The sequence below is a fragment of the Haliaeetus leucocephalus genome, unplaced genomic scaffold, assembly GCF_000737465.1.
Source record: "Haliaeetus leucocephalus isolate CR32 unplaced genomic scaffold, Haliaeetus_leucocephalus-4.0 Scaffold406, whole genome shotgun sequence".
In the NCBI taxonomy this organism is placed as follows: domain Eukaryota; kingdom Metazoa; phylum Chordata; class Aves; order Accipitriformes; family Accipitridae; genus Haliaeetus; species Haliaeetus leucocephalus.
Genome location: NW_010972842.1, coordinates 5,163,081 through 5,307,259, shown reverse-complemented (window position 1 = coordinate 5,307,259; position 144,179 = coordinate 5,163,081). Strand labels below are relative to the sequence as shown.

The window sequence follows — 144,179 nt, the reverse complement described above, 5'->3', positions numbered from 1 at the left end:
AGTAGCAGTGCAGCAATTTCTGTTGCACTTGGCATGATGTGGCAGAAAGCCCTCCAGTTCTTCTGCAGTCTTTGGAGGGAAGACACTCTTTCATTATTGTGAGGGCTTCTGAATCTCCCTCGGAGGACCTTGTGGACACTTTTGGTCATGTCACACACAGCAACTAAAACGAATCTGATAATTCCAATCAATTTATGCACTCCTATAGCCAGATGATGCATATCAAGTTATTTTAAAAAAGTAGAAAATGTGATGATGCATTAGAAAAATATGCTATACTGGGAAGATATAAAAAATGAAAACTATTTCCACATCTTCCCCTTTACTGTATCACTCCATATCACTATACTTTGCTATCTTTACTATCTTTTGCTTACTTCTACCTACTTGCTACTTTACTATCACTTTACTGTATAACTACCCTTTCCAACTCAAGCCCCCCAAAAAATTCATAATGAATGTCAGGAGAATTTGGATGATCAATACAGCTGATGTCCTGCTCCCTTTGTGACCATTGGAATAAGAATGATGAATGTCACTGCCTGAGGCTATAGTGGCATGTGGATTGCAGCTGATTCCAAGTCTGAACATCAAGATTTTTAGAGCTATCCAGGGACATCTACCTCACTTCAAACTTCTGGCTTTTAGCTAGAGACCTCTTGTATTCTTAGAACCAAGTTACCTTTCCTGAGAAAGGAAGGGATTTTTAATTTTTAAATTTAAGAGGGGTTTTGTGCCCCTGAAATGGATTAAACCCTTAGCCTGTGGTAAACAATACATAAATAAGGTAAAATTGAGACTTAAACCAGCCATCTTCTGTAAATTATAGAAGAAAGTTAATCAAGACCAGTGCCTCAGCACAAGAACACAAAGGAAAACTCTCTAAGAGAAATTAGTAACTGTTGCTGATAACTAGTTTTGATTTGTGAGCCAAAAGAATATAATCATGTGGAGAAGAGGCAAACAATCCTCAAGTGGAACAATTAAATTCCGATCAATTGTGACATAATGACAGAACAGTCTTCTAAAGCTCTGGAGGTGCCTAACCTTTCTCTTTATTAAGCAAAGATAATCTACAATTACAGTGTTTAATTATTTCCAAAGGTTCTTTGTATTTTCCGTCTCTGCAAGAATTGCTATTCTAAACTGACTTGCTTTTAGCACGGGTATTTTTCAACCTCAAAAGTAAATCTTTTAATGTTTCCTCATTTTTATGTCGTATCGAGCACTTCCATTACTTTTCCCCACATCCCATAGTTTTGAGCACAATTTTGTAGCCTGGGCTGGAACACCATCATGGCCATATCCAGTGTCTTTATGCCTGGGCTGATGTTCAGGTGTGTCTTTCTACTCACTAAGGCCCCGTGCAAAGGCCAAATGCCACCACCGCTGCATTTTGCCTGAACAGTGATGGGACCCAACTCCTGCGCAGGTGTCAGTGCAAGGTGCTCAGAGTTTCGTGCCCTGAGGACTTTATGGTGATGAGCAGGGACGTGCTTTGCAAATGGAGCTGCTGGTAAGGACACGTAGGTGGGTCAGGCACGGATCTGGAGCTAAAATAGGTCTTAGGTACCCTTACTCTGATTTAAACAAACTGCACCCCACCACCTCATCTTCAGTCCGGATCTGCACGGCAGTACAGATGAGCTTTGTGGTGCACCCCACAATTCACGCAAGATCTCTGGGTGTGTGGTGTAGCTCTCTGCCTTCCCATGCATCCAAGATTTCCTCCAGAGAAAGCCAGGACTTGGGGGGAGACCATACTCATTCATCCAGGTCTCTTCGCAGCTGCCTGTGGGGATCTAGCCCAGCTATGCCACGAGGGACCAGGATCCCAGCAGAGACCTGACAGCTGATGGAGAGGACCTGATTCACCCTTGCGAGAGGCTCATCTCACCCCACTGAACATACAGGGACCTTTGGGTAAGCAGGGTCCTATCCTAAAACCTTACGGTTAGGTGAGATGAATTTGGACAATCTCTAACTGAAGCCAGCTGAGTACTGCTCCCCATCCTTTAGTGGGGCTGATACAGACTACAGTCAGGTTTAACTCAGCCTGCCAGATTAAGAAAGCCTGTTTAAAAAAATTATCAGAAAGTCATTAAGAAACATAGTGAGATTTTATTTAAAATGCTGATGTTTTGCAACCTTTTTACACCTCAGGTACACATCTGGCACTTAGCAAAACTACAGTGAACATTGCCTTCGTGTTTAACAGGCATTAAACTGTTAGGATTTATTTGTTTGTTTGTTCATTTGTACAGAGAGGGAAGTTTCCCTCTGCTAATGCACACATTTCCCTTATTTTAGTACAGATGTTTTTATTTTCAGCTACAAGAGAAAAGTCATTCATATCATAAAAAAAACCCTCTGTATGATGCATATGTTTCTAAAAGTGCCCAGAAATGAATTTTAATGTATAGAATATTTGCATTTCTTCTTCCCCGAAAGAGGGGCAGGAGTACAATCTCAGCCTTATCTTGATTTATACTCCATGGGAATGTACATAAAAAAGCATAAATACTATTACAGCAATTTTGTATCATATTGCATGCCTGGTTTTTTTGCTGCTTCTTGCTAGTGCTTCCCAGTTTCATCTGCTTACTGCTTTCCTCATGAAAGAAATGAGCATGTTGATATAAAACATTACATCAAATACACCTGTGAACATGCACTCCTGTTTCCTGGATTTTAGAAAATAAAGAGATGTTTCCAAGCTTCTGCTTTGCTACAGAGAGAGGGGATAAACAGCTTTGGTTAATATCTTTAAAAGTGCTGATAGACATAAAAATGTGAGCTGCATTCCTACTTCATTCATACATTAAAAAGGGGCTGAAGGGTACTCGGGAACAGAAGGAAATGGAATTAGAGGAATAGGGTTGCTTGGCAGGGTAACTAGAAAAGTCCTGGGCTTTGGGGTTGGTAATAATACTAGAATTAATGTAGCTAACCGTATTGCTATAGTCTGCAACTGTGAAAAGGGTTCTGGAAAAAAAGGGAAGGGTTGTGTATGTTTTTTACATATAATGGCAGTTTATTTCCTAAGATTGCTGTTGGAGCAGAAACCATATTTCACATTAATATCACTTAATATGTTATTCATTGCCCTGGGCTCCAGAAACGAGCAGTGAATTAGGTCATGGTGAATAAATACCTATCAGTGTCCATCAAGTGACATTCCTCATCTCTTTTCCCTCTTTCTTCATTTCATGTGGTATCAAAATCTCATTCTGTTGTTTATCAGGCAGTACATGACAGAGTAAACCTTTCTGGGGGCAGCTCTAAATATATAGCTCCCATTACAGCTAGAGTCAACCTCAATACAAACGGTAAGGCTGATGTAAATCCCCCTCATTTGGATGAGGTATGTGCTGCATTTGGTCAAATGAGCACGGTTTTAAATGACCCTGAACTAATTACCTCTCAATGACATGGCATGAGGCCAAACCAAGGGCCAGCTCAAGCTGCTGGCGCTGAGGGGTCTCCGTGCTGCACCCGGGTCCATCGCTCCTTCTCCCTCCCCTTGCCTACAAGGTGACCAGGACTCATTTTAGCAAATGCTGGCGTGCAAACAATGGCTTCTGAAGCTGCTCATCAGCAACTTGATAGTTGCCCAATCCTTATTTTTTTTTTTTTTTAGAGAATAATCCCATTTTCTTATCTCATGTCCTTCACCTCAGACAGTTGTTGATATATTGCTGTTTTGATATACATTGACATATGGCTCCTGAAGTACTAAATAAGTGATTCGGGCTGCTGCAACAGTTAATTTACAGCCTGCAGACACAGCCGTAGCTCCGATGACGCCGGGGTGCGTGCAGGTGACACCCTCCGTCGCGCGAGACGCAGTTCCTCAGACCACCGCGTAACGGAGGCTTAGCAATCTACCTAATCGAAATCTGATTAGAGCATTAAAATTAACGGGATAGCGGAGGGTTTTAATGATTGTTAGGGGCCTGTGGCATTGTCCAGGTTTTTAAATCACATTTACAGCAATCCTTTTAATAATCACCTGTTATGGTCACCGGGGCAAGATCGGTGGCTCGCATTTAGCCACGCAAAAGTGTTATATGACTTTATCGACCGCTGACATCTGTCCCAGACTCGCCACTGGCCCCGTGTGCCCTGTGCTGACCGTCAGAAATAAAACTCACCAGGGACTGCCAGGGAAAGAAGTGAACGGAGGTCTCTCTATAGGAAGTTTTCTGGGAAAACAGAGATTTATGCTTGCAACCTGGATTAAAAAAAGGGAAAATTGGCTTCTTTCTTTGTGTGATAATTTCAATCAGCTGGTGAGGGAGTACTGCCCTTTTGTCATCTGGCTGGAATGCCAACTAGTTTTGGCTATACAGTTGCCCAATAGGGGAAAATTCACTTTAAATATCTAGTTAGAGACCTGTTACTATTTTAGGGGAATGCCCTGAAGGCCTCCACCTTGTCCCTTCTATTTATGCATTTATACTGCTTTAGTTAAGACTGTGACAGCACTTCTGTCATAGCTACTGTATTTTCCAGAGGCCACGGGATCTTTTCTAACACTGTAATATGGTCATAAAAATGTGCTTTGGGCTGCAACCTGTATTACAAGATTTGAGCCAAGCAGCAGACTCATTTGACCGAGCCTTCCCATCTCACATAGTTGGGTATTTTGAAGTTCTACACGTACAAAGCATGAACTCATTTTACTGACCGGGATAACATTTTGCTGGACTACCTTCGAGCAAGAATTCCTAGCAGTGCAGGGGAATACAGAGGAGCATGCACGCAGCCACGGAAGAAAGGTGTCTGCCTGCCTTTGGTGCTGGGAAAATAGAGATAAAAATCAGCATCATGCTGAAAATATAGTGTCACTGAGCACTAGACTAAAAAGCTGAGCCACGATTAACCTAGTCTTAGGCTGACGGGAAGAACACTAGTGGTGGTGATATATTTAGACAGGTGGGATCATGGTCTCCCCTATACGTAGGTTTTGTGAGACACCAGAGAGGTGGTCTGTGCTCATGGCATCTGACTTGGCTTTACTTCTTTCATTTGGTGCAGACAGTTTCCACCTGTGCTTCGTGGGGTGCACTTAGAAGAATCTTCCTGCCTGAAACAGAGAGTAAATCTCTGTCTTATTCAGGCAGGAATTTCGCTTTTTGCTATGGCAAGAGTGTTAATAAAGCAAGCCAAAATCCTCTTTTGCCTCAGCCACAAAGGCCCTATTTTTTAAAGAACAAGTGGTCAAACTGACAAGAGAGAAATGGTCAGGAAAGTTGAAGTGAGTCAATGAAAGGTGTGAAGACAACGTGAGTAAGCTACAGCACGTTAAACTGCCATGTAGCTGCTTTTGCTCAGAAATAAAATGTCCTTAACTGGCTGTGGCTTAATCCCAGAAGATACTCGGTGTATGAATGCTGACTTTGCAAATTTAATTCATGCACCTAACCTCTTCTGGGTGTCCTTGTGCAGATGAGCCCTAGAGAACACAGCTAGTGACTCTTCTTTTGTAAGTTAAGCTGGATCTCTGCAGATGCTTCAGTCAAACTGACACTTCTTTTTATTTAAACTATACTTAGATAAAAACTCAAACTTTCTACCTAGGGAAAGTTTCCACTGAATTTTAAAGAAGGACTGATCCAGACTTCTGATCCTGGTCTCCAGAATGAGAGGGTTTTTTTTCTTTGGAGGGTGGGGGGGAGTCCTAGAGTCTCTGGGTCAGTGGCTGCAAGAATGATTCGAAGTAGGAAATGAGATTACAGACTTAAAGCATGGGGTTGATAACGCTACCTGGTAAATAAAGTCACTAGAAAAAGCTGGAATGTTGCACTGAACAAAAGCAAGGTAAGTGTTCAATGAAAGACAAAGATTTATGTTCCCCTTCATTAAACAAACTGGGTTTATTAAGAATTTGCAGATACTGGACAAGACTTAGGGCTGTTTTGGAGGAAGAAGTTTAAGTTTTGACTATGGCAGGCTAAAATAGTTGGATGATTCTAAAGAATTCTTTCTTGAACACGGGTAAACACAGTATTAGCCAGCAATTACAGCTCCAGGGGGGTGTGCAGGAGAGAGCCGCGACACTTAAGTCACCCCCGAAAATGTATAGTTGCACTTCAAGCCCATCTCCTGACTGAACAAGGGTGGACTCTACTGATACCACCCTGAAAGGCTGGAGCGGCCCAAGGACAAAGCAGGACAGGGACTAAGCAGTAAAGTTAGCCCTGAAGCAGAGCGGTAAATGAAGGGCTAGTTGGTTCAGGGCTCATGTTTTCTCAGTACCAGTTACACTAGGTTGCACTATTTAAGGTGACACACTGCGTAACCTCCAGGAGCCTCTCTGTTATTGTGAAAGGGACGCTGGAGATGATAGCTACATTCAAATTTAAAATAATTTATGCTAGTGTGTGGCATCTCAGCTGTCTTTTCTGCACAACATCTGAGGGTCTGAACAATTCTTTACTGTCCGTGGAATTATCTAGGGTGCACAAAAAATACAAGGGGATGATGATTAAAGCTGGGGTAGCTCTAACTGACAAACACATTACAGATAAATTGGTATTACTGCCCATTGTTTAAAGCCACTGGACACTAGGTTTGGCAGACTGATTTGACTGTGTTCTTTTGTCTTTTCCCATGGATAATTTTTATCTCCTCTTGCTTCAGAAGCTAACTCGCTTCCTTTGAAGGACAGTAAGCTTGACAGGGTTCAAGCTAAGCTTCTTGAACTTAAATCCAGCATGGCTATCCCCTGACTGAATCAGCTTTAACTTGAATTGTGTGTCTCTAATATTTCACACCGTTTCAATTACACTCCACAGCAGCTGAGGACTATGTGAATTCTAGTGCTAAATTTAATCAAGTGCTCCTCCAAGGTGGAAGAGAACATATCTTCGAAATTAATGGAAAGAGACAAATGAAATCAATCCCTGGGATCTTGGTTCTGTCCACTCTGCACCAGAGGACGTCCCAGAGAAAAGACCTTCAGTAGCAACTGAAGCCTGAAGTCTGATAATGTGAGAACTTAAAACTGCAAGGTATGAAACCCATGAAGAATGGTACACTTCATCTGGACTGTAGAATCAACAAGAATTTAATAAGTTAATCAGATCATCATCGTTCGAGTGCACATAAATTTGAATTGTTTCCCCATTATGAAGTGCTTGTCTGTAAATTATTGCAGAGAAAGCCATTTTCAAATTAATGTTCGAGCTATTAGAAAATACAAAGGGCATTTTCATTAATTGGAGGCGGCTTTTCTTCCTCTCTATTTATCATTACCTTTGTTACCCAGAATCAGTTTAGCGCTCAAATTTATTGATGTGTATGATTCAGTGGCGTTATTTGTTTAGAATTTGTCCTATACCTGGTGGAATAAACTCATTAAGTGTAAATGAATAGTTATGTAGTCATCATCTAAAATGAGTCACTGCAGTTCTCTGAAGTCATTACAGTGCCTTTGAACACAGCTGGAAAGAAAGCCTCTGTGAAGGTTACAGTTTCCCTCTCAGAGTTTAACCACCATTAGTTTTCATCCCTTCCTTGGAATGGCTTCTTATTTACAGACAGCAAGACTCATTCTTCAGCAGAAGACCGGCGGTCCCTCTTCTACCAGAGACTTTATCAAAACCGCCAGCAAAATGTTGCATATTTCTGCTGCCACAATGCATTTGTTTTCACGGTATATAGAAGCTGGGATTCAGAAAGAAGAACATCATTTGGGAAAACAGCTGCTTTAAAATCATCAGTTTGAGGTACAGCTGCTCCTACAGCTGACAAACCTCCTGCCACTGAAGGTCAAAGGAAGAGTAGGACTTGCAGATTGCAGAATATGCTGTGTAGGATCTCTATTTCAGCAAGACTGCCCACAAGGATGGGAATTCCTCATTTCAGGTTAGAATTCCTGCAAGGGAACGTACTGTGTGAAATTAAGGCTAACTTTGGCATGGGCCTCTCTTTTTGGAGAAATAAAAGTCTCCACAAGCTTTGCCTATCTATTTGGATGCTTCATAGTACAGGTAAACTGAACTATGTTTTGATAGTACTCGTACCATCATAAGCACCTATTTTGATGTCCAGTACAAGAGACACTTGTCAGGTGCTAGCAGTAACACAATACACCGCGAGGGAACAAAGGATTCCTACTCACTTTTTACTGACAACTGCAATATCTCAGCGCACAAAAGGCAAATCTATATAAACTAATACAACCTGTTTCAAAGTCAAAATGCATCACACTGCCTTCAGCATAAGCCTTGTGAAAATCCTATTGCTTGAGAGCCGTTTCACTGAGAATGCTGTATGCTAGAAAAACCGTACAAAAAAATTCCTGCTAAAACTGACAGTATCTAATCATCTTGCTCACAGCTACGAACAGCTCAGTTACTTCAGTCTTTCATCTAAACAGCCTTAATATATTTTGTAAGCATGCTGTCTATGTTTCTTCTCCCTGCTTGCTCAAAGGCTGAGTTTGTTTGTCATGAGGCCAGAGACATCTATGAAGGGAATATCAGATGTTTATGGCATTTGTAGCATTGCCCTCAGGCCAATGCATTCCAAAATACGTTGGACTCCCTCCACCTGTTTTTACAAAGCTTGTGGAGCACAGGTATGGCTGCAACCGTGTTTACACAAGGTCTGAGCCAATGCCCACTGAACTCAGCAGGAGTTTTTCTTTCAGGTTCTGGGGATTTCAAATTATGCCTACGGTCATGGTTATTTCACTTTAGACAACTTAACAGGAATTAGTTCCAATTTCTTTTCCTCCTTTTTCTTTTTCTCTTTTTTTTCCCTGGCACAGGAATATAATTAAAGACTCGGGGAGACATTTGAAATGCAACCAATGAGACATTTGATAGAGCGCAAGTAAAGTTTGCATCAATTAGGAATGCAGAATTGTGTTACACAGCACATTAAATGGCACATTAGCAGATGTAAATTCTTCCATTAAATTAAAAACGGTTAGTTCACTTGTTAGATTATTTTTTGTTACAGTAATTGTGTAGTTTTCCGGTTTTCAACAGTGCACAGAGAACTGATCTAACTTCTCTACGTGTGGGTTCTACAAGTGGACAAATGTAGCTTTTCTGCCAGGAAATACTGGACCACCGCATGTGATACAGCACACGAAAATAGCAGAGATGGGAAAGTTCTTTTAAATTGCACATATCATTCCCAGAAAAAATACGTAAGCATCTAAAATTCTAATTCATTTTAGATGCATTGCTCAGACTGCTTCAAATATTACTTCTATACAGAGCATCCATATTTTAAGAATTCACCATCTCCTGGAAGTAAGAAAATGAAAAGCAGAGCAGTTGAAAAGGTATTTGCAGCAGAAAGACAGCAATGCAAAACGGGTAACCTCAACTTGGTTGAAAAATGCTGAGTTATTCCCCAAAGGGTTTTCTCAGGGAAAAACATTCCTGTAGAAAGGTAGCTCTCCAGTGCAGGAGAGCAAAGCGGGAGTGAGGAAATCAGTGCAGAAGGTACTGCTGGAGAAGGAAGGGCTTGTTGCTGCGCCTCCATCTGCAGCAGATTATCTCGCCGTAAAGGCCAGGAGATTTGTTTGTAGCAAAGCTGCACCTCGGGCAAACTGACCTGCCGGAGACTTCTTGTCCTCCACCGGTGTCACTGGGAGAGTACGCGAAAACAAAACACGAGATGCCACTGAGTTATAGAGGTCTATTCTCTGCCCCATAACGGCACCTGGGACACACTTCTTAACCTCCCACCCTGGCTCCCCTATTGAACCTAAATCAGAATATTTGAACTTAACTTTCCACAGGGTAGAAACTCAAAACCTGCCAATATGTCAGGTGATAACATTGCACTGTGAGCCACCTGCGTTGATTACCTGGACTTCTTTGGCCTCTGAAGGGCAAGGAGAGCATCCTCTTTCTGACCTGGTCCTGACAAAGCTTCCCTTGTTCTTGGAGGTGCAATTAATTATTGCAATTACACAGAGACCACAGCAGAGATCACGGGCCTTGGCAAGACACTGTGTAGCCAGGCCGCGGCCAGCCTCAAGGGGAGCCAGAGACAGGGCTGTCCTACCAGCGTGTGAAACAGTCATGATTCCTCTTGGCATTTCCATTTACTGTTGCCTTCACAGTCCTCCAAGATTCCTCACATGGCCATGAAACACTGTAAAATTTTCTTTCCAAGTTATTCATTCAGTCAGCTTTGAATGAACTCACTGCATGAAGCATCTCAGTAATATTCTCCCATTTTCTGGCAACTTTTATGTTCATTTGCCTTGTAGCTAAGTCACTCAGAAATGAGAAATGAAGAGTAAACTCATCTTTTCAGAAGGATCATAAGAGAGTTTTCATTTCCTGATTTGAAGACTTCTGATCTTAAGCAGAGGAAAAGCCCCGGCAAAACCATACCTTTGCTCATACATCTCATTCATCTCAGTGTGCAAAATTAGATCATTACAAGCTGCAGCAGCTTAATCGAGCAGCCTTTGACTCAAATGGAGTTAACAGAGGTGGGTTGTTTTTTCTTTTTATACCACTGCTCCCATAATGTTTAAAGTCATTCACGTTTCCACAGAGTGCGCTCGCTGATGATTATGAGCAATGAAGCTTTGGATCCAGTTATACCTGTGCTTCCATCTGTTGTTGCAGAAACCAATTCTATCATCGTTACTTTCTTGTTAATGACCTACTTCTTGAACTCATTTAAGATACCTGTTCCCCTGTGCTCTTCTTCATCGATGGTGTCAGTGGAATAGCCGCTTTTATATTCAAATGTCCTGAGCACAAAAATTGCCAGTTGAATTATGTCTGTCCTGGGTGTTGAGCTGGAGAGGAGAAAACACATTCATTTCCTACAGCTTGTAATGAACTGATTCTCCAGTTGTTGAAGCATACCATCTGACAGCAACTCCTGGTTTGGGAGGATGTTTTTATGTTCACTGGTGTGTCATTAATGACAAACTTACTTATCTGTGGATATCTGGGAAAGGATCCCGTGTTCAGCTAGTTCCTGCTTCACTTGCATATTCCCAGTGAAAATTTGATTTGTTCCAACAATACAACACCCACCAGGAGACTGTACAATGGTATCTTTCTCCTTTTTCATGGGTTTTACAAACTGCAGTTGAGGACTATTCAGGAAGATGCTTCCTCCTTTCCTACTGTTTGAAGGTTATTTTTAGGTGACTTTGGACATTTTTGTGTGAGCTGTAGTGATGCTTCACATTACCCTATTGCCCAGAGCAGCAGCACTGCATGACATTTGAAACTCAGAAACTTGTCTTTACCCATCATCAGGAAAACCCATGACCGTATCCTCTCTGAAAGTACAATGCTTTCTCTTTTTTGCCCCAACACTCTAGCTAAATTACTGATCTCTGTATTTTTAACCTCTTCTTTTACTTAGCCTCAGGGTTCCCCCCCACCCTCTCTTTTCTCCTTTGTCCACAGCAGCTGAGATTTTTACCTTCTCCTCTCTGTGGCGCGTGGCTAGAAGACAGGTCCCTTGTTATGTGCCCTCACCTCTCTGCATGGAGCTTGTTTCCAAAAGGGACAGAGCGGAGCCCAGAGCCAGGCAGGCGCAGGAACCACAGCAATTATAAATCTGCAGTAGACTCTGGTGGTGACCTGATGGCATTCCTAGTTCGTCAAAAGGGCCCATATACATGTTAAGCAAATCCTCCACTTTTATAGTAGATGAATGTGGCATGGTGGAACGCAGATCTCGCTGCCCATCATTGTTTCTGCCTGGTGCTGAGCACTGCAGCTCCTGGATCACCGCTTTCCATCACATCATATCACACGATCAAAGGTGTAGAAGGTAGGCACGTGTAGGAAGGAAGATCATCAGCACTCACCGACCCCTTCAAACTGAAATGCAGTCTATTACTTTTACTTTCCCCCCACACCTTCATTAATGTCCTATTTCTACTAAAGCAAAGGGGCAACACAATGAGAGAAGAGAGCTGGTGGCCTATTTTACATGGTGAGGGGAAGGGGACTACTGTTATATCCCAATTTACTTTTTGGACATGTTGATTTGCAGTGCACGAGTAGACAGGAGCTGTCAATACTTTAACATCTGATGGGGAAACTGGAGTGAGCTTTGCTGGCTGGAATACCGTAATTGGGTAGCTGAAGGCATTTCTCCTCTCCAGGCAATAATGACAGGACCGTTTTATGTGATCTCTCCTCTCTTTGCTTCCTTCAAAGCAAAGAAGATGGTTGAAAGAAATATGTGTGTGTGACAGATTATAGTAATGTGGCTAAGGCTTGTAATCAGTTTATATATGCAGTGATATGCTAGTTGCAGTTGGGTGGAAGTGGTGGTAATAGGGAAGTTTTTTATGGACGTTTGGTAAAATGTTTTGAAATAATAAAATGAAAAAAGCTATTAATGACTTATTCATTTAGTACTGTCATTGTACACAAAGTAACAGCTATTACTTCAGTGTTTTTATTTTTGCATTTGAAAGCAGATTTTCAATAACAAAGCTGGAATCAGTCCAAGTCAGATCATTCATACAGTTAAAAAGCTACATAATAAAAGGCAGAGATAAGACCTTTCATTACAGATGTGCAATAGAAAGTCCTAAGGAAAAATGAAAAAATAATTTGATGTCTCTTCTGACCACCTTAATCCCCTTGTGGAGATTGTGCTTGTTTGACCTGATCTAACTAGGTTTAGCTCACTTTGTTGTTCCTGGAATGTATTACTCCAAATGCTAATACCAGTATATTCACTTTATTCATACAACCTGCACCACGGTGACAAGAATACCCAGCTCTCGCATCCTGCAGGTCATTTTTCTGTTTCTTATCCTTCTAGGTAGGCCTATTGTTTTCTGTTTTATTATTGTATACTTGGACTTCACAAATAGTATGAGAAAAGCAATAAAAAAGAATGCATTGAAATTTCAGTATTAAGCCAATAAACACTGAATATGCGATGGCTTTTTCCTTGTGTACAGCGGTGCTATTATTTCAAAGAAGCAATAGTAAAGACAAATGAAAAGTATCTTTAATCTCAGCTAGTCCTGTTCTTGTAAGTCTAAAACTTACTAAAAAAAGCATTGCTCACATTTAAATCAGTTCCTGTTCCAAAGAAGAGTTGGGCATGGTTTTTCTACATTCCTTAGGGCGTGAATGATACAGTAGTAGCCTAGCAGCCAAGGTTCCTATTCCCTGGGCAGGAGCCATGGCTGCCGAACCTGTCTGCAGAGGGTAAGTGGCCAGGCTGTGCTTTCTTTCCCAGTGGCCATCTTTTTCAAATGCATTTTGGGCAATCTGTAAAAACCATCTGCTCCTGTGGTGGGGGAGGTTGGGGCTTTCCTTGGAAAGACTCTGTGAGATGGGCTCGTCCGCCTGAAGTCAATCACTTGCTGTCTCAAAGGTACACCACTGGCCAGTAAATTCACCCTTGCTAATGCATAGTGTGCGCCTGACTTTTTTCCCCTGGATTAGCTGCTGGATCAGCAAAAGATGGTCCACAGGCTGCTTCAGAAATGAAAACTTGTGGGTGGGAGGTAAACCTGAACCTCTGGCATAGTCCTGGTGCTGCTCCGGCACATCAGGTCGGACACGAGGAGCCAGCGGGTCCGTCCAGAACCATCCAGCCGGGTGCGGGGACAGCACAGCAAGTTAAAAAAACCAACAACTGGTTGGAATGGGTTTTGGCCAGGCAGTTTGCTCATATGATTCTCAAGGAGCTAAATCCTTCAGATTTTGGACCAGGTAAGCACGCTGCATTGAATCCAAGGAGCAACTAGCACAGACAGATACAGGCATCCATGAACCTCCAGAAATACCCCATTTTCATCTTTGTTACTTTTCCAAGGAGAAAATTCGTATCTGCAACGATTCTGCACCTTTGGGCTTCAAAATTATGCTATAGAGAGAAAAAGAGCGCGTGGACAAACAGCAAGGGTCAACTCCAGGTTTGTATTACTTTTTGATTACAAAAATGGCACAGTAAGTAGTAGCCTACTGCATCTTTGAAGTTACCAAAATCAGAAGGAGTTTTTGGAAGCTTTTTCTGCACTGGAGATGAAACTGTTTTAAAAAACTTGCCTTATACAGTTTCCCCATACTGGTATACAGGGTTTGGAAGACTTGCTCAAGCTATCGTCCATCTTCATAATGCTAATGATTATTAAAAAGACCAAACAGCTGCATTTATTATATTTGGTCAGGTTGTAAATATGTACATCCAAGAAGGATGACAGGCAATTTAGTAAAATAATGGTGATCAGGTTAATTTTGCAGTGTTTACTTTTTTTTCAGTTCATCATAATGCTGTACAGTTTTATGTGTAATTCCCTGTGGAAGGTACCAATCTCTTAGCACTCCATTTATTTACCCATTCTTAGTTGTAGACATTTAGTGAAAATAATAATAATAATAAAAAAAAAGGCAATATCCTTCACCACCCCAGTGAACACAAAAATTAATAATCGCAGAAAGTCTGTATTCAACCTGGCACAGAGAGCAATGCAAATATGGTACAAAGTCTATCTTTACATTTATTTGCAAATGTGTATAGATATGCTTCATATAAATTAATCCTCTATTTCATTATAAGGAAGGAATTATGTCTGTGGTCAAAAGGGTGGGGTACAGTTAATCTGATTTAGCACAGCATGTGAAAAATTAATTGAAAGTCAGAACTCCATAGTGTTTATTATAAAGTAATTTCACACCAGCTCAGGATTAGCATGGTAACAGGTGACAATAGGTCATTACTATGTTAATTGAAAGACAGCGTGCTTTTGTAAAAAAAAAAAAAAGGAAGAAAAAAGGGATAGAGACAAAATGAAATGAAAAAGAAAAAAAATATTTAAATGCAGTATTTTATCTAGGATTGGACTGTAGTTCTGTGGACATGTCCTAGAGAGAAGCTATCTTCTGAAAAGAACTCGTTGGCTTTTTGGTGATAACCTCGCATTGTTCACCGTGCCACGAAGCACGGCAGATGTTCACGCGTGTGCCCTGCACGAGTTAAGCTGGCCACCTCTTTTTCCACGAGAGCAGGCTGCATCTCCAAAAGAGTGGCCTGACATTTTTGGCTTGCTGACCCTGCTCACCGGCCCGGGCACGCGGCGGCAAAGGCAGGCACAACGACAGCGGAGCTCTTGTATTTACCTGTCCTGCCCAAAGGCAGTGTGCGCCCAGACAAAGCCCCTAGGAGCTGTGAGATTTTGCGGCAGTGTTTAACAGAAGAGAAAACTCCGGTTTTGTTCCTTGACAAGAGGATTAATAAAATAAAAAGACTTCCCAACCACCAATGGAAAATAGCCTGTCACTTCGATAGCACGCTGAAGCATGAAGCTGGGGCAAGCTCATCCTTCCACTTGAGCTGCAATGCCATTATCCTGGCTCTGAATGGGGACGGGTGCCACGGTGCTCGGCTGCTCTCCTATTGTGCGGCTTGACAGGCACTGATGTGTAGGCATTTCCCATTATACGCCGCGACCTGTGTAAGCAGTCCTGAGCTGCCAGCTTCAGCCCGTCGAAAGAAATCGGGAAACTATTTTTCCCATTTCATTTGCATAATAGTGCGAGGTGTTAAATCAGTTTTTGGGGACAGGAGATCATTCTACGGGTCCTCCAGTTGACAGAATACAAAGGGCACAATATGCGCTGGTGTGTAGGTGAGCAAGACGGAAAGAACTCTGTATTAACTGCAGTCACCACAAAAGGACCTTTGCTAATGGCATGTTATAATTTAAACAAGGACCCTTTCTGAAACCAAAATAATATGCCTATATAATGAAGCTAGCTGCCTTGCTCAAAGTGAATGGAAATTCAGAGGCACAGCTGGGACCCGAAAATGGGAAACGCTGATTTTATTTCCTGGAAGAAGAATTTAACCTCTTCGGATACCCTCATGCAGCCTGATATATGAGCTGATGAGGAATATGACCTTTCTGCTCACCCTGCTTCAGAAAAGTTTGCAATCCAGCCTGACACAATCTGTTGTAATATGTTAATTTCGATGCAGTTCTGCCACAAATACTAAGGGTGATCCCTGAGACCTTTACATCCCAGAATAGAATCCTTCCAGACTTCGCTCTCATCTGAAAACCTCCTGATTAAGGTGCCTACTTATCTAATAAAGGTCAACAGAAAGGAAAGTGTAAATGTTCTTTGATTACTTACTACAAAGGAAAGAGCTCAGACAGAAGACGGTGCCCTTGCATTTAATGCACGGTACAGCGTGATGTGGTCTGCTGAGATCAACAGCAAAAAAGAAATGCCGATCCTGATCGGATCACAGACCATCATCTGCAAATCTAAACTACTGCAAAGCTAAGGTAACAACGCAATGCAAGTACTCCGTGAGTAGATGGGATAGGAACCTGCTCACCAGCCATACAAAAAGAAATCTTTGCACATCCCCAGCAGGAAAATATCTCAGGATAGTTAGGGCAAAACATGGCCTCAGGACTGATAACGGCCAGGAGGTATGACTGATGATAAGACAGAGTAGTTAGGTGGAAGAGTAAATGATCAGGTTCACCTGCACAAATACAACCGGCCAGCACCCTCCCTTCGGTTTGCTGCGAGGAGGGCTGCTTTCTGGCCAACGCGCAGACAACACGCTATTGCTACAGGCAAGAGTAGAGCCGAGGGACTTTGAGACGACATCGGCACCGCTGCTGCTTCAAAGTGCCACTGATTCCCTTTCCGACACGTTCTCCTTTTTGCTCTCCATTTAGTTAAAACAAGAAAAAAGAAAAAAAGAAAAAAGAAGAAAACACCCAAACTCTCAGGCAAGAAAGACAGAGTGGCAGGAAGAGCGTATTATAAATGTGCTGGCAAAACTGATGAGACAAAATAGGGAAAACCTGTGTATGAAGCTGCAGCAAATGTAATCTCAAAATGTTTCCAAAAGTAATTTTTCCCTATTCATTTGTTCTCGGCTGTCTCTGTTGTTTACTCTGATGTTCTGCTATCTTTAGCAATAACAGTTCAATTTAAACTCTGTAGGGAAAGGACTCTGTCTTCTCACCTTTCTGTACAGCTCAAGGATGGCTTACACAGCCGTGTTACGACTTTGCCCTTTCTAGATGAGGAATATGTTGATTTGGTTTCAGCTCATTAACTCTCTAAGGAATCTCTTCCAGCTTAGCTGTCTGCGAGGCTGGAATCACCCATACTTCGGGATCAGGGCTTTCTTCCTCTTCGAATTTCTGAAAGGGTGTCCCAAAAGCCACAGACACTACAAGGAATCCCAAGGAGCTGTAGGGTCTACTTCATGGGAAATGAGCATCCTCTCTTAGGATAATGAAATTTTGCGTGTTGCATTTGGTGTTCTGGGATTCATAAAGGTTATCAGTCAGGCATTTATAATAAAGAAGTTCTTCCTGTTTTTCCTGGCATGCATGGGGAAGATGGGAGTGTTATCAGTCTGACATTTCTGTCAGAACTGGTATTTGAACCACTGGATGATTCTGACAAATGCCACCGCTGTCATCTGCTGCTCAGTTTTAATTATATCTGACTGAGGCTTTCAATGGCGGCAAGCAGAAAACTTAATTAGTTGGTGCAAAGGCTGATCTTCAGAGTCTGAAGAATCCAAACAGCTTTGCAGCATTTCTGCACGGAGGCTGCCATTTTCAGTCTGATGATGCAAGTCAGAAGAATTAATGGTCCCACTCATACGAAGGAAAAACAGAGAAAGACTTACAGGAATATACGTCAACAAAACCCACCGTTTTTGTACATGACATGTCAGCGAGGCAACCTCGTGTCTAAGAAACTGCTGTGCTGGCTCACAGGTGGGTCTCAGACAAATGGTAGCAGAATGCAGGCGAAAGATTGGGTGCTCATGGGAACGTACAGCAAATGAACATCTGTTACCTTAAACAGAATGTATATGTTTATTCTGCAGCGGACTGCAAGCGCTGCACTATTTGGAAAGACTGAAAGGCTGGCATTTTCTCACACACCAATGCACTGTTCAAACAAGCTGCTTAAAAGAAGATTGCATTAACAATTTATACCACCTCTGTGTTTGCTTTCAGAGTGTTAATATGATTATATTTCTACACTACATCCTGGAAAAACAAGCATTAGTAAGATGCAATGTCAAACTGCTAATATGATGCAATTAGAAGTTAATATTACATTCACATACCGGCTGCAGGTTGCCTGTGGGGGAAAAAAAAACCCAACAACTGAAAATACATTGTTTTGTTCCAGAAACCCCAGGGCTGTGGGTTTGGGCACTTAATTCAACCACCCTCATGGAGATGTGGACTGGTAGAAGATGGGCTTTGCTTGTTGGTGAGGTCAGATGCTCTGGAACAGTGCTGCTGGTATCCTTTAGGATACTGCTGAATTTCATCATTTGAAAGGAATGGGCTGTATTTCATACATAAAATGTGCCAAGAGCTCCGCATCTGTGAGCTGCAGCCAGGAGCCAAAGCACTTGATGAATTATACAGCCCACAGGACTGACCGGCTCTCATTGTCTTCCCCTGAACTCGCAAACTTTGTGCTTGTAATTTATCATTGATCACAGAACCACAGAATCCCTGAGGCTGGAAGGCACCTCTGGAGATCACCTCGTCCAACACCCTGCCCAAAGCGGGGTCAGCTAGAGCAGGTTGCTCAGGGATGTGTTCAGTCAGGTTTTGACTGTCTCCAAGGTTGGAGACTCCCCAACATCTCTGGGCAACCTGTGCCAGTGTTTGACCACACACACATCTTAAAAAGCGCCTTTTTTTTTTTTCTGTTTAAACAGATTTTCCTGTATTTCAATTTTTGGTCACTGCCTGTTATTCTGTTGCAGACCCCCCCTGAGAGGGGTCTGGCTCCATCTTCTTTACTCCCCCCATCAGGTATTTATACACATTGATTAGTTTCCCCTGAGCCTTCTCTTCCCAGGCTGAGCTGCCTCAGCCTCTCCTCTTATGACGGGTGCTCCAGTCCCTCCGTCAGGTTTGGGACCCTTCACTAGACCCATTCCAGTATGTCCATGTCTGTCTGGTGTGGGGGAGCCCAGGACTGGACAGGCACACTTGCCAGGTCACGCATGAAGAGGTTAAACAGAGGATGGGGCGGAAAACCCTGTCTAAGGAAATTATATGGCTCCTGTCACCGTATTCTGAGAGTCACAAATCTAGTTGAGCTCTCTCTGCTGACTATGCTGCTCTGTTGAGGCCCAATCCACTGGACCTCTACAGGTCCAGGCACCCTTGTAGGTGTACGACTGGATGACAAAAAGCGTGCAGCCAGCTTCACTGGTCTTCTCTGCAAGCAGAGGGGATCTTTTGGCCAGCTCTCTGCTGCACTGTCAATGGACTAATGAAAAGATCCTCCTGCTGTGAGGGCAGCTTCTTCTCTCTTCTTCCCTGGATTATTGTGTCCTTGATGGCTCACCCATCAAGGTGAGTATAAATAAATACAACAACATCCCTCCCCATATTGTACAGGGGTTTCGTTAATGAAGCTCATTTTGCCTTGGATAACACTTTTGCCAATGGCCGTAAAAGCCATGTATTTATAGGATTTATCTTTGACATTTTCTAGACCATACACAATAAGCAAGCTTACATTTTTTACTTTCCACTGGTGGTTGAAAAGTCAGATTACACTACTTTTTAAAGTTTTTTCCTTGAGTGTATTTAAGAAGTTAACAAAATTCTGTACTTGTTTAAGCATGCGTTTGGATCCACGTAGCAGGCAGCCGTTTCGTCAGAAGCAAGCGGTTTGCACAGCCTGAGGGAGTGACAGCTGACAGCCCAAAACTACTGATAGTCCCAGAGTGTTAGGTTTGAACTGAAACAAATTCATCAATGCATTGCCGTGCCTAACAAAGTCCACAACGCTAACCAGGCACAGAATGTCCTATATGAATTAACAGCCTCCTCAGTTCAAGCGTCACGGGGACTTCAATGTGCTGTCACATTCCCCAGCATTTTGTTATCATCAAAAGCATTTTCTCACCAGCAGAAAACGGTACTGCAATTACAGCAGGTCCTACTGTGGCATGGTGAGGAGCTGATGTGGTTGCGAGTCTATGCAGGGAGTTGTGAGTTGTATTGGGTTTGCGTGGCAAGGTTTTGGTAGCGGGGGGGTTACAGGGGTGGCTTCTGTGAGAAGCTGCTGGAAGCTTCTCCCATGTCTAACAGAGCCAATGCCAGCTGGCTCCAAGAAGGACCCACCGCTGGCCAAGGCTGAGCCCATCAGTGACAGTGGTAGCACCTCTGGGATAACATATTTAAGAAGGAAAAAAAGTTGCAGGGGGCACAGATATGGCAGCTGGGGAGAGGAGTGAGAAGATATAAGAGAAACAGCCCCGCAGACCCCCACGTCAGTGCAGAAGGAGGGGAGGAGATGCTCCAGGCACCGGAGCAGAGATTCCCCTGCAGCCCATGGGGAAGACCCTGGTGAGGCAGGCTGTCCCCCTGCAGCCCAGGGAGGTCCATGGTGGAGCAGATCTCCGCCTGCAGCCCGGGGAGGACCCCACGCCGGAGCAGGGGGATGCCCGAAGGAGGCTGTGACCCCGTGGGAAGCCTGCGCTGGAGCAGGCTCCTGGCAGGACCTGCAGATCTGTGGAGAGAGGAGCCCACGCTGGAGCAGGTTTTCTGGCAGGACTTGTGACCCCGCGGGGGACCCACGCTGGAGCAGTCTGTGCCTGAAGGACTGCAGCCCAGGGAAGGGACCCACGCTGGAGCAGTTGGTGAAGAACTGCAGCCCGTGGGAAGGACCCATGTTGGAGCAGTTCATGGAGGACTGTCTCCTGTGGGAGGGACCCCACAGTGGAGCAGGGGCCGAGTGAGGAGTCCTCCTCCCCCTGAGGGAAGGAGCAGCAGAGACAAGGGGTGAGGAACTGACCCCAACCCCCATTCCCCGTCCCCCTGTGCCGCTGACAGGGTGGAGGTAGAGAAAACTCAGGAGTGAAGTTGAGCCTGGGAAGAAGGGAGGGGTGGGGGAAGGTAGTTTTAAGATCTGGTTTAATTTCTCATTACCTTTCTCCAACTTGACTGGTAATTAATTTTCCCCAAGTTGAGTCTGTTTTGCCCATGATGTTAATCACTGAGTGATCTCTCCCTGTCCTTATCTCGACCCACGAGCCCTTTGTTATATTTTCTCTCCCTTGTCCAGCTGAGGGGGGGGGGGAGTAATAGAGCGGCTTTGGTGGGCACCTGGCGTCCAGCCAGGGTCAACCCACCACAGAGTCTATGCTATCATTATGCTCATAATGATAAGCAGTGCTGCTTCTCTACAGGTACAACCTCCTATAACCTGGCATTTTGATACTAAGCTGTGCAGGCCAACTTCACGGCAGAGGATACAAGAAATTACTTTCTTCATGCAGAAGTGCTGGAATTACTGCTTCCATCCTCCAGCTGCAAGACACTGCACCACGTTTATTCTTCAGCATCACCGTGAGGGACAGGGGCCATCACAGCATCCACTGATCCTCCACATCCATCGATCTCCTTCTTACTCCTCGCGCCCTGAGCTTAGCAGTTCCTGGAGGGCTTTCCCTGTCTCTCTGCATGGCTGTCACACAGCAAAAGCTCTTAGGCCATGTTCTTAAGGAGTTTCGTGTTTCAATTCTGTTTCACTGCCAGGTTCACAACTGAACAGCTCTGTGCTGTGGCATCTTGCTGAAGGAGAGGAGCGGCTGGCGAGCAGCCCTGCAGAAAGGGATCTGGGGGTGCTGGTGGGCAGCAGGCTCAGTATGAACCAGCATAGTGTGCCCTGGCAGCCAAGAGAGCAAACCCCATCCTGGGGGGCATCAAACACATCAAACACGGTCAAAAGAGGTGATTATCCTGCTGTATTCAGCATTGGTGTGGCCTCACCTTGAGTACTGTCTGTAGTTCTGGGCCCCACCATTTAAGAAGGATGTGAAGGTACTCGAATGCATCCAGAGGAGGGCAACAAAGCTGGTGACAGGGCTGGAAGGAATGTTCTGTGAGGAGCAGCTGAGGACTTTGGGCTCATCTAGTTTGGAGAAAAGGAGGCCAAGGGGTGACCTCATGGCTCTCTACAGCTTCCTGAGGAGGGGACGTGGAGAGGGAGGTGCTGAGCTCTTCTCCCTGGGATCCAGTGATAGGACATGTGGGAATCGTTCAAAGCTGCGCCAGAAAAGGGGTTCAGACTGGACATGAGGAAGCATTTCTTTACTGAGAGGGTGGTCAAACCCTGGCACAGGCTTCCTGGAGAGGTGGTCAATGCTCCAAGCCTGTCAGCATTTAAGAGGCATTTGGACAACGCCCTTAATAACATGCTTTTGGTCAGCCCTGAATTGGTCAGGCAGTTGGACTAAATGATGGTTTTAGGTCTTCTTTTCTTTTCTCTTTTCTCTCTTCTCTCTTCTCTTCTCTTCTCTTCTCTTCTCTCCTTCTCTTCTCTTTTCTCTTCTCTTCCTTTTTCCTTCTGCCTCACAGTTCTCAAAAGCTTTTGTCCCACCACAGACCAGGTCCTTGCAAGGCCCTTCCATGGGTGCTATCAACCTGAGGGATGTCCCCCAAAATCCTAGTAGCATACACGCATATCACTGCATACAGCATGGACTGGCTATGCATTATACAAAGCAACAAGGGAAGCAGCTTTTTGGATAGGCTGTAAAACAGGCATTATGGACCTATCTTGAGCTTCCTCAACTTGCCACATCAGAGATTACGCCCCTTGCTTGTTTGACTTGATATTTGAACACAAGCTTTTGTGTTTAGGCAGAAAGAGTCTTCAAGAAAACAGGACCCTGCAGCACCAGCCACCAGAAGCACTAATGACTTTAAAGATATACCCTAGCTTAAGCACACTTTCTTCCAGACATTCAGATGCATAGCCACTCTGTCCAAAGCATGAACTCTTTAGGGGCATGTGGTGAGCAACCTAGGAACACTTTGTAGAGTGGTTTATATTTTTATGGCTTTTTACCTGAAAAAGCACATGTGCAGAACATGGTGCCCTAAGCTTTAGCACATCCTTGGCATGGCCTTTGGTGGATAAGCAGAAAAGCAGGAACTGCTTCACTTGGCTTCCCTAATGCTTTCTTCTTGAGATATTACACCTCCACCCTACTCCTAACAGTGTAGGAGTGTGTTCACACACAGACACACTCTCTCACTCTGCCCTTCAGGAGAGGAAACCCAGCGCTTTTGCAACTTTCCAGTTCCATAAAATTTTCTGAAACACTTCAAGAGGAGAAAACAGGCTCCTACCAGATGATTTGGTAATGAGGACTGCAGGTCACTTGCGGCTTATTATTTAGAGCACTTAGATCTCAGTGGAGGAACATTTAATTTCATAACTCATTTGTGCTTTTCTGCTCACCTTTACGCTACTAATCCTTAGAGTTCTTGTGGGGATGTGGAGAAAACAACAGAAAATTCAAATAAGCTGTAAATTCAAGCTAGGTTTTGCAGTTTTTATTGACAAGTGCAGGAAACTCCTTACACTGAATTCACAGAATGCCCTTAGACAAGATCCCCAGCTTCTCAGGGCGTCACAAGCATTGGTGATTTTTTCTCATAAACCTCCTGCAACGCAAGCAGCAGCATCCTCTCTTTCTCAAGGAAGCAGAACTGGAATTCATTGAGATTAACCATGATAAATCCACATCCTAAAGTGTATCAAGGCTTCCAGAGGAGCTGGGGAGTGAAATGGCCGTGTGGCCCGAGTGTCTTGCTGAGGCTCCCAGGATGCAGTGAGTCCCCTTTCCTTCGAAACACGCTCATGTAAATGGCAATATCCTATTTCTGCAAATGCCTCTTGTAGACCTGTCCCATTGCCTGATGATAGCTGCAGCATTTGCCAGCGCAGACTCAGCCTTTTGGCTGAGCTGTCATTCTCTATCATCCAGCTAACACAGTTATTTCTGTGTTATAGACCCATTATTTGACACTGAAGATACCTGGTTAATATATTAGCTAAAGGGATGCTGAGAATCGTCTGCTGCCTTTAGCAGGGAATATTGGATGCTTTTGTCTTTGAAAAGTCCCACTGGTCTTTCCTTTGTGAATGGCTGTAAATTGCTTACTGGAACGAAAATGCCACTTTTTGTCCAATTTTTTCCTGATTTTACCCAGGAGGTACATAGCAGCGGTTGATTAAATCGCTTGGTGTTGCTCTCTGTCTAGAAAAGACACATGACGCTCTCAGCATATGCATTCAGGAATCTTTAAAACGGGAAGAAAAGAGTTTTTCATACCCAGTTATCTGTTGTCCATTTCTTTTTTTTGAAAGGCATTAACATACTTTAAGACAGACTTTTTTCACTCTGCTAAAGCTATGTAAAGTTAGAAGCTCGGTCTGAATTAGCTGGACAAGTGTCCTCCACAGGACACCTTTCCTAAAGAGGGACATCAGCTGTCTTTTGGAATTGTCTTCTCTCTATTCCTGGAGCCAACTTAAGCTCTCAACCTAGATGACTAATTTAACTAGTATCCTAACTTACAGTTAGGTGAGGTGATGTCCACTGAAGCCTTCAAAAGCCTTCGATAATTTTCTCTCTTTAGGCAAAACCTTCTCATAATTTTGGAGGCCAGACAAATCCTGAGGAGTGTCTTCTTGGTTTTGGAGAATCCAGAGATGATGATAATGCCAAAGCAAGACAAAAGAGAAGGAGAATAACTGTGATTTCCTTTAGAAATTGTATCTCTTTCCCAAACCTTTCCAACGCTCCCAGTAAACATCTACTTGTTTGGACTTGGGAGTCAGTTTGGATCCACTTTGATTCCTCAGTTAATGGGAGTGCAAAAACTAGAGTGGACATTATTCCTTTTCATGCCAGCAAAATGGTGAGGCATTCAACCTTGCACTGAAAACTGAGATGAGGTAAAATATGAGACATTCTGTAAATATAAATCCTTTAAAATAAAATGATACAGATGACATAAATGTCTAAAAATTGTTACTGACATGAATAATTCACTAACTATTGCATGGTATAAGTCACCAACTAATGTGCATTACGTGCCATTTAATAGTGGATGTATCTGAAGAAATATGGAAATTGGAATACTTTAATAACTTTCTGTATGAAAGATGATGAGACTGCCTAAATGATTAAGAGGAAGATATGTTATAATGAACTAAAGCCACTCGAGTGTAAGGTAATTTTAATTCAAATCTCCATCTGCTTATGTATAATTAAGACTCATTTAACAAGTTAATGCCTAACAGAGAGAACTGATAAGTTTGGTATTAAAGAGCTTAAGAGAAGTAAATTAAACTGTCGAATTTGAGGAGCTTTCATTTGAATTCCCTGTACCTGAACCAAAACACAATCTTCCAGGTGCATTTCTTTACCCTGACCATGCAGCCAGGTGCTAAAGTTGGGGAGAAAAAGGAGGTGACAAAACAGAATATCATTTTTATATTTTAATTTTTGATATCACATCAACTCAGGAGTTTGACAGCATCTTTGCTGACATGAATATTTATACTGTTCAACCTGCTCACTGTATAGTGTCTATACACCATTAAGAAGACACTTTGTGTGCCATCAAAAATATTTATGCATTGCAGAGATTGCCAGTAGGGTTAAATAACCTATGAAAATAAGAGGGCTTCCTTTGATGTGCAAAAAAAGTAATATTTTTGATCTGTGGTAAATTTTACATGATATTTGCCCGCTTAACTTTCTATTTCATTCTTTCTTCAGATATCTTTCCTGCAAGGTCCAGCAGTCAAAACAGTGACTTCAACCTTTTCATCTTTCATCATGCAATTTTAATTTTCTTCTTTTGGCTTCTTATCCACTGTCAGGATGAGAGTTTCCTATATTCACTTCACACTCAAAATTCTCTCTTCTCTTAATTTTTTGTCACTGGAGCCAGACGTCAGCTTTGATTTGCTCCCAGTGCTCAGCAATAAGTAAAACTCTATCGGGAACATATTGGGAGAAAAAATACCACAGTATGTCCAATGTTTATTGCAGTGCAGATGTTTCCAAGTGAAGTAAGAGAAGGAATTAAAGCTATGAGGCTTGATGACCAACACCTGACCTCAATAAATGATCGACATAAGACATTGTTGCAATATTTGACACTTACTGTTTTGTTCCTAGGCCAAAACAGACTTTCCTAATCCCGTTAGCATTTAAAATTAGGAACTGAATTGTTTAAAATTTAAAAAAGAGTAGAACCAATGTAATCTCAAATTGAGTTTTGGGCAATGGAGGTCCTTAAAATTCAACAGAAAGTGAAATGTTCCTTTGTGTGTACGTCTATAGATTAACACAATTTACTGTTTGTAGCAAGCCTCTTAATTATAAAAGCATTTGGGTTACTACGCATTTTGTATGTTACTGTGTGTCTCACAAACAAGGGACCATATGTTTTGAAAGGTCTTCCTTTCCTCCAAGGCTTAAAAACGCACTTTGTACAGAGACGTCACCAAAGACGTTGGCGGCACTTCAGCAGAATGAGCTTCAAATGGCATAGGAAACGTACCAAAACAACCAAATCACCTAAAATTGACCAGAGATGGAAACCTACAGCTACAGTCAGACAAGGGTTTCCATTTGTGTTGATAAGCTGATCTGTGAGAAAAAAATTGGCTTCTTTTAGTGAAATCTCCCCTCCAGTATTTATTACCTTTCAAGTTCAGAAAAGTCTTGCTTCTAAAAGAAAGAGGAAAAGAGAGAGAAAAAAAAAGAGAAAAAGAAAGAAGGAAAGAAAGAAAAATAAAGAAAGAAAAGAAAGAAAGAAAAAGAAAAAAGAAAAGAAAGGAACAAAGAAAGAAGGCAGGCAGGAAGGAAACTGAAAAGTCCAACATGAGCTTACAGAGCCAGGAAACTAGAATTTTAAACCAAATTTAAAATCCAAATGCAAAAAAGAAAAGTCAGAAGCTCATACCTACACCATGAACTAGTCTGGAGTGGGAGGAGGCCTGTGTGAAACATTGCTGATGGCCCTTCCCTGGTCCCTGAGTATATCCCAGAACACGTCGTGCTGGGACACCCCTGATCTCCTGGATGACACTGTCACTTCTGGATTTTGGGGTGCCAGAGGACACTGTTTTGGGACATCTTTGTACTTTTACTGAAGAAAGCAGCTTTCAGCAGGGAATATCGACATGAGTGAGGACTTGATCCTGTGCTCTCCCCCTCCCCATGGTCTAGTGAGTGTGAAAAGCAGCACATACATCTGGATGTAACTCAACTAACTGTCAGTTTTACTTTACAGTTCATATCAGTAGTCAACAGCATGCCTGTAGCTCAGCCCCACTACCCACAGCTGTAACACCGACGATGGTATATGAGACAATCCTGTCCTTTGAGCTACTTCTTCTTGCTTGTAAAAAAAACCCCAAAAGCCCAAAAGGTGTATGTGTCTAATGTAGCTCACTGCCCAAACAGTTTCTATTTGTCAAGTAGTCTTCACCATCTAAGCAATCTTTACAACAAAATCATTTCACTTCTTAACCTCACTAGTATCAATGTTTTGAACCACTACACAAATGCCATTTTTCCTGGCTCAGAACCAGATGAGTTGGTCCAGAGAAGTCAAGATCCTTAATTGCCAGCAGCAGGAAAAGGTGCACATAGCTGAAGGCTCTCGCAGCAAGAGCTGGACCCTTTGCCCAGGAGGACAGGAACCCACTTGCTCCCGAGAAGGGCCCAGGCACAACGCTGGGGCTCCTGCCTTGCCACGTGCATCCCAAACCCCAGGTTGTGCCTCGTCTCAGAGGCACCATCCAAAGCCAGTCAGCTGTCCATGTAGGAGTTGACATTAAGGCAAGATTAATGACATCTGAAAACCTGGGCAAAATCTATACGTGATGCAGTTATCTGTAACTAAAAAGTGGAGCAAAGTGCTTAGCCTCACAAATGCAGTGTATAGCCATCCAAGGGGAATACTCTTCTTTAAACAAAGAAATGTGCTTCAGAGCAAAGGCATTTAAAGAAAAAAAACCCCAAACTTGCTCACGATCCCTCTGCAGTATCCTTTCTCTTCCAGCAGGCATCAGCCAAATGGCCTCTCTCATAGAGTAACACCACCAGGTTTATGACAGCTGCTCTGTTTTGCTTTAGCCAAATGCCCGTCCCCATCCTGGCTCCTCAAGAGCATTTAATGCTCTGAAAAAACAGTAGGTCCATAAAATGGATATTAATAGAACACTTAGTACATACGTGTTTGTGATTAGCAGCTTAAAGGTTAAGAACCCAAGTAAAACAAAACCTGGAGTAATTCCAGGCTTGAGTCAGGAAATATTTTAGCACCGAAGCCATGTCATGCACCAAGGGTGCTGTTCTATAATTTGTACCAAGAAATGGGGGTTGGAAATGAACATTAGTTAAATAAAAAGTCAGGCATCATGATATTAATGAATAATTCAATCCCCACAAGTTCAGAAAGCATAATGTTAAAGTTGCTGTCTCATCTCTTCTGAGATCCTCGTAGCCCTCTTACAGGCCAATGCATCGAGCACAGACTAGATTTCATCTCTGATTGCTCTTGTTCAATTCAGATAGTGTTATCAGTTTCCTTCTTTTGAAAAACATAATAATCTGATGCAGTAGGTTTAGTTTTTTGTCAAGATCATACCAAAAATACCATTTTCCCTTTAAGAATACTTACATAGGAGAGGAAGATCCAGGGATCCCACAGATTTTAACCTTATTTATGGTGAGCAATGCTCCTAAATCAGCTGGCAATACAGTTGTCAAGTGACACAAGATAACTCTTTTCACAAGGCAATCTTGCTGGCTTCATAGGAAAAATTACCTCCCACTGGTCTCAGCTGGGTACCAGGGTTGGGGGAAGGACGAGCGGGACATTAACTCCTTCCCCAGCAGTGACGTGGCCATAACACACCTACGCAGCTCCTCTTCCCTGCCTTTTGCTCTTTATCCCAGAACTGCAAGCAATCCTCTTAAGCAAGATCTGGGCTTGTTCCAGTTGGAAAGCATTTTTATTTTTATGTTCCTTCATATGAAAAAAAACAAATAGTTCTCACAACAAACAAGTCTTTTTTCTTTAAGGATTTATGACAACATGAAATGTATTTTGTTTCTTCTCTTTTAATTTGCCTTGGTGCTAAAATGTTATTTTCCTCATTAAAAATGATGACATTTGGAAAAAAGTATATGCAGGAATAAACTGCATGTGGGATTTCAGCCTTGGATTTCGCTGATAAAGAGCTGCTGGGATGAGGGAGCACAACACCGGGTCTTGCCCTGCAGAGAAACCAGCTGAGAGCAGTGAGCAGTAAAACACTCGCCTGCCCTTCAGCCCCTCCGCACCACCACCCGGGTGGCCTCGCAGCCCTGCTCTGGGGTCGCGACTTTGTTTTCAACGCTAGCAGGAACGATCGAGGCATTTCATCAGGGCACAACACAACACTCCTTCTCCCAAAGACTGCTTAGGGAAGAAAGGAAATATCCCTTAATAACTGTAGTTAAGAAAACCATGGGCTGGTGGAAATCCCCCGGATGAAGGATTGGGCAGGGATGTGCCGATTCCAGGGCGTGAAGAAGGAGGGAGAAGGTGGCTGGGCTCTGGCAGGCGTGTGCCGAGCTAGAAACCACGTCATGGTGTGCCACCAGCAGTATTACTGTATCGCCTCTCAGCCTTCTCTTCGTCTCTCACTAGATTTTGACAGATCTCCTCAGATTTGGATGCATTTCCATTTACAGCCTATTAATATATTGTCACTACAAATATTGTTTATTTGTTTCTCTAATTATTCTCTATTACTTAACTCCCCTGCCCCATCCAGTTAGGTCTTTTCTCTAATTAGACATGGATTGTCCTGCTTTTATTTCTCAGTGATGAAATAATGATACTACATTTTCTGAAGATTCGTGTTGTCCTCTGAATTTGGGTGTCATGATAGTTTGAGAGGAGCTCTGAGTCATGATTTAATAATGGGAAGAAAATGGTAAGCACTGTGTCTAAGGGAAAGGCACAACAGTAACTGTTATCTAGAGCTGATGGCAGCTGAAGTCTGATTAGGAATGAGACCTGTTTTTACAAGTGTGATCACTGGAATGCAACGAGGGAAACAGCCAAATCTCTGTGCTTTGATGTCTCCAGAAGAAGAATGTGTACCTTTCTAGATGACTTGGGTTTGTCAGAGACAATTCTCTGGCTCAGCTGGAGGGACAATCTGGTAACAGCCCCTTGAAGCAATACTGTATCACCCTGTGATCCCTTCTGGCCTTGGATGCCACACTTTTTCTAATTTAATGGGAAACAGTGGAAGTATTTTTCATTGCGCATGAACAACTGTATGTTTAGTGAGGATTTAACATGATGTTTCCCTGAGTCTGGTGGGGAGAATTTTCTGATTATCAAACTGTGAACTGTAGTGGCATAATTTTCTTAAGCACTTGGGGAGCAGTGTTCTTACGGTATTTACATGCTTGGATATGCAGAGAGCACTGCCAATGCCTACTGGTGCCAAAAGCGGTTAGAAAACAAATGCCTGATTTCCAGAATTAGATAATTTGGAAATACCGTAATGCGCCTTTCTGCATCTTTAAGCATATCTTTTAAAGCCCGATGCCAAGTGACTTCAGCACCTAATCCTGCTATCAAAAGCACTCCCATCAGTTAGGAACTGCTGGGAGTCATGCGCAGGGACAACGAAAATGGGCAAAGTCTAGGCAAAGTCTTCGACCCCGCTGACTGCCCAAGAGCAGTCATTTCAGCTTGCCGTAACTCATCCCTGCACTGCCAGCAGCAGCAGCAGCTCAGAAGATGCCCCCGTGGCAGCCGAGGTGCCTCTGCTGCGTGGAGAGAGAAGGACCCCATCAGGCACCCAGACAGCAAGTTGCCCTCGCTCCTGAACCCCAGCCAGCTCCCGCTGGGGCTCTTCTAAAAGACTTGGATGGTCCTCAACAATAAAATTAAACCCTTAAGTCATTTAGTTGCTTTTCATTCTCTATTTTTCCTTAACTCACCTTCTGTGAAAATGTCAGCGGCAGCCACTGCTAGTTTTTCTTGCATGAGATTTGGCTCAATTTAGGGAGATGCTTTGTTTATGGTTTCTATGTGCAGAACAAATATCAAGCTCAGCCAGGGAAAGGACCCACAGTGGTTACCTGACAGCGTACAACACAGTAATGTATCAATGAATCAATCAACCAAATAGTAATAGCAGGTAAGAAAAAGCCAGAGACACCCACTCACTGCTATACGTTCTGCAAAATGAAATGCTAATTCATAAGAACTAGTCTATAGAATTGTGTCCCATGTTTTTGAAATCTCTATATGCTGTAAATATCATGCATAGTGAAATGACTCATGCTTTAAAGGCAAATGCTCAATTTAAATCAAAGAACTCTTGACTTTTTTTTTCTTAAAGATAAGCAATAATTTATTTCTCTTTCATCTTCACAATTATCACATACTGCCCAGCTACATGACCAATGCCACTACATAACACAGGAGAATTGCCCACCTACACTTTACTTGGACAAATACAATTGCAATTTACAGATTAAATGTACTGTACAATGTGTAGTTGGAGAAATGTCATTCTTATCTGTACGATGGGATGTGGCATATGATTTATAAACAGATGCAATCTAAGATGTAAAATGTTAAAACTTGTTAAGCCAAGGATACAGTATAAAGCGTTTTGGTTTGGTATTGTATTGTTACTAAAGTAGAAAAAACGAAAACTAGAGGAATAAATCCAGATCTTAACTTACAGGCTATGTATTAGGTTAAGAAATTAATTGGCTTCTCCACTTTTTTTTGTTTTGCTTTTCTTTTTCTTTTTTTTTTTTCCTACAAATGAATAATATGAATATATTGCAGGATAAAGAAAGACTGCCAGATAAAGAAGGTACCGTTATATGAAAAACAAATGAAAAATTACCAGGTAATTTTGCTTACAAAAAAGGTCAAACTATGAACAGTCACAAAATATATAAAAATGCCACATTGAACGAGGCAATCGTACTCTACCTAAACTGGTAGTATACTCTCTGAAAGAAGTTGCGTTCATACAGTAGTAACTGATAAAAAGGCATTGTGCACTCTTGTGCCATCTGGAGATTTAGCACCGTGTGTCATCAGTTCTTGGATTGTCATCCAGTTGTCCAAGATTTTCTTGTTTCTCTTTTTCATCATCTTTTTGTGACTCAGTTCAATAATGTTAATTTCCTTTTTGCCCTCGCTGCCACTCTGCGGACTTTCCTTCAGACACTCCAGCCTGCTCCTCATCATGAACTCCCGCCGCCTCCTCTGCTCTTTAGCTCGCACCAAATGCTGCTTCCGCTCTTCTTTGCTCCAGTAGCGACCCATCTTCATCTCGCTCATCGTATCGTCATCCGTCGTCATCCCGCTGCGCTCCTCTTTAATTTTTAAGGCACGTTCCTTCAGGATTCTGTCTCGAACTGGTCTCTTTGTGATGTACCTTGTCCCATCACTCCTTATTTTCACTTTCCATTCCATCTTGGGCTCCGCGCACTTCTGCGAGTCTTTGCACATGCTCACCAGGCTGAGCTGGCTCTGGGCGTACTCCACAGCAGACTTCTGCTGGATCAGCTGCATATAGCTTTGATAATGCTTTGCATGAGCAGGTATATTCCCGTACCTGTAAGAAGAGCTGTGATACGGAGACAGGTAGGGAATGTGCTCGCTGCTCTGCTTTTCCTGGTCTGCGAATTTGCTGCTTTCTGACGCCAGCACCGCATTCTCAGCAGCGCCGTTTTGCTCAGCGGGTTTGGTTTTGGCTGAGGTTGTCTCCCTGTTGCTTTGTCCTGAGGATGACTGATTAGCCGCAATCGTGCTCCTCAGGTTTTTCCTGTTGGTTATGCTGATCATCCTCTGGAGAGAGTTATCGGGGGATCGCTCCACTGTCAGCGGAGTGCTCCTGCAACTTTCGGCCGTGTTGTAGGCGCTGGAGCTGTCCTTGTCAGACTTCTCAGGGTGCTCCATGATGTCATCCAGTTTGCCTCTTTGTACATCTATGCTGGTGTTGTAATTCCTGAACCCTTCGTCATGTAAAGCCCAAATGTCTCCGTACTGATCCCTCACCTTTTGGAGCCGATGAGCTTGCATAATATTCTGACATTCGAGTTCAATGTTCCTCAGTTCCTCATTGAGTAGCTGCAGCTCGTGCTCCACCCCATCTTGCTCTCTCCTGTTGCACTCTATCATGCTGCTCGAGTAATACAGGTCATACTCCCCGTGGTTTCGAATCTTGCACTTCAGTTCCAACAGCTGCCGAAACCTTTCACATTCCTCCTCTGGGTTTCCTATGAAATCCGATTCAATGTATTCCCCAGACACAAAGCTTTCATTGCATTGGAGCTCGACGCTTCCCAATGTATCTTGGCTGTGGCCCAGCTCCCGTTTGCTCTGCAGGGTAGTGCTGTTCTGCTCCTCAGGCGCGTTTTCTTGCTCTGAGCTCTCGTCATTACGCAGACTTTCATCTGTAGGTCCCACCCCACTGTCCTTCTCATGATTGTTGGATGATGAAGTTGCAGTGTCTGTAGTGCCATCCTCCTCTTCATGTTTCTTTGGCTAAAAAAAGTGAGCAAACCAAAATGATTATCAAATGCAGACCGTATTACATGAGAATATTTTCCGGCTCCGTTTTGCTTAAACAGCTGGGATCTGATTTAAGCTGAATTAAAACAGATCACCAAACAGCACTCCTACTGCTCATAGCTTTTAAACATTTCTGAGAGTCATGCTGTGGTGGCCATACCGAGTGGAATAGATGAATTACAGCACTAGTGACATATCTTCTAAAGTCCGGAAAGAAATATTTCCCTCTCTAGCTAAGCCATCTCTTTGCAGCACTTAAAGATAATGATCACCAGATGGTGCACTGTTTTTGATTCTGGATTATGGCCAGAGACTGATGGAGCTGAAACCTTCTCAAACTTGGGAAAAAGCTTCAGTACTGGTATCACTTCAAAAAAATAGAGCAAGCAGCCAATCAAACAGTGACTAGTGCCATCAAAGAGGGTGCAAAAAGAGTACTGCTTTTTTTTAACAAGTGAACTCCTTCTTTGCTCCATGGAGGCGGGCAGGGTTGAAGCCTGCGGAGGACTAGCCTGCTCCACTACACCCTCCACAGCCCCTTCTCACACTTCTTATTTTCAGTCATCTTTTTCTGAAAGACTCTTCATTTTGAATTCTAGGATTTTGCTCAAGTAGACCTCTCTCCATTGCATCCCTGGAGACCATTTTTGTTCCCTACTTAGAGTTTAAGTTCCTTAGGAATAAAACTACCCTTTTACCATTAAGTGTAGAACAACACTGAGTGCTTGCCATGGGCATAATGTCAAGCTTTTAGGCTGTTGTTTCTTAATTCACACTCCACTCACTGTACCTAACCTATTTATATTCCCAACCTATTTATATTCTCAAAGAATGCGAGATAATACCTCTCTGAAGAGACAGGCACTTTTTATTTTTCAAACTGGATAAGCAAAGAATGAGGCAGAGTGCAATTTATATGGCCTGTTAGCCAAATATCTAAGTGTACCTAGTACCAACCAAATGCCGTTTCTCTTTTAGGAGGTATAATTGCATAATTATGTATAATGGTAGTAATAATCAAGGGAGAAAAAAGGTACAGTGCACCCAGTGAAAGGAAACAAACTCAAAGAGGCCACTGTCATAATTCCCTTGTTCTCTGCTTTGACAGACAGTAAAACAGGATGAAAAAGCGTCTCCTATCTCATCCTTTCTCCTCTCTTCATGCGCACCTCATGATCACACCCCCTTCATCTGGTTTCCTCTCTTCAATTGTTAGGAAAAAAATAATGGCCTAGTCTCAGAAAACCAAAAATAACCTCCACCCCAAAAATGCAATATAATAGTGGAATAAAATAAATATTGAAAGAAACACACCACCAGGAGAATTCAGTGTCTGTGACAAGACCAGTTAAAAAATTCTGAAAAGATGTTTTAGCAATTTGTTGTCAGACAAGACCTGCAAAGAAAATCTTCTCTTTAAAATTGTAGCATACATTTTACGCTCATCCTTTTGCACATACAAAGTGCAGTTGATAACAAAATGCACAATAAATGCATAATTCTCAGATAGCTTTGGCAGCCACGATGGCAATGTGCCAATTACTATCTCTCACTCTCCCCAAATGGGGAGAAACTCTCCCCTTGAATTTAAATGCCATAGGACAGAATGTATTCAGTGTTATCCAAGGGATCATGCAAAGGTTCAATGTTTCTTGATGTTGTAGGGTCAGAGTTTTCTAGAAACTAGATTTTGAAACTGCAAGGGACAAAGGCAGACTTTCATGAAAATTTTGCAAGTTTTAAAAATTCAGTGGTATGTATTTTCCCCATGTAAGATCCTCTCAGATCTTTCTACTTATCCACCTAAAAAACAATGGTACCCTGTTGTCACAGGAAAAAGCAGTATGAAGGGTAGTACCAATTACACTCTAAATAGCTAACTATTGTAGAATTGCTCTATAATTATCATTCATCTATTCTTTCTTTCCTCAGCTTATGTATTGCTGTGAATTGGAAGATTTTTTTATTAAGGCTCTTGTTACATTTTTCCAAAGTGGCTGCAACAATTTAGTTCTGTTTTCAGGAGTAGCTGGAGAAGCAGTGGGAATGCAATGTTTTTCCACATCGCCTGTTTTTTAAGAGTTCTAAAATGTCATATTTTACACTGAGGAAAAACCCCAATGTCTAGAGAATTCTTCATGAAAACCAAGAGTAACCAGAAAGAAGAGCACCCCAACCAGCCAAGCGGCCAGGGCATTCACCAGGAATGCTGGAGATTTAGGTTTCATTTCATATTTCTCTAGTTTACCTCCTCCAGGTGAGTGCCACTACATAAGCTATTCTGGTCCCTTCTCTCACCTGCTTTGGAGCTCCTCCAGCTTGTATCAACCTCCTCTGCCCCCAAACCTTTCAGCAGAGAAGTGACTCCAGTTTGGGTCACCTACACTGCACCCCAGCGACTGAACTGTGCAACCCATGTTTCTTACTGCTCCGGGAAATATTTACTTACTGACACGAGGGAGAACGTCTCCACCAGACACTGGGAGGGCCGTGCTGCAGAACAGCCAGGAATTTGGGTGCCTGTCCCAAAGGTAGGGCTCCATTCACACTAGCAAATGAGGAGGGCCAGGATCTGCTCTCTGACCCTGAGGGTGATGACATAGCACAACTTCTGTCCATCTTAACCCCCTAAAGAGGGTGGCTTATCCATGATGGGTTAGCACAGTCATACAGCTTACAGGAGCTTCCTCTGATGTCTCCAGCATCATGCCACATCACCAAGGCATATATTTGAGCACTTCTGGAAAAATCCCTTAATGTATCTATTTGTATAGGTGTTGGAAGCAGACTTTATGGTTCAGGCCCATGCAATCAACACTTTCAGAATTAGTGGCTCTTGTTTTCCACACCACTTTTATCAACAATTTAAACTTTGCTCCTTCAACTTCCACTTGATTTAGACTGAGTGAAAATAATACGCTGCCATCTACTCAAGTTACACTATCCATAATTAACACACACACACAAAAGATGTAAACAAAGCAAACTCCATCTTTCCAGCCTAGCAGAAATCAGATGAGTGGGATTGATTTGACCAAATATAAGTGTCTATAGTACAGGCACCTGAATGTCAGGTAGTCACTTTGGGTTCCCCTCCCTGTCAGGAAGAAACAAGTCCCTGTACAATCAGATTCTTCTCAACCTAAAGCAGACATCCATATCACATTAAATCTTTCCTCAGTATGTGGATATTTGCAGCTAGTTCAATTAAGAAAATGGAAGGTAATACAGATATTTATTGTACTGCACGTTTTTGAGATACATTTTTTTAAAAAATCGACTGTGATTCAAGTAAGGTAGCCCATGGCATTTCTGTCCTGGACTTGTCATGCTTGCCAGAGCTCCTAAACGTGTGCAGACTGAGCAGTCTTTTACAGCATGAGATTGTTTTAATTTTATTTTGAAAGGTAGCAAGCCTAATTCCAGGTTAAGTCCCTTCTGAAAAACAAGAGATAGTCTCCATTGTCAGTGTGTTGCTTTTGTCAGTGTTATCTATTATCTATTCCAAACAAAGTGTTTGTTTTCAAACGTATGTTGTCAATCTCTTCTACAATTACTTCTGTTTCAAATACCAAAGGGCTCCTTAGGCCTCATCTTTGCAGTGAGAACTCAGATAATGAGAAGGCGAACCTGGTGGTGCGTACAATCAAGCAATAAATGAACCTCAAAAGATTCTGCATTTCAGCTCCAGCAAGCATTGATGCCTATAAAGTGGCTAATCTTGGAGGAATTCAGGCACTGTTCTATTCTCATTTTACAACTTACAATGTATATTGGGATGCAAAACCCAGACTGCTACTAAAGTCTGAAGGCAGTGAGATTCAGTCAAAGGGTTTAATAAACAAAGCCGCTGGGCTCTCCGGTCAGTCTCTGACAGCGAGAGGGCGACTGACCACAGCGAGAGGAATCTCCAGTGGCAGGCTAACCATGAGGTATTCCAGCCACGAGGGAAGATCGGGATTGATTTCACTGGTGCCCTAAAAGGGAACACGCTCTTCTGCAAACAATGCTGTTCTTTTAAAACAGGCCTCTCTCAGAAAAGAATTTCCCCCAGGTATTTTCACTGTACTTCAGCTTTGAATGAACTAGAATGAAATTTTTTTATCCAATTCTTTCTCTTCTTAATAGGTTTTGATATATTCCATGATACCAAAAAGAATTTCTGCACGGCAAATGTATGGCATTTGTCTGAAAGTTATCTCTGCTGCACAATGAACCACGAAGTTGTAAAGGGGAAGGAATACAATGAGTTCTAAAAAATGGAGAATTACATCTTTCCTCGAAGTTTATTGGACTATTCTATACAGAGAAGATACAATTCTTGATTGAATTCTATAGAGTGGCTCAAAAACATACAGAAAAGACATGACTATCTACTTGATTCTTCTGTTACAAACTGTACCAATTTTTTCTGTGACAGCTCACACTAAATGTTAAAATGGCATTCTGTAAAACAGACTCATATTTGGAAGGATATTCTGCTACAGTGTGCATTCAATCCTGCAGCTCACAAGATTCATGATGACAGATGATTATGAAGCCAAAGGACTGTGTTTTGGTTCACAAAAATCAAGGCTGGCGTTGGAGCGCAATCTCCACGGCCAGCCGGGATGCTTGAAGATGCTCAGCTTGGCCACTGGCAGCTGCAATGAGAGTGGTTTCATTGCTCCAAAGGATTATGTGATTCACCTCAGGAAACTGCTAGGTTTCCCAGCCTAACAAGGAGTAAAGAACCAGTTTTCCAACTTGCGGAGTCACTACATAGAGTCTAGAGAGACAGCAGCTGTCACAAATTACTGACGCCCCATTACACACCAAGCTGCATTTGGTTGGTTCGATTACTCATCAGAAGGGCAAAGAAATGTCTGGCTGTCCTAGAATTACTTCACGCAACCCAACGTCAGACACCAACAGAGCACAAGTGACCATTAATTTTTTCAAGTGTAGCTCTCTTCTACAGTAATATAAAATTTCAGTAGGGGAAAAAAAAAATTATCCATAGTATAAAATCCCAGTGGGGAATAAACAATCTCAATGGGTTCTGTGAAATCACTTCACAGAACATCACTGTTCAATAATTAACATTCTCCGCAACCCAAATTCAGCGAAAAAGCCAAAGTGTGACAAGAACTTGGGAGTGGAAGGTCACAACTGTGAAGTGATTTCAGAGGTCCCAACACGTCGTGTGAGGGGCTAGTAGGGGTTTGTAGATAGACCCACTCAAGAATTTCTACCAGAAGTGGGTGTTTGTGCAAAAATGTCAGTGTGCAAAGGGAATTGCTTTGCAAAGAACAAGTGTTCTTTCTGACAGGAAATCTTTTGCTATCCAAGATAAAATTTGTGGTCAAAAAATTAAACAAGATGCCAAATATCAGTTCAAAGTAGCTAGCAGTGCAGCAGTTGGCACATTTAACCTGGGAAACTGAGGCTTGGCTCACTGCCTGGAAAAGAGGGTCATAACTAAAAGGCTACTATAAATCCTATTGCAAGGCCTCCTTCACCTCTGACCCTGCAGTTATTTCACATTGTGTAAATAACTAAATGCTTATAAGATCAAGGATTTGTAATCTGATCTATCATATTCCAGATAATGGACTTAATTATTCTGTCAGTGTCTCTGTCCCAATGAATACTTAATTTATGTACAGTGAAGAGCTTTAATAGGAGCTATCACCTAGTCGACAGCCCAGCCTCGAGGCTGGAGGGGAGGTGGGAAGGAAAGAGGCTAGATGCACGTTCAGGCCCCCAATGTGGACCAAGCGGTGAGGTACTTGAAGCCAGGTCTCCTGTTAGCCCAAATAAGCTCCTGGGTTTCCAGAAGAAGGAAGGCTCGCACAGGCTTTCTCCCCCTCTTTGCTTCAAAGAAAAATGCTGCAGGCTCTGCTTTCGTGCAGTTCAGAATGGGGAAAAAATTGTAAATCACAGATTTCTATGGGTGGAAAACCAGTTTCTCCCCAGCTGCATATATGCAGAAGCCAGGAGATGGAGCTGGATTTTATTTCTTTGGCTGTGCACAGGTGTGCATGCTGACAGATCATCTGATCCAGGAGTGGATAAGGTCACTTACGCCTTCCACAATGAAGTACAACTGAGAAGACCCGTCCCTTGATGAAACTGTATGGCTGGGGGTGCGCGTGCCTCTTTGCCACAGTCACACAGCTTACAGCACATATGGGCAGGTAAAAGTCGGGATAGCAGCAAGCTGAGACTATGCTAACAATATGCTTATTTGTCTCCATTAACAAAACAAATGCGGAGCTGTGTGCTGTCGGTATAAGAAAAATACACTTGTATTACTAAAACACCTGTTGTTTATTTTAAACATCTCTTCCATCTTGTTTTGCAAGCTCTCTGCTGCAAAGGCTGGTTCATACTCTGCATGCACACAACAAGAGGGGCACCTATCCCAGCTTGGAGCTCTGGGTGCTACACTGATGCAATTCATTAAGAAAACCACCTTGGAATAAAATATAACAACATAAACGCCAAACACTTCAGAATTAAAAAAGGAAAGCAATATTATTCTGAGAGTTCAGAGAAAATGAGAAATCTGCACTTATCGTAGCCTCCTAAATTGTTTGCTGTCTTGTCATACTGGGCCTAAGCATCTATTGTTCTCCTTTTCCTTACCTACAGCATGCCAGAGTTCACAGCATTTTAGAGAAAGAATTCTACCAAAGCCTTTGACTCCATTTTACAGCGTACCATTTTATTCTCTCTTAATAAAAAAGTATACCTAGCAAAATTTCAAATGATGCGTTTAGTAGCAGTCCTACCTGCTCCACCTCGTTCGCTGTGTACTGCATCGCTTCATTATGCTGCTCTTCCAACATTTCCAAGTTTAACTCCTCTAAGAATTCATTCCTTTCATCATCCAGCCACCCTTCCTCCAGCTGCAAAGAATACATTAGTACATTATATTGGGTTAGCAAGGACACATGCTAAAACAGGGTAAACCCAAATGGCAATGCTTGACTAGTTCTTTTTATCCTAATGATTCTCTTCAGAAAGCCAGGCGGTAGGAGTTCATGTCTCAAAAAGAGAAGAAGAAAAAGAAGGATAAAAAAAATGGGACTCTTATGCCTTTTATCCTTTCTTGAAACAGTATGACTGATTTTCTCTCGTAATGAAGGAGACTGCACAGCACAGACATTATTTCCTTTCAAAAGGTATGAAAGGCGCCGCACATAATCCTGAAGCTGTCATGTTCGTTACCGCCGAGAGCCCCCGCGCTGAAAGAGCCGCGACGTTACTAATAGGGCCAGGAGGCAACCGGGCTCTTTCCTCTAACAACCTCTGTCCCAGCGCTGTGCCCTGCTGCCGCCACCTCAATAGAAACCTTATGTTGTGTTTCTGTCACCGTTTTCCCATTGATCTTCCAGGTAAACAAACAAACAGAGTAGGGTGACGGAAAGATGTGGTGACTTGAAGGGAGGTTATTTTTGTTCTCGCAGTGTGCCTGGAAGCAAGGCTTATCTGTTTGTTTGGGTTTTTTTTTTCCCCAAGCGTAAAATAATACTTTGACATTTGGTGAAGACAGTGTTGCAAAAGCACAGGAGGGGATGCTACGTTTTCTGTCAAGTGAGTATATCCTCTTCCCGCACCCACTTTGCACCCTTCACATCTTTCTAAACTGATAAAACAGGCACCCCAGCCTAAAATGCTATTCTTCCCATTTTGTTCATTGCGCACATGCGTGCACGTGGCACACATCCATTTGTATCTGTAATCTCTTGCCGGATAGCACGCTGCGTCGAAAAGGAAAATATTGGTCAGTGGCATTCCTGGCTATAACGACGAGATCGTGGCAGAAGGAAACACTGATTGTTTGGTTGCTGGTGAAGGAACCAGAGGAAGAAGCTGACAAAAAGATGCTAAAAGGTAAAAGTCTCAGCATTAGACAATTACAAGAATGCCAACTATTCATGTCCCAAGACAGCAAGAGCAATGTGACACAGCCCAACACCACCAGCAGAAGTACCGCTGCCTCAAAGCCAGGAGAGCTCTGGCCACAGACGCCGGTCAGAGAAGTTACACCAAACCAGCAGGTAGTAGTTCAAAGCTGCACAAGGAGGGATTGATGCTCTGTGGCACTTCTGACTGAATACTGGCAGGAAACCACTGTTTCCTTCACAAGCTCTGATGGGTTTTTGCCCATGCCAATGAACTCTTTCCTCTTATAAAGAACATTAAGCCTTTTGCCATTTCCCTTGGCAAAGCCAGCCTCTAACAGTTTGGGATTAGAAGGAGGCTTTTTTTTCTTGAGGACATGTAATTTTTATGTTTGTCCTTAATGGGACTTTCAAACCATTCTCTGAAACATCTGGTACCAGCCACTAGTTTTGTTTACTTGTCTTGTTTGCTTTTTTTTCCCAAGGAAAGCACAAACACAGCCTTCCTCTACCATAAAGGATGCAGTTGAATTTCCCTCGTTTCAGGAAATTGCAGAGATTAACAAAGCTGGAGGATGGAAGATGAATCTCACTTGGGCAAATCTGCTTTGATTGTGGCAGACCCAGTACCTAACTAATGGGAATGCTTCCGTTACAGCTTTCAGAATAAAAATAGTATACGGCTTAGAATACATGTGCGCTACATACACTGTGTGCACATACACGCATATGAACGCACATGCCTGTGCCATTTGCTTACATATTAAACAAAGGCTGTGTGCTCCTCCGGTGCTCAGTTTCAAAACTTCATTATTCATCGGTATTCACTGCGCAAATAAATGGTCAGAGAAGGTTTTCTTCCCTGTTACCAAATGAATGTGCTCAGCAGTCACCCTTCAAGATTGCAATACTGCCATTACCATTTTCTATCTAGAAATAAAAGCTTGCTTAATCCTGCTGTCTTTTACCAGAGTCAAAGCAGCACAACTAGCAGAAACCAGTTTGTGGACAGTCTGATTTCTGACATACTATGGCTTTTTCTTCAGTTTTGTACGGATATGTTCTTAAAACACATAAACAAAAAAAACCCAACAGCAAAGCCCCAACCCAAACTAAAACACACTTTTATAATTTGAAAGGAGCATCCACATGGGAAGCTATATTGGTACAGCCAAGGAACCCCTTATCTCATATTGATGTAACTTTTTCACGTTGACCAGTCTAAACAAATACAGGGAATGAACTTTCCCTGGGCATGTATTTTATAAGTGGGTGGGTTTCTGTTCCCTACTGAAAAATACTACGAATAATATTGAAACAACTCTTTCAAAACTTCTGCAACTTCCAGTGAGGGCTACAATTTTGCAATACAAACTGACGCATGGCTTTTTTTGCTGTACTGTGTCACCAGTTTTATGGGAAATGTTTAGATTCCTGAAAAACATAAAGGAAATGAATGCTGAAATTGTGAATCTTTTATAACTATTGTATGCAAGTAGAGATTCCAAGTGGCACTGAATTACACTTACTCAATTTAATTTATACAAAGCATGCAGCTAGCGAGACTGAGAATATGAGATCAATAGCATGAGAGACAAATGGCAACATAACCAACTCTGAATTGTTGGCAGATGGAGAGAACAGTGACAATATATTGTCTTTTGCTTTGCAATGGCCTATAAACAGAATATAAAGGGAAGTGCAAACAGTATTCTCCTTCCACTCTACCTTTCCTTTAGTCAGATGATCAACCTAACATATGCCCCCTGCAACGATATAAAAAATTCTTGGCATGGCAAGATTCTTGGCATTGGCATTGTTTTATGTTTAAAACCATAGAAATGTTTCTAAAAGCTTTTGAAAATGCACCTCCCAAGATACAAGCACATTTTTGTGACCAAGGTGCTTTGAAAACAATTAGATCCAGGTTTGCTGAATGGTATTGTAGTGAAAGTCCCATAATTGGTACACAAATGAATAGTTTACATGCCTGCTTATAAGCACATAGGATAAAAAGAGACATCACTGATGGCCAACTACAGCTTTGTGTAAGTTCCTATAAATGAGTGAGGTAAGTACGGGAAATTTACCCCCAGAACAAATAAGAACCATCTAACGAGTTTTCAAGTTCTACTTCATATTTTACTAATGTCATATTCGTGCTGCCAGCCTGATTTGTATACCTGCTTACTCTGCCTGCTGGAAAGGAATTGCTTAGTTTGGGGAAAACAAGCCCTAGTAACACCATGTTATTTTCTGTGTTGGTTAAACAGGGTCAAAGCTCAGCAATTATCTGTTTCCTCCTTTTGTCAAGAACTTTGACATTCCTATTTCTCAGCAGTTCATTACTTACAGTGACAGTGAATGTACAGTATAACCCAGGTTCTGGCTCAGTGCACCTATTTAGTCTAACCTGCATCTCCGGTCTTGCGACCAGCAACACAATTTTCTTGCATTCTTCGCTGGAGAGCAATGCCACTGCCTCTTCCCGATTCTGGACATCTTGGCCATTTATCTAGAAAACAAATGAAAGCGGCACATTAGTTTCTATTTCCACAAAGCAACACACAATAAAGGGCAGATATCAGCTCATTTGTGCTGAATGTATGGACAATGAAACTCGCGCAACGGGCTCATCTTCAGCCCCTCAGTGGTAAGTGCCTTCACTCAATTATGCGCTTACTGTAAGAGCTGTATCGATCGTTGAAGGATGGTGGACATCAGAGGAAGCAGTTATGTTCATAAATGTCCAACCTGCGCCCTGGTAACATACATCTAGCAACACAATTAACCAGCCCTTGACAGGTGACGTTCATCTTTCTCCGTTCAGAGTAATGGAAGTGTCACTCTGAGATAATAGTGCTGGTGGAAGCAAGACTGGTAATGCTACAGATGAAATCAGTCACACTGTATGCTGGTAGCGAGCCAATTAGAGAGCTACAGTATTATCTCTCACCAGGCAATACTTACAGGCCACTGCTTATTGCCGCTCCATTTAATCATTTCATATTTGTGTGGACAGCTTAGTATCCAGAACCACACAAAACACATGTATCCCCCTTATCAAAATAAAAGTGGTTCTCCAATGCGAATGTGCTTGTCTCGCTACCTTCCTCCTATCTGTCCCCTCATTAAAACAGCCACGTCCATGACTACATGGTAACAAACACTTTTTGCATTGTCCAAACCCTTTACTGGGGGAATCAAATAGAAATCTTATTTTCCATATGTATTTGGTTTTGTCCAGTTCACAGCACAAGAAGTGGATTATTCTCATTGTAGCAACAAAAAAACCCCAACTTGGCTATTTGAAAATGGGTGAACACAAAACTGGAAGACAGAGGGATCTGAATATTTGGGGGAAATAAAATCTTGTAAGGGTTTGATTTCAAAGCAGCGGGAACTTCCTGACTGATTGAAAAGTAAAGAGAAAGTTGCATTTCTCCACGTATGTTTGGCCTGAAAGCCTTGACTCGAAAACACAGCTTTAATTCAGATCAAAGAAAAGCCCAGTGTGTACCCTCATTATCTAACCAGCAATAAGTAAAATGCCTGAGACCCTTCAAAGCTTACATTAAGGGATAGCAGTGGTCTGTGGGAGACCAGACGACCATTTGATAACGCAGAGCTGCCCTAACCCAAAAAGCAGAGACTTCAGCCTGCCCCACGGCATCTCGCTCCCACGGGCAGCACTCGTCAGCCTGGAGGTTCGCCGTTAAAAACAGCAGGAGTTCAGGCACCGTCCTTATCAAACCTTTCCCTTGACTTTGTAACATTTCATGTGAAATACTCAGGCTCTTCTCAGGTGCTTAAGGGGATTGTGAAGGTGACTGGAGAGGTGTGAGGTTTGTGAGAATGAGAAGGGGACAGTTTTAGACTCAAAAACGTGAGGAAATCTGCCGTAATTTTGTGAGAAATACACAAAGAAACGCGTCCCTCCCAGCCTTAACCAATGCCATCCGCCACCCACAGAAAATGTCCCCACGCTCAAGGATCCGGCTCTCACCCAGCCTCGGAGTAATCCCCCCGTAATGGCACTGTCACCTTCTATTTCTCTGAGTTATCTCATCAATAAGAGCAGATAGAGGGTCAATGTGTTTTCAGATATGAAAGTAAACCCCACATAACTCTCTGGGTGTTAACTTTAATGATCAAACTCATAGCTATATATCAGCACTGACATTAAAGTAATGCTCCAGTCTACAAAAGGACGGCAGAATTACCTATGCTTTTCTCTCGCCCCTTGAGTCTTTACTCACAATCGAAATGAATTTCATTAGGAACTGGAGAACATTTGTCTGAACTGCTGTTGGCTCTCCACTTCACCCAGAAATTTTAGAAAGCAAGGACAGGAGCAGAAAATGGACCTACCCTCTATTTCCTTATTTTGAAACGCACAGAGTAGGAATGAAAGTTGTTTCTACTCCGACAAATAAACTAGGTTTTTTTCTGATTTTTGAAAGTTAAAAATGTCGCTATAGCCTCTTTGCTTTCTTCAGTCGGTATTTTACAGAAAGACGCAGAAGGCAGTGCACTGACTTTTCCTCTCCTAGCTGCACCCCATGATGTGGTCCCATCACTCCCAGTACCACCAAGGAGCTCACCGCCCTCGCACCGTGTCTTCTTGGGGGGGGAACACCATCCGTCCTGTGAGGGTTTTCACGTTCCCAACCACACAGAGAATAAACCAGCAGCCCCTGAGTGAGCCCTGACATTAAAATGTAACTTCTTATTTCCCCTCCGAAAGATGGGCCACTTGGTAAGCCAGCTCGTAGATCCTGTTGTGTTAGTTAGACTCCCAAAGCTGATACCAGGGTAAGAGATATAGGTACACGTTTCAGCAAAGACATTTCCTGCAGAAATGAAAATACTGGAGGGAAGGAACAGGCTGATCTTGTGACAACGTGAAAGCTCACGTGCCTAAATTAATGAAGGGCAGTCATGGAACGTGTTACAGAAAAGCAACCTGTCATCACCAGGAGCTACTTCTGGGGCTCCAGTGAGAAAAGGTTAAAATGCAAGGGTCATCAACTGGGAACAAAAACTAAAATGCTACAGTACAGCAAAGAGTTTCCAATCTACTGATTTTTGGTAGCTGTTTTGTGATTTTGTCACTAGGGCAAAAAATGTGTTATTCACTGCCAGTTGAAGACAGAAATCCACTGCTCTTCTAGCTCCTTCCCTCTTTGTAGAGGTACGCTGCCCTCCTCCCGAGCCAGCAGCCGGCCACCTGTACGCACAGGGGCTATGCTGTATCACACAAACCTATCTGTGGGGCAGCTCTTTAAATGAACAGATCAATAGAAACAAAGGGGGAAAAAGAAGCCAAGATGGTGGATTAGAAAAGGAACTCAGAAAACCAATGTTTTATTGGTGGAGGAAAGAAAATATTAACAAAAGCCTAATGAACCCCCTCCTCAAGTATGTTCAATATCATCCTTCACTAACAGCACATTTTTTGTATGAAAACTCTTACCATATATGCTCAGCACAAGTGAGTTTTACCCAAATTCATGCGATCAGTGAATGATCAGCAAGTCTCTGACACCCATATTTATGTCTGCAGAGTCCCTGTTTAGAATTTGACACTGAGATGAACATAGGGGAAATGAGATTTGCTAATAAATATGGCAAAAAAAGACATGGGACATAAGGGCATGAGCAAGAACGAGTTTGTCATTCTCATTTTTCAGTACACGCACTCTAGCTCCCGGCTATTGTGTTAAAAAACAGACAGACATGGATTTTCTCATCGATCACAGTAACAAAGAGAACTACCTTCCCTCATTAACAGTCCACAGAGAACACGGCACTGCACATTTGTCTGAAGAAAGAGTTTAAGGAAGAGTCTATTGTCACATACTTGCAAAATGCGGTCTCCTTCACGGATCCGGCCATCTCTGGCAGCAATGCTGTTTGGATCAACCTGCACAGGACAACATCCAGTAACTGAACATGGAAAGATTTTTACTGGAAATGGTAACAGCTGCACAATTGCACAATTTGTAAAAGTACCATTTTTACTCTGTACACAGACAATCTGAAGTTTCCTTTAGAGTCATATGAACTCAACAGTTCTTTAAATAATCACATGAGCTTGTTTCAGATAAAAGCCTAAAGACAGAAAGGGTTGGGAGCATATGATTTTCAGATTAATACTTTCTTATGCTACTGTCAGGCATTAACCTTCAGCTGTCAGAGCACTAAGAATTAATGACAGACTCCCTCTTCTCTGGAAGTTCACTATGGACTGAGGTGCTTCTGCAGCAGTTGATACCTCTATACAAATGGGCCTGTCTTTGGGAAAAGGGTAGGTTTATTTTTCTTTCATGGAAACATTTACTATTAAATGATTATCTCAGTTATCAATCTGTTACTTCCTCTGGAATTTTGCAGCTCGCAAGGAAACAGCAAAAAACCCCAAAGGATCTATATTGTATAGATCACTCACAGGTATTGTATGTCGTTCCTGGTCTGAGTCAGTTAATTTTAAGTTAGTTTAACCTAAATAGATGTTTAGGGCTCCATTAACAGTTTATCAAAGTCACTATAGCTCATCCCTGAGCAATGACCTACTGTTCATTGCAGGGCAATTCGATCTATCACCTTTCACTTGATGGTTATCTTAAATCATTTATTTCGCCTCGTCATGCCATAAGCTATTTTTTCAAACCGAACATTTGTGTTGAGCATTTGGTTTGCAGGTTACATCCTCTACAGCTGTTAGATATTACTTCCTTCTTGTGCACTGTCACAGAAAAAAAAAATGATTCTGAAGTGCTTAATCAAGTACGAAAGACAATATAATTACATTCATTTTAAAAGGTCTGAGAAATTTCTGCCATGTAGGAAAACCAGCACATTTCAGATACAATCCTGGAGTGTATTAAGAGATTCCTGCACTTTCTTTGTCCTCACAAGGTCAAACAGACTTTAACAGCAGCGTTTATACAACTGGTGGAAGACTTATTCTTGGGTAGTCTTATATTAATTCCTCACTCTTGTTCCAAGGCTGTGCTTTTCTGCTTCTTTGACATTGCTGCTGGCCTGCGAACGTGCAATCTTGCCTTCATCCCCGTTCACTGATACATAGGAGAATTCTCTCTACTGATTGCCTCTGTCCATGAGCTTCGCTCAGAATTTAGAATCACAGAATCATAGAATATCTCAAGTTGGCAGGATCATGGAGTCCAACTCCCTGCTCCTCATAGGACTACCTAAAACTAAGCCATATGACTAAGAGCATCATCCAGATGCTCCTTGAACCCTGACCGGCTTGGTGCCGTGACCACTTCGCTGGGGAGCCTGTTCCAGTGACCGACCACCCTCTCAGTAAACAACTTTTTCCTAATGTCCAAATTTGGTTCAATGTGTCACAAAAGTGAGAAATTGGAAATGCAGCTCATGCAGAACAATCACCAGTGACCTTGGACTCACAAGAGTTCGCTTTACCCAGAAAAACAGCCCTCTTTGAGTGGCTGGAAACTGAAAGGGAGCTAGTGTTCCTGGAAGTCTTGTGGGCTGAACCTGTGAAACACTAGCACCCTGTGATATGTGCTGGATGCCATGTTTTGCTGGTGAAGCCAATGAAAACCTAAGGGTTCATCCCATCTCAGCATCTGGTATTCTGGTTTTTGTCTGGCAAAAAATATTGTTAGTCTTTCCAACATATTCCTCTCCCAAGCTACTCTCTCCACCCACCTGTGGTATGTCGGTGTGTATCACAACTGTAACAAAACCACAAATAGTAAAATAGTGATTATCCACTGTTATGATTACCGAGGCTGTGGCAGGGGGAGAATGCAAGCAGGGTGTGGAGAAGGTGCTTTTCTCCTTAAAAACTCTGCCTGATTTCTCTCATAAGGGCAGACTGCTTTCAAAATGCAGACCATGCTCAGACTGCTTTGTACATCCCTATACTATGAAGTTGTAGTTAAAAGCATTCACATTAAAGAAGCTCACTAGTAATAATTACGCTACTTGGGCAACGTAATTTAAACTGATAATCTAAACGAATTGAAAGTGACACGTGCTGGCTGACAGCCGACACTTCCACACTCTGGTCTCAGAGCACTTGCTCTTACGTTCCCTGGCGCGTTCAGCCCTCCACCACGAGCATCTCCCACGCTCATCCCCATTGCCACGTCCTTACCTCACTGACATAGATCCCCGTGTCCTCCTCATCATCAGTTCTGTAACAGACAGTCAGCCCCAGCTTCTCCTGGCTGCTAATGCGGCACAGCTCCACCTCCTACAAGAAAACACACAGGCTCGGATGGTGGCTTTTGCCAAGGGTGGAAAAAAACATTGTATAACACAAGGGAGCACCAAGCCGCTGACATACTCATACCGTAGGACATACTCATACTGTATGACCTACTTATATGGCCCGGTCTTGAGACACAATATTTTGTGTGCAGCTTTAAGGGGGAAAATATTCTGTAAATTAAGAAGGAAATCCAAGTATACTGCAGGTTCAAGCTATACAGAAACAGTTCAGTAAGACATGCCAAACTTTGAGAAATACGGCTCTGCATCGATTTTGCAGGTTTTTTGCTTTTGGATAATAGAAGATGACTTACAGTATATTACATAGGCATTTTAGTACTATCACATCAACTATTGATTTATAGGATACAAGACAGACTGGCTACACATCAATCAATCCATCACACAAGTGCCACTCCCTTCTAACAGCAATCCAAGCCATAAAGCAAAAACACAGCCTTCCCTTAATAGCATAACTCCTTCCCTGGCCAGTTTAGTGCCATAGCTTCATCGCAGAAGCTATTAGGTAACAGAAGGATGCTTCAAGGAATCTCCTGTGGAGCTGAACAGCCATGGCATTCTCCTCAATTGTGAGATGATGCAGAAAACATATTTTTAGTGCCAGATGTCCCAGCAGTGGCATCTCATGAAAAGTGCAAGTTTTAGGGCAGATGGTGCAGCGATAACTACTACATACACCCATCTGAGTTAAGCGTCTTTAGGGTTTCATGGGGGAATCATTCACTAAAATGCAAAGCTGCACTTGGTTTGAACACTGTGAAACAAATACTTGTAATAAAGCACGATGAATCCAATAACACAGAGTATTAGCTTGGGTGCAAATGGGAAACTTTAGTTGATATATGTATTTAAAGGGACTCTGCAGGTGACATTTGGAGCTTAAGAGTTTCTGCTTCTCATGGCTGTGCAAAAAAAGGAGAGACAAACCCACGCTTTGCTTTTCAGTCTGTGGCACAGAGCTTGTTCCTCCCCATCCCCAGAGATGTCATGCAGATTAATCCATAAACAGGCGCAGGGCGCACAGCAGTGAGGACTCACTACTGACTGAGTCCCATTGACTTGTGGGGACCAGCTGTCAAAATATACCACAACTTACAGAAAAACCTGCAGTTCACACACATGGGTTAGCCGATGAACCCCGCGCCATTTTCATTTCAGCTGAACATCTTTCACAAAGTGCACTGCTATGGCTTCCTCCCCTGCTCCCTCACCAACATTCACATCCACATGGGTTCAGTACCTGCATAAACCCTATAAACTTCTCCCTGGACTTTGGACATTCAACATCTTAATGGAAACTGAGAAAATGTGGAAAATACTGTGAAACCTGTAGTATTCTTTAGTTTTTCTTAAATACAGCAGGAGTTTTAAATAGGGTGGTGAGAAGTGGAACAGTCGCCAGTACACATTATACATCAGGTTTGAAAGAAGAAACACTGGACCATGTTTTATTAGGGAAGAGAATCGCAGTGACCTGATTTTGGCATTGGGAGCAAAAGTATATGTACTGGAAGGAGGCCTATTCAAACCCCATAATAATTGATGCCTCCAGAGGGAAAGAGCACTTGACTAGAGCTGTAATATTAGGGAGAAATTACAGTAACAAAACGGCTTCAATTACAGCAACAAGGTATACTTTTAAGGAATAAAGAAGCTTGTGGTCCCTTGGAGGCCTATAAGGAAGCCTAAATACACCATAAAGGACTGAGACTGGGACCTTTAAATCAAGGCAAATGAGGAGCTGTGCACAAGCTGAAATCCATTGACTTTCATTGTCCTGCCGGCACAACCTCCCGTCTCCCCGCGCTGAGGCTGGACAGGGGCCCCAAGGACTGCTCTGAACATAATTTCTTCGATCGGGAATGACCCTGAAGTTCTTGTGGATGATTTTTCTCAAAATGTTGCTACAAAGCTGTACCAATGTTTCAGGCTGCAAACAAACTGAATCCTTTCAGTGCGCTGGCTCAATGAGCAGAATAATTTAACCATTCGGGGCATGAAAGAGCAAAGGAAAATGAGGACGACCCTAGAGGGTCCATCCTGGGAGTCCAAGAGGATTGCTAAAACTGTCTCTGGGCACCAGCTGATGACAAATAACAGTGACTGGGATACACCAGCCCTGGCTGCGCATAGTGCTTGAGTTGCCACAGCTTTCGTTTCTCCACCCAGTAACAGAGCTTGGAGCTGAGATCTGTACTTGGTCCTCTTGGGACTACCTCTTTCCTAAATGACTGTACGAGGCATAGTCTGATGACTGCGCATGGCTGTAGGCACTAGAAGCTGTAGATACCTACGACTGAGGTAGTGGTACTTAGTGTTGAAGGCCCAATAAACATTTCATGCTTTTCAGCCTAGGCTCAAGTACATACTCAAGTAGTATCTCATTCAGCATGAGGGAGAAGTTGGATGAGGTCTCTTACTTTGCATTGGAAGTCATTCCAGATAACTGCCTTTTTCCCATGGCACATCTGCACTACTAACCTCACGGCATCATCTTTTTTACAGCAAACATGATACATCCTGGTCACATTCAAACAAATCAGGGTTGACAAAACATCTTTGGAAAATTTAAAAACACTTTGAATAAAATATTAAATCATCTCTCAGAGCAAAAGCCCACAAGCCTGAACTTTAACTCTATATAACAAGCACATCTAAAACAACTTCAACAGAAGAACAGCAACTGAGACACTAAAGAACCTTGACCATCACGGTCAAATGCATTGGACATTGCCTATTGCGACAGACACTTTTTAGTGTTTTTTTTTTCCCAACTGGTCTTTAACAGAAGAAACAATAAGTTTGGCAGCAGTAATGAATTTCTAAGAATGTAATTTCCTTCTCTGAAATCCCTTTAGATACATGCACACATGCACACACACATGCATGCACGCATACAGTTGCCTTCTCGTTGGGTTTTGTGTGTGTGCACATAGGGACTGAACTGACAGTCTTCAAAATTCAGCATTTTAAAAATCTGTGAGAAACAATATTTGGAGATTCATGAAGTGTGCTGACAGACAGATGGTGGAAGGAGAGGGACTGAGGAGAGAGCTTGGGAGATGACAGCCTCCCCCTCTTTTGGGCACTCTGGGGGCAGCCGCCTCTCAACACGAAGAGTTTTCTGCTGCCAAGTGACAGAATTCAATGCCAAATTGCTAAATCTTTGACTTGCTGCTTCTTTTCTTTGTGTGGGCAGAACAATAATTCAGTGCATTGCCACAGTGAAGACAATACTTTAAAGTGTTTTGTCATAAATTATTTGGTTAAAAGATAGACATGGACATTAGAATAAGGACTATCCTGTCTTGAAAGACTGGGATGCAAATTTCCAAGGTAGGTCATCTCTTCAAACATAGAAAAGACAGCAAAGAGGTGCAGGTTGTGCTCCTGAAGGACTGAAAACTGGTTATACTGGTCATCCTCTAAAGTGATGGAGTAGTGCCTGTAGCCTCTGGCTCCCAGTTAAAGGCCGTCATTCGCTTCAATGATGGAAAACCAGTTTACAGGCTGTCAGCCTCAGGAGACATAAGACCAAACAAGGAGCTGTCACCTCTTTGGGGAGGGAAGGCTAGGTTAATACTGTCATTTCTCTCAAGTGCTAGAGAAGTAGATTATAAATGTAATCAACTGGGCTGTTGGCTTTCCGGAATTGCTGAAAAGAGGTTAAGGGCTATTAAAGGAGACCTTGGAAAAGTTTGCATCAGTTTGCAGTTATAGTGGGTCTTTCTACTAAAAGCTAGATTACAAAGAGTAAAACTGATGGTCTGTTAGAAAACAGCCCATGACCACTCTTAAACAGTTTTTTGGGGGTGAAAAGAGATCTGAACTGTTCACGTTTTCCCTCCACACACTGGAAAACAGGTTACAGCCTAAGAGGGAAGTTGGTAAAGTTTTCTCTCACTGCACCCAAAAGATGTTGACAAGACGTATTCATGTGATGATCCTGTGATGGAATAACTGCACACATGGAAAGCTTACGCTGCCCCATTTTTCTTTGTTGACCCCTCTGTGATTGGTCTCTACTAAGCCATGCACACCTTTGAATTCTCCCCCCACCTTCTGTCAGGATTAGCTACTCCCTGTCCAACACTGTTCAACCCATTTATAGCGCGGCTGAGCTCTGCCCCTGTCTCATCACTGCCTGTCAGCCTCTCTCACCTCCATTTGAACCATCCCACCTCTCCACCAATGCAATCCTTCTGTCCTTATCTTCAAAGCCCTTCTCAGTTCACTCTTTCCCTAAGTGACCCTTCACTCATATTCACAGACAGCAGCCTCACTCACACTTTTCTCCATTTCCCCCCAAAAATTTCCATTCTCCATAAGTGCCCGCATCCACACAGCCCCTGCATCACCTTCCTTCTACTCTCACCTTATAAACCATCCTGTTATCTCACCTATAGAAATCTGTAAAGAAATTACTGCCTGGTAAGCAGGAAGTCCCATTTACTAAAGTGACTGCTTCACTACCTATGAATCATGCGTACAGCCAGGCACTACCGAAATAACCTTTTACTACTGCCACTTTGGTCTCCTTCCTCTCCCTCATCCTCTGATCCTTTGTTTGTCTTGCACCCTCACACTTCTGGGTGATGAGAAAAAAAATTTGTACGGGTGGGAAATAAGGCAAACAAGAAATTAGAGCTCAATACAAATTAGTTGGGGTGAACAGCAAGCTACCCTCTTCCCAAGGAGGAGACTCTCAAAGCCCATACAAGAACCCCCAGTATTTGAAGGCAACTGGGTGGCTTTGAAACTCAGAATAAACTTGAGATCTGATGTCCCTTGCCCGGGAATTGCCAGGGAATAAGCAGGTTCGGGAAATCCCTGATGGTCTCTGCGATGATAATAATATTTTTGTTGAATTTGACCTACTATATTCACAGAATTAGCGAAGACATTGATAGAATTCTTTCCACGGAACTGTAACTCTTGGGCTGCTCTAGTGCAATGGAGGTTTAAGGAGAAAAACACTGCCTCAGCTCTAAAGGGTTTACAGTCCAGTTGCTGGACACTATAACATTGTCTTGGCTCATTCTATGTCCATTTTTCATTTTTGTCAACTCATGACTTACTAGCTGTGAAATGCAATAAAACTAGTTTTCTCTATGTAATGTAGACCAGTATAACTAATAAAAGTTAATCAATTATTCAACGTCATTCTATAGCATGACAAAGGTAAACTCTACACTTGGTTACCCTCATGTCCAAACGTGCCATCTTAGGACTGGGAGTCTCTTGAGACTGTGCTGACAAGGAAACTTGCTGATCCCCTTTGCAATTTATTTGTGTACAGAAACACGCCACCCCTTTTCCAGAATGGAAGCCTTTAATAAGGAAACCTTAAAAAAAGGTTACCATCACAAATGACAGAGGATGAACTTATTGATACAAGTAACTGGTTGCAAGATCAAGAACTGTAAATTTTTTGAAAAATTACTGGGTTTATTTTACATTACTGAGTATATGGTTGAGATGCTTCCCTGGATGATGCTCTATAGTGAGGAAGGGAAATTTCCCTACCTTCTCAAATTTATCATAATTTTGCAAAAAATCAGTGAGATCTTGTCTCATAAGACATTTTTTTAGCAGGTTTCCAGAAGTTTTCTGCCTTCAAGTCCCTATTCCCTGTTCAGTTGTAACTGCTTTGGTGCAGTCACCTTATGTAACTTTTTGTGACTTGTTTTCCTTATCTATAAGAAGAAAACAATGCAAACATCACCAAAGTAGCAGGACATAAAAGAATAAATGATTACAGAGTCTTTGAAAGGCACTGTAGAAATATTATAAATACTCTACATCCTTCCAATATTCCCCATCTGCCTTTATAGCAATTGTTGCACACCACTAAAAGGACCAAGAGAGACTATCAAAATCGTAATAGCTATTGAGTTCCCTTCACCCGTACAGTATATCAGAGTAATGGGTCCCATGAACTCTGGTAACACCATTAGAAGGGACAGCATGGAATCAAAACACAACAGTATTTTTCCTAAATGGACAGTGTGTGATCATTTCAGTTAACAGTTTAGTCCTCATTACAATGAGAAAATCATCTTGCTGTCGAGACATAGTCAAATACCAAATTAAATTTAATTAGTGTTACTTTCCAGTGTAGCAGAACCTGTGATTCAGAGTTCAGGGTTTGTATTTTTGTGACATGGTAAGACAGAGCATCCTAAACCTGTTCTGTTTATGACACAGTCAACTATTTCATTTCTTAGCATTAACTAGCATTTACCCTGTCCCATTTAACTCCATTATCCTAGAGGAAAAGAATGTCAGCTTTTCGTGCTGTTATATATCAGTACAGTCCAGCCCGTAAAACCAAAACACTGTGCTTTCTTCCCTCTCCCCTTTCAACAACGCTCCTGAATGGGGAAAAAAAAGACAGAAAGGAGAAGGGAAGTTTTGCTATTTACAAGCATGAAATCGCCAGGTTTTAAATTAGGAGCCAACTCAACAGTACACATACAGCTTTTAGAAAAGGAAGTCACCACAGAGTACTGGAGAAGGAGTCCTACTTCACCACAAAAGAGATAAAAAGCTGCCAGTCTGGAAAAGTCCTTGGGTGGTGAAACAAACAATGCAATTCAGATATGCTTTATCTTCATCCTAAAATGTACAAAAGAGCTGTATCTTGGCTCAAGTCTCTAAGGTGGCTGACAAATTGCATCTACAAAGCCCACAGTAATGTAATGTGTTCTAAGGCAAAAGAATTCAGAGAGCACCAGTTGTGTAGTACTTACCATGAATTTTAAGAAAAAGGGAAAACAAAACCAAAATAATAAAGCAGAATAAGAACAGAGTAGTTACTTTTATCTTTGCTTTTCCTTTTTACCTGTAGTAATAGCTGAGAAGCTGTTTTAATGTTCATCCCGCTAATGTTATAATTGACAGAATGATTAACTCAATGAATAAAGCACAAAAGGCCAAGAACAGAGTACTTACAGAATAGCTCAATGAAGAATTAACTGAGAAAGTACATTAAGGTCTGACTTATTTTAATAAACTGGTTATACTGAAAAAAAGTCCTCATCCATCTCAGCTAGTATCACCCTTCTGAAGCATCAAACAGAAATGCATGGGGACTACGGGGACTACACACACCTTAAAATTAAGATTCACTCTTCAGTATCATCTTGTTTCTGCATCTTTATGGGTGAGATCAACTTCCAGTTTATATGCATAGCTGAATTTTGGCTGCTCAAAGGACATACCTTTTCCAGGCTGCCAAATCACCAGTCATTTACATTGCTACCTTCAATAATATTAATCTTCATAATATCACACACTTGTCATCACTGGCAAGTAATTCTGCTCATGAAATAAAAAAAATAATACAAACAGAACCAGAGCTATCCCTTCACTCTTATTACAGGAACAGTTCAATCTAATGAAGTCCTAGGAGGGTAGAGAGCTAACAGTGGAGCTACTAAAAAGAAAAATTAATCTCAAATTCAGAAGTGATAAGAATGGTATTATACATTACATAAAAGCATATGTTGCAAATGGTTGTAAAACAGGGGAAACAACGGCCTGGGTTTGCAACAAAAAAGCATCATCAGCAGAATGAATCGTGTTCTTTAGACTTCCTTTTATAACACCACTTATTTCACCTCTGAATTGGTACCAAGCAGTAGGAGTTGTGACTGTCACGTACAAATGATCAGGTTATGTACAATGGGTAAGACTACACACTTAAAACAGACATTTGGTGTTTCAAACAAGTATCACATTTCACCTTACCCAAATCATGTTTCCAATACTCTTAGCTAGGCTTTGTTTAGCAGTCACGTCTTTAACAATGACCAGAAGTAATTTGAGGAAGCTCAGAAAAATATGTGTAAATCCTAGCATCAATAGAAGTCATCACACCAATCTATTTCAAATATAATGATTTTTTTTTTTCCTATGGGCTACCTATCTCTAGATGAAGAGAGTCTGTGGTGCCTCCAATGTACACTTAACAAAGTCATTTCATTTGAAGGTAGATATTTTGTTTTCAGGCTTAGAGTAGGCGTTAAATATTTAGTTGTCTACTTGAGTGTATATGTGTATCCATGTGTGGAGGGGAGGTAGTATTTGTGTGTAAATTTATGTATATGAGTATATAGGTACATACAGTGCGTATATATCTGTGTGTAAGTGCGTGCTGGGCAGGCCGGTTACACCGCAGAGAGTCTCCCCTGGCAATCACCAAACAATTCATTTAAGAGCATGATTGCAACTCTTGAAAACACAGTGATAGGATATACACTTTTAATGAGAAAGCAGAAGTGCCAGATGACCCCACAATTCACAGAACCAGAGCACTGACATTTGCAGCCACCTCTGGACTCTACCTTTTAATGACAAACCATGTAGAAGACTAATTATTGGTTAATAACTGCAAAAAGAGAAATGCCAAAAGGAAACAAGAATTTTCAGTTTGCTAGAAAAGCTCGTCTGTCCTAAGCTAGATCAGTCAAACATACCCCCCCCCCTCACTTTACCTCCAGGATAACTGCATGTTTAGGGTGGGCTACTGTAAAGAAAAGCTCACAGGAGAGACTATATGGAGGAAACACCTACCACTGTAGCTTTCTTAAGTGTACCTGTAAAAAAAGATCAACACCGCCTGGGATTCTGGGACTGCTGGACTGAAGGCAAGTAATACCGCAGCCAAACAAAGGCTTCCTAGACCTGAGAACTATCCTAATGCCATCAAGAGTTACGCTCTCTTGCCAAAAGGATTTTCCAGGAAATACGTTAACGTCTACGGAACACAGGCTAATTGTAGGCTACAGCAGAAGTATTCAGTGTGAAGCAGAGTGCAATGAAACTGCCCTCCCCTTCAGAGGTCACTGCAGGGTCCTATTGCGTTCTTTTCACAGCAAATAAACTTGTATTTAAATGTCTGTAGTGGATTTAATTTACAAACACTGGCCAATTCCAACAGAAAAAGAATGCTTCCACCAGAAAAGCAAAGCTCTTAACTCCTCTGGTACGTTCACCATGGAAGGTAACAAGCATCGCAGGATTTTAGCAGATTATAGCTCAGTTTTAGAACCCATTCTGTAAATGCCTATGGAGATTCGGTAGAATTCAAGATTTCGCTTTTGAAGCGACTGACATGCTCGACTTGTGAAAATAACCTAAAGAAATAAGTTCTTTTTTCCCCTCTCTAACATTCCCGGTATGCTCTGTTACGCAGATTTTACATAGACAGGCACATCCACAATGTACTTGGGGGCTATTTGGATGGAAATAGAAAAGCTATGGAGCAAGACAGAGCCAGCCTAGATGTAAACAAGCTGGAACTGCTGGCAGCTGTGCTGTTACAAATAAAATTGCATTCCCCACTGTCTTCTCACTTATCAATTTTGACAGAAGACTGTCCTGACTTCTCATAAACAGCATCGAAAAGGACAAATCACATTGGGTGTCAGATTTGCCAGAATGGATTTGGTTGGTAGCTTACCACAAAGAAACAGAGGGTTATCTCCACTCCACATGGTGGGGAAAAACAATGCTCTGTCCAAGGGGTGGGGGCTCTACCTTATAGGCTAAAGTCTCATTTAATCCTCATTTTTTAAAGTCTGGTTTAGATTTAAGAATCTCTGACACAAGATTTGTTTACATCAAAGCAGAAAGGAAAAATATCAAGCAAGCATTTCTCAAATGCGTAATCCAAAAGCAAACACAACATAGAATGAGAAATATTTAAAAACGAGATCACTTTCCTGCTGATCCCTGCTTTATAGCTACACTTAGAGCCACATGCTGCTTTGTGTCCAGACAAAGAATGCTCTGGGACAGCAGGATGCTGTAGACAATGATACCAGTGTTAAAAAAAGAAAGAAAGAAAAAGAAAAACGTAGTAGCAGAAAAAAAGCAGAATTAATATGCTGACATATAGGCACCTATTAATAAAATATCACCTTGCAATTGGGGGAGCAGAATTTGGCCCTGTAGCTGATGAATCCTTTGATAATAAAGAAGCTCCATTGGATACGGGAATTCACCCTCTCCCTGCAGCCCCGGAGAGAAAATTTTTGGTGCACGCTAGACTTCTACGTCGGAAATCAAACAATGGAATAACTTAAGGCATGGCAAGCCTGCCAGCGCATATTCAGCAGTCTGATGTGTGATGATCAGTAACAGCCTGATGGCTGGGAGTGGGAGGAGGAAGGCACCCAAGTGTCAGCTGAGACTCTCAACGGGTGAGGACGGGGGACGGAAAGCAGTCGCGGAGCAGATGGGGGAACTGGTTGGGCTGGATGAACGATGGAGCTGGACTACAAATGTGAGAAACCTTTGCTCGCTGCGCTGTGAACAAACTTCGGGTTGCAGTGCAGGGAAGGGTCTAAGCATATGGGGACGAGATAAACATAACTTTTAATTCTGTGGGCCTCACAGGCTTGGTGTGGCCTTTCTGACTCGCTTTTAAAGGGTATTTTAAGTCTTGAGCTTAAAGACACATGGTGGACTTTACAGTGAGCGTATCTCATAAGGAACTCAAAGACGGGGGAAAAAAAACCCTTTACAGATTACAGGCTTCCTGGCTGCAAAAGGCTCAACAGCTAACAGTATATCCTCCAGAAAGTCACAAACATCCACTCGAACCTGAGTTTTCCCCCTTAGCTAGCAGGCATAATACCAAATCTTCAGATTCCTGTCAGAAAGATAAATCAAAAAATCAACCCTTATGGGAAGTATTAAACTTAAAGTACCCTAAACGCTATTAAAAACCATTTTTTTCCCCTATTGTCTGGATGATCACACTTACTGGAAAGTAAAATATCCTCAGCATACTTTGTTATTTCAAACAAGCCATGGTCTTACTTTGCTCCCTAATTCTTCTACCTCCCTATTCATTCTCTTTATTTCTGTTCTTTCCCCATGGTGCAGTATGAATGCTAATTTATTAGAAGTACTTAACTATATACATATATTTTCTTATGTTATATATGCATATATGTTTTCATCTGCTTGAGACCCAACACCCCTTCTGGTATGCTCTGCACTTGAGAAAACCATGAATTCTTGCTTTCTGAGCAGAGAGATCCACGATGAACTGCTTATATATAGTATTTCTCAGCAGTCAGCTTTGGTCCGCACTTTTGGTCCTTCACTCGATGTAAGTGTGAAGTTGCAAGGATACGAGAAAAGTTTAAAGTATAATTAACTAGCTGATGACATGCAGCGAAGGGTTTCCTTTTCACTAATCCTAGATTCTACATTCTCACTTTGTTCTCATTGAACAAAGTAGGTGGGAATAGCACAGACAAGGAAGAAACTGAACCTTATGGTAAAATGAGATAAGCAGACTGGAGTAGTCTGTGAATACTAAACTGTCAAATTGGCTAACAAACAGCCTCTATATTCCAATGGATTCCTTTGCTTTTGGACAATTTTGACAAAAAATAAAAGAAAGGGATTTATTATTACATGTATTTGAAGAAAAAAATTCTGACTTTTTATTAAAGCTCCTATCCTGACCCCCATATTGAAACTCTTTGGCTTTCAACATAGAAAAATAAGAGATAAAGCTAAAGAACCACTGGTCTGCGCCATTTAAGGGGTGGGGAGGAGAACATGTCCAATTTTTTTGGTTTTGGGGCTTTCCAGAATTTGCTCCCTAAACTGTTTTCCAATGAAAATGGCTCTGACATAAAATGTAAGAATGAACCTTCTCTTGGTTATCAGCTAGGAATACGGCACTCCACATCTGGCTAGAAGTCCATTAACTAATTAGGGGGCTGGAGCACATCTCCTATGAGGGGAGGCTGGGAGAAGTATCTTCTTAAAAAGGAGATTTTATTGCTTCCTTCAAGTACCAAATACAAGGGTCCAGAGAAGTCAGAACCAGACTCCTCCTGGAGGTGCACTGTGACAGCCACACGAGACAACAGACATGAGTTGCTACTCAGGAAATTCCAATTAGATATTTAGGGAAGTGTTTCTTACCATGAGGGTAGTCAAACACTGGGAGAGTTGTCCAGAGACGTTGTAGACTGCGTACTATAAAACATAACCAACTATAACTATATCAGCTATATAACGAGCATCGACTTCTTTGCCCCTCTACGATAGGCTGTCTCTGCAATTTATGGACTTGCCTCAAATAGTGGTATTTGAAAGCCACTTGGACAATTTAGTGGTGACGTCTACTGGATGGAATTGGACAATATGAGCACATGACAGCACTGCCAAAATCTTTACAGTGACTTCTACATTTCTATTTGCCATTCATTGTGCTGGAGATTAAGGTCTGGAAGGGATCCAACAGCTGCAAAAGCTCTATGTACTTGGAAACCAGTCTCCTCACTTGAGACTGTCAGATACACCCTTCTCTGTCCACGAATGTCCTCTTTGATACACCGTGGACCTTCTCAGGAGAAGATCCCAAAGTCCGGAGTTTTCCTGGCTCTAATGGTATAAAAAGATTTAAATCTGACATGCTTCAAAGGGTGGAGGAAAACTTATTGGAAGTATGAATTCTGATAAGATCAGGAACTTCAAGCCCCCAGAAGATAGCTATTCCCCTTCCAAAAAACACATATGCTGCAGATGTTCCTAAACCTGATTCCCAACTCTCCTAAGTTTATTAAAGAGCCCCTTCGTAGCTTAGACCTCCTTCTAAACTGTAGCAAGTGCCTTTTTCTAGCCAACAAACCTTAGATACACAAACTTCAGAGGTTTATGGGCTGTCATAGCTGCAGTTCAAATCAGCTGAGAATCACTTGGCATAATTAGCTTTCACTTTTTACAATAGATTTCACCTATTGCAGGTAAATTCATACTTTATTTTTTGCTGTATTTCAAAGCGTTACTGCCCAGCACTTGGCTCTGTAAACATCATTATTACTGCTGCCTGCCTGCTTTGGGCCTGAAACGTGTCAGAAGATTTATCTGCCTCATCAGCACTTTCTAAACACCCAGGCAGCCAATCGAAATGGGGAGGCATAACAGATGTGCCAACATCTGCTGCAGTGAGCATTTATCTGGACAGCAGAACACGTAGCTGTAGATTCAAACTCCTAACCAGTTACAATTCCACACATTTGGACAGCCTTGATCTACAACTGTGTGAAGGCTATTTTGGAATATTCATTAAAATCAAGTTGAAAACTTAATTTTTCAATTTTAGACAGCTGTGAGAAAAATACCTTCCTGTAATTCAGTTTATGCCCTTCAGACACAGTAAAGACAAAATGCTATGAAAAAGCTAAATTTAAAGTTGAGCTTATAAAATTAGAAATTCTTAGAAAGCACTAAACACTAAAATTCCACCCCATCCATGCTCTTGTTTACTTTGAGATACGTACATATTAAAATATGTATAGTTAAAATATGCAAATTTTAATCACATACATGTGCCTATAAATCAAGCACATGAAGCGATAGGCAATGACTTTTAAAACACGTTTTTATTTTCCTGGCACCAAAACGAGGTCTATGGGCACCATATCCATGCTGAGTTTCAGCTGTTCAAACTTCTGTTGCACATGGAAATGTCCTCCACCCCCAAACACATACTTGTATAGATTGATGAAATCATGAGATGAAATACAAAGCAAACTCATCATCTGCTTTTTTGATGCACAATACAGTTTCACCTGTATTCCTGCTCACCAAACCATGCCCTCCAGGAATGACTATCACATTCTCTTTGAAGAGCTGCCTCATTAAATAAAAAAAGCAAACTTCCAGAGAAAAGACCTCTCCTGCTTTTCTGATTTCTCCTCTGAAGGCCCAGCATGCATAATATTGAAACCTTGTTTAAAGTCCATTTTCTCGTAAAAGGTTCCTTCTTGCTAGGAGGATTTGGCCCTTGCTTCCTGTCCTCTTGAATTTCCTAGGATACTGAGCTTTAAAATAGTGACATTACAATAAGCTGGTTAACGTGACTCAGGTTATTTTTAAAAGAATACGTAAAAGGAATTATTTTCTCCCATCTTTTGTCTGTATAGCTAAATCCCGTGTCTCCAAGACAGACTACACAAACTTTCAAGCAGAAGGCATATGAAAAATAGCATTAATAAACCCCTTACAAACATTTTCACTGTAAACCATATATGGAGGTATGCGGTATAATAGTATAAAAACCGTCTAAACAAAGCATTTCTCCAAAACAGAAGATTTATACGCCACAGATTTCCATAAATATGAAAATACTGCCAGCACCTTTCCCTTCCTTTGCTGAGTGAAAAACACATACCATATGTTGTAATGTTGCCCAACAATAAAGTGCTGCTGAACTAAGCTCACTTTTCTTCATTTTCCTGGAAAAACATAAGCTTTGACAACAAGGAAGAATTTTTATTAGCTTTCAGGTGAAGTGAGGAGTAACCATGTGTTTGTTTTATGAAATCATGAAACAAAATGAATATCACTGACTTGATATATTTTCCTCCTGTTTTAAAACACAATAAATGGTAATAACTTTGATAAATTTGCCCATGTCAGTTTTGTGTCTTTTTCTCCCCACTCTCTCATGATCCTCTATAGTTGTGGACACAATTCAAATCCCTAAATTGGGATATTCATTACTTAGGGGAGGTGAGATGACAGCAACTTCATCTGCTTTAAATGTCAGAATTTTGTGATGACATACAGTAACACACTCAAAATTAACAAACAACTGTGGCAGAAACTACCCTGACATCCTCTTCCATCTAAATGATCCAATGACTAGCAAGGAAGAAGAGAGATTTAATGGCCAAAAAAGAGATGCATTACAATAAAGGCTCCTGGGTTTTACTGCCAGTTCTGTCACTGACTGACTTGGCAAGTCTCTCCATACGACTGTCCTTAGTTCACCTGCTTGCGAATTCCTGTAGCAATACGGGACATCGTAACACTGAAGAACCTCAGTGGAATGGTGTTAAGTTTAATGAATTTATACTTGAAAAGTGACTTCAATTCTTAAAAGACAGATGAAAAAGTAAAAGGAAAGGACTGCTCCTTTTACTGCTCCTTTGCTCATTTACAGCGTACGATTGGCCACAGTTAGGGACAAATTACATATTTATTACTGTCTATGTGTAAATTATGCTGACTTAAATCCCCAGGTGTTTTAAAATTAAAAAAAGCCAGTGAAGTACATAATCTTGTGCTGTAGTATGCCAAAAGAGTCTTCTTTTAATTATTACAGTGTTATTCAAAGAAGTACAACAAAAAAATATTCCAGTGTCACTGCTCCATTTTAACTGTGACCTTTTCCATTTTTAGTCTGTAGTGACAGTCAGCTGGATCACAGGCCAGGTGTTAGCAGCTCAGAACTCCTTTTGAGTTAAAAGGAAAAAATCTCAATGAAGGGTTTTAGAAGCCCCAATCATTGGAGTGTTTTCTCAGGTCCAAGTGAAACAACCCCAATAATCTATTTACTTGTCCAGGAGACTTCCTCACAAGCTTTTCAATTAATAGCTTTAAAATACAGTCCATTTATTTTCTCTGGATTTGTATGAAACGACAGGTAGGAATGGAAAAAAACCCAACTGCCCCATGACCCCACAAACCAGAAAGACTCTCCTAAGCAACCAAGACCACAGATTGCTGGCACACACATACCTGTTCACTTCCTTCACGATACTTCTTAACAGCAGATGCTTTATAATATTAAGAATTGCCACAAAAAATAAGAATAATGGTGTCACTAAAATGTCTCTATACCATGGGGCACCCACGATTCAGCCATAACCACTAGGCAGTTACGAACTGATGGTCAGAAAATAAACATAATACAGTAAGTCCCGGTTTATCTACGCCCACTCTGAGCCATCAGATCAGTCCCTCCACCACAACAGCAGCTGCATAAGGTACGGCACGTGGTGAGAAGTATCTGCTTTTCCATTGAAAATCTACACCGCACCTACCAGCAAGCCTTTTCACGTTCCCCTGACCACACCGGTCAGGTCTGATGACAACGGAAAGACACAAGCTTGTCCACCATTTCAGCTCTTCTACACTGCAACACCCACATCTCTATTAGGATCCGTATTTCTTGAAACCTTCTCTTTTAAATTACATCTAGTGGCTGCTGAATTCAAAAACTGCCTTTTATTTGCTAAAGGCTCTTTTTTGATTCATCCCAAGTTTTAAGAACTTTGGGAAAGAAATCCCATTGCAGGAGAAAATACAGAAGAAACAAGCACAACCTGGTAGCAAGTCACAAAGGTATTATAGTGGTTCTGCCCCTTCGCATCGCTGTCATCCTACCTGAACACAGCTGGAACTTGGCTTGAGTCATCCCTGCCAAAACAAGGTTTCTCTCTCTCTCCCCCCTTTATACTATTAAATAAAAAACATGACTTAATAGCTGTGCAGAGAAATTCCATTCTACGTGTAAGGAATTTCTAGAAAACCTCTTATCTAAGAAATGTTTTCCATTTTGACAGTTACACATCCATCTTCTGGCTTAGCTTCGTTGCACAGAAACACTCATCAGGTAACAAAACAAAAGAGCCTGATGGCAGCGGTTGGAAGTGCTGGCAGTGTGTGCACAGAAGCTGCTTCCATAAAAACTGTTTATTCAGGTGTTAGCAATTGAAGCAGGAGCTCCAACTGCATTGCCGCAAGCGCCTGTAATGCTCAAGCAGGGGTGTGTGCAGGCTATCACAGCTCTGAAGGGAGCTGTTACAGGCTATCAGCTCAGTAATCCTCATGTTAAAAAGGCCCTAAATATGTATTTACAAGATAGACAGAGCTGTTTGGTTTACTGGTTCTATAATCCGTGTGTTGAAAAGGCCTTACATACGAATTCACAGGGCAGACGAGTCTCTCTTGGCCTATTACAGCAATGGGGGGCCTTTCAGAAAGTCACCAGAGACCACACTTTAGTGGCCCATGAGGGCCTCAACCCACAAATACTTATGTGTTCGAGTAACTTTTTTCAGATAAATAGCCTCACTCAGACTGCTAACCTGAACAAAATTACTCCTTTTGTTCTAAGGAAAAAATACCAATAAAATCAATCACTTCAAAAGCGTTATGTCACAGAAATGGGAAATTTGAATTTGTGTCTAAAATACCTTCCCTCATCATGATGGGATGAGTGTTACTGGAAAAGTAAACTAATGTGTTACTGCTGCAATGCTCAGATACGGTAAGAGAAACGAAGAGAACAGGATAAAATCTCCCCTGTGGGAGTTTCAAGTGTTCAGTGAGAAGAGGTCTACACAAAACTGTACTTGTGGCCAATTCCCAAAGTTTTCTAGCTTTTCTCTTTTGAAGGCCCATTTTTAGTCATTTGTGAAAACAGCCGAAAGCATCTGATTCAGAAATGCTCAGGGTCAATAGAAAACCTTAGCAATTTCAGTGGGTTTGGATCATGTCAGTGGTAAACTTAAAGGACTAATCTACATTTACAGTTAACAGATTTATGAGTGCAAATACTTCTCAAAACTTTTAAATGAATGGCTGTGCATAACCATAAATTAGCACTTACATTCAACATGCAATACATACACATTTATTTCCTTATTCTGACTGAAAATCTGTCTCTTGGGTCTACAAAGCAGAACATGAACTCAAGAGTATTAATTTTTGCCCTGAGGTATTAAACAACCTTCAGAGCACTATGGGTTGCTCCACTTAGGAGAAGATACTAATGATGGAGTAAAGCAACTTTCATATTAATCTTCTAATTTCCAGAAATTCTATTTTCCAGAGCATAGAAGGAATCAAAACGGCAGGTGTGTAGTTTCTAGCTCACACTCCAAGTTTCACAGAGGCATCAGGTGGGAAAAATCTCACATGGCTTTTTCGCAAAATACTATGCTCTTTTGTGGCTGCTGTTCCCTGCAGGACCTCTGATCCTTTCATTGTCTGGACACAAAAGGCTTCACAAAAACTGACCACACAAAGATTTCACCTGCACGTGCCTCGTGGTTGTCTGTTGATTTAGTGACATGCACCAACTTCTGAGCAAATAAATAAAATAAAGAAGCTCAATGGTTTCTAAGACCTTAAGTGAAGAGCATCAGAGTACCTCATAATTTCATGCAGGGCCAACAACCCTTAGCAACTTCTCCCAGGTACTGGTCTTAACACTGCCCTAATCTGTCAGCACTAGCATTTGCATGCATTAAAACTGGAGTCATCAGACACAGGCAGGCTAACACAGTAGCTGCCATTCTGCCTTTTTTGTTCTGAAAACACTAATCCTGGCATGGGGGACCGTTGATGTGGTCTTCCAGGCTCCTGCAAGCTATGTCATTGGGCTGAAGCAATTACTTGTGCCTTTGCCTAAAAATGAGAACAATCAGAGCTGGAAAGTCTTTTAGGCAATTATGCTGGTCTCCTTTGCACATCTACATCAACTAACACCCAATCTCCGCTCCCCCCCCCCCCAAACCCCCCTTGATTCTGAGAGCAAACTTTAGCCTACTCTTCCTCATATATGCAACAACACAGTTACCTCGACCCACTGCTATTTCTTCTCAAGAATGTCTACTTTTGCTGTTTCTAAGAAGTATTCAGCTAGAAATAAGAATCTTTTCCTATCATCTCACATATCCGAGACTTTAAAAGCTGTAATTCCCCAGAGATATTGGCTCTCACAGCAGAAACCAATCACTTCCCGTTTTGCTTTTGCTCAAAAGCTACTTCAATACATAGATGGTATGAAGGTCTCTGCCCTTGGATAAGGACCTGTTGACTAAACGACACTGCCTGCTTGTAAGATATTATTTTCTTCTGCCCCTCTTATAGAAAGGCAGTCTCCTCAGACTGAATATGGAGGGCCAGACATCAGTGATGCTTTCTTTTGTTCAGCTTTGTCTTTACAACATTCTTTGGGTTTTTTTTTTAACCTATTTTTTCACTCTTCCACCATTTAAGTGACTTTGTCCCCTAAATTTTTGTATTACTGCCAACATTCCAAACCAAGTATATGATGTTTCTCCCTCCTGGATAGTAGGTTCAGAAATGGTATTAAAGAAGTGCATGCCCATTAGCTGATTTATTCCTCTCTAGCACCAGTAGTCTCTGTTCTTCATACAAGGACAAATTTTAGAGCCTTGTTTAACACAGATTTACTGGGGGCTGTGATGCTTTTAGTCCTTTCACCTTATTGGTACCAGAGAGTGTGACGTACACCCTAACATCACATGATGTAATTCCAGCAGCACAACAGCCATTCACAGACAGACCGGGTGCGTTTGTTCTGAATATCTTTGGCTCTCTTTCACTGATATTGACTCCAATTCCAACTGAGCATTTACAAATCGGTCAATTCCTGCTTTATCTTAAAAGTCCTCATGGGTATCTGGCTATGTCAGAATTGCAAATCTTTTGAACTCTTTCTGCCAACACTGACTGATGCTGGCTCTGACCCCTGTCTCAGTATCTACCAACAATTCCGATTCCTTTTAGGACAAGTTTTGCAGCAGCAACATAAGGATGCTCAAGTTGGCTGTCAGCAATCCCCCAGCTTCGTCACCTTCCCAGCCATTTGTTTAAAGCATGGTACTGTGTGGTGCCTAATGAGCCTCCCAGGGAGCTCATCCTTCCAAGACAATTGGCTCATACTTGAGTTTATTGCGCTGCAACAATCTGAGCACAACCCACTGAGTTTTTCTAGTTTACAAATGGAGTAGAAGAGCCTTGTAAGTGTCTAATCCTACCAAATCCACTGGCAAGCATAAGTCCATATCCCCAGTGCTGGCTATCCTATGTGATCCTCCTTTTTCTTTCTTATGGTGGTAACTCACGTACGTAAATGTCAGCACATATCTGTAAGCAAGTTCCAAGCTGATCAAAGCTTTCCAAGACATTTCCCTTCTTGGAAAACATTCTTGTTTGCAGCACCTCAGTTGCTAGTCATCTTATTTCCTTACTTCCTAATTTGGCTGAGTGTTTTGCATTTGTGTCTCAGAACTGATGCATTCTTCACTTACAAACCATTTCTAGGAAATAACGAGGTGTTGCTCTAGTTCTTTTTCTGCTCACTATCTTGTTTCAATCCCTTTCTGAAATCTCCAGGTTTGGCTTTGAATCCATTTATTAAGTTTGTCATGGAGACCTGTGAGCCACTTATCTATATCGTTTTAGTACGACAGGAACGCTAATGTGTACTTTGGAAATGGGACCATACTCCTGCCACCAGGTAGGTTTTTTTGTTGTGTGTGATTAGCTAACATTCACACCAGAAAGTTGTTATGAGGAAAAAAAAACAATGATAAAATCAGGGAGCACTGATACAATCCTCCTTCTACAGAAAGCACAGTAATAACAGTAAACCTCTTTCCCCTGAACACAGGAGAAATCAAACAGTGGGAGACAGAGAGGGCTCTGTGCTTCTTCCACCCAGCCTGGAGCCCCCAGGGTGGCATGAGCTGAGCTTCTACACCCTCTCTTCTTGCTGCTTTCACCCTTAGATGGGGGCTGGACAATGCTGATTTTAGAAGTTGTTGTCTTCCCAAGTGCTTGAGCATTTTTTCCTTCCCTGATGCTGCTGCCACAGCACTGCAACTTGTGGAGCTATGCTGGAAATTAGATCAGGCAGCTGGGCTAGGTGAAAAACAACCCTTCTAAAAATCTATTTAAAAAAAAAAAAATTTGGATTACTTCTCACATCTGTTTCACAAAAAGTAACGCTGGCATAACTGAGGGGCCAGAAAACATCACGACAAGGGTGGGACTGTGTGGCCACAGCAGGGTACACCTAAGCCAATACGGCTGTAGAGACCTTGACAGCATTGGACCATAGTGTCTGCTCCGCTCACCGACCTGCTGCTTCCCCTGGATCGGCACAGCAGCCAGTAAATCCCTTTTAACTCTGTCCTTTATGAGACTTTTTTGGGGATGAAGATATGTATCTCTGAGGCCAATGCTCTCAATTTTTCCAGCTACCTAGTTACAGCAAGGGAGCTTAATAATCTCTTATGAGGACCTGAAATAACATAGACCAATGAGTAACCTCAATCATAATATTGCCATACAGGCTTAAATTTTGGGAATGTCTTTCATGTTTAGAGCTCTGTTAGTTAAAGGCTCTGAGATGTTCTTCTTTCTCCTTCAAAACTTTCCTCTTTAGTAGAAAGCATTCTTCTCAAAGGAAGCTAGACAGTTCCTTCCCTATTTAAATTTCACATGAAACACTTTGTTTCAGTCACTCAGTGAATTTGCCTTGGGCAACTGAATCGCAGCTGACAGCAAATTAATGACTACGATGGTGTGATTAGTAGAGATTACAGGCAACTTAGAACCTGCCCAAGCATTTGCCTTTGTCACAACACTTATGCCAGCTATTACTAGGGATTAATAATGGTCATAAAGAGGACTTGATTCCACCAGGTAGACTCTTTAAAAACTGTTAGTATTTTAATATGTCACTGACATTCTGATTAAATGGTGAAAATTATTTTTATCTAACCCTTTTTTTAATGTTCTTTCTGGATGCTTATATTACTAATTTATTTAAATTTTACTAGAAAAATCGTTTCTATTACATTTAAGGAAGAAGTACCATCAACTAACACATTTGACAGAGAAATTTAATATTATATTATACATGGGGAGTCAAAACAGAACTTAAGCTCTGAGACTCTTGTGCTGTGAGATATCACACCAAAACCCAACTGGGAAGAAATAATGATTTCACTAATCCCTAGCAATGATTTTTTGAGTAGTTCAAATAAAAGTTTGCTTGTTCTGATTGAGATTCACTAAGTAGATGTTATTTGATTTTTCTGCCTCCTTGGGGAAGAACTTCAGATTCCCCAGGCTGCTAGAAGAAAAGAACAATGGGCCGAACTTGCAATAGAGCATCTTAGCTGCTAAAGACATGATAAAAGTGAACACACCGCATATTTGCCAAAGCTTTTGCCATTCATTTCATTTCCAAATGTCAACCAGTTATATGAAACCTTTAAAAAGGTTTCTTAAGGTAGAGCAAACAGGAGGATAGGATCTTTTTAACCTTGTATTAAAGATATTTAATTATTTATAATCACTCTTATTTAAAATACAGTAACTTGAATTTACACAAAGACTCAGCACTGTTTAATAATAAAAAGAACCATCTGCTTCTTATGCCTCTCCCTACAAATATTTTGTTACTGGATGATAGTGGAAAACATGAAAAGCTAGTGACTGGCCAACAAGAAGACGATTTAGATATTGAAATGAAAATCTAATGAAGAGCAACATCACCAATCACATGATATCATTTTAGGAAGCCTCACATCATGATTTTCCAGTGACTCAGAAACGCATCCACCATTGTCACTGGAGAGTACAATGCATTAACAGCAAAGGGAGGTTTGTGGTACAGAGCACAATTTCTTATAATTACAATACTTACAATGTCAAATATCAAAGAGCAAGTAATAGAAATTATATTCATTTTCAAAGCTGTAGCCTGATCTTACACTCAAGTACACACCCAAGTATCTGGAAGACTGATCCCTAAGGCATGAGACACAAGGCCAATTAATTCTTAAAATTAGGGGGGGAGGAAAAGCAATTAAGCTTCCAGTTACCATTTTTAATTTTGGAAAGGCTTGCTTTAAAGTGTTAAAACTGCAAAAGCAAAGCATTTGAGTTACAGTCTCCACTGCCCAAAGAGGGAACACGTTTAATAAGCCTCCTGGACTTGTATGTAGCCACCCACTGTAGAATTCTGCTTTCATATTTCATGTGTTTAGCCTAACCCCAGTAAAGCCTGTGACATTACGCAGGTATAAAATAAAATAGGTTTTGGTGCAGATTTTTTAATAAGTATTCCTACTCTTATTTTTCTCAGAGGAGCCTGCTATCAGCTCTGCAAATACCACATCTGTAATAACAGAAAGAGAGGCTGCAGTGTGCCAGTGATCTTACCTCATACTCAAAGTCCTCTGCTCTATCTGCATCAGCAGGCAGGCTGGAAAGATACTCATTACCTTCATAAAATTCATGCTCCACCGGGTGAAGAGAATGGCAGCTATGTGGAACAAAGCAGTACAACAACAGTAGATGAGACGATAGGGTTTTTTTTAAATTAAAAAGTGATAACCCCCCCCCCACTTCTCTGTAGTTTTCTCATCTCTGGAATGCTACTCTGAATGGCCTAACAGCCTGAAAGGAACTGTACCAAGAAGTAGCACAGGCTGTTTTCTTTTCAAAAGCTCATACTTTGGCTGAGTTCGTTTTGCTGGGTTCATCTTTTGTCAGATTTACAAAGAGTGATTTCTTAAAAGGGGCTGTTTTGGGCCAAACTACTTAAATGTGACAATTTGGGATTCCTCATGCTCATAAAGGTACCTACCTCCAGATTCACGTGTTGTGTCATGGCCGGGGCCAGCTCACTAATTATCTGGTTATAAAGTCTTGAACATCCACAATCTACAACCTACACCAGGCTCACAAATTGTTCAAGAACTCACACAAAACAGCTTGCATTATCCTCTTCTGTTAAAGAGATAACAGGGTGGTGAAGTGCATTTGAGTAATTGCACACTTAAAAATGTCAGAAAACTGCACTGTTAAATGGGCTTGGGGCACAAAGAATGAGGTCTTTACAATGTGCACTTAGGTACAGCCTTAGACCCAAGGCTGGATCCCAACCACACAGCACCCAGTGTAAATCTACTTTAGCAGAGGTAGGAAACTTTTCCCCATGCTGAGGGCATGGGAACTTCAATCACAGTAGCACACAGTTTAGTAATATCCAGTAACAACTTAAAAATATACACATATTACATTCCTGGCTGTGCAGCAATAAGAGGTAAGCTCAATCCAGCATTTGGCTGGCAAGTTATCTCTGAGCTAATCATCTACCCAGCTTACCTAGAACACCTAAAAATGGAGCTACATCAAAGTCAAAAGTGGTATGCTCTCCATTAGCATCAATTCTGCAGAGATGCACAGAGTGCCAGGAAGCCAGTGGAAAATCTCTGGGGCTATCACAGCTTTGCTGGCTACAGACAGACAGCAAGGGTCAACCACTAGGTGATGTTACTCATGAGGTGGAGTCCGAAGGCAAAGAAGCCTACAACCTATTTTTGTATAAGCACCGCCTGCTGGTATTCGCATTCAATTCACTTTCAAAGAATTCAGCTGAGGGATAATTTAATTCATATCATTTGCCATATGACAGGTGAAATCGTACTTTTGATCTCTTTATTTTTGGAATTGCTTTGCTTTTGATAAAAGGACCTTTAAATTAAATAATTTGTTTCCTTGTTCTTTTGGTAAGAACTTCGGAGGACCAGAAAGCAACAAGACAGGTCCTTCTAGGTTTGAAGAAGCCTTTTTGATGGTTTGGAACACAGAAGTGTTTTTCTTCTTGACTAGGGCTTAGCTTTGGAAGACCAAATAGATGAACACAAAGTAAACATGGCCAAGATTCTTTCCTGTAGCTCTAATCCATGAGCAGAGTTTAGGAAAACCGTCAGTGAAGCCTGAATGGGACAGTGGTTATCAATGACATTTATAATTAATTTAAAGTGTTCCTGAGACTTTTTCAAGAGAAGGCTACAAGGCTACCACTGCAACGCCTCAATCCCAAAGGTAAACAGGAGAAGATAAGCCATACCTGTCTGAAAGTAGAAAAGGGCAGATATCAGGAACCGGTGGTGTGGAAGGCCTTAGTTTGGCCAGAGCCATAATGTGCTCGAAAGTGATGTCAGTCTGAGTGCTGGCATCCACAAGGCGAACATCCTGAGAGCTACCATGAGCTTTGCTAATTGGGGCTCGTCGTAAAACCTGAACTACGATAGGCTCCTTGGCGTTGCGAAAAGCTTCCACTGCCTCTTCATGAGTGGCCTTGGAGAGGTCCTTTCCATTGACCTAGAGAAAAACAGAAAAATATACCAAAGCTTATTCACAAGAGAAAAGGCAATATAAAAATGTGGGTGTAAAGTAGAGGGGGATGAATTATTTGTGTAGTACATCACGCCAAGTGCTGACATTGACTGGACCGTATTTTGGCATCCATGCAAGAGGGAAGAGAAAGCTGGGAGGAGAAATAATTTTTTTAATCTTTGCTAGGAATTAGAAATGGTTTGAACTCTTCCATAACTGTCCCAATGGAATCTGAACATAGCAAAGAAACTACAGTATTTAAAAAGGACATTTAAAATTATTTCTCTTGTGCTATTTTATTCACCTCATAAAATACAAATAAAAAAGGAGGGCTGCCTTTAATTTTCAATTTCAGCATTTTTCTGTGGTATGCAACTGTTTCAAAGGATTTCTGGCACAGCATTGTTATTAATGCAGATGTCAATAAACATGTCTCTGACGTCTAAAGGAAACAAGGCCAATTTTCAATGTTTCGTCAGTTATCTGCTATGGCCATTATACAATCATTAAGACCAAAGATAGGAAGATTTCACTAACAGTCAGCTGCTGCTCTTTTAAGGAAAGAGAAATCTAAATCAAACAAACTGAAGAAATAATTTGCCACAAACAGACGAGTAATAAACCAGAGAAAATTATGCTGCAAATGCAGCATAGCTTGGCAAAACTAAAAGACTGTGGCAAGATTCCTCTCTGCTACAGGCAAAGCAGCAAATTCCTCCCAGTCTAGACGAGGCCTTAGGGTATTAAAAAAGGTAACTGCAAGGCTGGATGATGCTAAATTCATATGAATTCAGGTGTTTAGGGCAAAATCCCCAAGTATCAGCCTGCTACAAAATGTGAGGGCTAATTTGTCAATGGCAGTCAGTAGCTAAGCCCTTGGACACTGGAGCTGCACAACGTCCTTGCACAGAAAATACCATTCTGCTGTTTCCAGAGCAATGGGACTGCTGTAGACTGCTGCACAGGACCTAACTGTTGTGAGCTACTGTGGAGATGAGATGACCCTGTGCTGGGGTAGAAAGGCAGGGTTTTCTAGTAAGAAATGTGAATATCTGAAGGGTACCAAGACCTGATTAAAATGTATATCCCTGGGAAAATCTCTATACTGGCAGCAAATCAGAAATAGGATTCTACTGCAAGTTCATGCCCAAATTAACTTTGTTGTATAGACAATGAAATCATAAAACTTCTGCTTATCGAACTAAGTCTAAACCCTCCCCAGAAATAGGAAAGGCTCCATAACTGACTTTTCCCCAATGCCCACAAGTACTGATTGAAACTAAAATTTCTTTGCCACATCACTCTTTCATTCAAGAAATTCTAGGAACCTTCTTGTCAAAAAGGAAAAAAAGTGAACAAGAACAATGCCAGCAAACTCAAAAGAGCTATTCAGCAGCCTTCACTAACATCTTTAAGTCTGTCAGGAGAAGCATTTGCAATTAAAAATGTCATATTTGAGGCAACACACGTAACCATAGTCCTCTCTATTTATGTGGATGGCTATGATACCATTGACTATTAATTACATGCATATATCAACTTAATACATTTCCAGAGTATGTGGTCAAGTATGAGGTAGAACCAGCTTTCCTCTGACACAACTTTGAAAGAAGCAGCACTTTCATGGCCACACTACTCATGAGGACATTCAAAATAACCACATCATAGCGTAACCACCAATGCAAAGGTCAGTTGATCCTTCTAGCTAGCCCTGATGCTCTGTGTAGTGATAAGAAGGCTAGAAATAATTTGAACAGATTTCTATACACAAAACAATTCAAATCTCCCTGTGCTGAATGCCTGGGAACCCCAGAAGTACCATACCACTGCAGCCTAGACTGTGATCACGTAATATGAACAGCAGCTAGCTTTGCCACCTAAGTTTAATACATACGTATGGCTTCTCTGATGACTGAAGCAAAAAATGTTAAGATTCCATGTTAAGATTTTATTGTTTAAAATACCATCCATCAAATTAAAACCTTGGGTTACTTTAAGTTACATGGAAAAATATGAATGGTATATAAGAGGAAGAGCCAGAACAGTCAAAGAACAAGTTATGTTATAAGAAAATAAAAGAAATTTTCCCAAGCAGTCAGCTTCTGCAAACCCTCTCCCATAGCACAAGTTGTACTGCCAGGGTGTTCTGACTCAGCCCCGTCTAATAGAGGCAGTTAGAGATAAAGCTTCAAGCCTGGGTCTTGTAGTCGCTCCTCAGTTCCAGCCTCCGCTTCATTCTTGCTTCTAACTCAGATTTTCTACAGTTCCACTAACACAATTTTCCACAGTTTCTGCAGTTTTTGTAACAAAAAGCGTCCTATAGGCCCTCTGAGTAACTCTCCCTCCTAAGGCCCTAGGAACAGAAAAATTATCTTCCTGCCGTCCAAAACCCTTTCAATACTTTTTAAGTGTCAGATAACTATATGGTGTTTCTCCTAAAAGCAAATGCTTGGGAACAAATACCACATAGCACTGTATAATTTTTTTCCCCTATTCGAGTATAAAATGCACAATCCTTCTGTATCCCAGCTGAACCACACGGTTTTTGGCACAAGCTGACCATTTTATCACAGACCCACATCAGCAAAGCAAAAAGATATTTGGATAGCATACAAAATATATTATTAGATTTTTTTGGAAAACCAGAAGCTCTGTTTATTCACATCAGTCAATACTTATCACTTATTCTGAGGAAATAGACATAAATTCACAACAATGCCATTTACATGCAAATTTTATTTCTAAAGAATAATAATGTTTTAAAATCACATGAGTGTGAAAAATCACAAAAGATACACATTTTCATTTATCCTGGGAACCTATGGCTGACCTCTATTTTCATTTAAATGCCTATTTAATTTAAAGACTTTTAAAAACATTCCATTCTTTATGTTGGTTTCTTGTGAAATACAAGCACTTCGGACATCCAATACTTGTTTAAATTGTCACTTGAAGTTCATCAACACACTTTGTCGATCTGCATAAAGGTCACCTAATTTATGAATGCCGTCTTTCTCAAAAGAAAATCTATAGCTGAATTCCTCTATGCTGGCAGCTGTCCTGCCCACTTGGGGCCGGGAAGAGAGAATTTATTTTAAAACCTAAAGCCAATACTACAGATGGGGTTGGACGCTCTCTTCACGTAGCTTCTTTAAGGGTTTTCTGCCTCCTGCATTATCCCCCAACTTAACACTCACATATAGTTACCCTGGGAGCCGTAGACAGCTGAGCACTTATTTACAGCAAGCCACTTACAGGTTCTTAGTGGATGATTAAATAAATTCCTTGCCTCGGAAAGGTTACTTTCAGTGGAATCCAGGGTACTATTTTAGGTGGATAGAGAAATCAGTCACTTTTAACAGTCAACACAAAGACATGGGAATACATTTGTTGTAGCAGATGGGCTAATTAATCCACAAGCAAGTTGTGAATGTTAAGTAAAGAATATATCTTTTCTCATGTAAACCATCCTCCTGCCCTGTGTGATTAAGCTTCTGTTTAATGAACACTCTCCCCCCGCTTTTGGACACACTGCAAAGTCTGGGCCACTTGTCAACATCTCCCCCAGAGTGACTGGTGGCCACTGCCTGGATCCTGGCCATCTCCTTTGGATTCTTGCTCTAAATCCAGCCACATGCAAAACTTCATCAGTGTCAGAAAATAAATAAGCAAACGGGCTTTGTCTTTCATGCACAAATCAACTGACATTGGCCAACTGCCACTTCTAATGCCAGCACCACTGTACAGACGCTTATTCCCACTCACGCAGAGGCGGACAGCAGAGACGGAAGGAGGGACAGGACTAAATAACAAAACAGTGACAAATTTTTGATAGGTTATCCTCATGCTTTGAGTTCTAAAAAAAAAAAAAAAAGAAAAATCAGTCCTTTGATGAAGACTGCTTCCAGGATTTAAGTGCCTGTGACTGAAAAATGCTTCTAACACTTTTCTGCTCTTGATAATTTCTTTTGGACCTTGTCTTCTAACACTTTTCTGCTCTTGATAATTTCTTTTAACACTGGCCAGAATCTTTGAATCAAGATGGCCAGAAATGTTGATATGTTTCCTGTAGACTTTACTTCCTCCATATTAAGAGAAAAAGGAAAAAGGGAAAAAAAAGGAAAAAAGATGTGTAGTCATGTGAATGCAACCATCACAAACGGTGTCACGTTAGCAGCTGATGAGATAACCTCTTATCCTCAGCAAATACCCAGCATATGCAAGTTGAAATTTAAGATCAGCTCTGCTGAGGAGGAGACCCTCCGCTTAATCAGTAGAGGCAAAGGGAAGAATAACCGGAGTGTTCTGCTAGAGCAGAGACATCCAGACATAAGGGTTTCCCAGCGAAATGACAGAGATGCTGTCTGACGTGGTGATGGAGTTCACACAAGGCTCACTGTCCTAGGAGATTTTGGCACCCATACAGAAGATGCCTCTGACCTGACAGGTGCTAAATCTGCTCTCATCACAGCAGTCTCTTCACCTCCAATCCCTCACACTAAATACATCCACGCTACCACACCTCGAGTGCGTCCTTGGATGGCAAACTGGCACAATGGAGCGAACACTGCCCCTTAGTTTGACCAGTCCTTCTTTAGGGCAGGAATTCAAGCCCTCCCTAACTGCAAGCCACAGAAAAAGAATAAAAACACACCACCTTCCTCCCAGACTTGCAGCTTTTGGCAGGTATGGACTCCAGAAAACTTCTACCGCTGAGAGCCACCAGCTGTGAAGCTCTGTGGGCAGGACAGGGGGGCAGAGGACATGTGAGCTACCAGTGACACGCGTGCTGGAGAGGACACTGCAACTCCTCTGCTAACGCAAACGTGATAGCTCATCTACAGAAAGGGCAGTCAACACGTTGACCTTTTAGGTTACAGCTCAGTACTAAGCTGCATTTCTTCAGCAAGTTAATCTGAAAGGTAGCAAATTCAGCCATTACCCAATACCACTATCTCAGTCAGGGTTCACGCAAGTTCAGTAAAGGGACAACTTTTATTACGCTGGTTAATGACACTTCCTCTTCCTTAGCCAGATGAGTTAAGCGACGCTTGTTCCCGTTTGATCCTTTGTTGCCCTGACCGCGAAATCTTGTCATCCCTCCTAAAAGCTACACAAGCTGCTGAAAGCGCGGGCTCTGGCTGCTTCCCTCAGGCTGAACCACAGGCTTGTAACGAGAGTTGTATCTCCGTTACCTGTAGAGCTGAGGTTTGTCCTGCTTGATAGTTTGTGTAGCTGGTTCAACAATACTGAACAGACCCAGGCAATGCCCAGTACTGCAGCCTTCTGTGCATCTTCCTATGCGTAACCAGCACCACTTCCATTTCCCAGTATTTAGCAGAAATCTACTGTGGCTGAAAAGCCAATGGCTAAGCCTTAATCTAAGCAAGACAGAAAAAAAAATGCTACAAAAAGTGGGAAAACATAGATATATACCTATTTCCACTCTGTAACGCTTCCTTCCAGAGGGAGACAACCCAGTGACTTCTCAGCAATTTTGATTATCTAAACAGCAGCTGTCAGAAAAAAGCACCCTTCTTTCAATTGACCTCAAGACGATGCTTCACTTTGTCAGGGTTGTCTGCTGCGATCAGTGCATCTGTGGGCAGGTCTGACAGCTGCAACTCCTCCCTATGAAGGACATGACACATCCCCAAAAGACCCCAGCAAAGAGCTGGACACTGCCTGGAAGTATTGTCTAACAAGCTATCCTAGGAAATTCAAAAGATTTTTAAACTGAATAGGAAAAAGTGCCCCAGGTAGATGTACAGGCAACGGAGAAATAGTTCTCATCACAACTGCAGTAAACTACAGCAAACTAGTGAGCAAGTTAACTAATACAGAAGTGCTTGTGCAACTTTGGTTCTCCAACAAATACAACCTCTAGTTTAATATCTTTTTCTCCATGATTTTGCTTTCTCTACCCAGTCATCTCTAACTAAACCAAAACTGCTACTACAAGAAGTGTCTCCCAAAACTTTGTGTGCTCCATATTTTGAAAGAAAGGTCAAGTCCATTGTAAGCAAAGAAATCACTGAAGATCCCCCCCACCTTTAGGAGAAGGTTTGGGGTTTTAAATCCCAAATCTACTGACTGCGTAATTGCATTTAAGGTATTGAGTATAGGAAAAGGATGGTGGTGTAGACGCACACCTATAGCCTGCTTCCAGCTGGCTGGGTTAGGCACAACCGTCATTCACCACAAATGCCTTTGAGCATTTCAATCTTCTCTGATAGTGTATGGAAAAGTCCACCCTGGCAGACACCTGACATTTCCATGCGTAAAGTCTCTTTGTGGATCTGGGCCCTCACCTTGGGATATATTTCAGAAAAACACTTGGATGCTACAATTCACACCTCCAGGATAACTATGCCCACTCCAACGAGTTTAACAGCACTACTGAGCTAGCAGTTTTAATCTGTGGCCAAAACGCGACCTGAATTCCTGTACTTCATAACATGAGGCTTGGCAGTCTGCATAACTGGAGAGAGTTATGTGTAACTGGAGAGAGTTAAATCTGTTACTACCCCCTCCACCTCCTCACTGCGTGTTGGAGCAATGCACATCTCACAAAGACCCTTTCAAGTCCTTTAGCGCTGATGTTCAGCAACATCAGAACAGCTTGGAAAGCACAGTTCAGAAAGCACAGTTCAGAAAGCACAGCAACAGCTCAGAAAAGATTCACTTGAGTTTTGAAAGAGAGAATGTACCATTATCTGCAATTCTCTTGGTTCCTGAGTGAAATGAAAACACCAAATAAATTTAAGAATCACTGCATTAGCTTCATAGTGAGCTGCCCAGAGACAAGCGCTGGTAGACGTGCATTTGTGAGCAGCTGTTATTCTCCTTTTCTGACTCCCTCAGTCTGCCCGGCAGACCTGTTACTAGTTGCTCTGGCCATCTTTCTTGCATCCTCTTCCAGCTGGTATTCCCAGCCTCGCTCTCCTCTCCCTTGCTTTCCTACCTCTGGTCTCCCTCTTCCCTCCTCTTCTCACTCTGCCTTCTCCTTGCAGTGCGGACCCTTCTTTGCTCCCCAAGGGACGTCCCTGCTCTCACGCCCGCCGATTCCAGCGCCCTCCACCTTTCCTTTCCCGAAGCCTTCTCCGCGAAGACCTCCCGCTGCCCTCTCGCCAAACCTGTCCCCTTCCCGCGGGCTGGGAACGCCAGCCCTTGTCCCCCTCCGGCAGTGACAGCCGGACAGTCTGACCGCTCCGAGGTCTGCCTTCACCAGCACCTCCTGGAACCGACACGAATGCTCGGCGAACCCAGCTGGTAACGTAACAGGGCCGGCGTGTATTTACTATGTAAATTGCTTTTAATATTGACAAACAGTTTTTCTGATGATATTAAGATTCTGCCTGAGGGCAATAAAGACTAAACTAGCTGTGGCATGCATAAAATACATTGAGCTACTTCTTGATATAATTAGACCATCACTTATTACATTAATCATTGCAAAGTTTTTCTTTGTGGAGAGGACATTATATAAATCTCTCATGAGATCTACTACATACAGCAACCCTTTGACGGTGAGGAAAAATACAATCAAAGGCCAGCGCGTGCGCTCAGAACAAATAATTTTTATCTCTAAGCCCCTGCACTGAATGCTGTATTCTCCTGTGAACTTCACAGTGTCTCTGCTCTGCCACAAGCTCCCTCTACAAATTCTCTTCCAGGGTATGTATTTTTCTCAGGGAAGAGGCGCTTCAAAAGGTAGTTGCCATTAAAGTTTTAGGAGATCAAATTAACGACCTTCTTTAATCATCTGCAGTTGCCAAAGAATAATGGAAGAGGCTGAATGGCAGATTTCAGGACTCTCTAAATAACGTGTAGTCACTTTCCTCCGTTTCAGGGAATCATATTCTACATTTCACTAACAAAAAAAGTCTCTCTTTCACCTCTAAAAAAACCCCCAGCCTTCCATGAACTCAGCCACGGCTGGCATTGCCTCATGAATGTTACACTTATCACTGTCATAACAATTCATCCACGTACAGACGCCTGAAACTCCTGGTCTCCTCCGAACAGAGTAGTTTAAAAAGATAGATGGCTGCCTTCTGGCTAATTGTGGGAGTTCTTTCATTACTATAAAAAGACTTTTTATATCTCAAGTGACTTTATAAGCAGTGAATAATGAGACTTAAAGTCTTTGGAAAAGAGTCCACTGATCAAATGCTAGGATAACTTATGGGCATAGTGACCTTTTCCTCAGTAAGATACTCCAAACTGCTGCTGTTGGCACATTATTAAAATTCCCCATTTAAGGTGTGCAGTTAGGCACAAGGCGGACTTTATTTTTTTAGTTTTCAATTCAATTTAAGGTAGCACAGCAAGAGCTAGTGCTCTCCCGGAGCTGAGGACTCATAGCTGAGGACTAAGTCCAGCTGTGCAGGAGCAGGACAGCCAGCTGTGGCGGTGCAGGCAGCCGGCCAGGTCTCATCACCCCGTTCCCGACTGTGGTGCCAGCACCGGGAATCTCCTTCCCCTGCACGCATCAACTCTCGCCCCAGCAAGGGAGTGCGTTTCTGCCAGCACGTCCGCCAGCAAGCCCTGGGCTGGCTCTTCGAAAGCTGCAGAGAAGAGCAGCCGACAGCACATTGCCTCCGGCTTCTCCGGTAAGTAGAGTTTTGCCTTGGCCAAGAGGGTGCTCCACGTGCCAGCATTTCACACTGCAAAACAGCAGTGATGTTAAACCCAACGTCAGAGCGCCGAGCCTGGTCCCGACCCTGACTGAAACCCTGGCCCGTTCCCAGGTGCTGCCACACATCTAGCCCAACCCGACGTCCTGCTGGGGTGCCAACCACACAAAATGCTAAGGTTAGTGCTCCCTAAAAGCACCTGCGCTTGCTTTCCTTTAACGAACGTACAACAGACTTGCTCTACTTTAACATGCTTTTCTCACTGTGTGTCTGGTTTAATTTTCATCTTGAAGGAACAGAAAAGGCTCCTCCTCTCTTGACACAAAACTTGGAGGGTCCCTTTCATTATTCTTCCATTATTCTCTCATGCTGCCTGAACACTAATTTGACACTGTTGCTCTCCATTGATTTTCATGGCTTTACTCCAGAAGAAGCACATTGGCAATTTTGGGGGGCATAATAGTACTTGCAAAAACTCCTTCCAACTTTTTACAGGACTAAGCATTTAAAAAATAACTTTTGACAAGTTCACATGTATTTAGACTCGCTCAGCCATGGGGGCTGACACAGCAATAGATTACAATGAAGTTTAACTTCATCCTGCCTCCAGAACATGGCATATGGCAACTTCCTTGATCTCTTTTTCAAAGAAGAAGAAAAAAGAAATTCAGAGGAAGCACTCATTTGATAAAACAAGGCAAGCAGTGGGGCCTTACCTGCCATTCAAAAGTCCATCGGATGCTTTTGTACCAGAAAGTTCCCAGTAGCTCTTAGGAAAGCCTCGCAACAATTTTTATTTGAACCTCAGGAGAGCAGGTAATGTTAATGATAGCATGCTTGTACACGTTTAGTTACACGCAATGAACACAAAAGAAACTACGTGTAGATGCATAGAAAAGGGATCTTATGAAACATATTTGCGTCTGTTTCTTGCCTTTTGCTTCTCTCCTACTTTGATCCTCCTTTAAGGACTATTTAGTCACGTAGGATTACTTTATTTTTCTACTGAGTGATGGCTTACTGCACTGACACAGAAATATTTTGTTTGTTTCTAAAGTTTAATTGCCTCATTACCTCTTAGCAGGAAAAATGGTAAGGGATGTGAATATTAGGACCAGCTTAATTCTATCTTATTGATACAGCACCATGGGTGTGTACATGTCTTCAGAAGTAAGAGCTGCAGCTCCTTCCTGGCTGAAAATCAATTACAGCTGCTATTTCTGTCCCAGTGTCTCTATGTCTGTTCTTCCTTCAGGAGCGTCTCTCCCCTTCCTCTCCATCTCTCTGCCTTCCCTCACCACTTCCTTCCGCTGTTTTATTCCATTTGCCTCGCTGGCTTCCCTCCCTTATCTTTCTCTTGCTCCTTTGACTTCCTTGATCTTCTTGGGTTTGGTCTCTGCAGCGTCAGCAGCAGTGGCCACTCCTGTAAGGCTTTAGTATGTAACATTTGCAAAGGGAACCTTTCCCTGCACAAACTCTACACGTGAAGCCGCTCCATACTGGCTTCAGGAGAGCACGAAGAAGCTGGCTCATTCCTGCGATGGACTCTCAAAAAATTAGCAAAGGGCACTTACCGAGGAAGTTCACACAACGCTCGTTAGTTCCCTTTTCCCAGGCAATTCCGGGTGTACGGCAAGACTCTGTCAGAGCTGCCATTCCAGCTCTCCAAGGCATGGCAAGGCTGTTAATAAGGACCAAATGGCTGAAAAATACGCCAGGGAGCTTACACACGGCTGGTAGCCAAGGCTGTGCCGTCGACTGGCCGCCGAATATGTTGTATGAATCAGATTTGTACCATTACCTTGCAATTCTACAAATATCACTGAAATCCAAGCAGATTTTGAAGAATCTCTATGTTAACTATTCAGAGAAAAACCTGGCCTTTGGATACATGTGGGCAGTTCTTGCTGCTTTCAATTGCCGTGCACTGACATCAGATGGTGCAGTTTAGCACACAGAGCAGAAAAGACCTTTTAACATCAGGAACAGAGCAATTCTTTCTGTTTGGAGCAACACTATTATCCTTTAATACGTAATGAGATTATTTGACAGGCTTTTGATTATCTTATGGAAAAGCAGCATGAACAATTTGTTAAAACACTGAAGAAAATACTGTAATCCACACTTTATACCTCCTATACTTATGCATTTAGAAAAAAATGCCTAGGCACAAGGACTGTGTCTTTTTGGTTATACAGTACCAAGCACCACAGAGCCCCAAAGTAAGGAGGGCCTTCTAGATATTGCTGCAGTAAAAACAATGATTATACATCTGTGCTGAGAATTTAGACAATGAATTATAAGGGGACATGAATTAAAATAGACACGCTTGAAAATAAAGTTTATGGCCTAGACAATGAAAATACTTTAACCATGGTACTCTGTGGGATATCAAGACAAGGGCAATGTCATCTTTGTTTTGTCTTGGCAATAAAGTCCTTTTAAAAATGTGTTTTTCTTTTTTTAATTTATATGACATTACATAAAAGAAAAAGGTAGATACCAGTAAAAGAAGAAATAAGGCACTTTTTATTTTTTACATTATATATTAAAAGATAAGTGTTAGGTGTGCATAAATTCCTGCTGGCAATATACAAATTATATACACGGGATTATTTTATAAAGGGAGATATAAGTTATATATGTGCTTCTGAAAGAATGATTGGGTAACAGCTGACTACCTAGAAATGCTTTTAATAAGCTTTACAAACAGCATAGTGCTTGTAAAACCAAAGTTCCTGAGCAACTGAAGTCATTTCACCATAATCAACAACACTGAAAGGTAACACTTCTCAACGGAACTTCTTAATTAAACCTCACAGACAGATTTTAAGATGTCATATATGCCACATTATCTTGACTTCTACCTTGTAGTGTTTATATACACTAACTTCTGCAACCTTCTTCAGCGGGAGGCAAGAAACTGCAGCAAAACATAAAATTTCTATGCTGGGCACAGGTATAAAATGGGAGAGGAGTGGCTGGCGAGCAGCCCTGCAGAAAGGGATCTGGGGGTGCTGGTGGGCAGCAAGCTCAGTATGAACCAGCAGTGTGTGCCCTGACAGCCAAGAGGGCAAACCCCATCCTGGGGGGCATCAAACACAGGATAACCAGCTGGTTGGAAGCATTTCTTTACCGAGAGGGTGGTCAAACCCTGGAACAGGCTTCCTAGAGAGGTGGTTGATGCCCCAAGCCTGCCAGTGTTCAAGAGGCATTTGGACAATGCCCTTAATGATATACTTTACTTTTGGGCAGCCTTGAAGTGGTCGGGCAGTTGGACTAGATGATCATTGTAGGTCCCTTCCAAATGAAATATTCTATTCTATTCTATTCCATTCCATTCTATTTTCACAGAAACCAAAATATGATGTTGCAACATCAAAGCTTGTAAAATTTTTATTTGTACTTTAAATAGGAGGCAGGCAGGGAGAAGCAGCATAGGCTTGTAACTGGATGGGTATATTGTAGCAAAGTGCAAATTTCAACCGGGACCTAATTCTAGATGTTCTTACAGCTCAGATGTACCTGGATTCAAGGATTTCTTCTCAGCTCACTTGTTGAAAAAGTATGTTTTAGAAAGGCTCAGCTGGAGAAAAGCATGTTTTTCCCCTTAAATTTAAAATCGAATTGGCTCCTGTTTCAAAATCCACATCATGTAGGACTTGAGAGTAGCTTTCATGTTACTGCTGATATTCTTAAAGAAAGCCAGGTTCCTTTAAACTTTCAGGGTAGGCTGGCTTTACAAGCTAGTCAAGTAAAATGTCATAGCATAAAGTTATTGGAGAAAAAAACTGCAGCTGAAAAGCAGAGACTTCCAATAAATTGAGAAATGTCTGAAGCCAGTTCAAAACGGCAGGGCAAAATTTAAACAAACCTTCCCCACCCAAGGAGAGGCAGACAGGCATAAATCATTCCTGGCAATCAATTCTGATATTTGAATTCGTTCTGACACTTTTTGGGCCTGCTCGCTGACATGGAACCATGGCAGAAAGGCTAGGCCACCAGGGAAATTTGGCCAGCTTCCACATCTGAGAGTAAACCACCCGACTGCAGGTCTCCAACCCTCATAGCACCGCTCTTTGTTCCAAGCACAAACCATTTTGTCCGCTGCATCTCAGTTCTGCCTCCACGATCTCAGTATAAAGAAAATTCTTTGATTACTATTTGTACAAGAGACGGGAAATGTTGGGTGAGATTCCAGCCAGGAATGGCACAGGCAGCTTTTCAGGCAGGCTATTTAAAAATAAACCTGCCAAGTTAATATTCATGGTTTTGTTTCTCACAGTGCCTACTTTTCAGTTAATTATTGATATTCTGTTAGACAACAAGCAAAATGTCAGAGAAAAGGGATTGCAGGTTTGAAATTCTGTGAAAATGCAGTATTTACATACATAGGAGACAAATCTGCTCTTAATGGAGATTCTCAGAGAAGATAATTTTTGTGGGAAAGAATTTGCATACCGGCCTTGAGTGCTTTCATTAATACCGAATGGAAATACCATCACACTCAGCTGTCAGTGCAGAATTCTCGCTAAAACACAGTTAAGGTAGCCAGTGCTATCTTACACGTGTCCAGAACACGCATTTTTTTTTCCCTTTCCTAAAACTCAGCCTTAGGAAAACCCAGGAATGGCAAAGTCAGGTACCCAGCCATGAAATCTTAATCTCCAGCTTCCCCCCGGTGCCTGCCACAGTCAGTGGAAATGAGCTGCAGGCAAGCCATCACATCCAGCACGTCGCACAGCTCTATCGAGCGAGAGAGGGATTACTTGGAGCAGCTTGTGATACCGTGATCCCAGAGACGGCAATGCTGTCCCATCTGACACCCTCGCGCGTGATCAGAGGACCAAAAGGGATTTGGTATCCTTGTTTCACCCTCCGTTGCTTGGGTAGAAGGAGGCGCAGAGCCCCTCAGAAGCTGTCAGGCAGGAGATGCACGTGGTCTACGGGGCAAGTGAAGAGGCATCGTGCACAACGGGCTGGAAGCGAACTCAAAAGGCACTTCTGGAGCTGCCATTGAAGCCTGGCAGTTAAGCAGCCGTTTCTCCCCAGCAGGTCTTCCCTTTTACTCCAGGCCCAGGCTAGTCAGCCAGACTGCTTTAAAAGTAACAAAACCAATGGAACGCAAGACTTTCCCTTAAAAAAATTGAGGATAATAAGGACTGGGGACAGTAGCAGCTGCATATTGACACAGTAGCCTAACGAATAAGTTATTTGCTTAGAAATTGGGAAAGCTGAACTCAGCATGAGTATGAAATCATGTCTTTTACTCTGCAAGGGAGTCTTTCCATCAGGTTACTGAACAGTTTGGAAGACAAGAAGTTATACACCGCTTTCTGAAGTTATAATTTGAAGTAATTAAGTATCACCTAGCCGGCTATTAAGTAGGGTTGGAGTTAAGGAGCTAGTGTGGGTAGATGAAGGCTACTCTTCTGAAACACTTCCTCCATCCCAGTCAAATGGGCACAACAGCTGTGTTCAGAAATCTCCTGGTAGGGGAGCAAATGAGAGAAATGCTACAGGTCTAGTCTCAATCTCTGGCTCTCTTCTCCTTATATTATATTCTGATTACTGTACTTTCCTAAACCATGACTCATTACAGCGTTTCTCTTTTTTTCTTCCACCTTCTTCCCTCAATATTTAGCCTTCTCCCCTCCTGCCCTCCTCCTTTCCCATCCCAGGGCTCCCAGGTAAACCTCCCAGTCCTGCTGAAGCCGTTGGTATTTTAGAAGACATTAGACATGTCATTAGGAATTGGTAGGTGAAATTTGCTGATATTTCTGGAAAGGTCACTAATAAAAGTATTAAACAAGATCACTGCAAAGACAAACCCTTCTGGAGCTCCACCAGTAACCTCTCTCTAGCCTTTCACTTTTCTTTTTAACACTACATGTAGATAGATATTCCTCCAGACTCAACTCCGTATCATCCTTACGACCACTTATCTAACCATTTCTGTTCCACTTTAGCTAGTATTTTCCCGTATAATACCACATCAGATATTTTTGTTTATCTGAAGTGCAGATAAAGAGGACCTACCACATACTTTTTGTCAAGATAAGGCATTTGCTAATCAAAGTCTATTGGGTTAGCCTGGCTTTGTAACCATCTACCCCTGCTTAGTCTGCAATTCATTATATCCCACTTACCCTTTGCCTCCCCTATCTATAATCATCCTTTTCTTCAAGTTGTACTTTAACACCTTCCACACTGTGTATGCTGAACTTGAAGGCTAGCAAATCCCACAATGATCCTAAGCATAGGTACAACATTTAATTTTATTCCACCATGATCTCCTGCATACTAAACTAGTTTAACAAATCACCCTATTCATCCTGGCTACAACTTCTCTCAACACTGGTGTTCCTTGCCTCACGGTTATGCCAGTATAACCACTTCTGGGGGCTGTGCTAAAAATTGGATCACTGAAAAACCCACTCCAGAAGTCATCTTTATTAAAATGTTAGGGTTATTTACACTACAGGCAATTGCCTTCTCCCTCCATGTTGTCCGTGTTCCACTCAGATTCCCTCTCCTACCCCTTCACTCTTCAGGTGCTTTTCCCCTCCACTTAAAACACGTACCTGTGCAATTCCTGAGAGGTTTTTAAACTTTTCTGCTTGATGCAGATTGTATCTCCCCAAAAGGAAGAAAATCATCTTTAAAAGGGGCAGACTGATAAAATGACCAATCTCCTTAGGTTGTATTTCATGCAACTACCTGGACACAAGGCACAGTTGGTGTACAGTAGAGCCAACCAGGTCTTCAGGTTGGAGAGGAAGACAGCCATTGCTCTTCACTACTAAACACCTCACATTTCCAGTTAAACACCTCTGATGCACACCTACACTAGGCTCACGTTTATATTGCAAGAATAACTATTTATGCTGTTTTCAGTTTTGCCACAAAGCAGTAGACATCTCCTGCGTAAGACGGGGCATCGAGTGGATGAAGCATACACAACACAATCAAAACTGAGCTCTGATTCCTGAACACACACAAAAATGTAATGTGACCTTTCGGTGTTAAGAAAATTTACCTTTCTACGGGAATACACCTCAGAAGCCTCAAGTGACCTTAAATTTGGGACACTAACCTTCAAATCATCTTCTACGGGGCACACCAACTATCAGGAAAATTCAAACTGAATTTCAGAGTCCTTAAGAGTTTCCCACATAAGCATGCTTAACCTTAAAAATAGAGAGACTTGTGTTTCACCATAATAAAATCCAAAAGCCTACACTTTGGACATCCTTTGGTATCACAAAACATTGACAGCATGAGAATAAGAAGCAAATGTCCAGCATTCACTTCCGTCTCAGTTTCATCTATAATACTGCCAGTAACATGCTTCAGCAGCTCATCAGATTCTACAATCAACTCTGACACAAGCTGAATTAAAATCTGTATTCCCCTTGTATCATCTAACTTTTGCACAAAACCCATGGCTACCTATTCTGACAATTAATCTTCTGCATGTCCGTCTGAAGACATGGACCAGCTGCTGGTCAATGGGGGAAAGTTACCGGTTCCACCAACGTAACAGCAGTTTTTGTAAGCTTTAGGGAAGACCAGCCTTCAGGTAGCTTAGGTGGTATCACCTAGACCAAACTGCAGAGCAACGAGACAAACTGCTCACCTAGCCAACAGTTGACCACGTTGACTTTCTGTCTGGGAGACCAACCTCATCCACTCACACTTAAATCCAAAACAGGTGTCTAGAAACAAAAGGGAAGCAGTGGTACATCTGCCTCTTCGCAAATGCCAGACGACGTTAAAACTGGGGATATATGGGGAAAAAAATCCTGGAGAGATATAGAAATAAGGATTTTCCATACACTGAGGGTAGGTAGGGTTATCTAGGTGCATAGCTGCAAATACTTATCCAAGCCAGGTCTTGAGCTACTGCGCAAGTATTACTCACATAATTTATGCAGGGAAAAAAATCTGTTAGTTTTAATTTGAAATGTACAGCATGGGAGAAGATACTCAGACCATCAAATGTAGATACCTAATTTAACTGACTGTTCTCCTTCTATAGTCAAGGACAAGAGACGGGAGGAGCGGGCGAGACAGAGATGTAAACTGTAGCTACGAGTAAGCTGAATCAGCCTCTGGAAATGGCCGCCTCTCTCCAATGACAACAGGGAGTCTAGACAAATCAGCCGGTTATAAATTTCAGCACTTTGGATGATGTGTGAACATCCTTTTAATTTACCAAATGGGATGACCTCAGTTTTGGAGAATTTAGAGACAAAAAAATCAGGCATTAAAATAAAATGGGTGAAGACAGGAAGAGAACAGATTTTTTTTAAATGCTGAAAAAATATAAATGTATTTTATTATGGCTTTTGGTAATCCAAGGAGAACATCTCTATTAATAGATAGCAGTATTTAAGGGTGTTGTGAACATATTTCCCAGGATGAGGTCTGATTTATAGTCGTGGACAGAAATTATTCTTCCCATGTCTTACAGAAGCAGAAAAAAGCATTCACTCAGCATGGCTTCAAGTTACACAAGTACAACACAGCGGAGACTCCACTGCTTCTTGATGCCTTCTGTGTTGCCATAAGTTAGCTCAAAGATGGTTTTATTTTTTGAGAGTAATATTTTACAGGCTGTTAATCCAGAAAGTGGATTATTGCCTTTGGGTATTTTGCGAAAAAATAAAATAGAAAACAACTGAGGTATTTCATTTAGTATAGCTGTTGCTGTGCATGGGCAATCATTTATTTTTCTCCCATAATATGTTAGGCTTCTCAGCCGTTGGACTTCCTAAAGCAGCTTCACTAACATAGTTGGCTGTAAGCCCCTCAGAGCCCGTCTTGTCAAATATCTGTGAATTTAGAAGGATTTACACAAAAGATCATAATGAGCTGGGTTTGAAAGAGGCTGTAAAGGTGTGAGGTATTTATCCTGAAGCCCAGACCAGCTATGATGGAGATATGTATTGTGCCAGCTCTTGCACTCAGACAGTGAGTGGTTTTTCATTTAAAAGTTATGTTACAAAAACTGGAAGCAGAGCTGTGAGTTGGACAGTGCAGGACTGAGAATGTCCATGGTCTGCCTTTGTCACTGGCTTGGCCCTGTCATCTTTGCACAGCCACTTGACTATATTTTGAATTTTCCCTGCTTGTCATTACACTGAAGCTAAAACAGTAGAGTTCTTGTCCGACTTAAATAACAAACCATTGGGTTTGGGTTTGGTTTTTTTATATAGAACATAAGATTAATTTTTTTTTGCCATATATGCAGAGCACCATCTCCAAGCATGATGCCTGCTTGTTGCACTACAGCTCAGAAACACTATGTGGCTGAGTTCGTGTTTGCAAAGCACTTCTGAACCTCAAAAAAGAGCGCACGTGCAAAGCAAATTGTAGTAAGGACATATGTTGAAGTTTGATAAAACCTCCAGCAACAGCACAAAGCAATAACAGGCAAAAGTTATGACTGACATTTGACTCTCGTTCATGTATCGCCAAATGTCACCAGTGTTTAAGACTGGTATTGGATGCGTTACCGAGAAGGGAACCACAGAACAGCGTTAGCAGAAATAGGACAGTTCTTGTGCCAGAGCGTTTGCATTTCCAATCTATCCGACATCTGAAGGACTCCATTTAAGGTCTGGACACCAGTTGGCAGATACAGATGTAAATGGCTTGCCGGTACAGCTCCTGGAAAATACGGCGGCTGCGAAGAACAACTCCCAGCTGGGAGCGCTTCGCTCGGCTCCGTTCAGCTCTGCCGCCGGCACGTTCCCGCTGCAGCAGGCTGGCACGCTGCTGGCACCAGGAACGGCTCTGCCTTCCCGTTTTGGACTCTCGGCTTCAGTCACACAGCGGATACAGGCAGAGTTAATCGCAAAACTGGAGTCTCCGCGCACTTAACTCGCACGCTGTAGCGCGTGGATACGGCTGGGTCAGGACACTACCGCGTTGGTTTGCTCTTAACTTGCGACATGCAGCATATGCCTGTTTGTGCTTGGAGTCTGTTCTTTGTCAAGTGGCCCGAGAAAGGCTTTTAAACCATCGCTCACAGGACATTTTGACACATTCAGAAATTCCCTTCTGTGTCAAAAGAATGGACTGGAGAAGTCCTCAGGATAAATAGAAAAAGCTAGAATGTATGTTGTTGTATACACTAACTAGCCCCCTGGAACGCACATGTAAAACAAGGCTTGTGACATGTAAAATTAATCTTAATTTGGAAAAAAAAAAAAAAGTTTTGTGAAAAAAGTTAGAGGCATATTTGATGGGAGGCCAGAATATTGTTGCCTGAAGTAGAAAGATATTTATAGACCAAGATGTGCAAAACTGGAACATTGTTTTTGCCAAGTACAAATTAAGCTAATGTACCATTAAAAGCTGCTGGCTCATATACATTAAAAACATGAGATTAGGACACGGACTGTGCTATGACAAACTGTCTGTGCAGAGACATGACAGGCATGATCCAGCATCCAGCTACAAACTCGAACATCAACCTGCTGCTTCTCCTGTGGCGTATTTAGGATGAGCTTTCTGAACACTAATATTACTCCAAACAAAGGTGTGCTTTCTTTTTGGCAAAAGGAATTGACAGTGGGTAAAAAAGAGCAAAAAGGTATGAAGGCTAATGAAAGGCAGTACTTCTGGAGACAGTACATATCATTTTGTTATGATGCACAGCTCTTCCTTATATTGGATCTTATATTCCTTGCCCTGTAGCAACTTCATCAAGCCGTCCAGAGGAATCTTGCTGCCTTCAGGAGCAGAAGGAAAAAGAGGGAGTAAGATAGAAGAACAGCTTATATTGCAGAACAGTGTAATTGTAAAGTTCCAATGGAGGACATTGGAGATTACCTTTGCACTGCTTGTCTCCACCTTCAGCTACAAAATCAAATTTCCTTCCATGCTGCCTCCACGACCCTCCTCTGTAGTCTACCTCTGACCTTTTTGTTACTAAATATTTTTACCATTAAAAAATCACTTGCAACTTTGCCCCTCTTGTTCACAGGGAACCACACAAAAAACAAAGACAGAAGGCAACAAATGAGAATTTTAAAAAAAAACAACAAAGCAACAGAAGGTTACCCTGTGATCACACACCTTGTGGCACGTGACCACAACCCTTGAGGCTCACGGTTCTGATAAACTGATAGCCTCGCAGCCGGAGCGTCCACCAGGAAACAGACGATCTGGATCCAAGGCTCTCCACAGTCTGGAGGGCTCAAACCTTTACGGGACTTTGCTCCAACCACAGGGCCATAAGTTAGTGTGCTCTGGGTAGCTCTGCTGCCACTAGAGGAATTGGACAAATGCCGGCGAGGGACACAAGAGGAGGCACCTCCCTGAGCAAAGTGCGCTGGGACACGTGTGCTCTAACCCCCTCCTTGCTCGTCGCTGTGATCTGTAGGGCTGCCTTTCCAGTCTCTGGAACAACGTGTGTTCCAGCCCTGACCCAACCCCAGTCTTTATTTCTTTAATTTTTCACTAACGTGACATCAAGGGTCTGCTACCCCCATGCGCGCCCCCACACGTGCATGGAGCTGCCAAAAGCCCCGAGAATTTGGGCTCCAAAAGGCAAACGCCCTGTTCCCTTTATGGAAAGTTTCACGATCTACAAACTAATTTCTCAGAGATCTCGGCTGCAAATAGTTCAGCAGTAATGAGAAAGAGAGTTTTCAAGAGTACTGATGGCACGCAGAAAAACAAAACCTGTGGGTTTTTGTAGGAGCTCTTTGCTTTCTTGGTCCCATTGGAAAACTCCACCCTAACTTCATTCATAAATCATGAAGGAAAACATAGCTCTAAGCCACCTCCTAGCCATGCAACAGTCAGTTCATCAAAACAGGAGAGGGATGCAAACTGCCAGACAGCACAGAGGAATTTAGGTGAGATTCCCAAACTTTGAGGCCAGCCGACAAGGAGCCTGCACCTCCAGAAACAAAGACAAGCTGCACACTGAAAAGCAAACACCCCCATTTCTGTAAGTCTCTGCTGCTGCTTTTTTTACTGTGTCCGGTTGGTACACAGTTTTCCACATTTGCTTCATCAAAACAATCATCATCTGCGGCCTTTCGAAATTATTTTCCAAAGATAAAACAATTATGCCAAGGACTAGTAAATGCTCTCCACTGTTCCATATCTGCACAAATAACCTTGTATTTCAGATGATTTTATGTACATTTAATCACTACAGATTAATTAGATGGCATACAGAAACCAGCAAAACACTGAAGAGCTAACTTCAGCTTAAGTGCACAAGCAGCTAACTTGCGGCTTTTTAGAACAATTTTAATTAAAAGTACTAGAAAAACCATCCAGCTGAAAATATTGGGAGCTTTGGGATGGGCTTAGCATAGCTAATTAATTGTATATTTAATCAAAGCAGCCTTTGGCTGTAATTAATAATCTATTTTCCTCTGGTAATAAATACAGTAATTCTGTGAAACAGAATATATAATTTGCAGAATGCCATACGTACAGAAGATCCATGCTGAAAAGAGATCATTGCAAGCCCAACCTTCAGAGAGCAGGTTGTTTTCCTTTTATATATGTAAGGCTATTTTGAAATCAGTTTTAAATGTCATGTCATAACAACAATCTCTGAAAAAGATGCCCCAAAATCTAAAGTGCCAGGAGGTTTGAATGAGCCTGACTTCTCCAGTGAACCATAGAGAGAATGCAAGAAATGTCCCACTGGCTCAGACCAACCACCTCCATCTCGGTAGCCTGCTTCCAGCAATGGCAATGGGAAATGCTATTAAGAGTGAGCATGCAAGGCCAGCTACTTTTGGCAATCCATTCCCACGTTCCCTCCCAGGAGCTCAGCGAATTTTACAGATCATCTTTTAAAAATGTCAGTTGCATAGAGAACCTGAAAAAAAAAAAAGCCTTTTTCACTTTGTTTCTAAATAGTAGAGTATAATAGCTGGCAGATTTCCAGCTCTAGCCATCCTGGCCAAATGCTGGATTTGATCCATGCAACCAGATGAAAACACTCCCATTAATGCAACATAAACCTTCCAGCTTCGGGAGCCACAGAAATACTCATCCATCTACTCACACAGTGAAAGCAAAGAGCTGCTACAGCATCTTTTCTACTACACACTTCCTTTCATTTATATGACACAAATTCCCAGTTGTGCTGCTGTAACATGTTTTTCATGTGGTCCCGCACTGAATTATCTGCGCTCCTTTACTGGGTAGATGCAAATTCAAATAAAACAGCTACATTAATCTAACACAATGCATCTTCTGCTCCTAAAATATCTAATGTTCTAATATAAATAACAGCTTTGACTCTGCTTGCTTAGTTAGATCAGAATGCAAAGCATTTTATCTGCATTGAAATATTTCATGCATTTGTAACAGTAAAAATACTTTCTAACTTTTTTTTTCAGTTAACACAAGAGACTGACTAGGAAATTATCAGTCTGCTGCACCCTTCTGATACAATTAAATTGGCAAACTGATGAATACCAGCTTATTGGGAATTAGTGTTGAAGCGGAAATGGATGCTTCATTTATATTATACATATATACGTACACTGCAACCTCTGATCATGATGATTGGACTACAGTAAATTTACAGATCCTTGCTTTTCTTTAAACACACACAAGTACAGCTGATCCGCATAGATTTTGTAACATTACAGGGAAGACCAGCTGTAAGCACTTTTCCTGCAGGAAAACCTAACACTGCAGTTCTCTTTCGCTGTCTTCTCTTCTACTTTCTGTGCATCTATTACATGTATATTCTCTCCTTTTCATGTCCAGGAATCAAAACCTGCTCTTCCTGATACTCGTGCAAATACTATCTTCTTCAGCGTATTGCACAGATTTAAAGCTGTAAGTTGGCAGCAGACAGATTTCTGGAAGCCTTTCTTTCCCAAGGACTTCATCTTCATGGCCTGCTGTTTCAACAGGACACCAAAAAACTTAAGTACTCTAGTCAAAGTGTTGAAACATTGGCTCTGAAGTCATCTTTACATCTGAGCTGTACCTTGTCTGGCAAAGGTATAGTGATTTAAATGGCCTTCTCTTTTCAGGAAAGGTGGGAAATGCATTTAACTACAAAACTCCCTCTTTGCCTTCCAAGAGTTATAGTTAGCAAACAGGTCCTAATCACGGTCAGCTAAACCATCAGCTTTGTTCTTGCCCATGCAAAAATGTCTCTGGAACAGGATTCTGAAAACTACTCTAATTACAAAGGGGCTTACTCTGCATATTTATGCCGTAACTAGCATTCCCTAATAGCAAACCATTCTCAGTATTCAGCCACAAGCTCCTTCATTCTGTTGGACCTCGCTGTTGCTAGTTGCACTTCGTTTGGCACCATTTCCATTGCCCAACATATCATCACTATTTTCAAGACATCCTCAAATTATATGATACTGAATACCTTTGGAATAAAGACATAAATACATATGTTGGTTAAGTGCACCGAGAATATGCAGAAAAAAGCACAAGTCAACAATTTGTATTTGAGCTCCATCTTTATGGCAAGCTTTCCTAGTATTTGCCACGCAGCCTTCTTTTTAGAAGATGTCAGCTTATGTATGCGCTAGCCTTACTCAGGCAGTTTGTTCTACAAACAGTAAAGAGAAGAAACTGCTTTGTAGTAGACATATGCTGGAAGACAACAAATCATGCTGTAACCATGGAATCTGAGGTATAAACCCCTTCATTTCCACCTGTGAATCTTCCACAGCAAGCCACTTGCTGCCAAGGTGTAATACCTTAGGCAGCAGTGATCAGAAGATAAAGGTGATATTTTAAAGTAGTCAAAACCAGCTGTGTTGATCAACAACTGTGCATGTAAGGGCAGCAATAAAGATAGATGAGGCAGTATGTTCACCTACACATGGTATCACTAACATTTCATATTGCACATCTTGAAATGGCAGAAATCTTCATATCTAACACTTACTATGTACGTCCTTGAGCTTTGCCTTCTATTCTTTTACACAGTTTCTTCACGCTGCATATTTCATGGGGAAGACTAGAAAGCGGTATGCTTAATAAATGGAACCATTAAAACATTTGGATTGCTCTTGTTTTCACAGGCATTATCACAGCAGAAATCATTCATCTCTTCTGCTCTGAGTAGATTCTCTACCTCAAACTCAGTGAAAATAAAAGTGCATCAAAACAGTAAAAATGACAATCTGATTGATGAGCAAAAATGTTCAAAATGCTGCTTCACATGTCCTAGTGCTGATGCATACCTTCAGGATCTGCTTTAAGAAGGTACCGGAGCAACTGTACATTAAAAAAAAAAAAGTCAGAACAAAACAGGTGGCTTTGAAAACATCAGAATATGCAATATATCTCATTTCTACTGAAAGAGATGGAGTTGGACTTGATCTCACCTCCATTGTTTTCAATAAATGATCTAATAACAGAGCATTTCTGTTTCAATGACACACAACACAAAGTTACTCATGGTGTTATTGCTACTATTATCTAAAGACATCAGAGTAAAGTATGTAGAATATGATAATATCTCATACAAGAAAAGGTCATGCAGTGGTTCCACAATTTGCTGATCCTAAATATATGTACAGTTGTATCACCCTGCATTATAATCACATTTCTGATGTATTGCCAGAGTGCATCATAGCAAGTTTATGGTACAAGGCCAATTACATGACACTGTGGGAGAACAGACAACTGTTGAACCAGCATAAAGTTAGAATGGTGCAGACAGATGATATCTGATTTGGTATTAAGCATAAGCCTGCTGGGAGAAAATTAGCCAATCAACATTTTTTCAACAAAACTGGAAGATGAATTTTAACCCAATCAATGATGAGTGCAATGCAGTCACAGATCTTGCTCTCTTGTATTTATGAACCGTAAAGCTGCATTTACTACATCACTGAATGACAGCCCAAGAGACCTGGGGAATATAGATGGAATTTAGCCAGGCAAGCCTTTCTTCTCATCGACAACAGACACAGCAACTTTAAATGAAATGAGGACTGCAGCAGTTGCTCTGAATTAAACTGAGCTGTATTAATTATACAAAGGCTAACAAAAGGGTAGTTAGCACATGTAGAGCAATAGGTTGTGTAAGCAAGGAGTAAGAACCCAGAAAGACAGAAGAACAAGGAATCAGCAGGTTGGAACACTGAAGGGTTACCTTAGTCAGGCATGGATTATGAGAAAATAATACAATATACCCAAACTTCTCTATCTAGTTCATGATTTGGGGTATGAGTGACATTTGTCCGTCTCAGAGGCAGAACTTCCTGTTTTGCAGGTCCACTTACATGACAGATTGTACTTCATTTGCAGAATAAGTTATTATAGCAAATCTTTCTTATTGATTGATGGAGATTAGATCCATCATTAAAATGGATCAAAAATTAGGTATTGGTTCTCTACGACTCCAAAAGTGGAGTTTCTGTGAAAAAGAAGTGGAAAAAATTTTTTTAAAAAAATCAAAATCAATCTGTTGCTATTACAGAACAATACCAATTAAAGCTGGATTTAACTAATTCTAAAATATTACTGACTACATTAGCACAAGGTAGTGTCAAACCACATCACCAATTAAGAACAGGGAAAATAACAGCAAGACTTGAATGAAGTATACAGAGATAATTAATCCTCTAATTAGGATGCTAAAATTAGTTCAGGAATTGAAGGATGAAATGCTTTCATCTGCACTTATCTATGCAAAAGAGTCTCCATGTTTTACTTTTTAAGAAATGATTCATCTTTTCCATTCTGGTGTATCAATGCATTTTTTCCATTGGTGTATGACTAGGACTATAAATCACATGTGAAAGCCTGATTCTGAGAAATTTCCTGTCTTAGTTTAGGAACGTACCTGCTCAGATAAATTGGACAAGCAGACACATCACAAAGGTGCTTTGGATCTTCTGGATTTAGCGCTGAACTGAGCTTCCTGAAGTCATGAGGAATTTAAAAGCTCTTTAGGATATGTTTGAAGGTCAAACTCTTTACAGATTGTCTACTCAGGAAGTGTCAGCTTTTTAGCACCAGCTATTATGCAGAAGTCTTGCTCATGGAAGCTTGCGTCTGTCACCCAAACGTCCTCTGCCAAAGACAGAAGCTCACTATTGAAACTACTGGGCATAATCAATCTTTTGCCACCTTAAAAAAAAATTAAATACTAATGAAATATGAACGCAGGCCTGTAAAGCCTCCAGAATTAATCACCAGTATATCCAGTAATGTCAGTGGAGGCTAGAAGTACCATCATGTTGCTGGAGAAGGAGGAGGGTGAAGAGGAAACAGAAAGGAAAGGGATTAAAACAACCAGAGTATCTGCTGTGACTTCATGACAGTTGTGCACCGGGGAAAGAGATTTCAACTCGATTTTACCTGCCCCCTCTCAGGGCCCCAGTGAGCCCGTTTTTCAGTCAAGGAGAAGAGACAAGGGATTTGCTGCACCTTTTCTTAGAATGCGTCAAGCTGGGGAAAACCACGCTAAATATCCCAAACTTCAAACCTGCCATGACAGGGCTTTGATCAAGACAAAGTAATACTCAAAATGTGGGGCACACCACACGTCAGAGGAAGATCTGCTTCCAGCCCCTGCTACCGCCCACCCTAGTGGGAATGGCCTGGCTGGTATATCGTATTGAACCAGATACTATCCCATGGGTCAGTGTTGTAAGCCAGAGGGTTGGCTGGTGTGAACTGGTCTAGACGGTAACGTTTAGATGGAAAATGGCAGGACCGCAAGCTAAAATGGAGGAAGAGTATACATCACAGAAAAACGACAAGCTACTCGTGAGGCAGAGTGTTGGAGAGCAGGGGAAACAAAGTGCTAGCCTTGCTTCTTCAAACCAAATCCAGGAATAAATGTGTCTCAGCTCTTACTCTCACAAGTTTCAAGCACATCTATAGTTATTCTCTAAATTATATAAGGCACAAGGATCAGACACAGTACATTAAAAAAGAAACCCTGTAGAGAAAGGCAAAGCTTGTTCATTCTTGTTATGGACCACTTATAAGTTCTTTTTGCTGTTCACATCATTGTTAAGAGTTATTTTACTTTTTTTTTTTTTTTTCAAAGTTGCACGAGTTTTATCTGAGTAAAACAAGAACAGCAGGATCCAACTCCCAACTCCTATCCCCATAACTCTTTCATCTGCTTAGCTGATTGTATTAGCCACTTTCTCTGAATGGAGAACGGGGAAAGTTCAACAGCAGACTGACATAATAACGAGGACACAAAATATAGATGAAAAGAATACACATCTAAACGTCTGATGAACTGATATTAGCATATAAATGCAATATATGTACAACAGCAGCCTTTGAATTAAACCACAAAGAACACTGTCTACTTGATTAGTTGTTTATTTTTTCTTTTGAGGGGACACATCAGAGCCACAGATTGATGCTTTAATAAGAAACCCGAAAACCCTTAGTGGAGATTAAAAGGGCTAGTGGTTAGATGTCATAATTCATGGATACTGACTGCACAGGACTTTGACAAGAACCATTAATTGTCACTGTGTAGCTACCTTCTGAAGTTACATTCTCAATTTAGTTCTAGCTCTTACAAGATGTGGTAGGATCATTAAAGGAAGCTTGAGGCTAAGCACTGGTAATGGGAGTATTTTAATATTCTCGGTACTTTTACAAAGGAACAGCATGTCATACATCAGTTCTATGTATTGCACCTAAACTCTCAAAAGAAAAAAACAGCTTTTTGTTGCCTCCACTGTCATCTGAGAAAGTGAGGTGTTAGGGTTTCTGCACTCTTTTGCAAGCCTGAGGCACAGCAGGAATCTGAAAAAAAACACAAAAAACCCCAACCCGCAGAGGGCTTTCATATTTCCTTTGTTTGAGGTCTGCCTCACCTTTCGGACTAATCTTACAGATTGCCTACTGTTCCATGGTAAAAGTCACTGTTCATATAAAATAAAATGAAAACAATTAAAAGCAAAGGGTGCCTTCTGCCTTTCTCTGAAGACTTCAGGAGTTCTAGGAGGTAAGATCATTTTTTTTCTCCAATGACAGTCAGGATGGATAAACCCCCAGATTAATGTAAAATACAACAGAAACTTTCCCATTCTCCCTTCTTTCTTCCCTGCAGTTGCTTCAGAGCAGCAAAACAGAAACACAGCAGCACAAACAGAGGCTAAATGTGCCCATGCCGGCAGAAAAGCAGATGAACATTTCAACGCGAGGCCAGGTCTCGGTGCTCGTAATTAAGACAATAGCAGGGTTTAGCTCAAATAAATAAGCACAGGAGAGGCATCAAGGGGAAAGAGGTTCCCTCGGGCCACTGTGTCCACCCTGCCTGGGAGGACTGGTGGGTTTATTCCACCCACAGGCTTATACTACCATACCAACACGAGATAGCATCCACCTCAGCTGCCTGTTAGATATCCGAAGGTACATGTCGAGCGGCTGCAGGCTTCCTTTGAAGTCAAAGTGGGGAAGACAGCAGCTTCCAGCCAATGCATCTGATCCATTTTATCTCTGTTAAGGAAGAGGTCAGCTGCTCCCTGATGGTGCCTGTTTCTTACCCTGTTTCTCCCAAGTCCAGGCACATGGCTAAAATAGGGCAGATGAATCCCATTCAAGCTTCATTCATTTCTTGACAGCTTGGCTGCTGACCGCAATGAACTAGTGTTTTGTCTAGGGGGTAACCGGGCATCAGCCCCCAGGAAGAGGAAAATATATAGTGAAAAAATCCAGCAAGAGTATCATAAAATAAAAATAGCTTCACTAACAAGCCACCAGAAGTTTTCACTCAAGTGGTCTTACTTTCACTTACATTTTGCTAACTAGATGCAGACGTTTGCTAATTAAGATCATCTTCCAGTGTTTTAATGGCTTAATTTGAATACTATCACTGTTCACACAGGACCGCTTCCAGTCTCGTTTCAGACTGATACTCAGCTCAGGAACTGGCTTTATGCCTCTGACAGCCATGGGGGTCCCCCCACCTTTTCTTTTTTGAGAGAAAGCGTGAGCTATTTCTCAAAGTGAGACAGCAAAACTGGTAATATTTCAGCAAGTTTCAAAACTGCAACTAATTTACTGCTCATAAAAAAGGAAACAAAGCCCAAGAAGAAGGTTCAGCACTACAGTTTCCCCTGAGGTTGGCCAATTAATTTTGGTTGTGGTATATTTGGAAGATTCAAATCCTGCTTTGTTTACAACTCATTCTATATTATTTAACACATTATCGCTGTTGACATCACATTCATTAAATAAGCAGAGAGACAGATTGCTCCAGCTCTTGAAAGCAGAGTGAATAAAAGACCCCACAAGAACAGATTTCTCTCCCTCACACATTGCAAACACCAGATCAGAGCTAGAAGTATTTCCTGTCACAATCTCATCAGGTACCAATCTTTCAGCATCTGAGCAATTTCTGTTTTGATTACACGCAACACATGACAAATTAAAAACTGCCAGAAGTCTCACAAAGGCCTTCCTGGAGCGGGGAACTGGCTTTCCCAGTCTCTCTCTGAGATCGCATGCTTCACAAGGGGAATTTACTGGACCAAGAGGTCACGGGAAACTTGTGTGTGAAGAGGGAATTTGCTCTCAGCAGCACCGATTCCAGCCTGGAGTCATGTTCTGCTTCCTGTGTCTTGAGAAATCAATTTAGAGCAGTAAAGGAGACGTATATCTGGGAGAAAACCACGGCTAAAGTGGTTTCACTTTCTAGACAGTGAAAACCATCCCATTTAAATGTTTACGTGTTGATACCCTGGCAGGGTCTCCTAGGACGGCTAATCTTTTGGCTACTCTTACCCATTCCGTGGCTCCTCACTCATCAATATATTCTTAATGCCACCAATGGAAAAGCAAGTATTTCCTTCGGTTGCTGCAGACCATGAAGGCTGCTGCTGAAAGAACAGCCTGCTTGGAAAGATTTGATCCACAGCCAAAGCGAGCACATTGTTGGCCTACATTGTTTTTGCTCTCTCCCACCCAGCACAGTCCACCCAGAGCAGGACTGCTCATGTTGTGCCTCCTGCTGCAAAAATACAATTTCTCTCCTCAGTTCTCTTCGTGAAGATTTCCCCTTCCACATACTGATTCCAAGAATCAGAATAACCGCAGCTGTTTCTGTTTCACACCTTTTTCACGTTCCCATTTATGCACCTTTGTGTCCTAACTCGGTCTCCTTCTCCCCAGCTAACACGCTGTCTCTCGCCCAGGGAACTCCCTCCATGACCTCCATAACTCCAGATGTTCGATCGTAACGATGTACTATGCAGAGTTCATTTGTTTCATATAAATAGCCTATGGGAGCACCTTGGAATGACCACACATCTTTCAGGAGTGCTATTAATATAAAATAAACTATTTTAACACGTCCTTAATCTTTCTTTAATAATCCATCCTAAGTAAATTATCTCGAAGCAATGCTGGACTATGATTGATGGCTTGCTCTATAAAATCTCACTGTTGGCTCAGTACAAAAGAAATACCCTAGTAAGAACAGAAAGCTCACCCTGGATATTCAAACCAGCTTCTTGAAGAAACAATGGGATGGAAAAGAGTACTGATATTTCTGGAACTAGTTCAGCGAGTCTCGTGTTCTGTATGAAACGAGATAGATGCCTTCCTCTGCCTGCTCACAGCACTAACCGCTCGCCCTGCGTATGCATCACTGGAGTTATCTATTGCCAAGTGCAGCATCACTGTACCTGAAGTCCTAGCACTTCCATGCAAACAGCCCTTATCAGGGTTGTATTTGCACATCTATACAAGGTGACTGTTGTAAAGGCACGGACACTTAGTGGAACAGCCTGTGCCCTATGCTACTTGAATTATTGATCAATTACAAACAGATTACTAACAACTATGAATCGTTAAAACCTTATAATAAATCACATAGACAAATAAAACATGCCCAGGGTGAATAATCTTCTCTTTCTCTCTTCCTTTTTCTGAATTCACTACCAGAAGCATGGCACTAACTTATTTATAGTAAGGCTACCTTCTGAAAACCAAAAGAGCAATATATTCAAAGAGCTGGTGGTCTTTTGAAGTAAGAAGAGCACCTTCTCATGCATTATTTTCTCAGCTGCCAAAACAGAGACTGCTAATAAGTTTATCCTACAAAATACTTACATCTCTGAAGAAGTTCATCATAAAAAATTGGCGAGTATGGTAACAGATTGCTTTTTTGTTCCTTTTAAAGCATTTTACTCCAGCAACTTTGATAAACACAGAATCCTTGAAAAACGCAGTGATGTTATCTAGTATTACACATCACAGTGCCCTAATTCAGCAAAGACAAGTGAATAATATAAAGAAATAAATTTTATTGATCAGGTCAGGTAGATCACACAGTACCTGAGAAACTGTAGCTCTGCTGAGCTATATTTCGACATTAATCTGCTTCTGATTTCACAAGGACTTCCTACATTTCATTGTAGCTTATTTAACAAACAGACTCCTTATTCCTTCCCCAGAAGGAAAACACTTGGCTGCTGGTTCAAAGGCTCCCAGTTCCTTAAAGAAACAGAAAATGTGGAGTTTAAACAATACTCAAGATCCTAAATAGTTTGCTGGATCTAGGCCCTATTCTTCATGCCATGGGGCATTACTTCATGTATTAGAGGAGAGTTTTCTTTGCCTGCTGCCTTACTTTGCTCTACTAAAGAGTGAGCTAACTTTTAACCACAGAATAAGCCACCAAATTTGGGGTAGACCTAGTTGGTCCCTAAAGTTTTACCAGAACCGTCATCTGTATATAGAAAAGGGAATGTGTAGGACATCAAAGAACAAGGCTAACACTCCAGATGAAGTAGCTGGCTTTCTAATTTCCAATTATAAAGACAAGTCTCTAACCTGGTTGACCGGGAGTGAGTTGGTGAATACCTGAAATACAAACTTTGACATGAACTCACAAGGACCAGTCATTTTTATTCCCCACAAAACCACGTCAGGTTTCGGTCTGTGAAAACCAGCATTAACCAAATCTAGCAGAAGTCACAAATCTCTTATTTATCTAGGGCACAATGTTGATTGCTTAGAAACTCATCACAGTATATCCACTTGCATTTTACTGTTTATTTTCTCCAGAGCATAACCCAGGCGCAGCAAGCCTCACATTCTTTCAACTCACATACCAGTCTCTTCAATGCAAGACACCCTTCTCTTTATTCTACCTTGCCTCTGAGTCTTCGAATAAGTGCCAGTGTGGATCCCACTACAGAGATGGAGCCTTTATTGTCGTATGCATTGTTATGAAGGCTTCTACGGTTTACAGAACAGCAGTATCTATACACCTCTGTCACAGAAATTGCTCTAATTTCATGGTCTTCCCAGATGCTTCAGGGCTTTGTCCTTACAGAAGTAACATACTTCCTCCTGGACTTGAAAGCATTTTTAAATTCAGAATAAATATGTATGCTGTAGTCCCAGCAAAGATTTAGGCAAGTGTGACTGTTTCGCTACTTGTTCTGCTAGTGCATGAGCAAGAGCCAGGCTCACTGGTGACAGCTGGAGCTGTCAATACTGGGACTGCCAGTGCCAAGAAAAGACCACACCAAGGCTGCTGGGAATATCAAAATACAAGAAGCCTTGAAATCAAGCCTTCACCAGAACAAGTAAAACCATAACAGAAGCCTTCCCCAGCACTGAGCCAGCCATCCTCTCTGCTAATAAAGTCCTCCTTGCCTGATCTTTGAAGGGTTTTGAAGAAGCGCTGGGTAGTACTAATTTATCTTGCCTTACCCTAGTCATGATCATCACTTCTGTATCCAAGTTGACCTGTATGGGCTGGTTAAGTAGATGCAGCTTGAGCTAAGTGGCCCTTTCGGCTTTTGAAAGGGAAGGAGTTGTACAGCGGAGCATCCTGCAGGCAGGACCAGACCAGTCTGCTAAAAGCAGGATGAGCTGGAGGTCTGCCAACAAGGCATGTGCCTGGGCAGGCAGGGGCTCGGTGAGGAGATCCCTACCAAAAACTGTGAAATGGGTTAAAGGAGGAATCAAGCACGCTTCCCTCTTGATGCTACAGATAGTAAGATAACAGTGGGCGGCTACAACCACCTTGGGTTTTACGCTATGCTCAGGGAATGCAGCAAAACATAGGGGCTTCCATTGCCACTCAGACACTACTGCCCAAAAGTATCTGCTTTTTCATACACGCACACAGGGACGTGTGCACGTGCAGGTAGATTTCCACCGACATGTTCAGAAAGTAAAACAGATTAGCATTATTAATTGTATTGTCATGTTAGCAGCTATAAAATGTGGTGGATTTATCAGGAAAGTGCTGTCCTGTCTTCGTCTGAATGCATCAACCAACAGTCTGTGCCTAGAAGAGTTTGCATGTCAGTATATAAACAAAACAAACAGAAAAAAAAACCCAGAAGGAGGAACACAGATTGACAATAAGACTATGAAATTTGCTTAATCAGCATATTATTTGTCATCATCTCATTCTGTAACTTACTACTGATGTTAAATCATATCTCTGTTTTTGAGACTATGAGTACCCCTTTAAGGAGCTATAGAAATAACTGCAACTTCAAGGATGCAACAAAAGGCAACAAAGCTGCTAAACACTGGAGCAACTGGACCTTATTTTTCAACAAATGCCCCTGACTCTACAACTAATGGAAAACAAACAAAACCCCAAACACTGAGCATCTTTAAAGATATCACCACTTTTATTCCAATTACACTGAAAGGCTAGCAAGCTGAGTCAAACACACTTCAGTAATCCCCAAATGAATTTCTTTAGTTACTTTTCAGTAAACCCCAAGTGGATTCCTTTAGTTACTTGAAAAAAAAGGAAATATTTTATCATAATATATTACTTTTTCAGAAGAAGAACAATTTTAACTTCAGGATTGCCAGTTAGTCTCAAAATAGCATCAATTATACTGAAAACTCTATTTACACAGAAGAAATAGGAGGTTTTATCACTCAAAACCAGTGGCTGCTGCTAAGGTTTCCGAAAGCTACGCAAGATGTCGGGGAGTCCCTGGAAAGCTGTTTTAACCAAACTGAGCTGGAATAATTTGTAACTTCAGTGCTTTGTTCTACACCGAGAAGCCTGAAACTCAGGCCCATCTCACCAGACGGGTTCCAGCACTGGGAGAAGGCTACGGAAGACCTTAGTGATGGAGCCAACAGCCTCGTAGGGAGATACAGATCAGACAAAGCCAGGCTCTTCCCAGCGATGCACAGCAGCAGGATGGGACACAAGCCAAACCAAGGGAAATCCCAGTCAGACAGCAGGAAAAATGCTTTGCCACGAGGGTGGTGAGATACTGGGACAGGTTCCTCAGGGAGGTTGGGTAGTCTCTGTCCTTGGAGATGGTCCTGAGCAACCTGCACAAAAGTGGCCCTGCTCTGGGAGGGGGCTGGACCCGACGGCCTCCAGCCGTCCCCTCCAACCTAACTAGTCTACGATTCTGTTCACAGCATGTCACGCCAGGGAAGAGAAATGAAGAGAAATAAACGACTTACCAGCCAGCTGGGCATTATAAGGAAAATAAAAGGGCCCTTACCTGAAAAACATAACAGAAAGCAAAACTGTGATAATTCATCAAAATTACCGGGATAATGAATTGTAGTAACTCCTGGTACATAAATAACACACACAATTACGCATTCATGACATTGTAAACATTTCCCCAATATGCTCATACTCTAAAAGATAAGATAAGCTATGCTGGAATGCGTACCAGGGGTCTCTCCATGTCTGCACCTCCTGCAGCTTACGCCCATGGCTCAGAGAAAATAAGTTTGTCATCTGTAGGCTCTGCGACCTGAACATTTTTATACTCGCTTCCTTACTATTTCAATTTCATCAGACATGTGCCAACATTTCTTGTAGACAATTTCACCTTCAGTCCCTGCTGAGGATCTGTCCACTAATGACCATAATGAAACATGCTTTGTGTGAGAGCCTGTTCATTTATTTTCATTCCCATGAGTGCCTTCAGAGACCAGTGTTGCAATCACGGCTACTTACTATTTAATTCCCAGCCAAATTTATGGCCAAATTGAAAAATGGATGCAGGCTGCCTGATGCAGGATGCTTTTGTCTGAAGTGTCCTCATGGAATCATTATACTTGCATTAATCTTTAATCTGCAATTAAACAATCAGTTCTATGTAAAAGATAGCTGCAAACAGATCTCCTGAATGTGTACTAGACAATATATCTTAATGGGCGTATGCGTGCCGTGAAGGGTCTGGGGGAAGAAAAGTCAGCAATTAGGACAGCATCCATCACCGGGCCCCAGGTCAGCGAAAGGTTAGGGAAGAACCAAACCTCCCCGAGGTGCTGAGCATCCATCCGCTACCTGCCCTGCTCTAGGGCTGCGCCTGCAGCCATAGGGAACACGGAGAGAAAAGCCAGGTGGGGGTGGGAAAAGATACAATGGATTAAGGCATGGCTTCGCTGATAAATCTGTCTTGGCAGAAAATGCAACCTGCTTTGAATCTGTTTCTTTCCAATTAAGAGCCCTGCTTCCAGCTCCAGCAGATGCTTAATTGGAGACTGAGGCTGCCAGGCAGGCACCAGCGCCACGATCATTAACAGGTAGTTTGAAGCCATTAAGGTGCTCCTGCTTGTCAATTCCCCTCTCATATACCGCTGACATAAACAAATGCATCTTCTTCCTCATGGCAGCCAGCTCACCTCGCAGGGAGAGGTGCACGCGTGTGTGCTGCAAACTCGCCTTTGGTTCCCGGGACTGTGAAGTTATTAAATTAGCACCCAAGGCGTCTGATTCAGTGGGGAATACAAAGGGCCTTCCTGCCTGGTGTCGGTGTAATATCAGAGTGGTACCAAATGGCTTCAACAATAGGTAAGCAGAAGGGCATCTGTTGCAGATTTGACTAAAATTGCATAATTAGATCTCGGTAAGAGATCCGTCTGCTCACGTGTGGTTTTATCAAATGCTCCTGCCTGATCAAAAAAAGGAACCAGCTCTCAGACCTCAGTGGACATCATTTCTGATGCAAACGTGGGCACTACCTTAAGAAACTCTACACCCGTGTAGAGTCTTCTGTATGAATAGATGACTGCTCCAGTACCCCAGGTTTTTAATTACAAACATGGAGAAACAAAAGTATGATGATACCTGTGAACCCTGCCTTATTACAAGACTTTTCTCCCTTGCAAGTTTTAGTCTTGATAATTCACTCACTGGTTTAGCAAAAGCAAAAAAAAAAGTCACTGCATTCATGTCAAGCAGTGAGACTCATTTTGTTTTCTCTTACAAGGGTATCCTGACAAAAATTCACAACCGTCCCATTTAATGATGTAAAGAATTCACTACCCTGTACCATTTGCGGCTTACAAATCAGCCAATCTCGACAAACATACACTAATTAAGGGCAAAGAAGTAAAAGGCATTTATCGATTGCAAAGTCTGAAGCACCAGAAAACTGATTAAATATATGTTGTTAAGGAGTTAATAAATGATTTAACTCTGCTATGCCATGCTCTGTGTAGACTCAGGGCTATGGTAGCTAAATGGCAATTCAATGCTATAGTCTTCCATTATTTCCAGTGGGCTAATAAGACAAGCAATTAGACTGTTGTCTTCCCTTCAAACCGCAGCATTAACATACTCACTTGTGCAATGGAATAACTGATACCCAGCAGGTGGGGAAAAAACTACCTTATATAAAATATTTTGCAAAAAGAAGACCCATTCATTTGAAACAGTTGCAAGTGAAATCTCAGTCAGCTGCTACATAAAAATAGTATTTTACTGCTGCACCATGATCACCAAAACTTAACAGCTATGGTCCACCGGCAGGGAGAAGAGTCCTACTGAAATGTGTGACCTTTTTAGTGGATTCTATCCCTGAGGTAATACAGACCACCGATGGACTACGACAACTGTAAAATGATTAACTGAGATCCCTCTTTTCTGACAAATCGACTCTTCAACAATGTGCTGCTGGTGATTGTCGTGGTTTAACCCCAGCCAGCAACTAAGCACCACGCAGCCGCTCTCTCGCTTCCCCCCCACCCAGTGGGATGGGGGAGAGAATCGGGAAAAAGTAAAACTCGTGGGTTAAGATAAAGACAGTTTAATAGGACAGAAAGGAAGAAAATAATAACAATAATAAAATTACAATAATAATAATAAAAGAACTGGAATATACAAAACAAGTGATGGGCAATGCAATTGCTCACCACTCGCCAACCGATGCCCCGTTAGTTCTCGAGCAGCAATCTGCCCCTCCAGGCAACTCCCCCCCAGTTTCTATACTGGGCATGACATCACATGGTCTGGAATACCCCTTTGGCCAGTTTGGGTCAGCTGCCCTGGCTGTGTCCCCTCCCAGCTTCTTGTGCCCCTCCAGCCTTCTTGCTGGCTGGGCAGGAGAAGCTGAGAAGTCCTTGACTTAGTCAAAATGCTGCTTAGAGGCAACTGAAAACATCAGTGTGTTTCAACATTCTTCTCATGCTAAATCCAAAACATAACACTATACCAGCTACTAGGAAGAAAATTAACTCTATCCCAGCTGAAACCAGGACAACAGTTAAACGAGTAGGATCATCCTGACACAGAAAACCTAGCGCCAGACACCCTTAGTCAAGTTTCAGATGGGAAACGTATAGAGTTGTCTTCTGTAAGGTGACGTAGACGCCAATGTGTTTGCTCCCTGCGGCAGGTGGGTGCTCCCGGGCGAGTGGGGAGAAGGGCAGCCGTAGGACGCTGCACCCATGGCCCCCGGGCAGCGGTCCCTGCCCGGGGAGCCGACTGCCATGTCCCGCTGCAGCCAGACGGGAGATCCCAGGGCTTCCAATGAGTCATGGGACGGGACTGTCTGGGGCTTGGTCACCTCCCTGCTTGCCACCGGCTCTGGGCCACGCGCAGTTTGGCCAGACGAAAGCACAGCGTCCTCAAGTTCTGCCCTATCGGAAGAATTTGCTGCCCGGGTTGAATAAGCATAATCGTATAAACGAAGCCATGTATTTACTGCCTTCCAATTCCCTTTCCACCTCCAAGGGATGCTATACTGCACTTTTTATCATCACGCTTCTACGCTGCTTTACAGAATACCAAATGAAGATACAGCTCTCGCTAAAATTTAAAAAACTGTCCATTTTTTCCTTTGCTCCTATAATATATGCAATTGGAGAAAGGGATCAGAGAGCTGAGGAATATTTTGCAAGTTCCCTATGAAGTAAAAATCATCATTTCTCCTCTTCTTTTTCTCCTTCCTCACACATACACATGAGCACAGCACACACACACATGCGCACGCCATGTAAAATCATTGCAAAATAGGCCTAGACAGACCTCAGATGATCACCTAATCCACCCTGTCTCAAGGATTTACCTGAGAGGAGTTTATTTAATCTGTTCTCAAAACCTGCTACTAGCAGATGCCTGCTAGCACCTCCAAGCCATCCTTCTTACTCCTGTAAGGTTTTTCTTGGACTCAACCCCAAACCTACATTGTTGCAGTTTAAGCACATTATTTATTGTCTCACCCTTCACAGGCATGGAAAAGAGATATTCCTATATGTACCTTTAAAAAACAGACCTCTCCCATCCCTAAGGATAACAAACTTCTTGAGCTTCACTTTCCTGTCAACCCTCAGGTGCGACTTCAGCCCTGTAATTCTCAGTTACTTGCATATTTATTCTCTCTTTCTCCCTCCCCTGTTTTCCCCTCCTCACATAAATTATGATGCTTTACACACTGAGCCACGCTTCATATCCTTAGCAGTAACGGGCTTGCTCCAAGAGTACTTCGCTATTTTGACAATGCCAAATTTAAAGCAGAGCATGTGCTGCTTTGCATCTGTCAGTCACACAGCACTCTCCTTCGAAGCCTATCAATAAGCACGAAGTGACGGGTGGTCATCTGAACAACGCTTTGTGCTTCTATATTCAGCTCAGCAGTCTACACAATTTTAACCAGGGAGCTGCAAGGATAAGGAGAAAAAAAGATTTTTTTCCAATCAGGTTAAAATGTTTCAAGTGGCCCATTTTCGCTTTCTGTACGCTTCTGAAAGATGACTAGGAGTCAATCTGAGAGATTAAGCTCTGTTGGCGGTATAGTATATTCGTAACACATTAATAAGCAAGAATGCCTCAATTTTGGTTTGACACTGGCAAGAGACTAAATTACAAAAGGACATTCACACAGAGGTGAGAATGAAAACTGAAGGTAGTGACAATGGATTACCCTCCAGTAGTAGAGTACCTTAGAAAACTGTAAGAATGATGTTTTACTTGAAAAAACACTGTAAACCATTTATCGCTCAACAAATCTCCAAAATAAAAAACTGCCTCTATGCATTTAGCATTTTCAGCTCTGGGAGAGTCCCAGTACAGCCTGTGAGTAAGTTACAGCAATGGAAGGAAAGAGGTGACATGCTGTTCAGATACAATCTCACAGCTTTGTTATGTCGTTATAGTTACATTCACATTTTGGAGACAGCACAAGGCCCCGTCAGGAATCACAGCCCCAGTTGCACCGAACCAGTGTACAACTGGGATTTCCTCCCCAGCCAGCTTACCAGCAGGTTAAGCCTCTTCAGATAAATGGGTTGATCCTGTCTTGCCATTAATGCTTTAAATAAATACTCTTTCCTCTTTGAGGGCAAACTTTCTGCTTCTGAACACACTTTCAGAAATCATGCGTAATTGTATTTATTTAATTGGAAATAAATCTACACCCACTACCGGCTTTTAAAGACAGAAAGCATACAACTTGTCACAGCTCACATGAATAATGGCAACTGGAAGTCAGGCTCCTCAGACTCCAGCCAATAACCCTCTGACACCGCGATGGATCGGAAAGTCAGCACCTCAGTGGGGAAAAGGTTTTGTCAATTAAGAAGTTCCTTTTATTACTTCTGGAAACAGAAATTGTGAAGTCGGGTTTTTAACCGAAATGCTTCCTACTAATGAATGAATTTTTTGCTGAACTATGTCAAAGCTAAAAGGTTTCTTAAAGGATTGGGATAGCTCAGATTTTTCTGGTTGTTTTGTTATTATTTCCTTAATGTGCTCCCAGCTGGGATTGGGACACTAACTACAATCAAAGCATATGCAAGATGCACTTGCAAAAATCTGAAGATGTAACACTGTTACAAAGTACTGGCTTAAAGACTATTCTGCTTTCTTACAGAGGCTTCAGATTTCCTTTACAAGATACTGAAATTCTACAGCAGTTACCTCCTTTAAGTATTTCTGTAGGCTGATCAATACCTACCAAACTTCAAAACTGATTTAGCTTGAATTCGGATCATATCTTGCACACATTAACTGAACATCCAAAACATAATCTACATGCTCACTGACAGGAAAAAAAAAAAAAAAAAAAGGAAAAACAAAAAAACAAAACCCCAAACCCCCCTTCCTCTTCTGTATCTTTATTTCACAACTACAAGAGAGGTAGAGAAAATTATTAACTAACTTTTACAGCAGCAATAACAAAACATGATCATACAACAGTAAAACCTGAATCAGAAAATGATTATGTTGATCCCCAAGTCAGCGAAGGATTGGTCATTGCTGTAGGTTGCCCACAGTCTGATGGGGCTCTTGCTAACACAAACCTTGGCCATTCCATCAGGCTGTGCAAACATGTTTCTGTCTCACGTGTTGCTAGGAATAGTCCGCAATCACTGGCTTTCTTAGGAATGATGAAATCCCCAAACTTCTTAGGTCTGAGGCTCTTAATGTTTTTTAGCTCTCTTCAAGTGTGGTTCTCCTGTCTCTCGACTTCCATTGACTCTCTCTGTAATTTCTGAGAAGTAATTCCAGCAAGGAAGTACCCCAAACAGAACAAGAGATTAAAGCCCTCTTGTAAGAGTTACACAGGTACTTTGCTAATATTCACCACCTTTCCACCTTCTCACACTTAGCACATACATTCTCTACATTGCCACTAGATATTATTGGCTAGTGGAAATACAGGGCATATAAACATACATGAACCACAGACACATAAGTAGTGCAATATGCATGAGTTCAGGCCATTTAACATCCAAGGAAAAACAACCAGGGTAATAAACACTAGGAAGGAAAAAGGACACTTAAGGCAAAGGTTATTTATTAAATTAAGGGTTCTTGGATTCTCTGTCTGAGGATCAAGACCATGCATTGCAAAAGGATGCTAATTCTGCAGCTAACGTTCAGACACATTGTACAAGTCCTGTATGTCCTATATTTTTTTTGCATTGTAAAAGCAGATGATACAGGTCAGGGATCTGGTGGTAGATCATAACTTGAGTTGAAGCTGAAGCCTGCAGTTGTCTCTGGGTCATGGATTTTTATATTCTTTGCTTGTGCCAGGCTAAAGATTGAAATATGCTCTACCTGTATGATCTCTCTGTCATTAAAAGTAATGATTTTTGGGTTTTTTTTTCCCATGGGGAATGAGGCATGAGGAGCAAAACATAGCACAAAATGCATCCATTTCTATTTCACTGGAAAACATTGCGAATGGAAGTGAAAAAAAACCTCAAAAACAGACACAAGGAAATCTCTGATTGGTGCTAACATTTTATACTGCATCTTCAAGAAAGTCATGAGGATTGCTCCACTGACATGTAGATGCTGCACCTATGGGAATTACCTATGCATAGAAGCTATCACCGATTACCATGCTTTTTCTTCTATTTTTCCTTTACTTGTATACACTCTCCAAAACTCAAAGCAGCCTATTTTAGCAATCATGCCATAACTTCCCTAAACCAAACAAAAGCGAGGGACGCTCGGCTCGCTGTTCTCTAGGCTGCCTTTTCTTCTGCAAAATTTGAAACTTCCCAACAACCTCTCCCCCCACCCTGTCTACTGTCACCCTTAGATGTCATTGAAACGATACTAATAATATTTGTAGCTGGGTATGACACTCAGCCACCAGGAGCAAAGCTATTTGGCGCTGTAATGCAAATGACTGCATTCATCAAATGAGCTTTGTTAGTTATTCATTGTGTTCCTTATCGTTCCTTCCCCAAACCCCGGTGCCTCTGCAGTACGCACGGAGGTGTGTCCGTGGCAGCGTCCCCGCCGTAAAACCCACCCTTATCAGGCAGAGCAGGGCGCTGCGGGGGTGACCTGCCAAGTCACCGCGTCCCCTCTCCTCTCCCTCACCCTTTTGTGCCCAGCCTCGCTCTTTGTCCTCATCCGCGGGATCCGTCTCCCCCTGCTCTGCTCGCCACGCCAGACCCTCTCCCACAGCTGGAAGAATGATTGGCAATGAAAGGGACTCTCGAGAGATCTGTAATTCCCTCCTTCTACCCCATCTCCTCATTTTCCTCCAAAATCAACTGCTCCGAGCAACCTCCTGCAAGGTCGGGCTTTTAAAAAACAACTACCGCCACAGAACAGCCCAAGCCGTCGTGCGTATCTCGGCAGCCCAGCAGGCCTGCACAGACAGAAAACAGTATTGACAAGTTTGGAAAGGGACAGACGCTGACTCTGATGCAGGCAGGCACTCGGGGCTTTTTTTTTCATTAAATCTTTCACTGCTTAACACAGTTCAACATATCATTCCGTACCTCCGGAGAAAAGCTTTTGGGGGCTGGAGCCAGAGATTAATCCCTCTGTAATTTCTACTGCTGCTAGCGGTACTAACTGCCAAGGGATTTTGGGCAGAGATAATGGCACTGTTAGCTTGTAACCTAGGTGTAAAAATGGTCTTAATAAAACTGGGATGGTTGAGGCCCCATCAATAACCGCCACACACCAATTTCATTGGCTGTAATAGATGCAATCCATTTGATGTGATACAGGAGGCTCATCCCAATATGGTAATTAACAGAGGTTGGCGAGCTACTCAAAAAATTGTCTACCACAACAGTGAAGCATCCTGAACCATCCAGTCAGTTTAACCTCTAAAGCAAATGTAAAGATGTAAAAAGAGCTTTAGTAAGAGGACTGGTCTGGATCTTTCTTCAGTGTAAAATGCAATTAAACAGGGTATAAAAACTGTGTATAATTAAACCAGTTCGGAAGGATTCTGTCAGATATTCCATAATTAATGTTTGTATAAGAACAGATTTTCTGTTTTGCAAGAATCAGCAGATAATCAGCAGTTGATTGTTAACCTGCAAATATGCTGATCCAAGCATAATTATTTTTACACATGTACCTACCCTTCCATGAAAACATAAGCAAGAGACATTTTCCCTACCCAAAGAACTGCTGTAACACCACAAGTCATAATCCCCAAATAACTCCAATTGTATTTTTTCTGTTTATCTTCAGCAGATTAGTTGTTATCGTTTGGGGCGGGGGGGGGAGGTGGGGTGTTGAAGAGGGTAGAAGCTCTAATTTCATGTTCTTGGCACTCTGTGTGACCTTGAACAAAACTTTTTTGTATACCTTTTTCTCCTTCGCTTCCTTGTCTCAGATCAAGATTACTCTGAGACGGGTAGGTGCTTTGATACTCTGGTTAAGGCAATAGACCTAGAGTACTACTACTACACAACCTCTGCAATGTACCTATTAGATACTTCATGAACTAAGTGCAAAGTTCCTGTAAATCTTTTTTTTTTGGAAAAAGGACAGTACATAAAGATTTCTAGAAGCCAAAGGCTAAAAGAGGAACAGAATACTAGGAACTTATTAGTATGACAAAGAAAACAGCAGATATTTAACACCACGGGACAGACAATTTTCACTGGAAACTCTCATGCTTCCAGTCATCTGTTCTCTCCAGTTTTCAGGAGCCCTCTCACCCGGCTGAATCTTCAATCTGTTTTGCACTAATGGAGCAAGAGTGCTCATCAATGAGTAATTAAAATTATTAACATATTGAAGGTTTATACTGACTTCTATTAAACTTACCTGTGAATTGCCTATATTTCAAGTGAAGATTTTGGAAATACAATAGGTCAGATGTGGGTTTGTTATGCACCATTAGAAAGAGGCCTTGCAATGGTAACAATCAAAGAAATTTTTCCTTGCATACGAGAATTTCCAACTGACTCTTATTTCCACTTATTTTCTTAGACCTCACTGCTCATCCCATCCCATGAGAGTGCTTGGCCTGATGAGCAAGCCATGGTACTTGCACAGCCAAGATGATGAAGAATTGTGCTACATCAGAAAAAAAATTTAGACATAGCTCTTCATCTCTCTTATTCTTTACAAGGTTGAATTTCAGGGGGAAACATAGTGACAAAGGATGAGGAAAAGGCTGAGGTACTTAATGCCTTCTTTGCCTCAGTCTTTAATAGTAAGACCAGTTGCTCTCCGGGTACCCAGCACCCTAAGGTGGAAGACAGGGAGCAGAATGAGGCCCCCATAATCCAAGGGGAAAAGTTTAGTGACCTGCTACACCACTTAGACACACACAAGTCTATGGGGCCAGATGGGATTCACCCAAGGGTACTGAGGGAGCTGGTGGAAGCGCTCACCAAGACACTTTCCATCATTTATCAGCAGTCCTGACTAACCAGGGAGGTCCCAGTTGACTGGTGGTTAGCAAATGTGATGGCCACCTATCAGAAGGGCTGGAAGGAGGATCTGGGGAACTACAGGCCTGTCAGTCTGACCTTGGTGCTGGGGAAGGTTATGGAGGAGATCATCCCAAATGGCATCACGCAGCATGTACAGGACAACCAAGTGATCAGGCCTAGTCAGCATGGGTTTATGAAAGGCAGGTCCTGCTTCACTAACCTGATCTCCTTCTATGACAAGGTGACCCGCTTAGTGGATGAAGGAAAGGCTGTGGATGTTGTCTACCTAGACTTTAGTAAAGCCTTTGACACCATTTCCTACAGCATTCTCCCAGCGAAAATGGCTGCTCATGGCTTGGACAGATATACTCTTCACTGGGTAAAAAAGTGGCTGGATGGCCAGACCCAGAGTTGTGGTGAATGGTTAAATCCAGTTGGTGGCTGGGCACAAGTGGTGTTCCCCAGAGCTCAGTATTGGGGCCAGCTCTGTTTAATATCTTTATCAATAATCTGGATGAGGGGATGGAGTTCCCACTTACTAAGTTTGCAGACAACACCAAGTTGGGCAGGAGTGTTGATCTGCTTTGAGGGTAGGAAGGATCTACAAAGGGATCTGGACAGGCTGGATCAATGGGCTGAGGCCAGTTGGATGAGATTTAGTGCTGGGTCCTGCATTTGGGTCACAACAACCCCATGCAACGCTACAGGCTTGGGGAAGAGTGGCTGGAAAGCTGCCTGGCAGAGAAAGACCTGGGGGTGCTGGTTGACAGCCGGCTGAATAGGAGCCAGCAGTGTGCCCAGGTGGCCAAGAAGGCCAACGGCATCCTGGCCTGTGTCAGAAATAGTGTGGCCAGCAGGAGCAAGGAAGTGATCGTCCCCCTGTACTGGGCACTGGTGAGGCCGCACCTCGAGTCCTGTGTTCGGTTTTGGGCCCCTCACTACAGGAAAGACGTTGAGGTGCTGGAGCGTGTCCAGAGGAGGGCAACCAAGCTGGTGAAGGGTCTAGAGAACAAGTCCTGTGAGAAGCGGCTGAGGGAACTGGGGTTGTTTAGTCTGGAGAAGAGGAGGCTGAGGGGAGACCTTATCGCTCTCTACAACTACCTGAAAGGGGGTTGTAGTGAAGTGGGTGCTGGTCTGTTCTGTCAAGTAACTAGTGATAGGACAAGAGGAAATGGCCTCAAGTTGCACCAGGGGAGGTTTAGATTGGATATTAGGAAAAATTTCTTCAGTGAAAGGGTTGTCAAGCATTGGAAGAGGCTGCCCAGGGAAGTGGTGGAGTCACCACCCCTGGAGGTATTTAAAAGACGTGTAGATGTGGCGCTTAGGGACATGGTTTAGTGGTGGACTTGGCAGCGATAGGTTAACGGTTGGACTCGATGATCTTAAAGGTCTTTTCCAACCTAAATGCTTCTATGATTCTATGAATAGTCAATAGTAAGGAATCAGCAACCAGTTTCCAAAAGCTGCTCCTAGACTTTGATAACATCTGTTGTTGTTATCAAGTTTGTTCCCATTTATGATCTTATCTCATTTTGATTAGGAGAGCAGTTCTAATGTAGCAGAGAATCCAGGAGTTTACAATAACAATAAAAAAAGATAGCCCTTAAGTCATGCCTGTGTTAATCTGCTACGTATTTTTAGTAACTGTCATTTACCAAGTTGCTTTCCTCTCCCTCCCTCAACTTTTACCAATGATGTAAAATTCACCACTGCGTATATGGCCATCCAAAGCTCAGACAGTTTTTCATGCTCTTCCTCTAGGACTGATAGACCATGATCAGAAAAAAAAGTGCCAAATGCCTGCTGGCACCTTCAGTCAGCTGCCAGGAGCTGGAGAAGTGACATGCTTCATCCCTACAGGTGGTTGTGGTGCGATAGGACTGGCGGAGCATTTGGGGAAAGCTTGCTCAAAGATAACACTTTCCACTTAAATCTGGTTGGCTCCATCTAACAGGGTTTAAGACTGAAGGGTCTATAGAACACTAAAAAAGTTGCCAAAATTGCTTGAAGTTCAATTGTGACAAGTATCTAACTCCTGATAGGGCCTTCGGAAATCCTGGACAAAAGCTGAAAGCAGGAAAGGCAACGATACAGAGGTATAGGATCATGCAAAACTTACTGTATCCAAGATCAACAATATAATTTTCATCTGTATAAAACAAGACTGAGTAGAACAAACTACTCAGCAACCTCTACAACATTCATCATGTCTGTAATGTGTCCGGTGGCTTACCTAACAAAACATCACTGCTGGAGAAATATCTAGGAAAAAGAAAATGTTGTTTATATCCCTGGTATGCTGAATTAGTGAATGACACAGAAAACATAATCTAGCTGCACATTTCTTACCCTTAAAAGGGGACATAAATGTATCATAGTGCAGAAAAATCTAAAGGCATACTTACAGAAATGGGAAGTAAAAAGCTGAAGCATTAGATATTCTATTAGCAGAGGGAAAAATCTTTCGATTGGCCACAAACTCCATAGCACAGAAGATTAAATTTTAGTAGAAAATTATCAAATCAGCAGAAAATAAAATTGATCGTTCCCATGCATACTGCAAAAGCAGTATTTTACTGAGAAGACTGAATCCCTCAAATACAACGTAAAAGCTTGCCATAATGACAGATAGTTCTATTACAAAAGGTACTGAGTGCATAATTAACCACTGCTAATACCTACCTGAATATTTGAAAAGAAGAAAAAATTTATTCAAGTGGAATATAAACTATTCATCAAAGCTGCACAAAATATATAAATGAAATTGCTGCAGTGAAAACATGCACTAGTCAGGCTATGTTTATGATCCCCTGACAGAAGATGTATAAATAGGAAAAATTTACCACTCATTCACTAGGGGCTAATGAAGCAGAACTAAGATCACACGCACACCATCACTCAAGTGCAGGACATTTGCAACTTCTCAATTTTATATGGAACTGCCTGTTCAAGTCACATATTCTGTAACAAAGGTCATTTTTTTTGTTTTAGTCTAAACAGTAAACTGTAATTGGCTCAGAAGTTTCATTTTTCTTAAGCTAATGTTAATTTAATGTGAACTCTCTCCACATTCCTGGATACAGGTGACAGAGGACTTTGCTTTCTCAGTTCCCCAGTATCAATCAGTTACATATATCAAGGCATAAAAAGTAATATTTAATTGAAGTTTCCTGCTCTGTAAAATGATTTATACTCTTGGATAAACAGCCACAGCTCTAAACTTTGGGATTTTTTTATAACAGTTCACAAAAATGAAGAAAATCTAACCCCTGTTATGTCCATACTATCCAAGCTACTGCAACTATTTAGCTGCAAATGTGGAAACAGCTAAGTATCCATAATTTAAGAAAACGTTTCTTAGAGCTAAAACATTTGTAAAGGATAATCAGAAGTTTATACTCTGTAGACAGGTGCACGTAAGGTCTAAATTCTCAAACAACGGCAAGTTTCCAATCTCTGAATGTTCATTTAGAGTAACGCAAGCTGCATTACTTTGTCAGCCAATAGAGGCATATGGACAATATTCCTGAGTATACTCTCAGCTCTGAAAGCTGTAACATTTGCCACTCGCAAGTGTAAACATATTTATGAATTTTTAGCATCATCTTATTCTGATGACTTTATTTATCTGCGTCACGTTGTATTTTCTAGAAGCTGTTTGTGAATGAAATACAAATTAACGCTCTTCTCACAGAGAGATTTGAAGTATTGCCCATGAATTTACTTTCACAGAGGTCCTAGCAAAAATGCTGCCCTGTAATTTTAGTCAGTGGATTATCCCTAATACGTTATTTTCTTCCTAATTTATTTACACAGCCCATAATGCACTTAACAAAGATCTTGGTGTGTCAGGTGCTCTGTGAATGCTAAATAGATTAAAAACTACAGGCCTGTTTCTAAGAACAGGAAACACATAGTACCTTGGGCTTCCAGCAGCATGCTAGGAAAATACTCTCTGGAGATGAATTCTGCCTCTGTTCTCCAAATGGGCCCAACGTAATGCCAATCTATAGGAAGCACGACTATATCCTGCTGTAAATACAAATCTCTGCTACACTTAAAAGTATAGAAGTGTCCTTACTTAAAGGTTTAATACCGCGTATTGTTTTCCATAAACACACTTCTACAGATGCCTGAAATAACAGAGAGAAAAACATCTCACAACACCTGAAACTTTGGCCGTGCATCTTTAACTTCACTCTGCCTACAGCTACCTACCCGGAAAGGGATGACCAATATAGCCCTATTCTACAAACGCGACCATGAGACTAACTTGCTCATGCATCATCCTCAGATCCCAGAAGAAAAGCTGTGAGACCGTGTTACTGCACCTGGAGCACGTCCTGCTCGGCTGAGGCCAGCGCGATCCTCTCTGCCTTCTGTGCGGGCTGAACAAAACCCACGCCAGTACGGGGAGGCAAGGCGAACTTCCCGGGTGCAATGCTGTATTTGCTTCTTTAATAGCAAGGTAAAAGACATAACTGTCCACTAGGAAAAAAACCCCAAAACACCAGCCTACCACTGGAACAATATTCACAGTATTTTAACTGCGGGCAGTAAAGTTTTACTCTACATTGCTGTATATATTAGTAATGCCAGTGTGATTTGTATTATTCAAATGACTATACATGTGCTGAGGAGTGGAAAGCAAGCTAGTCAATCAGAATTCAATACTTACTAGTATTGAACGCATCCACGCCATACACAGAAAATGTCTCACTAGAGGAAGAAAAATAGGAATCATAAAGACCTGTTGGTCGAAATGGCTTGAGGAGCCATCTCACAACACTTTGTACACCTGGCACATTTCATTGTGGACAGATTTGCAAATAAATCTTACAGAATGGCTCAGATCGTTCATTCTTTCCCATCTTTTAGTTGTTGCTGAGGTACAAGCAGCAACAACTATGATACTTTATAATTTTGTTTCACCAATGAACAAAGATTGATATGGTAGTCGGAGAATCAAATTAGAAGAAAGAGACAGGAGTAAATACCCTGTCAGTGTTGTACAGTGTTCCTGTGCAATAAAAGGAAATCCAATTTTCTCATCCCTCCTCTTGCATTCAGATTTTCCTCACAACAAAAAGCTAAGCAATTCTCAGTGTCTTCCAAACCAAAATCATGGGAACAACAGCTTTTCTGAAAATCTGTAACCCGAGGCTTAAGGTAGCTTCCAGCTAAAGTCTCCTGAGGTATGGGAAGGTGGGAGGCTGAGACCTATCCCTTCTCAAGTCACACTATAAATTAACAGCACTATTATTTGAATGATGACCTTTCTGCATAGTGCTAAGAAGTGGTTTTCTCTGGCAACAGAATTTATTTGTTGGGACCTATTCCCAGCAGCTGCTGCAGTCATTGCAATCCAGAAGGGTAAGCCAAGGTTTCTATCCCTCTTCCCACCTTTTTCATATCCCACTGAAGACATACGCATGGGAAAGAATTACCATTACAGGGGTGGAAATTTCAAAGCATCAGCTATCTGTTGCATACTTTTGTCCTAAATAAAATACAGGGTGCATTCTGCCACCAGTCCCTTTCCCTCAACTCATTTTAGCACAGAGTAAAAGAGTGGCAATATACCCCTGCACATAAAAGTTTATACCCCTGTTTATCCTTGATTTATTTGCTCAAGTGCCGCTAATGTTAAGGGTGACAATGTGCTTGAATAGTCCAGAGCTGTGTCCTGGTTTCAGCTGGGATAGAGTTAATTGTCTTCCTAGTAGCTGGTACGGTTAAACCACGACAAGCTGTCCTGCACAAGTAGGACCTGACTAAAGGTTCCTTGCATTTTTTGCCTAACTTCCACTCATCTCAGCAGTTCATTATCTGTAAGAATGTTCCTTTAATGAATCCACTCTCAGCTGGAAGTCAAGTAAGCAACTAAAGAGAGCAGGAGAGCTCACAGAGAAATTACTAAATTAAGGTTCTTAAAGTCTTATTTGCCTATTTTAATCCTAATCAAGCTCCACTTCACAAATTACAGATGTGAACAATTGTCTTTAAAACATGGATAAATAATAACCCAAGTGAATCTACTGCCAGCATAAGAATATTATCCACTTCACCATACACCATCTCCAGCCTGAGAAAAATGTTGGACAAAACAACTGGCCTTCAAGCCCATCAGCAGTCTCAAATAATTGTAGATAATGGTATAGGAAACAGTCTTTCAAGACTCAGGGGTCTCTGCATTTCCCAGCCCCAAGCCAAACACACTTTGGGAACTTCAGACAGAGCACCAACTAAGCCTGAATTGCCAAGACAAAGCAAGAAACCCAAATTCCTGCCACAGACTTTTATAAACCCAGAATATATTTGAACTTTGCATGGAAGTAAGCTTTAATGCATACAAGTACGGCTAGGGAAGTGAACAGCTGCATTCAGCACCTACTGAAGTTTCTACAAGAACATCAGAGACCCTAAAGGGGCCCATTATGTTGCATTTTTGGGGCACGCAAGCGCCCATGGTCAAAGACCAAACTTGAAAAAAAGAAATGACAGTCTCATTACTATGCACAAATGGCAAAGAATGGTTGGCTGCTGTATTGAGAAGGCTGTCATATAAGCTATAAATAATCAGATATACTGATCACTCAGGAGCCTTCTCTTTTGATTTTCCTCTGTGTTTTGTCTTTGGTTGTCAGTAAACGTGACATCTATTCTCTCCATTCAGCTGGCTAATGGCCCTCGTCTAACTCTGAAACATTGGACTAGAACTTTGGGAAGCCATCTGTATCCATGAAATAAAGATAAAGGCCATACTACAAAGGCTCTTGTATTTCTAGTCTCCCATTAATTGCCCTGAAAATCTTAGAGTAAGGTGAGCAAGCACTTATCACCAAGCAGAACCTTGTGACATCCCACACAAGCGCTCTCCCAGCGCTCAGGAGCTGTGGCCGAGCAAGGCCCTGTGGGTCCTTCCTCAGAGGAAAGGCCTGGGCTTGTCAAACATGCCTCCATCCTTCCCTGAGAGGGTATTCAGGCATGCTAGCAATATCTCATGGGCAAGATTACCAGAGACAGCTGATATATCTAAAAGAGTCTGTATGTTCACTTATGGTCACAAAATTAAAGGAGAAAATATTGACATAAACTTACTGCTCTCAATGTAACATTGAAATAACAAAATAAGGGACCTGCTGCTAATAAGGATTAATAAATATTAAGTAATAGAGTTAAAAACAGAAATAACTGTTCAATTTACTCCAGATAGCAGTAGAGTCTCATTTGCTCTTTCAAAGGCATAATCAGTTGAAGGGCACATTTTTCTTTTCTTTGTTCTTTCCCATCAATTTTAATGGGTGCAGAACATCAGTCACATGAAATGTAATGGGACAAGAAGATGGATGAGTACATTTGAAGCTACTAGTCACAGGACAGAAAACATCCTGACAAAGTGACACTGGCAGCATACGGTTCAACAATAGAGCCTGGACAATATTTAGTAAGTGAAACTACAGTGCTACATGATTTGGTATTCTCACTGGGCAAAATCTTTCCCCTGTCACTATTAATCATGTTCCCACAGGTCAGACTTTCAAAGACATTCTCCTACTGAACATGACCAAATGACATTTTTAATTCAAGGAAATACGTAAATCTGGGGACAAAGAGGTCATTTGGAGATAAATGGGAACAACCTCCTGTATTGAGAACTTAAAACTACTTCATCAAGAAGGTTTTAAAAGGTTTAGTAAGATTCACAGCTGAGATTTGAAATATATTACGCTTATAGGAGTGAGGAGACACTATACCTATGCTGAACTTATTGACAGCAACAGGACTCCACTACTGATGAACAAATAGCAAAAATCCCCTATTTTTACTAGTGCCTGAAGAAAGCAATACCAATAAATTAGTATTTAGAAATTGCTCCCTACTAAAAAGCTTCTAATTTGCACGGTACAATAAAACATATGAATTAAAGAGCAACATGCCCCACTAGTTATCTGAGAAGAGGTTCTGGGGAAATTGCAAAGGAAATTCCTATCAAAACTGACCTTTAGTGTACGGCAAAGGAAAAAGCAGTCATCCAACAAGCCGAACCAAACCCTTTCTGGACTCTGAGGAAGCATGGGGCTCCAGAGCTGTTGGGAAATGCAGACAGATCTACACTCCACTGCCACGATCCACTTGTGTTATAACTCTACCAATAATTGCTAACTGGATCGATCTAGCATTTTACAATGCTTATTGTGATCACCATCATCATTATTAGACAGTACCATTCCGGTTTCTTCATTAGCCATTTACCGAGATGGCTACAGTTAATCTTTAAAGCTTTAAATAATACAGAACTTTATACCAGAATGGGAAAAGAGAAACCAGGACCTCTTCAAATACACCCAGGAGAGAAAGAATTAGAGCCAGACTTCCAAGTCCCGCTGCCACACTAAATAGGCCCTATGTCTCAATATGCCACAATCACCCATCCAGTGGCATCTGATACCCAGAAAGCAAAAAAACAGCTTTTGGCAAATTCTCTTAGACAGGGCAACATCCCTCTCTGGCATCACAACATACACTGTGAAGGTGATGGTGCTTTCTTTTTCTGACAAGTACCTTGTTGGAAGCTGTTTATACAAACGCTTCTTCCTATATATACTTTCCTTCTCTCCCGCAAGATATGAGACTGCTCCCTAACAAAATCTTCATATGAAGTGTACGCTGGTAAAGAAGATTATACATAGGGAGGAATTTCCCACAGTAAGTCACATATCTCAGAATGGGAAATCCAGAGAGGATGGAAATTCCATGTCAGAAGAAGGTCTGCGATTTCACAAATGGTACACGCAGCTCTGGAAAGCAGAAAACATTTTAAGATAAAATAACACTTGACTCACTTTTGGCTTCCAAATGTCATACTATATGAAATAACACACCATTTTAAAAACTACTGAATATAAGATGCTTCAAAAGTTAGTCAACCTAAATATTTCATTATGATGATATATAAATAATATTCAGACATTTCTGGAAATTTCTTTCCCATGTTTTTCCTGTAAGACCACATTTTGATGAAATATTTTTCTATAAAGCATTCTGATTTTGATGGAATTATATTCCTCAGTGAAACACAATACAGACACCACACACAGTTTCTGGAATTCCCCATTTAGAAACTTATGGATCTGTGTCTTTCCTGATTGTATTAGTAGACTACCTGACGAATTAAATTAAAAAAATGCATAAAACCATGTTGCAATGAGAGATGCCACCCCCACTTTCAGTAACCGTGACCTCTGAGAAAGCATTCCGAATGCTGAACTCTAACTAATAATTGACCCTTTCTTCCATCTTTTCTTGCCATTAAAATTTGCTTTGAGCTGGCAGTTCATATGCCCACGGATATCATGAGGAATCTGAATATTTCACATTCTAGCCATGAGGAAGTCGAAGGCCTGAATAATGATTACTCCCTGAGCAGCTTTCCCTGCAAATCCATCACTATAATATGCAAAAAGCACGTTACAAATACAATCAAACATATTAAATAGGTCAGTCAATTGTTCTGTTATATCACAGGTAACCAAAGATAATCCTTTTCTCGGATTATTTCAGCTGTTCGGCGCTCATAAGGATTTAGCAAAGTTCACCCATTCCCGTACTCCCCTTGGTCCTCAGGACACAGGTCCTGGCACTGCAGTTCATTTTTCTTTCTGACATCAGAAAGCAACTGAACACCTAGTAAGTCTGTGGGTCTTTCCCAGGAGCCTCACCAGTTCGCTGCACACGGACACAGAAGCTGCACATGGACATTTGCAAGCGGGACGGTCCCTGGAGGCATGGCTGTGGACGCAGGGGCAGAACCTGCCATCCTAGCCAGAAACTGGCCGGGGTCTCAAGCACGCCATGACGTGCTGACACAGCCACGGCTGGCTCCTGTTGGCACTGACATCTGTGGACAAGCCCTGAAAGTCCAGAGGCGAACATTTTCCTCCTCCTCAGGGCCATGCACAGCTGCTAGCCCCACACGGGTGGGTCTCAGCCTCACCTCTCAGGCGATGATGCCTACTCTAGACATGCAGAAGACGACCAAACGCTCAATAATTTAGACTTTCTAAACATTATTTTTCAAGTTCATCCCAATTCCTTTTAAATTTCCTAAACTGTAAACTAAACCCGATTGATATTTGCAAACTTTCCTCATTGATCGTAAGTGAGGCTACTTTTAATGAAAAGTGGGTTTTTTTGAAAACAGTATGATTCCAGGAGCTAGAAAAAAAACCAAAAAACCCCCAAACAAACGAAACACCACAACCCCCCCAAATACTAAGAGATATGAAACAAAACAGAATAAATTCTCCAGCTGGGTGAAGAACACAAAAACTAAGTTGTATCTAGACAAATTCAAGATGCTTGTAGACTTTTGCAAAGTGAGCCCTCTCAGGTTCAACTCTGACATTAATACACATGAAGCACAGGAATTCTACATATGACATGATAGTTTAGCAGATTACTCGTTCCACTGTGCTTATGTTGTTTCAGAGGTTAAACTTCATGGCTAAAACCTCTAGGGAATAAACTGCTACTGTACACAATCAGACCACAAAACAAAGGAAAACGAATCTTGTTTGGCTTCACTTTGCTGATTATCAGGGTTTACTTCTACTGGTTAAAAAAAACCAACAAAAACAAACAAAAGAACAGACAAAAACCAAAAAAACACCCAACGTTCATCCTGGAGGAAAAGGAATGAATTATTTTTTCCACCTGAGGGAAGAAGGATATGTAGAATTTCCTAACTTCCTCAGAGTGAAACAATAAAAACCCGCAACAGTGAGGGTCATGCAAGTTTACATTATCCTATTATGGCCAAATAGCCACACTGTCCTCTGCACGTCCACACCAGTATTTTAAACTAAAATACAAACAACTATAAGAGAGAGTTTGTAGTGCATTATACGAAGACACTGCAATTCCATTTCTAGGTTCAGTCCATGGCATAAAAGCATCCTTCTGACCTGCTGTTTATGATAAAAGAATTATAGATAACCTTTTAACAGTTACTGATGTAATATCCTCTCTTAACAGACTGATTTTTGTTACAAATATTGACTAAAGTAAAACAAATTACAAGCTTATTACACACACAAAATCGCAAGTAACTATCCTCACTGCAGCCACAAAGTTAAGTGTATAAAGAATAATCTGCATCTAAATTTTTAAATTCTTTCATGTCTTGATATTCTGAGGTGACGTTTGCAAACTAGGAAATCCTCTTGCTCCTGAAAAAAAACCCAAATAAAACAAACCAAAAAGATCTTCCTAATAGTATCATCAAACTACTTTGCATGAACCTAGAAGGTGAGAAAAGCCTTTGTGGTTGAACTTACCTAGTGGGTTCAAAGTTATGGGGTAGACAGAAAAGCAAGTACTATTACAGAAAGCTCATGTCCTTTCAAATAACAGGTTAAACACACTCTGAAGTTAAATAGCCTTAAAGGCAAAGATCCAAGCATTTTTCAGTTTCTTTTTTTTTTAATTATTTTTATGAGACCTCACCAAATCCCTAGGGGTGGAAGAACTGCTGGTTATCAGCAAGCCCTGCTGTACATGTCTCCATTAAGCTCTTAGCTCTTGAGAGCAAACTGGTGAAACAACCTACTCACAATTAACTCTTGACATACACTTGGCAGAGTGTTTGGCTGACATTTTAATGCACTCCCCTTCAATGAACCACAAACCAAAAATATTGAACCCCTAAAATACGCTTCTTCAGCAGTTACCAGTCTGTGAATGCTCAACGTAGCAAGATTGGCTAAATCACATCCCATCACTGATGTATAAGACTCACATAAAGATACGTTTTGCATGAGGCCTGAGGATTATACCCATATCAAACCACATCAGGAAGCAAGCCTCAAGAAAGCACAGCTCTGTAAAAAATGTATAAAAAGCTGATCATTAGAAGAATCCTTAATCCCCACTGTTAAATTCAAGATGCCAGGAACAGCAAAATGACAGAGAAAATCATGCTGTTCAGTACCTCAGCCACTTTTTTAGTTTTCATGGCATTGCATATCCCTGCAGATTACTGATATAATCTTGGTGCAGCTTTTTATAGCTGCCTCTGTTGTACCCATCCCCTGAATTCTTATCTCACATACCATTGTCTGCTTTCTTATCTCAGGGCTCTCTCTTTATTCTTACTCTTGAGGTATGCGCAGGAACTATATGCCTTTTACAAGACAGTAAACAAGGACAGAAAATGAAAGTCTGGCCCCAGTGAAGTCAGTGGCAACACTTCAGAGTTTCCTGGATTTTATCAGAAAAAACAAAAGCATTTTATCAAAGGCAGTTGGTGTGAGATCCAAAATATCACTTAGGTACTTCGCATAGAATTCAGGTGTCATGTTCAAAAGAATGAAAATCCTGCTAAGGGGTTTAGGAAATGAGATGACGACTTCCTTACATGCCTACTTGTACGCATGGGTGTCTTCTCCACAGCCACCATCCATCCGGGCGGCCAGACCTGGTTATTTTAAGCAGCCTACATGTCCCCAGACCAAATTCCCATGCCACAATCCTCCAAGGACTCCTCAGGGAGCCTTCACACCTAAACACAGCTCTGTGGCGAGAGACTCAATCCAGACAAGAGGTGGCCTTTCAGGCATTATCTTCTCTTTTAAGCAACTGGCTTGTGGTGACTCAAAGCACAGAGCAGAGGCGTGGGTGCCCGGAGCTCTGGGGACGGTTACCACTGGGCGGGCAACACTCCCTAGGTCCGCAGACCAGTATCCAGTGTGGGATGGTGAGCTCCTCCACCAAGAACAAGAGCTCTGTTGTTAGCAATGCCCCAACACTGGTGTCTCCTTGAGTACAGCCTGTAGAAACGTTATGGCAGTGGCATTAGTTATTTGGATGAATGCTGCTCAATTATCAGTGTAAAGTAAATAAGCAAGGAAACAGAAGAACCACGAAAGCTGTGTCTGCTAACCACAAAGACCGTCTCTTATCTGTAGGAGAAATCAACTTTTATGAACTCGGTTTTTAAAGTCTTTTTTGGTGCTGTAGAGGTTCTTTAAGCAGATTCCAAGCAAGCTTCTAGGACGTGGCTAGAAACATGACAAGCTTTACTTGATTATATTTTTAGCATAAATACATTGCTCTACTAATACGAGGCTGCAGCTTTGAGGGGAACTACTTACAGCAGAGCTCTAAAATTGTTCAGTTAAACTGAGAGGAAACAGTACTCCTACAAGTTTGTTGACTTCTTCAACACCTCAAAATTAATTTCTGCACTTCTCAAACAGATAAATCAGTATTCAGAAGAGCTGCTTAGAGAAAATACAAATCAGGGGGTTCCCAATTGTTTTGTTTAAAAATTTAGAGAGAAGCAAGAAGGAAAAGCTAGGAAATGCAGTAAGATCAAACCAGATCTACTTTTGCTACTGATTTAATTCAACTCAGATAATTCAACTAATTTCCAGACAATTGAATTTAGAATTTTCTCCTTTCATGTTCTCCAGAGGTAAAAGTGTCCTGCCACAGAATTTCTATTAAAAATGGAACTTAGATATAAATGGACCCAAAAATGTGTTTGTGCTGATTCGTGCAGCACAAGATAGTACTTTCCCATTGCTGGTGAAATTCATGAGGAGCATTTGGAGGTGGCACTGATACCCAGCAAACAAAGATGATGCAAAAGCTGCCAGCAGGTATCTCCAGAAAAGAATGAGAGCTAATGGCAAACACAGCACCGAGGAGTTATGTAAATATCCCACACGGTATAAGTACCAAAAATGTATGCTAGTGGCTGGAGGTTGGTTCAGAAGGAAAATAAGGATCACATCATCTAGTCTATTTAATCCTTTGAATAAACCCAAACTTCATCAAGACCAGAGAAGGCAGGTGCCAGTGACAGGGAACGCTGCTTGGTCCCCAGTCTTCTCTCCTATTCCAATGCCAGCTATAAGCAGCATCTCCTGAAAAATACAGAAGTGCCTCTGCTGTTTCAGTGGGCAGGCTTGATGTCTCTCTTGTGAACACCTTTGAAATTCAAGAGGTGTACCACTAAAACTCAGGACTTCAAGTAGCCTAAGGGATATCAAAATGAACATAAAATCAGAACTCTGAACTGGTGAAAATTTGAGCTTTAAGCTAATTGTGGAAACCAACATGAGAAGCAAACTGCATAATCAGTCTTCAGAGGATTTAAAAACACTGCAAGCAGGCTCTACTATCAACTCAGGTCAAATGTAAAATATAAATGTGCAACCTTCTAGTTTTAATCCCAGCTCTGCCACTGACTTTGTGAGCCATCCCAGATTGCTTCTGCTTACCCTTCTAGCTCTTCTTTCTCCCTTTCGATTCTGAGCTCACCTGAGCCAGGACTGCTTCTTAACATGTAACTCAAAAAAGAAGTTCACACTGGTCTTGAGTTGACCTCCAAAAGTACTGTGTTCTCTCTCTCTCTCTCCCCCCTTTTTTTCATCTGGGTTAACTTCACATTTTGAAAACAAAGCATAAAAATTCCAGCAAACGGAAATGATTTCCATATGATATCCAGAGAATTCTGTGAAAAATTTGCATTTCCTTGAGTCTCACACAAGGCTACTGAAGATCACTGCTGACAATTGATCAGATGGTGTTTCAGTTTCATTCCCTCCAATCCTGGCCGTATTTCTCTTACTCTTTCCGCTAAAGAGGAAGAGTCCTCATCATGCAGCTAATAAATGACTTAAGCTCACTTCTTTCACCCCAACAGCACGAGAAAAAAATCAGCTGAGAATGGCAGAGGTCTGCTGCTAATGGACATGGGCACACACCAGGTCCCACCTTCTCTAAGTGACTCGACGTAGACTTCCTGGCTGCACCCTCATTAGCTCAATCCTGCTTATACAGCACACAGGAAATAATAATAATAAAGTGCCCCACAAAGTAGCACGTAGGGCCATAAATTTCAAATTGAGACATCTTCCATTTCTCCACTGGTAGGCATATGGAGAAGAGAACTTGGGGGGGTGCTGCGCCTGATACCTTCTCACGGTGAAGTCAAGAAGCGACGCTGAGCCATCCTCACGTCCTGAGAACAGGTGAAGAGGCACTCAGCAGCACAAGGGTCCTTCATCAACGTGTAGTGGTATCTCAAAAGCTTTCATTCTTAAAACATGACTATTTGACTTTTTGTTTTAATGCCGATGCGCACGTGCGAGACACGGTTATCAAAATAAAAGCCTCCCTGGTGCAAGCAAATGCTGGTTTTGGAGGGGGCCTCCATGGTCTCCGAACTGCTATCTCAGTGAAAGGCAAACGAGCCTGGAGGAAGGGGGTGGGGGGAAGAGCGAGGAATTATACATATTCTAACAATGTCTTCATTTCCCAGCAGCTCTACAACAAAAAGCTCTCCGGTGCTGAATCTGACCTCACTACAAACAGTAGCAGAAAACATGCCTCACTGTAAGCGCTTGCACGGTTTTCCTCTGCAAACATGCTTTCCTTTGTTTACTGTATTTTTAAGTACATGAGCGCACAGACCACCCACAGGATCAGGTAGCCTAGTGCGGGAAAGGTGAGAGATGAGGCTAGGATTGCTTCCTTATATGAATATAAATTAATCTATCTGATCCACATATGCTAGTGAGCCACAGCTCATCCTCAGTCAGTTCATGTCCCTGACAGGCTAACTTGTCCCAAGCTCTCCAGAAATCATGCAGATGAAAGAGCCAAGGCTGTGGTATAGGAATTACAGGACTGGAGAGTTAAAAAGGGATTTGCAAATCAAGTAGTAATGCCTGCCTCAGCTTAATTTAATTTATCGTATTCTACTGCTGCTCCCCCCACCCCCAGCAGCAAATCAGTATTGTACACAGGAGGAGTTATGGTGCGAGGTACTACCTGATCTCTACTGTAGCACCTGGTTAAAAACATGCTCAGTATCCTTTGGGCTCTGACCTGCATACACGGAAACAAGATAGGGATGAGTTTACAGATGAACACGGGATCTGGCAGCGAGCACACTAAGTCATTTCTCTGCTCTCCTCCTGCACCTTATCAGTGACATTTCCCTAACAGCACAAGATGCAGCACCAGGCTCGCTGCATTTCAACTCCCCAAGGAAACTCGCTCAGATCCTCCCAGGGATTACACTTTATCTGGCAAGTACCAGAGTAAAAAAGTGAAAGCCTTCGTTCATTTTGCACCTTGGTTGTTCACAGCCACAGACACTCCAACTTAACAGCAGAGAAGATAACAGGTAAAGGGAAGAATTCCTCCAGAATCTCTTAAAACCCCCACCTTCGGGTTTGCTGACCATTTCAATAGCATTTATTACTATGCATCATTACTGCAAGGACTATTTTGAAAATGCATTTGCTCTAAACCAGGCACAGCCTCTTTTTCCCCTACACACACGCAGCCCTTTAAGAAATGTCTAATCCCCTTCACAGCACAACCTGCATTTCTTATTCCCTGGCACAGAAAAGCAGACACCGACCTGCTCCGCTCTCACCATTTTATACTTTCCCATCAGTTTGGCAATCCAGAGCTGGGGAGGGGGAAAGGGAGGAGAAGAAAATGTACTGCTACGCTTTTCCCTGTGCTACTGCTGCAAGAAAACACGATGATGGCATTACGACGAACTATTGAACTAAAGGGAAGTGTTCCACCTAGAGACCGTCTTCACCAGGCAAGGCAACGGGCAGGTTACCTGCAAACGGACGCTCTTTTAGGATTGAATACACCTGCTGGTTCGGTGGTAAAAAATGATGCAGAGGCATTGCCCCCAGTACTAATTAACAATGTTAATCTTCTTCTTCCTCTCTATGGTGATAAAAAGAGTCATTTTTATATTTAATTAATGCAGAGGATCATTTTGGAAACTGGCTAATGAGGCTCTGATCACATTACCATGAAAATGTGCATTAACACCACAACTGAGGAGGCTGCTTCATGTGTAGAGAATCCACTTTGTAATTAGCCCACTGTGAAATGAATCACGTCAGGAGGAACTCGGAGGGAACCAGTCGGCAATGGGCACTTATCTGCTGCTGTGCCAATAGACCACCAACACCGTAAGCTGGTTTTTTCTCCTCCGCGCTGCCTGTCAGCAGCAGCGCAGTCCAAAACTGCGAGCGTTCAGCCTCCGTCAACAGCAATGTGTCAAAGCCAGGACAAATTATAGAGAGGGAGAGAACAGATGCTGAAAGGCACTAAACTTTAGTATGTGAGGGTCTGCTGTGCCAAGAGGAAAAAACCAAACAAAAAGCTGCAAATCAAATACTGATTCAATAGGATCCAAGCAAAAATTAGGGGCTATTATGGTAAGTGCTTGTTTCATCTTTTCTCATCTTATTCTGAAGGAGCTGGGACCACGGTAGCAGCACACTGCTACTCACACTGCTACGATGCTGAAAGAGACACCAAAATATCTAGATGGGATTAAGATCTTTGTCTAGTAGTAAACAGAACTAACACACACACAATGAAAGAACAAGCAGCACACCTCACCCGTGGAAACCCTGTTGTACTCAGTACCTGTTTAAAGGTGACAAGCACGTTTCAGAATCATTTCAATTTTAATTAATTAATCTCAAAATTTAACATACTTCTTGGCCACCACAGACATGCCATAAAAACTTTGTTCCTTAACTTAGAAATGCCTGAGATGACAGACCTAACGCTTTCAGAGGCAGCCGTGCAACTTATCTGAAATCAGTCTTATTACCAAAGCCAAGGGCTCCCTTAAAACATCCCCGATACGGTTCAGTGAGACTGCTGCTATATGACTGACATCTTGGCAGAAGATGCACAAAAATGTTAAAAGAATCCCACAGGAAGTCATCTGAAGGGGGAGTGGCAAACGAGCAGAAAACAACAGGCACCCAAAATACTAATAATTACCCCCCACCCCCCCAAACAACTTAGCAATTTTGCAAAGGGAAAAAAAAAAAAAGGCACAGCAAAACAAAAGCCTCTCTACTTACTCTCTGTAAAGAACACCCATTTTTACTCTGGAGATGCTAGTAATATCCTCTGCACTCACCTGTGAAACTTCATAGAGCAGTTTGTAGTGCTCCTCTCTCTTCTGAAAAGTGCACAGATTGCAGCCCATCCTAATAAGCAACACAAGAGCAAAGCCTCTAATTTCCCCAGCACTGAAAGGCAAATGCACTGACAGGGAATCACCCTCCAGACTTGACTACTGTTTTTCATCAGTCACTCCAGCCCCGAAACACAGGCACGCCACTGTTAGCTGGAAGCACAAGGCAGGGCAGTGTGTAGCAGCATGCTCTTCTTCCCCTTCCCTAACTATCTTACACTCACGTATACACACACAGAGTTTCGACTCAGTTCATGGCAACACTCCCCCTGTCTCTGCATCAGTGCACATGACTACACAGATTCTCACTCATGAATATTAATAGCCTCTCATTGATTATTTATGACAGAATGTGTTAGCGGGGAGGGGTGTCATAGCTGCTGCTGATGACAGATGAATATTCACTAATTAAGAAGCAAATGTACTGTGGTTAAACAAAATTCACTTGTGTCAATACCATCTCTGTTTATTAAGGTTAGAGGGACTAAGCCTCATGTATTTCACCCGCACTTGCCTTAATTTTTACAGTAATTGGGAGACTAATTCATGAACGGGGGTGGGAAAGGCACAAGTCAAGTCTTATGTTAGGTCTCCACCTTGTGCAACAGGGATCACGGAATATATTTAAAAACATTGGCAAGCGTTTTAGGAGTGTGCTTGTGAAACCTGAGCTGATGTTGCTAAAAATTGAAAGCAAAGAAGGAAGAAGAGAAAATTAACCCAGATGGCTATACTGCTAGCTTCACCTTTGACATTGCCAAATGTAGCCAAAATTCCAGTGTACTCATAAAAGGCATGCGGCTATAACAACTCGTCATATGTATCCAGTATATGTGGAAATGCAGGTGTGCCTGATCTGGTGCTTTTTGCATATATACTCACATTGTACTGTTTATTAAATAATCTCGCGTTCAAGTCTCTTCTGGCATGTAAAACAGATTAATAGTAATAATAGCCCCAATTTCTAAGAAACGCAACAGATATACCCTCTTGGACTCCTAGATATCAAAGCTTTTATTATAACATGCCATTATATCTAATTTTACCATTTGTAAATTAGATTTTAATGGGTCCACAATTCTCAATGTGTGTATAAAGGCAAGGATGCATTTAAAATTAAACCCACATGTTAAATATTAAGGCCAAAGGAAATCACACTTAATTCCAGGCTGACGTTAATTCCTATATTGTATATCATGTAATCCATTGGTAGTTATGCAAGATACCCAAGCCAAGACAAACCGAGACAGAAAAGAAAAAAGTTGGTTTTGTTTTATCACTCCTTTCTCAGCAACTCTGCTAATCAAGAACTATGTCCTTGTTTCAAAGCATCTTTAATCTGGAGGGGATAGCAGGTGGGATCCAAAGCAGAAATAATTACTTGGAAACCAATGAAACCAGTTAGTTAAGATTGACACTGGGCCCTAAAGAGTTGTAATTACTAAGCACTGATGTACAGCTACTATTTTTTTTTTGGGGGGGGGGCAGGGGTGCCGTTTCCTAAAAGTGCTTTGTCAAACATTTAAAATCGATAACAGGAAATGATTGTAATGAGCACTAATTGTTAACAAATTGGCTTTGCATCTAGCAGCACCTCAAACACCACCAACACCGGGTAGGCAAGCAGATCAACAATCACGTGCTGCTTATCAGTCCTGCCCCTTGGGATGTAATAATCCGATTTTCTGGGCCTTAATTTTACCTAACAGCCGGGATGAAAGCCAAGCAGAGAAACCTATAGGAAAAATGGGACCGTTACTGCGAACTCTGCGTATTAGTAAAGTTTCCTAGAACCTCTATGTAAAATTACAGATAGGTTGAGACTAAATCTTAATTAAATTTCATCTCCTTTAATAAATGAGCAGAGTCAGGAAGAATCAAATAATGACCATTAACAGAGCAAGCTCTTCTCGTATCAGCTTCCAGCACTGTCCTGAAACATAACAGCAAGATTAATTTTTATTTGGTGGAAGAACCTGAGCAGGCAAGTTTGGTTCTGAGCTTCCCAAAGTCCAAGGGTTTCAAAGCCGAACCACAGAGGCGGGTTCATCGTTGTCAGAAAGAATCAGCCTCTGTTCTCCTCTTCCACACTCCCATGAAATGCTGTTCATGCTGAGAGGTTTAAACCCATGAAGCAAACATCAACTCAATCTTTGAAGGTTTCTATATTGTGAGGTGCAGAAGGATTCTCAGATGTGTAAATTCTGAACTTAAGAAAGTCAGATCAATGAACTAGACAACAGTCATGCAAGGACAACCATGCCATCTTTCGATGAAAGTGTTCCTACTTCCACTGACACAACTTCTCCCTCTGACACGTACACAGTCTGAAAGCTAAACTACATTCGTAAAAGGAGACATGATTTACCCTGCTATATTTTTGATAGTCCTTTAAAATTAGTCTTTAAAAAAAGGGAGGGGAGGGGGGAGGATATATTACTACAGGAATCCAGTTGTATAGGTACAAGAAACAAAGAAACAACAACAACAACAACAACAAAAACCAACAGAGAAAATAAGCAATGGAAAACTAGAGTTAATCTTTCAGCAGTTTCCCCTGACAGTCTCTTTTTTCATTGCTCTTCCTCTGGTTCTTTTGTTTCCTTCTCTGAAGCCGACATAGGCTTCTCCGTTCATTTATCAAGTGCCTGCCCTCTGCCCATACAGAGAGTAAAAGGGCTCCGTCTTCTGCTTCTGCGGCCACTAATGGCCACAATCTGCAGGGCTGAACAGATTTATTTGAGAAGGATAGGTGTACTTCCAGGTTCTTGAGCACCATCTAAACGTCCCACTTTGATTTTACATGAGGTCAAAATACTAAACTTTGTGCAGCACAAAATGACATTCAAGGCAAAACTTGATTGAACTAATGACTAAAATGAAATATAGGATGTGCTTTCGTCAAGTTTGATGTTGGGGAGAAAGCAATCTTTTTCTTTCCTTCCTTCTCTCCCTCCTCTTAATCCACCTCCAGCATCAAATTTGTAGCTAAAGGGACCAAAAAGGTACTAAAACATAATCAAGTAATTCTTATTCTACATGTAATTCAAAGATATTTGAATAATTCAATGCTTTTCTTGATTGTGGAGTTCTCCATGTTCATCACCTACAATTTAATGTTACCATAAAGACTAAAATCATAATTTATAGTCAAACCAGGAATGCAATAATGCAAAGGGATAGAGTTTAATTTCAGGAGAGTTACAGCAAAATTTCTGTTAACATTTTCAAACAAGGTGCCCTTGTTTAGGTCCCCTAATTCATTTTAAGTATCTAGGAGATGACTTACACATTTGGTATATAGTTTCCTCACTGAGATATAGAAGCATCTAATTATAAGCACCCATGCTTGAAACTTGATCATTGAAAAAATTTCAAGGCAGTGACAGTACAAATTAAAGGCCGCTCACTCCTTTGTATCTTCTTTATCACACAGCTAAAAAGCATATAATAAAATATAACATTGCTTTTAAGTGAGGATAATGAAGTTGTTGGTCCAAACTCAGTGGTGAAACCCAACGAGGCAAATGCAGAATTCCAAGTTTCCTTTGCATCCCTTGAATGGACACATTCCTCCCGAATTTACCAACCACGCTGCATTTACTCTATAAATTTGGAAGATTTACCAGAAATTTAGCTCACAGAATAGATGGCAATGCAATTTATAGTCTTAGAGCTGCATACCTGTAAACCAAAAATATCATAAGAAAAAGGGAGTTGGAGAAACCCTTTGCTTATCCCCACTGTCCTAAACAAAGGCTCGAACTCTTAAGGCTTGATCTCAGTCTGGCCAGATCTTTTAGTTTGTGATAATTAGTGTTTTTCGTAAAGCCCCACCTGCTGGAAAATCAGGTGACTGTATGCATAGTCAGTTTGCATATTAGAAAAACAAGGAATTTTCCAGCCCTATGATTGCAGAGAAAAACTTAAAAACCTTCAGTAAATGTAACCCAAAGACTCAGAATTTGCATACAAGCTAACCAGCTTGAACTCTAAAATAACATAATGTATATTACTCAGTAGGCTAAATGAAGGTGCAAACTATGGAAGTACGGATTCATTGAAATGGGCCTAGGCTCCATTAAAATGGATTTTTGCAAATATAAAAAACTGGAAAATTTAACCACACTCTCTACAAAATATAATGAAAACCTATCTCAAGGTAAAAATGCACTACACGTTTTCCACAGACATCAGAACATATTTACAAAACGCACGATTAAAAAACATAAGAATGTGTATCTACAATAAAATGCAACATTTGCAGGAACATTAATTTACATCCATAGGAAAGACACTTGCTTAAACTCATATCCTTTAGCACAGCCACTGAGACTTCACGCACTGCCCAAAGTCACAGCAAGAATAAGGGTGGTAGGAGAAAAGACAGGACATAGCATTCCCATGTTCGGTATTTCCTAGAAGGATTGTAGTTTATCTGAAGACTATCCAGGTCTACCTGATTGTAAATCAAATGGGCTTCGTGTGTGAAATCTTCCATTAGGCTCAGATGCCTCCTGGAAGGTAGGGAGCACCTACAACATCATATGACACAAGTCCAGTCTATTGATTTTTTTTTTTTTTCTTTCCATCCGTGGTTAAATTAACACAGATCTATGGGATTCCTGGTCCAAAAATGTAAATACATGTCTAGAGAGAAACAGAAAGCAAGCACATGAGGCACCTTCTCTGCCACGATTGCTTACAACACAAGAGTTACTCATCCCTTTTGTTCTACACAGGGGAAAAAAAAAAAAAAAATCTAATGAACCTTTGTTTATCTACCACTCCCATGTGAACGGTCTGGCTAGCTTTCTTTGGGAAAAGTACCATTCCTTTTCCAGGTCTACTGGCCAAACTTCAGACTAAGATACCTTTTTTTCTCTTTTTGCAAAGTTTCATCCAGGATATTCTTTTCTGAGGTTTTTACTCTGAGTGGCTTCCTTATTGTTTCTTAAACTGCTGCCATAATGAATTACAGAAGTGTTGCAGAACACCAAATAATGTCTATACTGAACTTTAAGGCCTTGGGAATGCATAAAGACATCAAATGGACGGTGTCAGTTAAATTGAGAAAATCGGCCAATGCTGGCCCTAAGACTCTTCTCTAAACTAAGGACTTGGGGTTCACAAATTCTAAAAGAAACTAGACTTTCTCTTGACTTTCTCTGTCTCATCAGTTAATTATAAGGAAACTATCTGACACATCTTTACTTTTTTTTAACCATGTGATCATGTGAAACCAGACCGATAGCTCTTTACTGCACTACAGAGTTTCAACACTATGGAGTGTACAGAGTAGAATTACTCATAAATGAGCTTGAAAGGATTTAAAGGAAATGACAAAATTTTATTCAGGACAGCCAAACCTAAAATGGCTGAACAGAGTTGTAGAAAAAAACTCTGATTATAGATAAACTGGGATACGAAGTCGCATGTCAATAAACATTAAATAATGCACTTAGGAAACATTGCTAAAATATCTAGAGTCTCTAGGGTAGTTATTTCTACTCAGAGAATAGATATGGAGTTATGGATAGTTTCCTTGAACTACAGGTTCAATTCTTAACCACAGTAAGAAGTCAAGCAGAAGGTGAGGAATTTTAGGAAAAGACTGACAACGTAGCAGAAACTATCATCATGAAGCTGTTGTGCAATACCCACATTTGAATACAGCCAGCAGTCCTGGTCTTTCCATCTCTAAATCACTTAATGGAAATGGAAGAGCTATGAAGAATAGATGAGAAACACAGATGTGTAATAGTTCACTTTCCCTGCATCTTTCATCTTAATCTATATATTTTTTTTACTCGTATGGAAGCCATTCCTTCTCACAATACAAAATGAAATAATCAGACAATACATTTAAAGCAACAAAAGGAAGTCTGGATTTTTTTTCCAAGTAATTTGACTGTGGAACTCATTACCAAAACTCACTGGAAGCAAAAAAGCAGGAAAAGGGTTCAAAAAGGTATTAGACAACTTTACGACAGATAACTGTCAGTAGTCATCTGCCTGCTTAGGAAGCCCATAATTCACTGACTCCTGGGAGCTATGAGAGAGAGTACAACAACGAGATTTCTCACCATGCATCCCCTTGCTGATGCTTGCCTGTGTTTTGTTGTTGACCTCTTCAGAAATCTAATATTGGCAATATGATCCCTTTACTAATTCAATTCTAAAGCTCCAAATTTACCAGTTCTTGCACAAAAAGCTAGAATGTGTACTACACTGAAAGTTCCTTAGCTAACGTTAGCTGGTAATACACCATATAGTCCAACTGTATTACAAGGCTTTATTAATGATCACATAATGACTTTGGACTTCAAACATATTTATAGAAGTAGACTTTATTATTGTCCTCACTGCTTTCAAAGCTTTTCAAGCTACATCTGTTAAAAAAAAATTGGAATTTTTCTCCACACCTGAAGATTAAATCTGAGCTTTTCTTTTTTTATATCTGTGTGGGAAAGAAAGACCGTCTGGAACTAAGATATTACACGCCAACTTCAGGCCCAGACCAAACAAAGGCAAATATCAATGAAACGCCTCAGTGAGAAACTAAGCTCACAGTACAAAACTCTAACTCAAATGCTGAAGCAGCAGGAACTGGTTCAGAGGATGAGAGCAGTGGTGAGGACTCCTTGGCTCTGTTCTTTCCTCTGATACCTGCATCATTAGAAAAGCTCTTCCTTTTAACATTCTTATAAAATAAGTAACACCTATCTTGCAAGAGCATTAATTCAATGCACCTTCTAAGACTTTTCAGAGCTTTTCAAAGAATGTATTATGGAGGGCTCTTACACCCATCCAAGTTCTCCTGCTAGGGCCACCCTCGCAGTCTCCAGCACTCAAATGTAATTAAAATGTCTTGTGTGGTTTCTTAATTAAAAGCTTTAAGTAATACTCATGGTGTGCTAATCAGTATAGAAGTACAAAAGAAAAAATTACTCATGACTTGAAAAAGTCCCTTGCTAAAAATGACAATCACAGCAATTTGAGGGATTAGAAAAACTAAACAAGAGAGATACTCAGGCCAGGGTGATGGTTGAACATGTCTTCATCCCCGAGTGGCTAAAATATACTACCTAGAGGTAGATCGGACTATTACCTTTTCGGTTGCCTTCCAGTTTAAGTACCATTATTTGGATTAATCTACAAGCGTAGTTTTGGCACATCAGAGTATTTCAGAATTGAGGTAAAGATGCCGAGAGGAGTAGCCTGTCATGAATAATGCACTACCATTATAGAGACGTATTTACCAATACAGACACTTAACTGTTCACTTTCAAAGCTCATACAACTGACAATCTGGAAGAACTGTTGAGGGATACATACAATATAATAGATTATTCTGTCTTGCCTCATATAAATGGCCTACTGTGCCCTAGGAAAACACCCCAGGATTAAGGAAGTTTTCATGGCCTTGAATGGATTTTCATGGTATTGAAGCTCAAAAGGAGACTTGTACCAAATCAGACCATAAAAGCAGCTGCTTTCCTCCTTTGCCAAAGCATAAAGATGTTGTAATATAACTGTCAGAAGTTCATGTTACTATAGTAAAAAATAATTTTGCAGCATAGAAATGACCTAAGTCTTCAAAGGAGTGGTGGGGCAGAGGCGAGTTGTTTGCTTTTGTGTAACTAATCATGACTTCATCACCCTAAAATTAGTATTAGGAGGTGTATGTGATTGAATCTCAAATCTGGCTCCCCACACACACCTGATAGAATGATGGA

The 144,179-nt window shown here is 41.7% G+C and overlaps 1 protein-coding gene across 1 annotated transcript; it reads right to left on the bottom strand.

Annotated features, from left to right (window-relative positions):
• Positions 1 to 31,378: 31,378 nt before the first annotated feature.
• On the bottom strand, positions 31,379 to 136,452 carry PDZRN4 (PDZ domain containing ring finger 4). Its single transcript, XM_010574054.1, has 8 exons — positions 136,384 to 136,452; positions 74,132 to 74,385; positions 72,436 to 72,538; positions 49,484 to 49,582; positions 47,195 to 47,257; positions 43,745 to 43,846; positions 40,216 to 40,332; positions 31,379 to 33,412 (listed from the first exon to the last, which is right to left on the bottom strand). Exons 1-8 carry the CDS (start codon positions 136,450 to 136,452, stop codon positions 31,886 to 31,888), a joined length of 2,334 nt encoding a protein of 777 aa, XP_010572356.1. The 3' UTR covers positions 31,379 to 31,885.
• Positions 136,453 to 144,179: the final 7,727 nt, after the last annotated feature.

What these genes read in the sequence shown, in the direction of transcription:
- PDZRN4 (XM_010574054.1), bottom strand. Translation starts at nt 136,452, where the DNA reads ATGGGCTGCAATCTGTGCACTTTTCAGAAGAGAGAGGAGCACTACAAA. An exon ending in TGCTCTATGAAGTTTCACAG is followed by an intron (nt 74,386 to 136,383) that starts GTGAGTGCAGAG and finishes GTTTTTCTCTAG; the next exon opens with GTCAATGGAAAGGACCTCTC. An exon ending in CCTTTTCTACTTTCAGACAG is followed by an intron (nt 72,539 to 74,131) that starts GTATGGCTTATC and finishes TGTTCCACATAG; the next exon opens with CTGCCATTCTCTTCACCCGG.